Consider the following 143,396-nt stretch of genomic DNA (forward strand, 5'->3'; position numbering starts at 1 on the left):
ACAGCCATGGGTTTTTTATTCTTCAGGATGGCCTTGACTTTGATCTTACCAGGTGGGACTGACAGATCTGGGCACAGAAGGAGGAGCGAGATTCAGAACTTTGTTGCAGCCACATTTGACACCTTTTCAATGGTTTTTATGAGGCGCTGCGGAAGATAGTGGCAGCAAAGTACTTATAATATGGTAATAAACTGATTCATATCTCGGCCTGATCTCTGCCTGATGAAGAACTGATCTGACGCTTACCAGGGTCATCTACAGTACAGGTTCACTCAAATGATCTGCAAAACAATATTACACAACTTTCATTCTTTGAAGGAATTAACTAAGTTAACTAGACAGGTAGCTAGCAACACTGCAGTGGGACAATAGGTAATATTGTTTTATTATTTTGTATTTTACCCTCTTTTTCCTCCCCAAATTCTTGTGTCATCGCTGCAACTCCCCAACGGCCTCGGGAGGTGAAGGTTGAGTCATGCATCCTCCAAAACATGACCCGCCAAACCGCACTTCAAAATGCCCACTTAACCCGGAATTCAGCCACACCAATGTGTCAGAGGAAACATCTTCCAACTGACGACCGAGGTCAGCCTGCAGGCGCCCGGCACAAAGAGTCACTAGAGCGCTCGAGCCAAGTAAAGCCACTCCGGCCAAACACTTACATGCATCGCCCTATGGGACTCCTTGATCACGGCCGGTTGTGATACAGCCCGGGATCATACCCGGATCTGTAGTGACACCTCTATCACTGCGATGCAGTGCTTTAGATCGCTGCGCCACTTGGGAGGCCAGGGACAATAGGTTTAATATCTCAGTCACACTCTGTCCATCTGGCAGGGTGATAGTGGTGTGAAGTCCTTTATCTTACTGCTCAATTTCTCCATAATGTGGGGTTGCTCCGAGCTCGTCATACTCTCATTTATCCCTGTCAGTCCTGGTGAGCTTGTTCCTTCATTGAGTGTCACAAAGTTGTCCCGACCAATCAGTAATAACTTCAAGGCTTCGGTCAAAGGCTGGAACTGCACAAATTATTCCGACTTCTGGGGCTCTGTTAGCAAAGAAAGGAATATGGCTTTTTAGTCCTTCAATGCAGTTAAGAATGCACTGTGCAAAATGCAGTATGAATGCAGGAAAAGGACAAGTGTGACAGAGGAAACATAGGTAACTGTGAACTGGTAAGTGCATATTCTAATTTGTGATTAGTCTTGTTATGTCAAACACTTCATACAACTACATGACTACGCTCTTCTTACCTGCTTAAAGAAAGCCCAGTACAAAGTGAGGGTGCTTCTCTGTCCTCCAAAGTGCCTGTTCCATCTCTTCCTGATCTTTCTCGGACACTAAATAACTACAAGACAATCACCGGCCCCATGAGCATGCACCACTTAGTGGCACATTTACAGAGCCATACTGTATATAGAGATATACTATACTATGAATATAGGGCTGCACACTTAGTGATGAAACCTCAGAACACACACTATTGCAGGTTGCTGTGTCTTGTAACCTGATACAAGTAGCATCTGTAGTGGTAGAAAATGTCAAGGAATGTACCTTTCATGTACCTATGAAAAGTACATGACATTATCTCTACTCTTACCCCCACACTGGTCATAGGCCAAGAGTTGACTTACTGTCTGTAGACTGGAGAGATCTGCTCTGCTGGGAGATGGGAGGAGACCAGACTGAGCTGGGTCAGGCTGGGCTTGGGAGAGTGGGTGAGGGGCAGGTCCATCTCCATCTGAGTAGGCAACCTTCTGAGAGGAGAGGGGGGAAATTCAAATAATTCACATATAGATTTGTTTACACCGTATGTTGATAATACACTGTACAGTGTAAATAGCCATTTTTTTAATTCACTGACTCTCGACACATGAGAAACAGTGAGATCTACAGTAAATTGACAGTATTGTACCTGATGACTTGATATCCATCTCACAGTGAGAGTCATTGACTGTCAGCCTTGGCACTTCAAACTGGGATAAAGTGTCCACTTACACCAGTGCATCTGAGGGAGAAGCTGAAAGAACATATAAAACAGGTTGTTATTGGAAATGCTCATTTCTTCTCAATGACTTACCTGGCTAAAGGTTAAATAAACAAATGACTCGGGACTGTCACGACTTCAGCTGAACCTCTGTCCCCTCTCCTTGTTCGGGCAGCGTTCGGCGGTCAACGTCACCGGACTGATCCACCTTTAATTTTCCGTTGGTTTTGTCTTTGTTTCCTACACACCTGGTTTTCATTCCCCAATTACATGTTCATGCATTTAACCCTCTGTTTCCCCCATGTTTTTGTGCGTGATTATTTCTATGTTAATTTCGGTTCATGATGGCTGGTTTTTCGACGGGTGCTGTTTTTCACCCGTGCATAATATTCACAGTTTGTATTTGGTCAAGTGTATTTGTTACCTTGCCATTGTTTTTGAGTAAAGTACGTTGTTCACTCATTTTGCACTACTCCGCCTGACTTCATGCACCAGGTACACTCACCAACTGACAGAATCACGCACCAAAATATGGAGTCAGCAGGAGCAGACACCCCCGGATTAGGGGTCGAGGAGCGCGTCCAGCAGCATGCGGCCCTGATACAACATCTCGGCATCGCCATGGATTGCATCCTGCAGAATATGGATCGCTGGGAGAGAAGAGGAGTTCCTCCAGCGCCTCCACCAGCACCACCAGGGGCACCACTAATCACCCCTCCTTCACCTGGTCCCAGTGGGATTCAGCTCGATCTTCCGAGGGAGTATGATGGGACGGCTGCGGGATGTCAGGGGTCCACCCGGCTCCTTTGGGCCGTGAGAGTGTTTCCGCCCTCGTCTCCTGTCTCTCATCCCTGGAGTGGGCCAACGCCGTAAGGGAGGGAGGAGATGCGGTGTTGGACCAATTTGAGGTAAACGTCTCGTCCAACTTAGCCAGGGGATGAGGAGAGCACAGGAGTTCTCCCTGGACTTTCGGACCCTGGCCGCCAGCGCGGGATGAAACGACAGGGTCCTGATCGATCACTACCGTTGTTGTTTGAGTGAGGACGTCCGTCGGGAGTTGGCATGCAGGGACACCACTCTCACCTTTGACTAGCTGGTAAACCTGTCCATCCGGTTGGATAACCTGCTGGCTACCCGCGGGCGTCCAGATGGGGGTCTGTCGATTCCATCCCCCAGCACCACAGGTCCTATGCCCATGGAGCTGGGAGGTGCTGCACGTAGGGCGACCGGAGGAGGTGCCGGTCCATGCACCATCTGTGGCCGCAGAGGACACACAGCCGGTTGGTGCTGGAGAGGTTCCTCTGGGAGTCGAGGGAACAGGCAGGGCATTCTTGTGTAACCCCAGGTGAGTCGGCACCAGGCTCACCCAGAGCCCTCTGTTTCACACGTGTTTGTGTATATTAATTTTCCTGAGTTTTCCCCGCATTCCCAGCATAAGGCGCTCGTAGTTTCAGGTGCAGCTGGGAACTTTATTGACAGATCATTTGAACATAGTTTAGGGATCCCTATTGTTCCAGTGGATATGCCATTCCCAGATCACGCCCTAGATAGTCGACCATTGGGGTCAGGGCTAATTAGGGAGGCCACCGCTCCACTGGGCTTGGTGACGTGGGAGGACCACAGGGAGAAAATCTGTTTTTTCCTTATTGATTCTCCTGCGTTTCCCATGGTTCTGGGCATACCCTGGTTGGCCTGTCATGACCCCACTATTTCTGGGCGGTCACGGGGTGGTCACGAGAGTGCTCGGGATGTGTTTAGGGGTTTCCGTTGGTGCGACTACGGTGGATAGTCATGGCCAGGTCTCCAACGTGCGCATCCCCTCTGAATATATTACCGGTTTGGCTCTCGCCTCTTGTAAAAAGAATATGACTCAATAACCACCCCATCAACGGGGGGATTGTGCGATAAATCTCCAGGTAGACGCAGCTCTTCCCAGGAGATGGCGGCTATAGAAACATATAATAATGTCTCTGAATCCCTGCTTCGGCTTTCCACTTCACCTGCCTCCTCGAGTTTCTTTTTTGTGAAGAAGAAGGATGGAGGTCTGCGCCCGTGTATTGACTATCGAGGTATCAACCAGATACCTCGTACAGTTACCCACTACCTCTCAAGGCCAGTGCGATTGAGTCAATGCACGGGGCACATTTCTTCACCAAATTAGATCTCAGGAGCGCTTACAACCTGGTGCGTATCCGGGAGTGAGACGAGTGGAAGACAGCTTTCAGTACCACCTCAGGGCATTATGATTACCTCGTCATTCCATACGGTTTGATGAATGCTCCATCAGTCTTCCAGGCCTTTGTAGACAAGATTTTCAGGGACCTGCACAGGCAGGGTGTAGTGGTGTATATTGATGACATCACTACACCCTACATGCGCTGAGCATGTGTCCCTGGTGTGCATGGTGCTTGGTCAACTGTTGGAGCATGACCTGTATGTCAAGGCTGAGAAATGTCTGTTTTTCCAAAAGTCCGTCTCCTTTCTAGGGTACCGCATTTCCACTTCAGGGGTGGAGATGGAGAGTGACCGCATTTCAGCCGTGCGTAATTGGCCGACTCCCACCACGGTAAAGGAAGTGCAGTAGTTTCTAGGGTTTTCCAACTACTACCGGAGGTTTATCCGGGGTTTTGGTCAGGTAGCAGCTCCCAATACCTCACTGCTGAAGCAGGGCACGGTGTGTTTGCGGTGGTCAGCTGAGACGGACAGGGCTTTTGGTCAGCTGAGGGCTCTGTTTACCTCGGCTCCCGTGCTGGCCCATCCGGATCCCTCTTTGGTGTTCATAGTGGAGGCTGGGATAGTAGCCGTGCACTCTCAGCGCTAGGGTACGCCTCCAAAGCTCCGCCCCTGTGTCTTCTTTTTGAAGAAGCTCAGCACCGGAAGTTGTTGGCTGTCATCAGGGCCTTGAAGGCGTGGAGACATTGGCTTGAGGGGACTAAACACCCTTTTCTCATCTAGACTGACCACCGCAATCTGGAGTACATCCGGGCGGCGAGGAGACTGAATCCTCGCCAGACAAAGTGGGCCATGTTTTTTTACCCGTTTTGTTTTCACCCTTTCATACAGACCAGGTTCCCAGAATGCAAAGGCAGACGCACTGTCCCGGATGTATGACACGGAGGAGCGGCCCATGGATCGGCCCATGGCAGTGTGCCATACTCCCGGCCTCTTGCCTGGTGGCACCGGTAGTGCTGGACGCGGACATTGAGCGGGCGTTACGTACAGAGCCCACTCCCCTCAGTGTCCAGCTGGGCGTCTGTACATTCCGTCTGCTGTCCGCGACCGTTTGATTTATTGGGCCCACACGTCACCCTCCTCTGGTCATCCGGGCATCGGTCGGACAGTGCGCTGTCTTAGTGGGAAGTACTGGTGGTCCACTTTGGCTAAGGACGTGAGGGTTTACGTCTCCTCCTGCTCTGTGTGCGCCTAGACACCTGCCCTGAGGTAAGTTATTTGGTCAAGTGTTGTGCCTTTATTTTTGAGTAAAGTACGTTGCTCACTCATTTTGCTCTCCCGCACCTGACTTCATGCACCAGCTCCACTCACCAACTGACAGGGACTTTGCAATTAGCCTCAATCACAGTCATTCTACACTGTAAATGTTGGTCCTTGACAGAATTATCCTTCACCTGTAGTGAGCATATCCAGGCAAGAGGTTTGGTCCTCTATCAATTCTGATAAAACATTCAATAGTTTATGAATAATTGAAAAGGGATTCAAATCTTCCCTCTTGAGTGTGCAGGTGTCCAATTCAACAGGTAACATCAGAGACTGTAAGAAAGGAATAACACTGTAGAAATAAATAATTAAATCTGGTAAATATTTCCTAAACAGATGTGTTATGTCATCTTCCTCCTCAGTGTCCCAGTATTTCCCTATATTCATTTGCAGTGGCAGGCTGCCGCTGCTAAATTGTTGCTGCCACTCCAAGATGTACTTGTTTTTTTGAAAGAAATGTTGGTTATGGTAAAAATTTGGTAGTTTAAAACCTGTTGAGGTTCAGTGTTCCCATTTGGGAACCCCCCCCCCCACGTTCAGCTGGAATGTGGCGCATGGAACGCAAAAAATATTCTTAAAAATATTTAACCTCCACACATTAACAAGTCCAACAGCTCAAATGAAAGATAAACACCTTGTTTATCTACCCAGCAAGTCAGATTTCTAAAATGTTTTACGGCGAAAACATAGCACATATTTATGTCAAACCACCACCGAAGTTGAACAAAAATATGCAATCAACAAACGCAGGATTAAAAGAAAAATTATTCACTAACCTTTTGAAATCATCAGATGACAGTAATATAACATGTTACACAGTACATTTATGTTTTTTTCAATAATATGCTATATATATCCATAAATCACTGTTTACAATGACGCATTGTTCAAAAAATGCTACTCAAATGTCCTGAGAAATGACGATAGCTCCGGCAGATAACGTCAGATAACAAGCAATACACATCATAAACTTTGACTAAATATGCATGTTCTACATATATATAGAAAGATACACTTATTCTAAATGCAATCGCTGTGTTACATTTATTTTTAACGTTACAGAATTGGTTCACTAGGCTATAATATGAGTCGGCGCTCAGAAATTAGCATTATGGCTCCTCTATCTTGGAGTCTACAGAAACCCAAATTTACCACAGAAATATTCCCTTACCTTTGCTGTTCTTCCATCTGAAGACCTGGAAGGAATTATACTTACCAAAAACAGCGTTTAGTTTTGAAGTCTGTGTCTTTCGGTTATCAAACACGACATATTTCGGTTGAAATGCAGCCAAAAGTCAAGTGGATGCGCACCAAAACGTCGAAATTACATATTATATGTCGACTAAACTTGTCAAACTATGTTCAGAATCAAGCTTTAGCATGTTATAAAGATGCACAACAATCCTGAGGACGAACAGAAACACAAGCACCGTTTAATTGATCTTGGAAGAGAGAGAGCACCGGAGGAGATCGTGCATGAATGTAACCTGTTTTTCTGCATGGCCGAAAGGTTTCTTGAAAGCAGACATCGCGCTGAAGTCATAGAAACTGTTCCTGGGTCTGTAGGTGCTTGGGAAGGGTGGGGGCAATGACGTCAAAGTTGGGCCAACTTTTATGATGACAAGAGAGAGTTTGGGAGAATGACTGCCCTGAGAGTTCTGCTTTACATACAGACATAATTTAAACGGTTTTAGAAGCTTTAGAGTGTTTTCTATTCAATAATATCTTTTATATGCATATATTAGCAATTTTTGACAGATTTTTTTCTGTTTACTATGGGCACGCAATTCCTCCAGCGGGGCAGCAGACAGCCCTATCTTTAACAGGGTAAACTTAAATGACTAAAACTAGATATAAAGTATATAGAAAAGATAAAGGAGCAATATTTTTTTTAAATGAGATCATCTTGGAGAACTAACATTCCCCAATAAAAACTAGACAGTCAGAGAGAATCAAAAATGTTAAAAATGTCATGGCAGGGTGATAGGGATTTTGTTATAATGTTTGAGTCACTTAGATAGCATAAGGAGATGGAAAAAAACATGGCAAAATGTGTACAATTTCAGGAAATGTGCTTTTAAACCGCAAAATGTTGTCTCTGCTGCCAAGAGGGCCTTCAGAATCTTTGGTCGGAGACCAGGCAATTGGCCACACCCACTACCATGCCCCCCAGGGTAACTTTGCCACTGCTGCATCATTCAACAATGACTCTTTGCTCAGCTCCTCGTCAGTGTTTGAACAGGTGTTTGAGCTGTCTGTCTCTGTGTCAAGGGGTACCTCATAGGCCGCACAGTGCTTGAAAGCTCCATAAGACATGGAATAGTTTACAAAACAATAACTAATTATTAACCTCTTAAGGATCCAACCCTTGTTTCAATTTTAGCCTAAAATGATTTAAAGTGCCTTTGAACAGGGTATGGTAGTAGGTGCCAGGCGCACCAGTTTGTGTCATGAACTGCAGCGCTGCTCGATTTTTCACGCTCAACAGTTTCCTGTGTGTATCAAGAATGGTCCACCACCCAATGGACCTCCAGCCAACTTGACACTGCAGGAAGCAATGGAGTCAACATGGGCCACCATCCCTGTGGAGCGCTTTTAATACCTTGTAGAGTCCATGCCCTGAAGAATTGAGGCAGTTCTGAGGGCAAAATGGGGGGGGGGGGGTGTGCAACTCAATAATAGGAAGGTGTCCTAATGTTTTCTACACTCAGTGTAACTCATGAATTGATTATTGCCTATTGATTTCTATTTGGATTTTTTCAATTAACTAAAGTTTAAGGAGGGCAGACTTTTCTTGAGCTGTGACAAGTGATCGAAAAACAGCACCTCTTCTGGCATGACAAGATGTGAGACATAGTTATTGTGCCACTTGTTTCTTTTAACTTACACCTATTGACATAGACACATCTTATATCAGGTACCTTAGGACAGGATATCGCTGGATATGTCATGTATGTTTGAGTACACAATAAAGACAAATCAATATATTTTTATCGTTATTCATCCAATAACAGGGAAATTACATTGACTGATATACAGTGTAGGAATATTTGCATCGAAACATTGTCCTATGATCTGACCCTCATGCCTTGGGCTCTTTCGCTCTTGCTAAAGGATTCATTGCAGACAAAGTGTCCCTTGTCCTTCCTAGCCTCTCTTGGGAGCCACACTCCTTCATCTACATCAAGCTGTGAGTTGGGGTTGGAGCTCCCCTCCAGAGGATCCCCTCTCACCTGGGTCAGACTAAAACTCAGCCTGAAAAATGACATCATGAAAACCCTGTCAGATATCTGAAGCACGTTCAAGTCCTTCAGCAACTGCCCAGCTGTCAACTCCATTGAACTTTAAGCATTCTGATTCTATTTAAACACACATACTGTAGGTGTACAGTAGCCTAGCTACATAAAATGTTTACTTTTCAAGAGAGTATGTTGGTTGACCTTTAGTCCACAAGTCATCTAGTACAGATCCAATGACAAACAGTTTGCAGGAGGAAATTACATTTCCTGTCAAAACAAGGAATAGGAAACAATTGTCTATGAGTCCTTATCTAACCACTGCTGATGCAATTAAATGAATGTTTAGACTCATTCCTATAGATAATCATAATATTTCAAATCGTTGTTGAGCCATATAAATTGAAAACATTTACATCTACATTTAAAAATACTTGGAATAGGGTAAACTGCTGGCCAGCTGGGTAGAACTGCTGGGTAGTCAGGTAGATTTGGGCAGATTATGTCAATTAAAAGAGTCACTCATCATACCTCTGCTCCATGGTTTCCTGTAGGTGACCTCAAGGGGGTTACCAGTATGAGGGTAAAGGTCACTGCTACAAAGATGGTAGGGCATCGGCAAGGCCAGCCAGTTTATGGTCAACTTGAGACTAGTAGAAGCCTATAGACTGAGACAAGAATGCAATATAACAGCCAGAGCAAGGTTGAAATAATACTATACTTTAGCTGTGCTAGATTGAGTTTGGTTGTTGTGTATTGTTTCCAAACCCTGCCCACCTGGCACTCCAGGCAGGCTAAAGCAAAAGATTTCATAGAGCATTTGAACCCAGGGTTGGTAACAATACACAACACTAATTTATGTTTACTAGAAATAATAAACTGTGGATAAATCATTGGCTAACACACAGGCTTTAGACAGAGGGGAAAGGCCTAAGTAGCCAACTTGCCCCGAAAGTATAGTCGAGAGCTTTGTATTTGACTGCTGCGAAAATATGACTTGAGAAAGTGCACCCATCTTCAGACCTGGAGGGGGACAAACAAAAGTAGAGCACGACTGTAGAGTCAAGATCCAAGGAGTACTTGCTACGTATAATTGTTATCATTTTAATACATTGGTCACATCAGAGAAGTAGCCTTAAAGTATGGATATTGGTCATGTAATGCTGTATTTGCATGACTCAATAGCCGACAGTATTGGGTGACATGATGCTTTGCACTTATGTGAGCCAGTTGCTGCAGGAATATAAACACACAAACTAACACAGGTGTTTGGACTCTGTGTCGAATACAACAGATAAAACAAAGGAAAAGTTTTTCATCACTACTAAAGAGAAGAACATTCCATCAGCCAAGGTTTGTTTGAGTTTCAAATATTTTCAAATAATGAATGATTAATGCGAGACAAATGGAGTATATTGCTGTGTCATGGCTCCTCATCGTATTTTTTCTTCAACATTTTCCTTTGTTTCACTTCTGAAATGCCCGCCAATTCAGAAATGATTGACACATTGGACAAGTTTGAGGACAAAGTACAGTATGTTGTCGTAAATTAGGAGAAATTGACTTTTGAGAGCCATTTTATTTAAAAAGAAGGTGCATAATTCAGCCATATAGTCTAACAACAGATTTTAATTAATGTCATCAATATCCACTGAAAATGTCTGTGATGGAAATCTTTGAGAACACAGTCAGGGACACAATTAGGAGCAACGTGGGTGGTGTGCCAGCTGTAATGGGGTTGACAACTATACTATGATTTAAATCACATTTCAGGGACTATAAAATCCTGGCCACCATTTTGATTTCATGTCCACAGATACTCCAAATGTAATTTTTCAGACGAACCAGACTACAACCAAAGAGGAGATGAACACCACTGACAATGAACACCTTGCAGTCCCCAACCTCTCCTATAGCAACTCAACTGGACTGGACTACTCTTCAATGTATATTTTTTCAGTTTTCCATGTCACCAACTTTGTGGTTGGCCTTCCTGTTAACAGTTGGGTGGTGTGGCTGATTTTGACTGGGTCTGGGGTGGCTGCAGAGATCTTCCCCCTCAACCTGAGCATGACTGAGATCCTCTACTGCATAGGTACCCCACTTACGATTGTATACACCTACATCCCTGAGGTGGCTCTTGGAAAAGTGGCGGCCTTCATGTGGGGCATTATCTGGATTTGTCGACCCCTGTTCCAGTGCTGTGTCTGTGTAGAGCGCTACCTGGCGGTGGTCCACCCTGTGGTCTTCTTAAAGTACAGACCCCTAAGATACAGAGTGAGATGTAGCGGTTTAGTCTGGTTTGTAGTTTTGGTTTCTTCTGTGGTCTTTGGAATCTTCTATCCTCATGTACCACACTATGGTATCTTGGTCTTGTTCCTGATTCCCTTTTTGGTAATGTTGTTCTGCTGCCTCTCAATTCTCAGAGCTCTTAAAAAGCCTGGGCCGGGGGACGGTGAAAAGGAGTCTGGAAATAACTTGAAGATGAAGGCCTTTAAGATAATTTTGATTCTCATGACGTCTGTGGCAGTAAACTATATCCCATTACTAGTGGTTGTCATCCTGATTGATCAATCGAATAGGGTGGAATTAATTGCTCCCAGTGTTTGCATCAACATGGCTGTGTTGTGTGGGTTGGTGCAGCCCTTTCTCTACCTCCACAGGGCTGGGAAACTGCCCTGTACCAGGAGTCCAACAGATGATTGAGATGGAAATGTAGCCCCTCCATTCTCTCTCTCCATTTTTTTCAGTCGCTAAAATCACAAATACACAAATCTTCACTCACATGCACACACACCACAAGTGTTCAGGCTGTGGGTGGATTTGCTTAATTGACGTATCAGTCCTCTCGGTCAGACAGATGTAAATCTGACACTCCTCATAGGAGAGACAATTTTCAGCACCACAGGTCAGACCCAATTTGGGTTGTTTAAAGCTACAGTCTGGGATTAGAAAAACAACAAAACAGCCACCCTGCCACTGGTATACAGCTGATAGAACATGGAATCCACATGATAGTTTCAAACATAATTAGAAGAGCAATGTATAGATCTATACATCGGTTTGTTTACGAGTAATAAAAAACATTTTGTGCTATGAAAGGGTATGACAGTTGTGCTTAGCTAAAATGTAGCTATGTTATATTATTCCTCTAGAGTCAATGGATAGGCCTATATAAATAATTTAAATGACAATTGAACAGATTCCCAGACTGTATTTTTAAAACCCTGATATTGGGCTTTGTTGTGCTTTGAATAGACCTGCTTTCTGTGTTTACAAACATTGCCGCATGAGGGTGAAGCACGCAAATTGGTGGGAGAACAAGTGGGTGTTCTTAAAGAACACCAGCAAAAAAATCTGCTATTTACATGTTGCTTATCAATGCACTTGATTACAATTTGATTTTAAGGCCTCCCTTTATCTAAAAATAAATACATGCAGAACCTCTTCGCTTCAGTCTCACCTTTTGATGCTCTCGTGACATTCACTTGACAGAAAATCATGACATCACAAGTAGGACCTCCCATCCATAGAATGGCACATTTCCATCTGGAACTCTCATGTTGTTTAGAGGTGTAACCAGACCTCACCTTCTTGACCTACCCTCGCTTAATCCGTTGACTCTCCAATAGGGAAAATGTGTTTCTCATTACTCCCTCAGAACAACAGATCTATATGTGCTTTATTTCAAAGGGATATTGTATCCATTCCTTATGTCACAAGTTACTGGAATACAATTGTTGATAATATCTGTTGGAAAAAAGTCTGGTTATAACCACACAAATACCTGCTTGTTGACAAGGTCAAAGAGGCATCTTTCAGAATGATCCATAAGTATTACCCAGCGAATAATTTTACCTCATAAATCTAAATGAATTGTGCTAATGGAAAAAATGCCATATTCATAAATGTAAATTCACAAATAAAAAAACTCTTCTGTGTTTTCTATAATTTCAAACAGTACATTAAGACCATTCTACATTCTTCTAAAAATAAAGCTGTTAAAACAATCAATATGTGTGCATCTTTTAAGGTCAATATGTGTGCATCTTTTAAGGTCTATAATCTGTAATTTGCATGTTATCATTGTCTGTTTGTATACTTCTTGTATGTAAACAGTTTTTTTCTGCAATATTTAAAATAAAATAGAATGACTAACTATACTCGTTATTACCGTCTTTCTTCACTTATAATTATATTTTTATGCTTCCTTGAGCTCAATGATTTGATTATTCTAAGAAGCATGACTGAATCACTAAAAGCTGATCTTTCCTTCATGAAATATTGTAGTTTTGTGTATAATAGAAAACCTATAAGACTATGCAGTGGTGGAAAAAGTACCCAATTTTCATACTTGAGTAAAAGTATAGATATCTTAATAGAAAGTTACTCAAGTAAAAGTCACCCAGTAAAATACTACTTTAGTAAAAGTCTAAAAGTATATGCTTTAAAATATACTCAAGTATCAAAAGTAAATGCAATTGCTAAAATATACTTAAGTATCAAAATTATTTCAAATGATTTATATTAAGCAAAGCAGACAGCAATATTTTCTTGTTTTTAAAATGTATGGATAACCAGGGGCACACCCCAACACTCAGACAATATTTACAAAATATGCATTTGTGAGTCCTCCAAAACATAAGCAGTGTGGATGTGTTCTCTTGATAAGTCTATGAATTTCACAATGTTCCTGTCCTGCTAAGCATTCAAAAGGTAAGGAGTACTTTGGGTTGTCAGGTAAAAATGTATGGAGTAAAACCTACAATATTTTCTGTAGGAATGTAGTGAAGTAAAAGTAAAAGTTGTAAAAAATATATAAATAGTAAAGTAAAGTACAGATACCCCCAAAAACGACTTAAGTAATCATTTAAAGTATGTTTTCTTAATTACTTTATTCCACTGAGCCTATGTTCAAAATGCTCATCTATTATAAGATACTGTATAGCACTTGTATTGCATTTATTTAATTGTCCCCTACGATTAACTCGGGACGGGACTGTGGATCTGTTCGTTCTGTCTGTCCTTCCGTTCGTTCCATTCGTACATTCACACGCGATATCTCAGCACTTATTTTGATTTTGACGAAACTTGGGCGAATGATGCGTCTTGCCATTGGATCCGGCATTTAAACGACATTACACTCATTGTCCAGATGGTGGCGCTACAATACGCAATTGAAAATATACATTTAGAAAGGTCACGCTCCTCATCCCTTTTAACCTAGTCATGAAATTCGGTACATTGGTCCGTCTCGCCCAGAGCCGCAGACGTGGTAATATTGATGATTTGTCACCACTTATGGTTTGTTTACATAGCAAGTTGGAATAACTAATGTGGCAGGTTAGGAAAACGAATGCACCAGGTTATGTTAATTAACATGGCAGGTTAGGAGAATATGGTTAAGGTTAGGACATTTTGGGTTAGGCTTTGCTACAACGTTACAGTTGTCAACAACTGTTGCCTCCGACGCGACCGCTAGATGGAGCTGTAAGGCCTACTTAATCTAGTCACAATGGTAGAAAGGTGTGGAACGCCGTTTAGGTCTTTGCCTGTCAAAAAAGATACACGTCAAATAACACATTATAGAATGGTTTGTGTGCTGAATTTGCACGTGCAAGCCAATCGCCACCACTACTATAAGCTGTACAAAAAAGTCAGTAAACAAGCACACACCAGCCACGAACAATGTGTTTACAATACCGCGTTGGTAATAAACGCATTATTTGTTCGACCGCAATTTATTGGGTAGCTAGCTTTAGCTTTGTACCTACCTAGCACCAACACAATCAGCCTAAAAAACAATGACCAGTAGAAACTGCAGTCATTTTCATTATTCTTAGCAATGATTTAGGAATCCAAAATGTTGTTCGCCTATTGACATTTAACTTAACCCTGTTACCCAAAGCTAACGTTATAAGCAGCCAGCTAGCTTCACCTGGCTAGTGAGGCTGACTGGACTGGGCTATATGTTGTGAAGCTAGCCACAATAAGGAGTAGGCACACTAGTGGAATTTGCGGTTTGCCATCAAAATAAAAGTACCTATTTGAAAGTGATGCAGAAGGTTACAATTGGTGGAATCATGCCATATTTAGACTAGATAATGTAAAACAAGGTTGGAATGTGAAACAATGAAATGGGGTATCAGTCTTCTCGGTGACACCCACAGAACACAACAGTTAAGAGTTTACACAAATATTAGCGTTGTAGCTCTTATCGCGGGACAGTGACTGTGAAATCACCTCCACAGTCAGCATATTGTGTGTATTGATATTCATATTGCACTAAAGCTTTACCTAAGGATTGGGGATCAATGAAATGGGGTATCACTCAATACCCAATATATTTTTTCCCAACGTCCTCCTCAGAGTTATCAGACTCCAAAACATATTGTTTTTCCTCGGGAATAGTGTTTAATACACATAGTCGTTCTTTGATTCTTTTTTATTTCACCTTTATTTAATCAGGTTGGCCAGTTGAGAACAAGTTCTCATTTACAACTGCAATCTGGCCAAGATAAAGCAAAGTAGTGCGACACAAACAACTCAAGAGTTACAGATGGGATAAACAAACGTACAGTCAATAACACAATAGATAAATCTATATACAGTGTGTGCAAATTAAGTAAGATTTGGGAGTTAAGGCAATAAATAGGCCATAGTGGTGAAATAATGACAATTTAGCAATTAAACACTGGAGTGATAGATGTGCAGAAGATGAATGTGCGAGTAGAGATACTGGGGTGCAAAGGAGCAAAAAAACAAAAAAGCAATATGGGGATGAGGTAGTTGGGTGGGCTATTTACAGATGGGCTGTGTACAGGTTCAATGATTGGTAAGCTGCTCTGACAGCTGATGCATAAAGTTAGTGAGGGAGATATAAGACTCCAGCTTCGGTGATTTTTGCAATTTGTTGGCAGCAGAGAACTGGAAGGAAAGGCGGCCAAAGGGAGAGTTGGCTTTGGGGATGACCAGTGAAATATACCTGCCGGAATGCGTGCTACGGTTGGGTGCTGCTATGGTGACCAGTGAGCTGAGATAAGGTGGGGCTTTACCCAGCAAAGGCTTATACAGTGGCTCCAAGTCAGTATTTGATACACTGCCGATTTTGCAGGTTTTCCTACTTACAAAGCATGTAGAGGTCTGTCATTTTTATCATAGGTACACTTCAACGGAATCTAAAACAAAAATCCAGAAAATCACATTGTATGATTATTAAGTAATTAATTTGCATTTTATTGCATGACATAAGTATTTGATCACCTACCAACCAGTAAGAATTCCGGCTCTCAAAGACCTGATAGTTTTCTTTAAGAAGCCCTCCTGTTCTCCACTCATTACCTGTATAAACTGCACCTGTTTGAACTCCTTACCTGTATAAAAGACACCTGTCCACACACTCAATCAAACAGACTCCAACCTCTCCACAATGGCCAAGACCAGAGCGCTGTGTAAGTACATCAGGAATAAAATTGTAGACCTGCACAAGGCTGGGATGGGCTACATGACAATAGGCAAGCAGCTTGGTGAGAAGGCAACAACTGTTGGCGCAATTATTAGAAAATGGAAGAAGTTCAAGATGACGGTCAATCACCCTCGGTCTGGGGCTCCATGCAAGATCTCACCTCGTGGGGCATCAATGATCATGAGGAAGGTGAGGGATCAGCCCAGAACTACACAGCAGGACCTGGTCAATGACCTGAAGAGAGCTGGGACCACAGTCTCAAAGAAAACCATTAGTAACACACTATGCCGTCATGGATTAAAATCCTGCAGCGCACACAAGGCCCCCCTGCTCAAGCCAGCGCAAGTCCAGGCCCATCTGAAGTTTGCCAATGACCATCTGGATGATTCAGAGGAGGAATGGGAGAAGGTCTTGTGATCTGATGAGACAAAAATAGAGCTTTTTGGTTAAAACTCTACTCGCCGTGTTTGGAGGAAGAAGAAGGATGAGTACAACCCCAAGAACACTATCCCAACCGTGAAGCATGGAGGTGGAAACATAATTCTTTGGGGATGCTTTTCTGCAAAGGGGACAGGACGACTGCACCATATTGAGGGGAGGATGGATGGGGCCATGTATCGCGAGATCTTGGCCAACAACCTCCTTCCCTCAGTAAGAGCATTGAAGATGAGTCATGGCTGGATCTTCCAGCATGACAATGACCCGAAACACACAGCCAGGGCAACTAAGGAGTGGCTCCGTAAGAAGCAACTCAAGGTCCTGGAGTGGCCTAGCCAGTCTCCAGACCTGAGCCCAATAGAAAATCTTTGGAGGGAGCTGAAAGTCCGTATTGCCCAGCAACAGCCCCGAAACATGAAGGATCTGGAGAAGGTCTGTATGGAGGAGTGGGCCAAAATCCCTGCTGCAGTGTGTGCAAACCTCGTCAAGAACTACAGGAAACGTATGATCTCTGTAATTGCAAACAAAGGTTTATATACCAAATATTAAGTTCTGCTTTTCTGATGTATTAAAATACTTATGTCATGCAATAAAATGCAAATGAATTACTTAAAAATCGTACAATGTGATTTTTCTGGATTTCTGTTTATAGATTCAGTCTCTCACATTTGAAGTGTACCTATGATAAAAATTACAGACCTCTACATGCTTTCTAAGTGGGAAAACCTGCAAAATCGGCAGTGTATCAAATACTTGTTCTCCCCACTGTAGATGACCTGGAGCCAGTGGGTTTGGCGACGAATATGAAGCCCGAGGGCCAGCCAAGGAGAGCATACAGGTCGCAGTGGTGGGTAGTATATGAGGCTTTGGTGACAAAACGGATGGCACTGTGATAGACTACATCCAATTTAGAGTAGAGTGTTGGGGGGCTATTTTGTAAATGAGATCACCGAAGTCAAGGATCTGTAGGATAGTCAGTTTTACGAGGGTATGTTTAGCAGCATGAGTGAAGGATGCTTTGTTGCGAACTCGGAAGCCGATTCTAGATTTAATTTTGGATTGGAGATGCTTAATGTGAGTCTGAAAGGAGAGTTCACAGGTCTAACCAGACACATAGGTTTTTGTAGTTGTCCACATATTCTAAGTCAGAGCAGTCCAGAGGCGTAATGCTAGACGGGTGGGCGGGTGCAGGCAGCGATCGTTTGAAGAGCATGCATTTAGTTTTACTTGCATTTAAGAGCAGCTGGAGGCCACGGCAGGAGTGTTGTATGTCATTGAAGCTTGTCTGGAGGTTTGGGCTGAGTTCAGTATGTTTTTACATCCTGATACATTAAATTGAACGGAAACAGTGCTGTACTGAATGACCAGTTGTAAACAGGTAGAGGTTGGGGAACGCCGTCAGCATGGCCACTTCCCTTTAGATATATCGGTCATTGCTTCAAGCCACGCTCACCAAACTGGAGCAAACCTACCTCAAAGTCTGTTCAAGAACGTTTTGGGGAAACGTATAGTTCAGTACAAACCGTTCTGCAAAGTAGCAAACGTTCAAGCGAACTGAGGAAACGCACCTCAGGCGATATTTCTTTTGGAACTCAGTTCTCTTAAAGGAGAAGCATGCTATTTTGACATGTAAAAAATAATAATAATCTAAAAATGTATCGAATGCAATTCTTAAGTATAGAGTAATGAATTACATTTTTTAAATAATATTAAACAGCTTTTTAAAGGTGGCGGCAGGTAGTCTAGCGGTTAGAGCTTTGGGCCAGTAACCGAGACGTTACTGTTTCAAATCCATGAGCTGACAAGGTGAAACATCTATCAATGTGCCCTTGAGCAAGGCACTTAACCCCTAATTGCTCCAGGATTGCCGTTAATAATGGCAGACACTGGCCGTAATCCCACTCTCCAAAGGTTTCTCAGGGAGAGTTGGGATATGCAAAAATCACATTTCCAATTCACAAGTGTGTATTAATGCAATTCACAAGTGTGAAATAGGGCAAATATAAGCACCCACCAAATGATTTTGTATTTATTTATTATAAATATAGACTATTAATAGCTGCATATACAGAGAAAGCATGCCAAGCTATAGGCCCTGCATGACCCCAATGCATTTAAAATGTACACCATGTCCGGGCCAGTAGAAATTTTGTTCAGGCCTGTAGACTTTTGGCCAACTGGCCCAATTGGACCAACTGGCCCACAAAGATCATTGTGGACCCTGTCATAGGCTACAAATTACCTGACTAGGTCATGAGATAAGGGAAAACTCCAGGCCACAGAAAATACACCTTTGAACCCGTGGTGCCGCGTCTGCTCTCCTCACAATGAACAAATTCCCTTCAGGGACCCATAAGGTCCGCCATTTTGCATTTTGTGAAAAACACTTAAAACGCTACTCTTCTGGCACCGAATTACTGATATGCATGAAACTTGATATTTGTCATCTATGGACAATGGTCTCTCGATTAAATATTTTTCAGACTATTACCTAAAATAAAATGGCTGCTATTGACCAATAAACATTCATGTGGGTGTGGTCTGGCACATAAACACATATAAATAAGTCAAGGATATTCATATTGTCACACAATTTGGTACACATGTTGCAAACACTGTCAAGACTCACCATATGCAAGAACATTCACATTGATCACATGGTATCACTATAATGGGCACATATTTAAATTTCTTGATCTGTTTGACTCAGAGTGCTGAAATTTGGCAGACATGCTCAAGGATATGAGTCTAGCTAACCTATGTGATATCTCAGACACCACTGGCCTGATTTCGATGAAACTTGGGTGAATGATGCGTCTTGCCACAGAGATCCGGCATTAGCTAAATTACACTGACTGGCCCAAGCGGGGTGCTGCATCATTTGTGGATGACTACATGTTTACTGTTGCCTTTTAAAAATGTATTTAAACAAGGAATCACATTGAGACCAAGGCCTCTCTTTCATAGAAATCATAGAACATTCACAATATTTACAAATCCAACACAATAAAAAACATACAATATTTACAAGCAATTTAAGAAAAGTGACTTACAAAACATGCTCATGAAAAACAACACATTCCTCAGTAAAAAAGTAATCAACCAGCCTTCTGAACTGCTGCACCAAAACATCCAGCCTTAGAGAGTTCTGGAGATCATTCTACAAGGTGCAAAAAAAAACGAAACACAGATCTACCTAAGGGGCCAAAAGGATCTCCAGAGTTAGTCATCCCTTTGATTGGGTTTGGTGATGCCTTTTTCGAAACTTGTAATTAAAAATGTAGCAAACCAACAGAGTAAAAAGTTTAAATGCATTGTATTGCATGTGTTTCTATGTATTTTAAGAACATATTATTCATGATATTGCTGATAATAAAACTCTATAAACAATGAAAAAACATTTTTTTACCTTTATTTTATTACATAAAACAACTACAATACAAAACACATTTTTACACAGTTACAATATTACAGGTAAATGTCGCTGAACATTATGCTAATATAAACCAAGTGTGACCCAACTTAAAAAGTCAGTCCTCAGGATGACTGTCATGTCTTCTTACAAAACCTAAAAAGGGGATACAGAAAGTTAAGTAGGCTATGTATTAAGTCAGATTTAATCAGTATACTGAAAATGAATTCCACATACAGTTGAAGTCGGACTTTTACATACACTTAGGTTGGAGTCATAAAAACTCGGTTTTCAACCACTCCACAAATTTTTTGTTAACAAATTATAGTTTGTCAAGTCGGTTAGGACATCTACTTTGTGGATGACACAAGTCATTTTTCCAACAATTGTTTACAGAAAGATTATTTCACTTATAATTCACTGTATCACAATTCCAGTGGGTCAGAAGTTTACATACACTAAGTTGACTATGCCTTTAAACAGCTTGGAAAATGCCAGAAAATTATGTCATGGCTTTAGAAGCTTCTGATAGGCTAATTGACATCATTTGAGTGAATTGTAGGTGTACCTGTGGATGTATTTCAAGGCCTCCCTTCAAACTCAGTGTCTCTGTGCTTGACATCATGGGAAAATCAAAATAAATCAGCCAAGACCTCAGAAATAAATTGTAGACCTCCACAAGGTTCATCCTTGGGAGCAATTTCCAAATGCCTGAAGGTACCACGTTCATCTGTACAAACAATAGTACGCAAGTAAAGTATAAACACGATGGGACCATGCAGCCGTCATACCACCCAGGAAGGAGACACGTTCTGAATCCTAGAGATTAACGTATTTTGATGCGAAAAGTTCAAATCAATCCCAGAACAACAGAAAAGGACCTTGTGAAGATGCTGGAGGAAACAGGTACAAAAGTATCTATATCCACAGTAAAATGAGTCCTATATCAACATAACCTGAAAGGCCGCTCAGCAAGGAAGAAGCCACTGCTCCAATACCACCATAAAAAGCCAGACTATGGTTTGCAACTGCACATGGGGACAAATATTGTACTTTTTGGAAAAATGTCCTCTGGTCTGATTAAACAAAAATAGAACTGTTTGACCATAATGACCATCGTTATGTTTGGGAGAAAAAGGGGGAGGCTTGCAAGCCGAACAACACCATCCCAACCGTGAAGCAAGGGGGTTGCAGCATCATGTTGTGGAGGTGCTTTGCTGCAGGAGGGACTGGTGCACTTCATAAAATAGATGGCATCATGAGGCAGGAAAAGTATGTGGATATTTTGAAGCAACATCTCAAGACATCAGTCAGGAAGTTAAAGCTTGGTCGCAAATGACTCTTCCAAATGGACAATGACCCCAAGCATATTTCCAAAGTTGTGGCAAAATGGATTAAGGACAACAAAGTCAAGGAATGGCCATCACAAAGCCCTGACCTCAATCTTATCGAAAATTTGTGGGCAAAACTGAAAAAGCGTGTGCGAGCAAGGAGACCTTCAAACCTGACTCCGTTACCCCAGCTCTGTCAGGAGGAATGGGCCAAAATTCACCCAACTTATTGTGGGAAGCTTGTGGAAGGCTACCTGAAACGTTTGATCCAAGTTAAACAATTTAAAGGCAATGCTACCAAATACTAATTGAGTGTATGTCAACTTCTGACCCACTGGGAATGTGATGAAAGAAATAAAAGCTTAAATAAATCATTCTCTCTACTATTATTCTGACATTTCACATTCTTAAAATAAAGTGGTGATTCTGCCTGTCCTAAATCAGTGAATCTTTACTAGGATTAAATGTCAGGAATTGTGTAAATCTGAGTTTAAATGTATTTGGCTAAGGTGTATGTAAACTTCCGACTTCAACTGTATCATAAATGTCATATGTAGGCATACACACTAGGATAGGATAGATCTTACCAGGTGTAACAGTGTCCCAGAAAAATGGCCAAAGCAAAGACTCCAATTGATCCCCCAGCAAAAAGCGATGAAACCTTCATTATGTAGGATATATCTGCCAAACGAGAGAAGGCAACATCAATAGAACAATCTGATTAAACCAAAACAGTGGGCTAAATATGAGATAAGAAACCCTTACCTCTCACTTTTGCCCAAATAACACAAGAGTGCTTGAAATCCTAGAAAATAGTTCAAATGGCACATACAGAATGACTAATTATTAATGCAGGAGTTCTATAAGATCAACAAGCATGATCAATAATAATTTGTTAAAGATGACCTTCAAAACTGTCCTTCCTTTTATATGAATAAACTCCATATATCATTTATGTCCAATGCATAGCAGTTAGTCTTACCCCTCCCCATTGACTGACAGCTCGTAATATGATGTAATAGTCTCTGCCGTTCTGTAAAGGAGCATTGTAGAACCCTCCATAGTAGTGTCCATCGCCCAAAGTCAGGTTCATCTCTTTCCCTATATCCCTCAGATGGAGCTGGGCAGTGATGTACTGTCCATGGGGCTTCCTCTGACTGGAGAAGTCTGGGGTGTTAAGAGAGCTGCAGTCAAACACAAGAGTCCCCTCCAGTGGCAACACAAACACCTGGTAGAAACTGTAAACCCAGGGACAAAAGAGAAAAGGGTTTGTGTCGTAATAGCCAGACCTCAGTGGGCAAATTTCAAGATACAAAATCAGCTTTTAGTACGGGAGAGCGTTGGAGGTAAAATTATGAATTACCTAATTGGGTCCAGAGTGTTAGCTGATCTGCGTAGCCACAAAGTGGGCAATGGAGCCTCAATTTCTCTGTATAAAATCTCTGGGGCTTGAGGCACTATAAGATTAGAAGGTATTGACACATGTAATAACATTGGGTTTCATATCCAAGTCAAAGTCAATATTCTCCTCCATGTTTCTCATATCTTCAAATATTTATTAATCAAATTGTCATTGTTAGTCAAGGGTGTTTGTAGTGTACCTTGTAGGCTGGTGTTTGTTGTGAGTGTGGAGGTGAACCTGGCAGACAGTGCAGTGACGCTGATGGTGTAGTTGGTAACAGGCAGCAGGTTCAGGCAGATCTCAGGGTGGTCTGAAGTGGAGCTGAGGAGCTTCTTCCTCTTGTCATGGAATGACCTTTGATAGGCCCTGAATCCCACAAATACTACCTGTTACATAGAGATCAAATAATGATGGTCAAGGTGTAGGAAGTTCAGAGAGCACTTTTATAATCAATAATATTATCATATTTTAAGGTCTTCGTTATTAAGGTAAACTTACTCGGTAATTCTCTGTGTCTTCTTCATACTTGTCTGCTTTCCAACGCAAACATTTTTCATGAAAGACAACCAAGTCGCTGATGGCAGGCTTGATTTCTGGTCGTCACAAGGGATGACAAACAATGTGTTAAAAAAAGAGTGGAATGAAAATAATCACTGATCTACACTAATTCCTTCCACATACTAAAAGGTTTTTCAAATGAACTATAGTTCACAGATTTATGAATGCATACCTCTGCATCGCATTGTGGCAGCTTGCCACTTCCCAGTGATGTCACAAACAGAGGTGTTTCTTCCTCTCCAGCTGTGGAATCCTTCCAGACAACGATGGAACACAACACTTGTGTTCTGCAGCACCACCTCTGTGTTGGCCAGAGCAGGGGCCGGTCCACATTTAGCTGTCAAAACAAGGTGGATCAATTGAATTATGTGAGTATTACCATAAAATATTAGATTACACTGCACAGTATACACAAATGCTAGTCTTGATTATTTTGTTGCATCATACTCATGATCATGATTAAACATGAATTTACAACCCATTACCCAATACAAAATTACCCCCTTCTGGTACAGAATAGTAAGTGCTGAAAGCACATCTACTACATAGGTGGGCACATTCATGATAGACAGACAACATCAATTTGAATGTGAGCACTTTGACACAATATAATGAGTTCACGGCAGTAACTGTTACAGTGTGCCCGCACAGACAATTGATCACGCAGCAGAATAGGGTTTGCTTCAGAGTGAGATATTGTTACTGTACCTTTGCATATTATTGAAACAATTCCCCACTGTCCTGATGATATACATGTTGAGAGACTATTTCCTCCCTCCTGGTAAAATCCATCCTTACATACATACTCAATCACACTGCCCAGGACAGTTGTATTGTCCCACAGCATGTTAGTATGGGGAAGGGTTAGTGGAGCCCCACAGTTTAACTCTGTTCACAGAAATCAGTTGAGGTTTGTTTGGTTAAACATAAAGAGACGAAAACATTACTGTACATGTTTAAGTTATTCAAGCAAAATGACTCATACAGTACAATAACAAAGCAAATGTGCATTTGAATATAGATGAAAACACATGTCTTTGAAAGACCATCATTATAGTGCTGGTAATAGAAATGCACCTTCACATTGAATTTCTATATCTTCCCAAAGTCCATTCTCTCCACACTCAGTGTAACATTTCCCACTCGTAGAGTAATATCCTTCAACACATTGGTAATAAACCACACTACCAATCAACGATGTCTGGTCCCATAGCGTCTTAGCATGGGATATAAATACTGGCTCCCCACAGTCAATCTCTATAATATGAAAAGGGGATAGTGGTTATATAAGAGTTGGTATCATATGTAATTGTTATTAATGTGTCATGACCACACAGAAATGACTAATATAATACCTTCACATAAAAAAAGATGTCTGGTCCCACTGTCCATTGGCAGTGCATACTGATACATTTCCCTCTCCCACATTGTAATATCCAGAGTTACACTGATAAACCACCTCAGAGCCTATCCTGGTGCTCTGATCCCACAACATTACTGAGTGAGGGAGGGCAGGGGGCAAGCCACAGTCAACCTCTGATAGGCAAAGCAATGACATTGACCAGTGACCATTCCTAGATAACATGATAACATTTTTCTTTACAAACAAAACACTCATCCATCCACATGTTAAATACATGAATTAATGCAAAAATCTAAATGAAACAAAGCTAGGAGGGAAAATGTAATTAATTTTACCTTCACAAACAAGACTTGGGCCCTTCCACACACTTTCTGCCCCACAAACGGAGGAGTTCTCCCCGCTTTTCCAGAAGAATCCCTCAGAGCAGCCAAATTTAGCGACGCTGCCGTAATGTGTTCCTGTGGCTGACAGCTGGACTGCATTCAGAGCCGAGGGAGGCTGCCCACAATCAATGGCTACACATGGAGAAAAGGACAACACTACAGATACCATCGTTTTTGATAACACTACTGTCATTCTGCAGATTTTCTATAAATCATTTAATTATCCAGGTGCTCTGATCTCACAACATTACAGAGGGAGGGAGGGCAGGGGGAGAACCACAGTCAACCTCTAGAGAGAATGAGAGAATGGTTGAGATAACAGATAATTCACCAGGATATTTGTATAGTAAGGAGATTTGGCCTCACTGATATGATTCATACATACATTACACAAAATCTTAAAGGAGGTTTAACTAGAGAACATGTGAAAAAGTCATATACATTACCTTTACATGACAATGTTGCCTTTGTCCAGTTACCGTCTTTAGTGCATTTGGAAATATCCCCCCCTCGCTCTCTATGAAATCCCTCTTTACAGTAAAACAGAACAGTGCTGCCAGGGTTTGTGCTGCCATTCCACACCTGTCCAGTGTGGGGCAGTATAGGGGGACCGCCACACATTATTTCTAAGGGGGAAAGCAGTATGGAATTGATTATGTGTATCCTGGATGTAAAGCATAAGGAACATTTAGATTTGACTTTCAACACTTTAATTTCAACCACAGGTCTTATCTTATCAAGACATGTAGCTATTTATCAATAATGCTTTGTTTCTACTACTGTATCAGGGGGCTGAAAAACATGTATTTCTCATCATTTCATCTCTGTCAGTGTACGTAAGAAATGTTCAGTTACCTTTGCATGATAATGTTGCCTTTGTCCAGAAACCATTTTCTGTACAGTAGGAAATATTACCTCCTCCCTCTCTATGAAATCCCTCTTTACAGTAAAACAGCACAGTGCTGCCAGGGTTTGTGCTGCCATTCCACACCTGTCCAGTGTGGGGCAGTATAGGGGGATCACCACACGTTATCTCTACAAAGAGAAAGCATTACAACAGTGTGCAATTTCTGCACATTTCCATCAAGCAGACATTAATATCTTACATTTTGCACACACAATATTGTTCCATGGTATGATCAACATGACCTCTGAGGTATTTTTTAACGCACTTGGGTAATTCAGTTATGAGTTAGTTATGGATAACTTGTAAGGTATTGATTGCAGGTGGTAATGTTGTGAGGGAAGATTTATTTTACCTTCACATATAAAAGATGTCTGGTCCCACTGTCCATTGGCAGTGCATACTGATACATTTCCCTCTCCCACATTGTAATATCCAGAGTTACACTGATAAACCACCTCAGAGCCTATCCTGGTGCTCTGATCCCACAACATTACTGAGTGAGGGAGGGCAGGGGGAGAACTACAGTCAACCTCTACACAGAGAATGAGAGAATGGTTGAGATAACAGATAATTCACCAGGATATTTGTATAGGTAGTAGATTTGGCCTCTCTGATATGATTCCTACATGACATGTAGATTACAGAAAATCTCAAAAGAGGTTTCACAAGAGAATATGTGAGAAAGTATTACGTGGCAAAACTGTTACCTTTACATGACAACGTTGCCTTTGTCCAGTAACCATCTCTAGTGCATTGGGAAATATTCCCCCCTCCCTCTCTATAAAACCCTCCTTTACAGTAAAACAGCACAGTGCTGCCAGGGTTTGTGCTGCCATTCCACACCTGTCCAGTGTGGGGCAGTATAGGGGGATCACCACACGTTATCTCTATAAAGAGAAAGCATTACAACAGTGTGCAATTTCCATCAGGCAAACGTTCATGTCTGATATTTTGGACACACAATATAATTCATGGAATGGTCAACATGGCCTAGGAGGTATTTGTTAAAACACTTGGTTAATTACGTTCTGAGTTAGTTATGGATGTAAGGATGGTAATGCTGAGAGAGAAGATTTATTTTACCTGCACACAGCAAAGCTGACTTGTCCCACTGTCCATTGGCAGTGCATACTGATACATTTCCCTCTCCCACATTGTAATATCCAGAGTTACACTGATAAACCACCTCAGAGCCTATCCTGGTGCTCTGATCCCACAACATTACTGAGTGAGGGAGGGCAGGGGGCAAGCCACAGTCAACCTCTGATAGGCAAAGCAATGACATTGACCAGTGACCATTCCTAGACGCAGTACATGATAACATTTTTCTCTACAAACAAAACACTCATCCATCCACATGTTAAATACATGAATGAATGCAAAAATCTAAATGAAACAATGCTAGGAGGGAAAATGTAATTAATTTTACCTTCACAAACAAGACTTGGGCCCTTCCACACACTTTCTGCCCCACAAACGGAGGAGTTCTCCCCGCTTTTCCAGAAGAATCCCTCAGAGCAGCCAAATTTAGCGACGCTGCCGTAATGTGTTCCTGTGGCTGACAGCTGGACTGCATTCAGAGCCGAGGGAGGCTGCCCACAATCAATGGCTACACATGGAGAAAAGGACAACACTACAGATACCATCGTTTTTGATAACACTACTGTCATTCTGCAAATTTTCTATAAATCATGAAATTATTGCAGTGGCTACAGTATAGTATAAGGCAGCAGGCAAAGAGATTCTGAAACATGCATTTTTGAAGCATACAGCTCTCTGATTATTATCCATTATCTTATAATTGTACATATAATTTAACTGAAAAGTCTTACAATACTGAGCCCACAGTGGTTGGTGTTATTTACCTTTGCACAAGGCCTTGTCCTGGTGTGGGTGGAATGGCTCTGCTCCATTGTGAACCTGGTATCCCACTTGGCAGAGGCAGTTAAAATACCCCTGCATGTTTGTGCACTTACCCCCCTCACCACAGATCCCTTGGACTCTACACTCATTAATGTCTAGATAGAACCAACACAAATGTTGTGTTAGTATTATTAGTTAATGTGGTTGGGTAATGTACCCAGTTGTTAGGCGCCAATATGTGCGTGACTGTAGCACATTCACTCATTCTAAATTAGCATCAAGTTAATGTCCATAAAGCTTAAGAAGACTCACAATCATATATCATATCTGCCAAAGTGGCAATGATTTTTATGTCGCCCTTCTTTTCATAATGTTACAAAGCTGCTGAAGTATTCAGCATCAGTAATCGCTATAACTTACCCTGACAGCGGGTACCATCATTGGGGATGAAGATGGCCATGTTGTTGGAAGGGCTGTATCCTGCCAGGCACGTGCAGTAGAAGCTTCCATAGGTGTTATGGCAGGCAGTATGCTGCCCACAGATCTTATTGGCTCCTATCTGACATTCATTTTTGTCTGTAAGAGAGAAGAATAGTGGTAAAATAATAAAATAATCAATAAATACTAGTATAATATGAATACAACTGATACACATGAGATAAAAGATAAGTCATTCCTTCATCTTGAGTTTTTTACATGGAGATACACACCTTGACAGTAAGTTCTTCCATTACCAACAAAGCCATACATGCAGTTACAGGCTTTGCCGGTACCATCCACCTTCTCCTCACAGGTGGCGTTAGGGTGACAGGTGGCACACACATCCAACGTTTGACCAGTCACTCGCATTTCTAAGATAAAGAAAATATACACTACTAAGAGAAATCTTTGTTTGATGAAACCGTCACCTATAACTGTTATTTATTGAAATAGATACTCAATGTAAGAGCTTCACCATTATGATTTACAAAGGTTCTGTCAATATTCATTTGAATATATTACCAATGTGATTGATTTGTTTTGACCCACTCACCTGTCATGGCATGAGTAAGAAAGGCCAAGATCACAAGTGCTGTTCTCCAATACATCCTCTCAAAGTATGTCCATTTCCCTCTCTTAGAAATTGCAAAGACGCATCCTTTGTAAACACATCTGTATTTATTTCCGTCTTGCAGAACTCATGGTGCTGAGCGGATTTGATAACCAGGATGGAAAGAAGGGTATAAGAGTTAGCTGAGGTCACAATGAAATCCAACCGCCGCTCTCTCTTCTCAATGGTGATGTTGGCACTAGTGGTTTGGGGACATGTCTATCATCATCAGCATTTTGACACATTCAGTTTTTCTTCACATGTGTGATAATGTACTCTACGCTTTGGGAGACATCTGAAACACATTTTCAAATTGCACGGTCATGCTGTGTATGCTGATAAGAGCTATATTTGGCTCAGCAAACCTGCCTGGGGTTGATAATGAACATAACATTATGAACTAAACAAGTAAAAACTAGGTAAATTAGCAGACTCTTGATGATAACCATGGATATAAGAGTGACATTAACAATTGGTGATATTCAATTTATGAAAGTAAATTAACTAGGCTAACCTAGTTATTTATACATCCTACCTTTTCTTGAATCAACTTTATCCAGTGTTTGTGAGACCCATCATAACTACAATCCACGCTACGTGCTCTGTCACATGAATTAAAGGAAAACCCTGTCCATGAAAATGCACAAAAAAGGTGTGAAATTGAGTAAAACGGGCTCATCACTGCACCAATAGTGTCAACACAGTGAGAACAGCCATCCACCATTGAGCTGTTTCCAGTTGGTTCTTGGGTAGCGAGTTTATCTAGTATAATGTGGAAGGGGAAGATAAATCCATCATGCTGCTATCGCCCAGCCCACCAGGACTCAGTGGGGTCTCCCTCTATCACTCCTCCAGTGACCCCACACCTCACACTGCGCCTGCTGGAGAGGCCTGATTAAGCACCAGCCTGTCCCTCAAAACCACCAGACCCTCTGTAACACACTACACTAGGGTCTCTCCACCAGCAGCACATATGAGGAATGCAACATACGGTAACACAACATTGTAACTAGATAGACATAGAATGTCTAGAGCAGGCATAGGTCTCTATTTATTGGTTCACAATGAAGCTGTGAAAGCTATTGTTAATCTCTGTATTCTGCTCATAGTCAAATAACTCAAAGATAGATTGGTAATGTTTTTCTAACTTGGCAAACAGAAACCACTGGCCATGATTAACTTGGTAAAATATAATGGCACTGGTTGGCCTATAGGCGGCGCTGTTATAAAGTCTCACTTAAAACCTCATATCCGCCACCCTGATTGACCTAGAGACTTTGAATGTAGTTGTCTTTACCCATACTGAACAAATTTGCATCAAGGACCCATAAGGTCTGGATAGATTTTCCTCCATTTTGGAAATGTCAGAAAACATTTTAAAAACATATCATGAACCATAAGTCCATATAGCAACTCCAAATTTAGGCCCATAGTACATCTCTTAATGTAGTTAGAGAAATGCCTAGATGTCTGAGTGGATATTTTATTTGCGAAAAAGAGAAACCAGAATTCCTGCTGTTTGCCCAGTCAATGTATATATAAATATATACATTAAGTAATGATTTTAATAATGATTACTTGTTGCATTCAAAGATAACCAACCTAGAGCACAATACTAAACTTCACATCCTTGTGGTATTGAGAGATAAACATGGTAATGCTATCACTAATTGGACATAAAAGGTAGATAGATCCTACACACTCAACGTCAACAAAACTAAGGAGATGATTGTGGACTTCAGGAAACAGCAGAGGGAACACCCCCCTATCCACATCGATGGAAGAGTAGTGGAGAGGGTAGCAAGTTTTAAGTTCCTCGGCATACACATCACAGACAAACTGAATTGGTCCACTCACACAGACAGCGTCGTGAAGAAGGCGCAGCAGCGCCTCTTCAACCTCAGGAGGCTGAAGAAATTCGGCTTGTCACCAAAAGCACTCACAAACTTCTACAGATGCACAATCGAGAACATCCTGGCGGGCTGTATCACCGCCTGTTACGGCAACTGCTCCGCCCTCAACCGTAAGGCTCTCCAGAGGGTAGTGAGGTCTGCACAACGCATCACCGGGGGCAAACTACCTGCCCTCTAGGACACCTACACCACCCGATGTTACAGGAAGGCCATAAAGATCATCAAGGACATCAACCACCCGAGCCACTGCCTGTTCACCCCGCTATCATCCAGAAGGCGAGGTCAGTACAGGTGCATCAAAGCTGGGACCGAGAGACTGAAAAACAGCTTCTATCCCAAGGCCATCAGACTGTTAAACAGCCACCACTAACATTGAGTGGCTGCTGCCAACACACTGACATTGACACTGACCCAACTCCAGCCACTTTAATAATGGGAATTGATGGGAAATGATGTAAATATATCACTAGCCACTTTAAACAATGCTACCTTATATAATGTTACTTACCCTACATTATTCATCTCATATGCATACGTATATACTGTACTCTATATCATCGACTGCATCCTTTTGTAATACATGTATCACTAGCCACTTTAACTATGCCACTTTGTTTACTTTGTCTACATACTCATCTCATATGTATATACTGTACTCGATACCATCTACTGTATGCTGCCCTGTACCATCACTCATTCATATATCCTTATGTACATATTCTTTATCCCCTTACACTGTGTATAAGACAGTAGTTTTGGAATCGTTAGTTAGATTACTTGGTTATTGGTTGGTTATTACTGCATTGTCGGAACTAGAAGCACAAGCATTTCGCTACACTCACATTGACATCTGCTAACCATGTGTATGTGACAAATAAAATTTGATTTGATTTGATAGAGTGCTTGCTTTGTTATCCAACTAATCTTACGTCCTTTGTCATCCTGTGAACCCCGTTTATTGCTGCTCGCAGCTATATTTCTGATTACTTTTCAGGTTTCTGATTACTTAACATTTGAAAATAATATTTAGAAATTCTAAAAATGTGAAGTTTATTAATTGTACGATAAACAAAGGACAAAGATTCATATAATTCAAGTAAGAAAAGTTTATCTGAAGTGAAGAAGAGAAAGCAGAACACGAATGGAACATGAATAGAAATCAACACCTGATCACTCAAGGCCTTTCTGTGCAGAGAACATATCATTCATAACAGTGTTCGATTCAAGAAGCATTCAAAGTATTCAAAGTTACTGTGAGAAATGCTGATTATTTACTATGCACCTTTACTACTATATTACCCAAAACTATAAAGAATGCAAAAAGACTTTGCAGTGACACAATACTGTAAGTGAGACATGACAACATGACAAATAACCATCATTTAAAACCAATACACTTTTATTTTGTGCAGAATAGTGGGCAGCTTTTGAAGGCAATAGTGATTGATTCAGGAAGGTCAAAAAGTCCCCCCCGATGGTAACATAAATTACAAAAACTAAAAATAACTACAGTTTGTGCTCTGCCTCTGTTACAGTGTGAATTGATGAAATGGTCATAAAAAGGAACAGATAGAATGATCATTGAATGGAAAAGAAGCAGCAGGACTGCTTTTTAGTGTCAGTGCAGGGGGTGGAGGTTCCGGGGCCAGACTCTCCTCTTTACACTCAGAGGACGTGTCAGTAGTGATGGACGGTAGTCTGCCATAGACCAGGTCTGCAGCGTTAACATCCATGATGGACATGTCAGTGACAGTCTTCTCTCTTAGGGACATGCCACTGTCATCATCATCATCATCAATGAGGACAAACTCCTTAATGTGTACCTCCATTACACCCAAAAGGCTGTGCATCTCCGACGACTCATCGATGGTGTGTGCATCCACAAAGATCGTAGTTGAAGTCACTGTTAAAGTCTTGTGTGCCTCTGTTGAGTTGTCCTCAGGCCCAGAGCAGGGCTGGCTAATGGAGGCATGACACATCAACATGGAGTTACTGTTATTTCCAGCTTTCTGGTCCTGTAGGTCTTTCTGTCTCCTGCCGTTGGTGACTACACCCGATGGAGAGGGCACGTTTCCTTCCTCTGCTGGTGACCTTGCACAGACCTTGTCTCTGGGAGTGGGCACCATTCTCCATGGTGCAGACATCACCAGGGTCGACCTCATACACCACCTTCACGCCCTCATTGTAAACTGTCAAGCTGCTTCCATCAAGCTTCCTCTGGCCCTCCGCCACTGGAGAGGAGAGGTGGATGCCGCTGGTCTTACTTTTCATTTTTCTTCATGCACTTCTCTTGAGGTGTGCTGCACTGAAATAGCAAAGGAAATTATCATCACCACACTTTGTCATAACATCACTTAGACATCTCTATTTCACTTGAGCTAAAAGAGCTACAGGCTTACCAGCTTTTACGTTGTGATAGTTGTCCTCAGAGACCATGCTTAGTAATTATGAGAAAGACAATAAAACTCAATCTCTCAATTTCTGATTAGTAATTTAAAGATTTAAAACAATTGTCTGTACTGGTTAAAACCTTTAGATTAGTTTAGTACATAATACTGTACAAAACAAAACAGTCCATTCAGGAGTCTGTGAAATAATACTCATTATGACAAACTCAGTGGTACAAAGAGGGAACATGTTCCCATTTAGTATTGGCCTTTTAAGATAAATAAATGAAGTGAGTTCTTTCAAAATAACTGGAATTCCATAGGTTCTGAACCCTTTCAGGAGAGCACAGCGTGGAGATTCTCCCTTTAAGTGAGTAACAGGGGGACAGTCACTAAAATGATCAGCTCCATAAGACACAACCTTGCCACATGCATGGATTCGCCCCCACACACGCACGCAAGCACACACAGTGAGCATTTTTTAGTAGGAGTGACATCTGTGGCATTGTGTTGTGTGACAAAACTTCACATTTTAGAGTGGCCTTTTATTGTCCCCAGCGCAAGGTTTCACTTGTGTAATGATCATGCTGTTTAAAATCCTTAGAGATACTGGTGCGGCGCAGTCATATATATTGTCTGATGTGTTGCCCTTATCCGACGATACCTACTGTGGTTCCAGTGTGTTAGTTCAGGGTATTAAAATGGATTTTCAATACACAATATGAGATATGTTTACGTGTCTCGTTTCCATCCCCCCTAGACTGCAGGACCAAAGGGGTTCGTAACAGATTGTAACGGACAAGGAGCACATGGCTGAGCTCTTTAATCACCACCTCATTAAGTCAGGATTCCTATTTGACTCAACCATGCCTCATCGCCCATCCAACATTTCCTAATTTCCCACCCCTTCAATTGTGACTAGCCTGATGCTTCTCCTTTTCCCCGCTACAAAGTTTCCCCCTGCATTCAGTCACGAAGTCCGAGGTGCTAAAGGAGATTCTTAAACTTGACCAAAAAAAACATCTTAGTCAGATGGTTTTAGACCCTTTCTTCTTTAAGTTTGCTGCCCCTTTCATCGTCAAGCCTATCTCTGACCTTTTTAACCCGTCTCTCCTCTCTGGGGAGGTTCCTATTGCTTGGTAGGCAGCAACAGTGCATCCTTTATATAAAGGGGGAGAACAAGCTGATCCTCTGTTATAGGCCAATTTCTATTTTGCCCTGTTTATCAAAAGTGTTGGAAAAACTTGTCAATAATCAACTGACTGGCTTTCTTGATGTCTATAGTATTCTCTCGGGTATGCAATCTGGTTTCCGCTCAGGATATGGACGTGTCACTGCAACCTAAAAGGTCCTAAATTATGTCACCATTGCCCTTGATTTTAAGCATTGTTGTGCTGCTATTGTTATTGACTTAGCCAAAGCTTTTGATACGGTAGACCATTCCATTCTTGTGGGCCGGCTAAGGAGTATTGGTGTCTATGAGGGGTCTTTGGCCTGGTTTGCTAACTACCTCTCCCAAAGAGTGCAGTGTATAAACTTAGAACATGTCTCAGACACTGCCTGCCATCAAGGGAGTACCCCAAGGCTCAATCCTAGGCCCCATGCTCTTCTCAATTTACATCAACAACATACTGTAGCGCAGGCAGTAAGAAGCTCTCATCCATTTATAAGCAGATAATACAGTCTTATACTCAGCTGGTCCCTCCCCAGATTTTGTGTTAAACGGTCCACAACAAATCTTTCTTGGTGTCCAACAAGCTTTCTCTGCCCTTAACCTTGTTCTGAACACCTCCAAAACAAAGGTCATGTGGTTTGGTAAGAAAAATGCCCCTCTCCCTACCGGTGTGATTACTACCTATGAGAGTTTAGAGCTTGAGGTAGTCACCTCATACAAGTACTTGGGAGTATGGCTAGACTGTCCTTCTCAGCAAATATCAAAGCTGCAGGCTTAAATCTAGACTTGGTTTCCTCTATCGTAGTCGCTCCTCTTTCACCCCAGCTGCCAAACTAACCCTGACTCAGATGACCATCCTACCTACACTAGATTACGGAGACGTAATTTATAGATCGGCAGGTAAGGGTGCTCTCGAGCGGTTAATGTTCTTTACCATTTGCCACCAATGCTCCTTATAGGACACATCACTGCACTCCTGTGTAACTGATCATCTCTGTATACCTGTCGCAAGACCCACTGGTTGATGCTTAGTTATAAAAACCTCTTAGGCTTCACTCCCCTCATCTGAGATATCTACTGCAGCCCTCATCCTCCACATACAACACCCATTCCACCAGTCACATTCTGTTAAAGGTCCCCAAAGCGCACACATCGCTTGGTCGCTTCTCTTTTCAGTTCGCTGGAGCTAGAGACTGGAACGAGCTGCAAAAAACACTCAAACTGGACAGTTATCTTCATGCAAAGACTGTCATGGACACTCTTACTGACAGTTGTGGTGCTTCGACCCGATGTATTGTTGTCTCTACCTTCTTGCCTTTGTGCTGTTGTCTGTGTCCAATAATGTTTGTACCATGTTTTGTTCTGCTGCCATGTTGTGTTGCTACCATGTTGTGTTGATACTATGCTGTGTTGTCATGGGTTGCTGCCATGCTATGTTGTTGTCTTAGGCCTATCTTTATGTTGTGTCTCTTGTCGTGATATGTGTTTTGTCCTATATTTGTATATTTTGAATTCCAGCCCTCATCTCCGCAGGAGGCCTTTTGGTAGGGCGTGATTGTAAATAAGAATTTGTTCTTAATGGACTTGCCTAGTTAAATAAAGGTAAAAATATATATATTTTAAAAAGGTTAGACAGTCTGCTTGGAGTTTGCTATAAAGCACCTAAAGACTCTCAGACCATATGAAACAAATATTGAACTATTTGGCCTGAATGCCAAGCGTCACATCTGGAGGAAACCTAGCACCATCCCCACGGTGAAGCATGGTGGTGGATGCATCATGGTGTGGCAATGTTTTTCAGTGGCAGGAACTACTCTGTTAATCTTTCCCTCAATCCTGACTAGTCTCCCAAAGTACAGAGATCCTTGATGAAAACCTACTCCAGAGCGCTCAGGACCTCAGACTGGGGCCAAGGTTCACCTTCTAACAGGACAATGACCCTAAGCACACAGCCAAGACAATACAGGAGTGGCTTCGGGACAAGTCTCCGAATGTCCGTGAGTGGCCGTGCAGCGACACTCCCCATCCAACCTGACAGAGCTTGAGAGGATCTGCAGAGAAGAATGGGAGAAACACCCCAAATACAGGTGTGCCAAGCTTGTAGCGTCATACCCAAGAAGACTCAAGGCTGTAATCGCTGCCAAAGGTTCTTCAACAAAGTACTGAGTAAAGGGTCTGAATACTTATGTAAATGTGATATTTCAGTTGAATTTTTGTATACATTTGCAAACATTTATAAAATCGTTTTTGCTCTGACGAGGGGAAAAAACAATTCAATCAATTTTAGAATAATGCTGTAAAGTAACAAAATGTGGAAAAATTCAAGGGGTCTGAATACACTGTACCTTTAAAATACTGGATTGTCATGTTCATATGTCCTTGAATAGTTCAAGAATCCATTCATCTGTCTCTGCACAATGATGGATGAGAGGTGTAAATGCTGCTTTGTGGTCACTGAGTGAGGAACAAGAAAATTAGGTGTGATATCATTGCAACAAAAAAATATAAGTATGATTCATTCAATGCTTTGCTACACAGCATACTAAGATGTAAGACAAAACATGCCTTTAGGTTCACTACCATAAAGTTATGTTTGATTTTCTGATCCTCAGTCATATTCAACAACAATCACAGAGCAATGTTTCCAGCATGTGCAAGAGCTGCAGGCAAACTTAATAAAACAAAAATGTTTTACCAAAAGTTGTGTAGTCTGTTGTGCAGTCTTCCTTCTTCAAAATGTTAGGGGGTTACAGTAATGTAAATCACGTCACATGTGGGACGTATTGGCAGGATTTCATCAGTGGGCAGTCAGACTAAATATTGTCAGGTGCTGTTCAGTTATTCGGTGGTATGAAGGTCTACTAACGGATGCTTTTCTTCACAACCTAATCCCCTCTCTTTCCCTCAAATACTGGAAAAAAACACATATACTCTCTGTGCAATGAGAGGCAGTCACGGGATGCTCTTTTGATTACACAACCACCGTATACAGTAAGGCCGGAGAGATCCGGGCTTCTGATCACATGATTTAAGGTTACATAAAATGTCATTTCCAACTCTACAAATGCAGAATTACATACATCTCTATGGGCATGCAAACAATATCATAATATTACTTCACCTAATCCACTCACAATAAAGATAATTATTTTCACCACATGAACTGAAACTACAATTGATTTTAGTGATATTTATTTAACATTTTACTCCTAGGCAGAATCTAATCACCACTCTTTGAAGTTTGGCAGAAATATGTAAATACTGACATTAAACTTAAGGTATAGTTTAATTCATGGATCTCTACAAAGCATTTCAGTGAACAATACTGTTTATGTTCCTCTTCATATTTCCTGCCTACAACTCCATTTTACAATGAGTAATAAAAGAGAAAATACCTTCATATACATGAAGGCAAGGAACAAGAATATCAAACAGATCAAATATTCAAGTCTCCATTCCCTGTAGGGACCTTGTCTGCATCAGCATACGCCTAATACTGTAGCTTATGGTGCTTCTGTGGACATAGAGGACACAGAAAATGCCTTAAGACTGCAGTTCTTGTTTGATGTAAATATCTACTCTAGAGGGTAGCAGTATTGGGGTACTTTGGATTGAAGATACATTTGTGTAAATCACCTGCTGGGCCATGAAGCCTATGCCGCACTGACTAAGATGCCACATAATGGCAAAGATGAGATGTCATTCCACTAATAATTACACAATCATCCCTTATTATTATGACTTTCATCTACCTAATATTTATACAATGTCATGTCATAACTGATCATCTTAAAGCTGGAATCCTTATTGGTGAAGCAGCCACACCATTTGCGATATTACAACGAAGAAGTTACTGCAAACAACAAACAGTTTTTTCAACTCTGACATTATTTAACACATCATAGAAGAGTATTGCATTTTTGTTTTTACTATGCTACGTGATGCTCCTCATCTCTGCAACAAAAACAATAACGGTGCTGGTGTGGCCATTGGCGCCGTTTTCATCTTTAATTCACGTCCTCTACAGTAGTCCTGCAGATTTGTCCGGTGATGTGAGGTATCTTCCTCTCATATTGCTCCATTTGGAAGCTAACACATTTGGACTGCACTCCCGCACTCTCACAAAATTTGATGGTCACTTTTCCTGGTAACAACAACGGTTCCTTGAACTGGGCGGTGACAGAGATGGGGGCTCTAATGGCATCAACTCCTGTGGAATCAATGGATGTTTGGAGAATATCAATCAAGGTGCTAGATTGAGGATAAATTAAGTATGGACAGCAACAACAACAACAAAAATACTATTTGATCCACCATCATTTTGCTTATAAATAATTCAGTATTGAGGTAGAATCACTAGAAACGCTACTTTACCTTTGTGCTTTTCAATTTCAGCCAAGCATTTAGACAGCATCCATAGACTAGGAGTTGGGGTACATCTGCAGCCCAAGAGTTTAGCAGAAAGAGTTAGGAGACAACGTGGAGAGTAGTCAGAGAAAGCCCACACAAACTTCAGTCCTGTAGTCCAGGGAACATTGATATCTACCGCCTTCACGTCATCTGGCTCTGATGTGTCCATGTGACCTGTCAAAGTGTAAGAAAATATATTGGTTTATGATGTGGGTTCTGTGCTACTCAAACTTGAATAGAACAATTTAATTCAACTTCCTCAGGTTTGTTGACTGGTGGCAAAATGTAGAATTCATTAACTTAAGTATTGGCCTTACTCACCATCATACCACTCAGGTTTAGGTTGTGTGTTTGGTGTTCGGCCTCTGTCCTGGGAGAGCATTGTCAAAACACTCTCCCATACTGGCTGGTCAGTGTGTGAAATGGCAGTTAAAGAAATGTCAACCTCCACCCCATCTTCAACAACCCTGTACTCTAACACACGAGCCTGCAACTTGAAGGGTCCCTTCTTCAGCTCATCTATCGGCTGCCATGTTCTCAAACTCTGACGTACCCGGACTAGACCGAAGGAAACAATGTATTGAAGTGGAGGGATTTTGTATGAACTACACATTTGGCTGAATTGAATTAATATATTCTACAGAAATGTAGGAAGAAAACCGAGTACCTTGAGTGTTGACATTTGGATGGCCTTCAAAGACATGCAATACCCAGCCAGCAGAAGATGTGTTACTTACCCAGAGGGCTCAATCTGAACTTCTCAGCAGATATGAATATGTCAAGCATCCGCAGACAGAGGGTGTCTGGGTAACACAGAGGGGTATCCCTGAACTCAATCCCAGCCATATCCAGCTGCACTACAGAACCTCCTCAGTCGATCCTTGTTCAACCTTAGAGAGAAAAACGTACAGTACATAGGAGATAATTGGTCCAAATGTGAACAAATAAACAACCATCTTTGTAAGGCAGTGTTGTTTGAAATTATAATAAAATCAAACCATAGCACTAAAACAAATTGGACTGCTACATTGTCAAGCGCAATCAGTTTACCTGCAGTTAAAGATGGTGAAGGCAACTTCATCTTCGACATCTCTATCGCAAAAGTACAAATGCCCCTGTCTTTTGATAAGAGCTCTGAATACATATCTGAGAAAAAGGTAGGCAAAACTTGGAATGCTCGACGACTGTCAAACACCACATTAGCTTTCAGTAGTTTATAAGAGCAATAAATGTTGGCGTAAAGAAAATATATGGCACACGCTGGGAGCCCAGCAATGAAAACATTGGTCATAATATTTTCCATTTTCAAGTATTACATGAGAAGCATCCACCGACTCTATTGTACTTGATCACTAATATGTACTATATTGTTATAGGAAGGCCTCCTCGGGAGAACGAGTGCTAGTTGCCCTTGTGCTGAAGTTTGCAGCTAGTCCGAGAGTACACTGCCATGCCATTCATACACGACAATTAAAAAACATGCACACAATTTTGTATTTAACAAATATATTCCTAATCAAGTCACTTCGGTCTCCTTACTGCACTTTTGACACTTTCAATCATGATCAAAACGAAAGTTGTGTTGAAGTACGGAGTGCGTTATGGGACAAAACATTACAACGTCAACATGTAATGTCGTTGGGTATTATCAGTTATTGATATGAACAAACTCAAAATGTGTTGATATTTAAAACATCTTTATTTTTGTCAAGTAATTGATTGAAAGTTACGGAGAAAAAAAGTCATACATAATTAAGTTGTCTACACGAGACACAAAATATATATCCCGATTTATGGCGTGTATGTCTGTTCAAATTACGTACATTTAACATTTTGTCCAGGAAGGTGTGAAGAAAAATACACCTTTTGCAACATAAGATTACAATATGTTAACAGCAACATGCATGCCATAATCAGCACTGTGACACAATCACAGTTTCATATTAGGCAAAAGAAAGTTTAATTAATCGCATGCTCAAAGTAAATTATCCTTTGACATTGTAGAAATCATCCAGCAGCAACATGCTTTGGACTGCTTTGTGTAAACATTGTCTCAGTGTCTTTGAAAGAAACTGAATGGCATAAAGGAGTAAACACTGACTGTTCCTGTATCTGAACTGTTACTCAGTCTGACCATGTAAAGTGGGAATAAATAAAAAGGAAATCAATCGTAATGCTGATTCTTTGTGATACAACAACACGTGTGTGTGTGTGTAATCTTCTTTGTTGTACATGTAGGGTTTCTCCTTCAGGAATCATGGAGACATCCCCCTGAGCCCTGAAAATGTCTTCTCTTAGTTCAACATCCAGATTCAGTCAAGTCTTCGCTTCAGCCAAACAGCAGCAACAACACAATGCAGACCGAATTGACAGCAATCAAGGGCACTGCAAGATGAGAGAAAATATGATGAAAAATGCCACAAACCAGTCTCAGTTCAGTTAGGTCAACATCATAAAATTGTTTGAATAAAACAAAAACAATCTATTTTTTAAAAAATGCATGCAGAAAGATGTTTGGTATTTATAAATGGTTTTGATTTTCAGTCGTACCTCTCATTACTGTTCTCACAGAGCGGACAAGGTTCATTAGCTGCACTTTAATGCCCGGTTCATCACCAAATCCCCCAATACTTTGGTCCACACCCCAGCCAACTAAGTTAGAAGGAACAAAACAATTACACTAATGCAAACAAAAATGACACTGGCCACGAGGCAGATCAACGTACCTGTACGCTTTTCCAACTCATTATGCTGGTGTAGTTAGCTAGCTAATTTAGCGATAACGCCAAATTATGCTAAAATGACTCATACCAACCAAATATCGTTACTTTCTTGCTTCCCTGTCTAGCTAGCAAGCAAGCAAATCATTGTTGAAAGTAATGTTAGACCAAATGTGTAGACGGCCACTTACTTTTACTTAAAAATCTTTCTTCGTGCAATACGGCGACCGCATTTACACACAAAATCACCGCTTGAATAAGGGAATATAATGTAAACGCCATAACTGTAACGTGTTAGCTGACGTTAGCAGCTTCAAGTATTTCCTTATGACGTTGCCTAAATGTATGGCATCATGAGAAGAACAAATTGAACGGGCAGTTTGAAAGCGTGACTTTCTTGACGGAATACAAAAGTGGGTGCCCAACAGTAAATGGCCAATGTAATACCAATACTGTATAATCCTAATCCATACTCATGTCCAAAGGGGTAGCATTTTGTGACTATTGATTTAATGGTGTAAGTGCTTGAAAACGTTGCAGTAGAACTAGCTAACATTCCTGAGAGGTTATGGATGTATCTAGCCAGACACACCACTGGATGGCTACCTCCGTTAATAACACCTCAATATCTCCTTCATTTGCACTTGATTTACTAGAAAGGTAAAGGCATATTCCTTTACATTTACAGTTACTTTACAGTTACATTTCTGTAGATGAGAAAATGTAAACATGTAAATAAAGATGGAAAGAAACACATGGGCATCATGAGAATAAAAATCTTTATTAGTGTTTTAGGAAGTCTGCATAATATGCCACACGCCTGAGAAGCATATGGTCAGAAAAAAACCTGCTCTATCAATAACGCCCTCTACTGGTAAAACTGAGAGAACTACTGTACTGACTGTTTTATAGACGGTTAAATACACACTACTGTATAATGTACGTCTGGTCCACTTCAGATTTGTTATGTACTCTCTTCACATTCATATATTGTAGGCCAATGGTACAAGGATTCCACACTGGACCCTAACACATGGTTCAGTTCCCCAAATCCAAACTCACTAGTTGCACTTACAAAGTACAATCACTAGTGCCGTAAGGTTATAGATGAATAACATCAATAAAGGAGATGGGAGAAAATAGATGTTAAAAGAAATCTTGCAATAGCCACAAAATGACAATGTCAGACTGCAAGCTCAGTCTTGTTGTACATACTGTATTTTATAGACAAGAACAAATACAATGCACACTAATACAGAATATATGTCCCAGTGTGCAGTTTCATTTCTCTCTTCCTTTTGTGATGTAAGAACATAGAATACTGCCAGGTTTCTGTAACATTTAGCTAAAAAATAAATCACCTTTTTTGGTTGACCACTGTTTTATGGTGGACCTTTTTATCCTTTACTGAGCACCAAACAGCTTCCAGAAATCAAATGTGTTTCAAGAGTGAAGAGATGAATGAGTCAAAAGAAGTTCATACAACATTCCTCAGTCACATAACCCATCCATACATTACAGGAAAGCAGATATCATGTTACAGGCATTTATGCTTTGATTTGTGTACTTCTGATGCACCAAGTTTATTATTTTAAAGAGACAGAAACTGTCTACATAACATGGGGCTGTGTTTTTCTTACCAAGGCAAGGGCTTAAATTGGATTCAAGTTGAACCTTAAAAAAAAAATTACACAAAAAAACCCACTAATGATCCATGCTCACCATGTCACTTAAAAAGAGACAGTCTTGAAAATATTAACTTTAATAAAAAGTGAACGACAGAAGTTTAATTATATTTATATATAAAAATACATGAGAATACAAAAAAGTAGCAAAAGAAAGGGGATATAGGCTAAAAACAATATAGACTGAAATTCATTGATACCTTCCATTCTCCAAGTGAAATAACTTTTTAACAATTCACCTCGAGAGACCTGGACACCAAGTGAGACATCAAAAAAAGATTTTACAGCTGATATTCTCTGGTCCTTGCCCGGTGCATCCAAACCTAACAGAGCCTAGAATTCACTAGCCTGCATCTGAGGCGGTGTGGTCCAAATGAAAACACGGGCTAGCTATAATTACATTGGAGGTGCCATATAATGACAGAGCTAAAATGTATGTCAACTACAGCCAGATTGATTTCGCAGCTTGTTTAGTTTTTTTGCTAAACATTCCTATATGTCCATTAAGAGGTGTCTTACAACGACACATCTGGAATAAAAAAAAACATTTTGACAAAAGGGTAAAGATAATTAGGTAAATTAAACAATTACATTTTAAAAACATAATTGAGCATTTCCCTTCGAGGAGAAAGCGACAAATGCCATCTTCATTTCTTAACCACACTAACTCCCCAGACAAAAACAGATGGGTCCATGTTTCCCAGAGAAAAGTTACCTCATGGCCAAAAAGATGGATGGATGAGTTGAACCAAAATTAATTTAGCATTCACGCTTGTGTTACTTATACAAGCATTCTCCAATACTGAGAAACTATTTGCAGAATATTTTTTGGTATTTCCACTGCCTCCAATAACTCATACCTGGACTTTAAAAATCAATATACATTTTATTTGCACCACAAATAGATCTAATATTAAGGATTTGGGGGAAAGCAATTTAACAAAGATGGGTAACAAAGTGCCTAATTCTATTCTGAAAAGTATGTCTTGCTGTGTGTGTGTGTGTGTGTGTTGTGTGTGTGTTTAGACAGGGACGTGGAGCTAGGCCACAAATACTATGAAGTATGTTAATAGCAGAAATTATTTCTGCAGCTTTTTTTCATGATAGGACTTGCAAGTTAGAATTTGATGATCTTTGAGTGGGCGACGTTTTGGGTCATTTTCTAGCATTATGACATACTGGAGCAGCGTACAGAAGGGGAACCCATCTGAGTCAACACTTTGTCCAGCCATTGGAGAGGTCCATTCAAATGCAGTTCAATCCAGCAGGGAGTGCTCGTGACAGTCTGCCGTCTAGTAGACAAAAAGACAACAATGACAAATTGGTGAAATCACTCAACATGCAAGCACAGGAATGTCACCAAAAAACATAGAATAGCCTGAACCTCTCTGAATTCTTCCATAACAGAAGTATTGTTTAAGAGGGACAAATCACATTTGAATACCCATCCCAAAGTTTTTACAAATACAGAAAAATGGATCATTAGCAGGCTATAATGTTTTTTTAAATATATGCTAATGATTACATTAATATTACTGTCTTCCTCCGACTATTCATCTTCTACTAACTATGCCATTGTGTACAACTGAAAGAATAAAAAGTAACAAGTCGGTCATCATGCTTGCCTGTATTCAGCCCCCCAGCCTTTGACAAAACTCATGCGGATGGTGCACATCCTGGTGAGCTGGTAGACAGCCTCAAAGCCCTGGTTCACGGACTGGGCCAGCAGGGCAGCAAACTCCTGGTTGTTGAAGATCTTCAGGTTACAACCTGAGGGGCATTGGAAGGAGAGGGTCAGTTGAGGCATTAGAAATCATTTCACTAGACAAATAAGCAGGGGTGTAAAGTACTGAAGTAAAAAATATTTTAAAGTACTACTTAAGTAGTTTTGGGGGTATCTGTACTTTACTATTTATATTTTTCACATTTCTAAAGAAAATAGTGTGTTTTACTCCATACATTTTACCTGACACCCAAAAGTACTCGTTGTATTTTGAATGCTTAGCAGGACAGGAAAATGGTCCAATTCACACACTTACCAATCCAACACATGGTCATCCCTTCTGCCTCTGATCTGGCGGACTCACTAAACACAAATGCATCTTTTCTATGGGTTCCCGAGTGGCGCAGCAGTCTAAGGCACTGCATCTCAATCCTAGAGGCGTCACTACAGACACCCCGGTTTGAATCCAGGCTGTATCACAACCAGCCGTGATTGAGAGTCAATTGGGCGGCGCAAAATTAGCCCAGCTTCGTCCAGGTTTGGCCGGTGTAGGCAGTCATTGTAAATAAGAATTTGTTCTTAACCGACTTGCCTAGTTAAATAAAATAAAATGTTTTTTTTTGTTTTTGTAAATGATATCTGAGTGTTGGAGTGTGCCCCTGGCTATCCATACATTTTAAAATGCCACCTGCTTCGCTTGATAGAAGGATTTTTAAAATATTTTTTTTACTTTTAATACTCAAGTATATTTAGAACCAAATCCTTACTTTTACTCAAGTAGTTTTTTTACAGGGTGACTTTTGTTTGAGTAACTTTCTATTAAAAAGGAATCTATATTTTTACTCAAGTATGACAATTGTGTACTTTTTCCATCACTGCAAATAATACATTTTGTTCAGATATTTATTTTGACTATAAAAACATTTTTTTAAAAGTTGAAACTTGGGAGAGAGGTGCCGCTCAGCCTGCGTGACTTGGGAGAGAGGTGCCGCTCAGCCTGCGTGACTTGGGAGAGAGGTGCCGCTCAGCCTGCGTGACTTGGGAGAGAGGTGCCGCTCAGCCTGCGTGACTTGGGAGAGAGGTGCCGCTCAGCCTGCGTGACTTGGGAGAGAGGTGCCGCTCAGCCTGCGGGAGAGAGGTGCCGACTTGGGAGAGAGGTGCCGCTCAGCCTGCGTGACTTGGGAGAGAGGTGCCGCTCAGCCTGCGTGACTTGGGAGAGAGGTGCCGCTCAGCCTGCGTGACTTGGGAGAGAGGTGCCGCTCAGCCTGCGTGACTTGGGAGAGAGGTGCCGCTCAGCCTGCGTGACTTGGGAGAGAGGTGCCGCTCAGCCTGCGTGACTTGGGAGAGAGGTGCCGCTCAGCATGCGTGCAGCAGTGAAAGGGTCGGTGAGTTTGATATGAGAGGGAGACGAAGCTTAAAAACGATGTCTGAGTGGACCCTGAATACAGAAAATTAATGGTGAACTCTTCTGGACACAGTAGACTCCTCATCACTCTACAATTCAGGTTCACTCGACCATAATTTCAAGCTTTGTTTTACTATTGACAGTTACAGCTGATTTCGGGATTGTACAGTGCCTTCAGAAAGTATTCACACACCTTTCCCGTTTCCACATTTTGTAGTGAAATTTAAAATGGATTCAATTTAGATGTGTTTGTCACTGGCCTACACACAATACCCCATAATGTCAAAGTGGAATTACTTTTCTAAATTCGTACAAATTAATTAAAAATGAAAATATGAAACGTCTTGAATCAATAAGTATTCAACCCCCTTTGTTATGACAAGCCTGAATAAGTTCAGGAGTAAGAATTAGCTTAACAGGTCACATAATAAGTTGCACGGACTCACTGTGTGCAATAAGTGTTTAACATGTTTTTTTTACGACTACCTCGTCTCTGTACAATTATCTGTGTGTGTGGAGTAATGTCCCTTAGTCGAGGAGTGAATTTCAAACACAGATTCAATCACAAAGACGAGGGAGGTAAAAAAAAGAAGAAGCAGATATTCAATATCCCTTTGAGCATGGTGAAGTCATTACACTTTGGATGTTGTACACCCAGTTAATACAAAGATACAGGTGTCTTTCCTAACTTAGTTGCAGGAGGGGAAGGAAGCCGCCCAGAGACTTCACCATGAGAACAATGGTGACTTGAAAACCGTTACAGAGTACCCCGGGTTCCACGCTCGTCGGATGTGGCAGGGCTTGCAAACTATTATGGACTACAAAGGGAATCCTGGCCGCGGTCTGCCCAGTGAAGGAAGCCTACCGGAGGCTTTTAAGCTTGCAACACTGAAGCATGCAGGAGAGCACTAGCTGTTCCGGACGACTGTGATCACACACTCCGTAGCTGATGTGAGCAAGATCTTTAAACAGGTCAACATTCACAAGGCCGCGGGGCCAGATGGATTACCAGGACGTGTAAATCAGAGCATGCACGGAACAACAGGCAAGTGTGTTCACTGACATTTTCAACCTCTCCCTGACCGATTCTGTAATACCAACATGTTTCAAGCAGACCACCATAGTCCCTGTGCCCAAGAAAACTAAGGTAACCTGCCTAAATGACTACCACCCCGTAGCACGTCAGTAGCCATGAAGTGCTTTTAAAGGCTGGTCATGGCTCACATCAACATCATCATTCCGGAAACCCTAGACCGTCCAATTGGCATACCGCCCCAATAGATCCACAGATGACTCAATCGCAAATCGCACTCCACACTGCCCTTTCCCACCTGAACAAAAGGAACACCATGTGAGAATGCTGTTCATTGACTACAGCTCAGCATTCAACTCCATAGTGCCCACAAAACTCATGACTATGCTAAGGACGCTGGGACTAATCACCTTCATCTGCAACTGGATCCTGGAGTTCCCGACGCCACCCAGGTGATAAGGGTAGTCAACAACATCTGCCACACTGATCCTAAACATGGGGGCCCCTCAGGAGAGGGTGCTTACTCCCCCTCCTGTACCCCGTTCCCCCATGACTGCGTGGCCAAGCATGACTTCAACACCATCAATAAGTTTGCTGATGACACAACGGTGGTAGGCCTGATCGACAACGATGAGACTGACCTCCTCCCTATAGGCAGAGACCTGACAGTGTGGTTCCAGGACAACAACCTCTCCCTCAACGTGAGCCAGACAAAGGAGTGATTGTGGACATGGACTATAGGAAAAAGAGGGCTGAAAATGCCCTCATACATCAAGGGGGCTGTAGTGGAGCGGATCGAGAATTTCAAGTTCCTTGGTGTACACATCATAAACAAACTATCATTGTCTGTCACGCCTTGGTCATTGTATCTTGTGTTTTTGTTATATGTTTGGGTAGGCCAGGGTGTGACATGGATTTATATGTTGTATTTCGTATTGGGGTTTGTATTAATTGGGAGTGTGTATTATTAGGGGTGTGTCTAGTTAGGCTTGGCTGCCTGAGGCGATTCCTAATTGGAGTCAGCTGATTCTCGTTGTCTCGGATTGGGAACCGTATTTAGGCAGCCTGAGAGCGCGTTGTATTTCGTGGGTGATTGTACCTGTCTTCGTGTTAGTCACCAGATAGGCTGTATTAGTTTCACTCGTTTGTTGTTTTTGTATTTTCAGTTATTTCATGTACCGCATTATTCTTCATTAAAAGTCATGAGTAACCTACACGCTGCATTTCGGTCTGACTCTCTACAAACAACAGACGAAGTTCATTACAGAATCACCCACCACCATTCACAGACCGAGCAGCGTGTGAACTGGCAGGATCTAAAGGAGGACGCTATGGATGGCAGAAGCAGGGATTATACGACGTGGGAAGAAATCGACAGGTGGGCGGCCGACCCAGAGCGAGTGTAGGAGCCCGCCTGGGATTCCCTACAGCAATGCGAAGAGGGCTATACACGTATGGAATCGAGAAGGAAAGCATTGCTATACAGAGCGAAAACTGAAGGTAACAGGGGAAAGCGCAGAGAGAGAGTGGCTGAGTCAGGAAACAGACCTGAGCCTACTCTCCCTGTTAATCGTGAAGAGCAGTTGCAATGGGAGAGAATGCATCATTTGGAGATTTGGACATGGGAGGAGGAATTAGACGGTCAAGGACCCTGGGAGCAGCCGGGAGAATATCGCCGTCCCAAGGAGGAAATAGAGGCAGCTAAAGCGGAGAGGCGCATGTATGAGGAGGCAGCACGGCGACGCGGTTGGAAACCGGAAAGTCACCCCCAAAAAAATATTGGGTGGGAGCTAAAAGGGAGAATAGTTATGCCAGGTAGGAAACCTGCGCATACTCCCTGTGCTCACCGTTGGGCTAGAGAGACCGGGCAGGCACCGTGTTATGCTATGGAGCGCACGGTGTTTCCAGTGCGGGTGCAGAGCCAGCTGCGACACATACCAGCCCTTCCTATTGGCCGGGCTAGAGTGGGCATCGAGCCAGGTAAGCTTGGGCAGGCTCGGTGCTCTAGAGCTCCAGTGCGCCTGCACGGTCCGGTCTATCCAGAGCCACCTCTACACACCAGTCCTCCGGTAGCAGCTCCCCGCACCACGCTTCCTTTGCGTGTCCTCGCGCCAGTACCACTAGTTCCAGCACCACGCACCAGGCCTCTAGTGCGCCTCGCCTGTTCAGCGCAGCCAGTGCTTTTCTCCCCTCCTGCGCTGCCGGAGTCTCCCGCTTGTTTAGCGCAACCAGAGCTGTTCTCTTCTCCTGCGCTATCGGAGTCTCCCGCCTGTTTAGCGCAGCCAGAGCCTTTCTCCTCTCTTGCGCTGCCGGAGTCTCCTGTCTGTCCAGCGCCACCAGTGCTACCAGTCGGCCCAGCGCGTCCAGTGCGCCTCGCCTGTTCAGCGCAACCAGAGCTTTTCTCCTCTCCTGCACTGTTGGAGTCTCCCGCCTGTTCAGCTCAGCCAGAGCCTTTCTCCTCTCCTGCGCTGCCGGAGTCTCCTGTCTGCCCAGCGCCGCCAGTCGGCCCAGCGTCACCAGTCTGCCAGGATCCGCCAGAAGTGCCAGTCTGCCAGGATCCGCCAGAAGTGCCAGTCTGCCAGGATCTTCTAGATCGGCCAGACAACCTGAATCATCCAGGTCCACCAGCCAGCCAGGATTTACCGGAGCCTACTACCTGCCTGAGCTTCCTCTCAGTACTGAGCTTCCTTTCAGTACTAGGCTTCCTCTCTGTCCCGAGCTGCCCCTCTGTCCCGAGCTGCCCCTCTGTCCCGAGCTGCCCCTCTGTCCCGAGCTGCCCCTCTGTCCCGAGCTGCCCCTCGGTCCCGAGCTGCCCCTCGGTCCCGAGCTGCCCCTCGGTTATGTGGGGATCAGGGTGAGGACTATTAGGCCATGGTCGGCGGAGAAGGTGGATTATCCTAGGACGCGAAGGGGAGGAACTAGGACATTTATGGAGTGGGGTCCACGTCCCGAGCCAGAACCGCCACCATGGACAGACGCCCACCCGGACCCTCCCTATGCTCTTGAGGTGCGTCCCGGAGTCCGCACCTTAGGGGGGGGGTTCTGTCACGCCTTGGTCATTGTATCTTGTGTTTTTGTTATATGTTTGGGTAGGCCAGGGTGTGACATGGGTTTATATGTTGTATTTCGTATTGGGGTTTGTATTAATTGTGAGTGTGTATTATTAGGGGTGTGTCTAGTTAGGCTTGGCTGCCTGAGGCGATTCCTAATTGGAGTCAGCTGATTCTCGTTGTCTCAGATTGGGAACCGTATTTAGGCAGCCTGAGAGCGCGTTGTATTTCGTGGGTGATTGTACCTGTCTTCGTGTTAGTCACCAGATAGGCTGTATTAGTTTCACTCGTTTGTTGTTTTTGTATTTTCAGTTATTTCATGTACCGCATTATTCTTCATTAAAAGTCATGAGTAACCTACACGCTGCATTTCGGTCTGACTCTCTACAAACAACAGACGAAGTTCATTACATTGTCCAAACACACCAAGAAAGCCGTGAATAGGGCACGACAATGTCCATCACCCTCAGGAGACTGAAAATATTTGACCTGGGTTCCCAGATCCTCAAAAAGTTATACAGCTGCACCATCCTGACCAGTTCATCACCGCCTGGTATGGCAATTGCTCAGCATCTGTCCGTGAGGAACTACAGAAGGTAGGGCGTATGGCCCAGTATATCACTGGGGCCAAGCTAACTGACATCCAGGACCAACACGTGGCCCAAAAAGTGTCACTCCATTCACCCAAGTCACAGCCTGTAAAAATTACCTCAATTGACCTGTATGCCCGCACATTTGACTCGGTACCGCATGTATTTAGCCTCTGTAGGTATTTTATTGTGTGACTTAAAAAAAAAAGGTTTTACTTTTATTGAAAAACAGCCCCAGAGCATTATTCCTCCTCCACCAACCTTTACAGTTGGCAGTATGCATTGGGACAGGTAGCGTTTTCCTGGCATCCGCCAAACCCAGATTCATCCGTCAAACCCAGATTCATCCGTCAGACTTCAAAACCAGTCATTTGAAGTAATGTCCACCTCATTTTAAAAGATCTACTGTATCTTGCCTATGCCGCTCTGTACCATCACTCATTCATATCTTTATGTACATATTCTTTATCCCCTTACCCTTGTGTCTATAAGGTAGTAGTTTTGGAATTGTTAGCTAGATTACTTGTTGGTTATTACTGCATTGTCGGAACTAGAAGCACAAGCATTTCGCTACACTCGCATTAACATCTGCTAACCATGTGTATGTGACAAATACAATTTGATTTGATCTATATGGTGTATAATGAGTAATCCAGGAATGTCACAAGTTAATTGACGAGATAACTTTAGAAAATAGCAACTCTACATATCGCTATGACAACAATAAATGGCTAAAAAACTTCCGGACACTAAGGGTCCGCGGAGCTCCTTCTCACCACACTCAAGTATTTGAATACTAACGTCCGTTCGGATATTCGAATAACCATGCCCATTCCTACTGGGCATCTTGTATGGACTGCAGAACCACCCTGATATCAGTTTTATGTTGGCTGTAGAAACAAGTAGTTAGACTGACTAAATATGGAATCTAAAAGCGAAAAACATTTAATACTAAGTAATGATTATAGGAACACATGGAATATTAAACAAATTGTGTTTGGCTAAATTACCTGGAGGAATTTTGCACACGGTTGCTGGGTGCCACCCATACCGCTGGTTGCAGTTTGGACTTTGAACAAAGATGGCGCTATCACTGAGACACTCAGCAAACACCTCACCACCAATATAATACAGCCTGACTCCTCGTCCTGTGGAAATAGTAGACAATTAGCAGTATTTCTGCTACAAAACATCTCTGTTCCTGGGCAAATCTGAATTGGCACCCTATTAATTTTAGCCAAAGCCTTCAAAAGTCATGCGCTATAAAGGAAATAGTATCCCGTTTGTGACATAGCCCCTGTTGTACCTATATGCCTCCTGGTCATCTCAACAGTGGCGTTCCTGTTGACGTTGGAGAGCAGGCCCAGACAGAAACGCTCTGAGTTGGAAGGGTCTGTAAAACCGTCAACGGTCAGAGAGGGCTGCGAAGGCGTGGAAGGTCTCTCCAACACGCTGGTTCAGCTCATAGTAAGCTATAGAGCACCAGAACGCAGGCTCAGAGTAGGTCACCGGCTGCAGGTCTGGGGGGGGGGGGGGGGTGAGATGTCAGGATGAAAGACAACTACACAGGTTGACAGGCATAGACCAATGATCTCCAGAGTGGGTACTGGGCTATTTAAATTGTACACAGGCACCCCAAATTCTGATATTTTTCCCACTAATTGGTCTTCTGACAAATCACATTTTTTTCATCATGTCTTTTTCAGAGCTGGTCTCATTGGTCAAAAGACCAATTAGTAACAAAACAAGAAATATCAGAATTGGGCTGCCTGTGTAAATGCAGCCAATGAGTTTAGTCAAATTTGTTCAGATGATCAATTACTGGTTCTTCAGACGTCGAGCAGGTCTAAAAAGACAATTCTTCTTACCCATGCTATGATTGACAGGTGAGAGGGTGCCAGGGGACAAATCAGCAGGAGAACCTAACATGGGAGAAAACAGGAAATTATAAAATTGCATGGTCAGATTTATTTGTGCAAAGAATCTACCAAGATATTTTAATCAACAAATGTAAACTTGGCAAACATTTTTCTTTTATGTTAGAACTTCTTATTTGAGGTAAGTGGAATATACCTGTGTCCATACTTTGATTCATCGGTTGATCACTGGCTTCCCCGTCCTCACTTATGTATCCAGGTGGTGGCGTTTCTATAGTAACAGGGGAGGGAAAAATACTGATGAGCTGAAATGGATACCTCGTTATCATGAATACCATTTGCATATCAACTCATGATAGATACACAAACCTGGTATGTAGTTATTTGGAGGCTCGATCCCTGCAGGAAAGTTTGTGTTCTCAGGTATGGAATGAGTGTAGTCATCCAATGGGGGCAGTTCTGTCAGAATTTCCGAGTGTCTTGGCACAAGGACAGGTGGCAGAACTAGAGGAAAGGTGGAGAAAATATTCTTCAATGCCAAACCAAATTCAAAAGTAGTGACATCTTTACAAAACATAGTTGAAGATTATACTAACACCACTTTTAGCCTCTCATACAAATCTTTTTTCATGTTCAGAAATAAGAATGTCACAACTAGCTGTCAACATGGGCTTTGATGGCACCCAAAAGTCAGCACACACACACTAGTGGTTCAAATGACAACCTACCTGGGGTCTCCACCCTCTGGTAGTGGTAGGGGTTGATGCAGACCTCATCCTTCTTGAGGTGGAAGGCGTACTCACAGGCCTCGATGGCACGCAGCTCATGGTGGCTGTGCAGGTCAGGCCATCGCCACAAGCGGCAGTAGATGACATGAGGAAGACCCTTTCTGTGCGAGACCTGCAGGCGCCCATCCAGGGATCTGACAGGACAGGCAATGGAAGAAATAGTTGTGAAAAGTGAGTGCGAGGAAAGGAAGAAAAGGGGGAGGAATCGATAGGAGTAAGAGAAGGAGATGCATGTGGCCAGCAAAACAAAAAGGTGGGGGTGTGGAGAGGGGAGGTGGGGTATGATGAAATGAGAATGATAGAGGGATGAATAGAATTTGTGCTCTCAATGTCCCTCACCCCCCTGGAATGATTACTTCCCACATCAAGGTTGTACAACAGTATGTAGCATAGGACAGTTGAGGATAGTCACCTGGTTTGGTCAGGGTAGCTGTATAGGCCTGAGGTATCCCACTGTTCTATCGTATTTGGTGTACTCAGTCCCCATATTTCAGAGCAATTGCTGTGCACAGAAAAACCAAACAACAAAACAAAAACAAAATGATAAACATGGGGCATGAGTCATTCAGAAATACCAGTATGGGTAATGTAAACATTAAAAGGCATCTTTTATTAGAGTCATTTTCAATCGGGTATTTAATTCTTTCAGTCTGGAACTGAAAAAAATAACCGTCAAATAAGAGAAGCCTTTTGACAGAATAAAGAAAAACAACAGCATAAGATGGGAGTACAGTAGTATACACAAACAAACATTATGCGAGACAAAAAAAACATTTCTACTGTGGCATATCAAATTTTCGGAACAACTGAAACATTTCCACCACAGCTGTGTAGGTCGCAAGCAATTGACTTATCTTGAGACATTGAAGTAAACACAGAAGACACAAAATGGGAATAAAAGGAAAGGAGGGAGCAATCTTGGAAAAAAGTACATTTCCAATTAACTACCCTCTATATTTAAATTTGTGATTGTAATGGACACATAGAAAGGAATGATAAAAATAAACAACTCTAGAAATCAAATAAAAATGAAATGGGGAAATATGACGTGATAGTTGCTGCTCATACAATATCCTGACTTTAGAACTCAGAGCTAATATAGCCTACCTCTGAAGTGGGACTGAATCTAAACTATTGGCTAGGCCTATATACTGTGTTCTAAAAGCTGGAATAGGTTCTAAACATCACTCTAATATATATATGCATGACATGTAGATTGGCAAATAACATTAAACTTTCATTTCTTTGCAAGACCATCAATTATAGGCCTACACAATATATTTATTCCATCTGTCAAAAAGCTCTATACAAATTTACTCAGTGTCTAATAAACATACTAGACATCTGAACTGTTCATAGCTAGTCAATATTGAACAAATAGGTATTTTACAGCACACAACATTTCCCAGAGAACATGTTCTACTCTAGGACATCAAGGTTAACTGGCTGATAAGGAATGTTCTCACCCTACACCCTCAGACAAATGTGATACAAGTACATAGCGGGAGGCTAAGTCAGTGTTTACAAAACAAACTGTTGCGCCATTTCTGAGAGTCAGTGTTAGAAAGTAGAAGCCTATAAAATGTAAAAGAATTTGGGAGTTGCTAAGATCTCTATGTATTGGGATCTTGTATGTTACATGCTGTTTAAGAAAACATGAGGCGACAAGAGGGTTACCCGATACTAAATAATAATCTCCAGAAAACATACAGGAAACTGCCAAAATAAAAGGAAACATTTGCATAAACGAGGGATACAAAGTATATTGAAAGCAGGGGCTTCCACACAGGTGTGGTCCCTGAATGAATTATGCAAGTAACATCCCATCATGCTAAGGGTCATGTGTAAAAATGCCCTGTTGCGTATTATGTTGGCTACCATTGCTAGAAGACATCTGTGAGAGGGGATCTCAAAGGAGTGTTTAAAGGGTGAGAGTGTGTCAGTCACCAGATCTGACCCCAATTGAACACCTATGGAAAATTATGGAGTGCAACCTGAGACAGGGTTTTCCACCACCAATAAAACACCAAATTACGGAATTTCTCATGGAAGAATTGTGTCGTATCCCTCCAATAGAGTTCCAGACACTTGTAGAAGGCAGCCCAATTCTGATATTTATTTCACTAACTGGTCTTTTGAACAATCAGATTGTATCTGAAAAAGATTGATGTTATTGGTCAAAAGACCAATCAGTGAAAAAGAATTGGGCTGCCTTTGCAAATACAGCCATAATGTTAGTGGAATTGGGCTGACTTTGTAAATGCATTTCATTTGGCAGTTACCTGTAGGTTTCTGATGAATGGTCAACTGTTAATTCTATAGAACCATACAATGACTATAGGCAAACCCCAGCTCTGTTACCTGGCATGGGGCTATGGTTACTTACCTGGGGATGGTGACACACTTGGTGTTGCAGTTCTGGGTGGTGATGGCCTTCTCCAGCTCGTCCAGCTGTCCAGTCTTCTTCAGCTTCTTCACCAGGCTCTTGACAGCCTTCTCACACCACTTCTCCTCCTGGCCATTCTGCTCTCCACCCCCGGCGCCACTGGCTGACTTCTTCCACCCCAGGAGCCTCTTAACTACCGGAGGCGTGAAAGGCAAGATGGAGGACATTTTGGTTGTAGCGAGGAGGAGTCTTGAGAGAACTCAAACACACACTGAGGCAGAGGGGACCTGGAGGAAGGGATGCACAGTTTAGCCCTTTCTCTGGTGTGGTCCCTCTGTTTCGTGAGGAATCACAGGGCTGGAGTGAGGAGGAACTGGATATGTGCAAAAGAGATGAGACACCTGAGGAGGTAAAATCAAACACAGGAATTTAGTAATCAATGTCTAAATAAATAAAAATGTGATGACGAGTGCATTCAATTGTGTGATGGATGCATTTTAAATTGAATGAGTGGTCTTGAAAAACTTGTTAGATAAATCCCACCATCATATAATTTCATTAGCAACAACTGTAGTTACATAATATATCTAATAATAGAGGCGACTTGAACACTCAGTGGACTGAATCACTAGCAGCAAGTAAACATAACATACCATTGTTTGCGAATAGACATATAGCCACAAAACAAACATTTCATACCAGTGTTGGTGGATGCTGTATAACACCACATCTTCATTATAAAAAGGTGGTTAGCTATCTACCGTGATATACTGTTCAATTGATAAACTCCATTGTTCGTTAGTGTATATATTGCAGTTAGTACCAAGCTAGCTACATCGGCTAAGGGGGTAGTTAACTCCATAGCTAGCAGATACTTTCAGGCCGGTTGGTTGATGATATGCATTTTATCAGCAGTACAAATCTACTATTTAAGTTAGTTAAGTTTGCAATTATTTACTCATAAGGTAGCAAGCCATGTAAGGCTGCAGAAATTATTGAGTACATGACTCGTATGGTGGGATTACGTTATCGTCAATACCTTTTGTTGTGAAAACAACAATTACTGTAGCTAGCTAACGTTAGCCACCTAACTCAGGATTTCAATACAGCTAAATGACTGGTTAGCTAACTTACAACGAAACGATGGTTTGATTGAGACATACAGCGCCATCATTGCCAGTTACAATAACAATCGTGTTTATTTTATGTTAACACTAGAAGTGATAAATAAGCCAACTAACGTTAGCTAGCCCATATTTTTTTAAAACAGGCTAACGTTAGCTTGCTAGCTGTCGTTAGCTAACAACATCAAAGTCGAGGGAAAATTAAAAGCATTGCATTACCCTGATGATGAATCTCACGAGCTCTTCTCTGTGTAAAGATGTGCAAAAGACAAAGTGGGAAACTCCTCAAAAACAAAGGGCTACCGTTAAAAAAAAACGATAAATGTAGCCGCTATTTCGACGAAAATATTTAGAATTTTTTCAAATCTGATAACTAGCTAGCTGTTTAGCTTCACAAGCTATCAAGACCTGAACAAGAAACACACCCTAGCTGGCTAGCTGCATTCAGAATCTTATTCCCTCCTCTTATCACCTAATTGGATAAAACAAGACAATCATATTACTTTTGTAGAACGGATTGGTCGCCAGCAATGTCAATCTCTATTGTTTATTTGACAGCATGGTTTGTTTTACAATCTGTCATTGTCGGGGAGGAACTAGCACTCCATTGTTATTTTTTTGTAGAATTTGTTATAGCCGTTAATCCTTTCTCATACGCCATAAAGACTAGAAGTGAGGAAAGACATATTGGGTGAACTATAACAGGAAGTGGTATCCTCTAATTTGTTAAGAAATTATGCGCAATTGGGCCCACAGGAACAATGATACGATTCCATGTAAAAATCCAGGCGAGGCTACTTTTTCACAACAAGGTTGATGAGAAAATGTATGTTACGTTTTTGTTTCACAGTAGCAACCGAGGCCGATGTATATTTAATTACTCACTTGAAATAATCACCAATCTAACACATCTGGGTAAAGCACGTTTCAAAACTATTCCTAGTACAGCATATAACCACATCGGTGAAGGAAGGATGAAATTAAACAACTATTCCGACACGGCTACAGATTCATCATAACTCGAGGCTTCTTTCCTGCAGAAGCAGAATTCCTGTCTGATAGTGATTAGCAGAGAGGAAGAGGCGAAGCGAGCAGGTTTCTTCCGCCTAAAATCTGTCTCAGGTACTGAGGAATTTTGTATAGGGGGCAATGGGAGTGTCGAATTTAGTCGAGATAAAACCCATCGCTATTTTGATACGTGATCTAATAGAAGTATCGTAATGCTTAGTTTATTACGAATGTACTGATATGTGTGATGCACGTGACACTTCGTAGTTCGAGACAGCGTAGGCCTATCTCTGCATATCCATGAGGATAGCATAGACCCAAACGGCGTTCCTTAACACAGTGATTCTCTTTTTTTTAACTTACTTTTCAAAAACGTTTTAATTTTTTTTGTATCAAATCAATACATAAAGCACATGAGGGAACACAAGCATACATAGATTACAAACAATAGACAATCGAGTTAGGGGGTACAATATCACATTACAAGGACCTTAAGGGACATGCATATACTTACAATTCTAACAGCTTTTGTGTTAGTAGAGCATTTAACCGTTTTAAAATACAGTTCAATTTATTTTTGTAGGGTACGAAAATGTGGTTTTCTGTTTGTAAATTTACATTTGTGTATATGAAATTTGGCCAAAAGAATAATGAAATTAATTACATAAAAATGATTCTGCTTATTTCTATTGTATGTAAACAATCCAAACAGTACATCTCTCCACAATAGTGTAAAATCTTAATAAATGTGTTCAATTATAAACCTACTGATGTCTTGCCACAGTTTTCTTACATGCATACAATGCCAAAAAATATGCACAACTGTTTCTGGGTGGTCATTACAAAAGGAGCAATTTGAGTTGATGTTTTCCTTAAACTTCTTCATATAGTGGTTGGCAGGATAATATTTACAGTGATTCTCACACTCCATTGAATACATGTGGTTGACGTCAGCACCCCTCATCGAAATTCGTTATTAAAATAACGAAATATATCCACCAATCCAAAGAGAGGAATAGGCGGGAGTTTGACAGCCTGCCATTCTGCTCTGTGACAACAAATCCCATTAGGGCGGAGACACAAGCATTTCGTCATTATATCCAGTATCTCTGATGATAGGCAGAAGGAAAGGAAGCAAATGAGGGGGTTCGATAAATCTGCCCCTGGCCCCCACGTAGGCGTGTTTTACACCGGCTGAAAGTTGATAGCATTAGATTTGGAACTTGGCTGCCTTCCGGGTATTCAAAAAAACGGGGAACTCAGACTCCGACTTCAGTGGGTTCAAGACAATTGGGAACTCGTAAGAAAACGAGCTCCGACTGGGAAACATTATTTTGAAAGGTTATCCAACTCGGAATTTCAGATCTGATACCGCGTTCACGTGCTAGTTGAAATTAAAGAAACTGAAATGTTCGACTTGCTTATACACATGCCGCGTTAAACGAATCAGCAAGTCAGAAATTAGCTATTCGGGAACACGGTCCTCTTTCCAGACTTCCGACCTGAAGATCACCGATGTCATGATTTGAACTCGTTTGTTTTCTCTCTCTCGAGTTCCCGGTTTTCTTGAAAGTACCCCCCTCCCTGCTTTTGTCCGATGACGTGAGGGGCCTTTGCTCAGTTCAACAGGGGCCAGCATAAATAACTCCCTCAGAGACAAATATTAGGGGGACAAGCGTCCTCTCTCCTCATCTCTTTCTGAAATGCCATTGGAGGAGAAGTCCAGAGGGGATGGACCTCTGGCTTTCTCATCCAATGGGTTTTGATAAGGAGGCAAAGAGAGAGGATGTGTGGAGTATGCAATTGAGATTGAAATGCTCCCACACTCTACAAATTGGCCTACTGCTCCTCCCCCCTCACTGATGGTTCAATTGGTATCACTCGGCATCATTATAAAATCCTTGACCTGATGTCTTGTGTTGTTTGGTCCACTTGCATTAATCAGGCATGGCTTTCTGTTTGCTTCTGTGTATAGCAATTTTGGAAATCACAGGTGAGCTAGTTGTACCAAAATGGATGTGAATAATCACCCCTCCATAGTTCACATTGCTGTATTTACTGAAAAATAATCACCTTTAATTCCCTTGAGTGTCGCTGTTCAAACCATCTCATATTTACATCTTAAACTTACAGAACGAATGTGTGATTTGTTGTGCCCTACTTTTTCCAAACAGTATTGAGTGCAGCAGCGCAGACCCCGTTGAACTGCAACCTGGGCACCAAACCTTGCAAGGATGGATCTGAGTGTGTACTCCACCAACATGTGTGCGACGGAGAAGCCGACTGTAGGGATGGTTCTGATGAGGAGGACTGCACTGTCGCATGCAATGATGGTAGGGCCCTGTTTGAGTACCTCTTCAAATGCATCCATTCCTATCTATGAAGAAATGGTTTCTACTCTATTGTTTTCATCAATTTTACTGCGTTAAACCAGGAAAGGGTATATTTTAAAGTATTCACAGTAGTTATCCAAGATCTATTGAGTCAAATGCATGCTTTCAATCTGTCCGTGCATAACACTTGAAGTGTTGTTTCAACATCCACATAGGGCAGTTTCTGTGTGCCCATGGGAAGAAATGCATTGACCAGCGGCAGGTGTGTGACGGTGTGGCCCAGTGTCAGGACCGCTCTGATGAGTTGGACTGCCTGAATTCCATGGAAGGCTGTGTTCACCACTGTGACAACAAGACCCGTTGCCTCCCAGACACCTTCCTCTGTGATGGAGAGAGGGACTGCCTGGATGGCACTGACGAAGCCAACTGCGGTAATGCCCCCTCTGTGTCACTTGCCTTTAGTTGAATTTTGAAACCATGATTGATCCATCCTTATTTATAGCTTACAGAAGTTGAAAGGTGTGAGATGTTTGTTTTTGCCTTCCTTCTGGTAGTAAGGTCAGTATTTCACCCTATCCCTAGATTCCGACTCTACTGATCTTAAAAGTCATCACAATGTTGCTGAGAATGGCAACAATGGGAATACCACAATGTCTGCACCAGCACCCCTCAAGTGCCCTTTTGGCACTAAACCATGCCGGGACAGGATTGAGTGTGTTCTTTACAACCATGTGTGCGATGGAGAGGCGGACTGTAAGGATGGCTCGGATGAGGAAGAGTGTATATTAGAATGTGAACGTGGTAAGAAAATCATCAGTGACAATTAAATGTATATGAACAGTAGTTTGAAGTTTTTAAAATAATATTCCTGCCCTTGGTTTTATTGTACAGTACATGACAATACTCCTCTTTAGTGTAATACATGCTTAAAGTAACAACCTTTGTATTAACTAGCATACTGGAATTTACTCACATACACACAGAACATGGTTGCGTAGACCACTGTGCATGGTATGCATGTTTAGCGATCTGTCTTTGAGACGGTCCTCGCAGGTCACCATTTATCAGTGTTATTGATTGCACTTAATGGTACTGTATGTTCAGGCCAGTTTCAGTGTACACATGGGAAGAAATGCATTGACCAGAGGCAGATGTGTGACGGTGTGGCCCAGTGTCAGGACCGCTCTGATGAGTTGGACTGCCTGAAGCCCATGGAGGGCTGTGTTCACCACTGTGACAAGACCCGCTGCCTCCCAGACACCTTCCTCTGTGACGGAGAGAGGGACTGCCTGGATGGCACTGATGAGGCAAACTGTGGTAAGTTCAACTTCCAATGAACTACTGAACTTAACCTTAAGTCCTAAAATGCTTGCTGAAAGAAATGGTTTAATACTCCCAACAGTGGCACAAACACCACAGGGTTTCCCACTGTTTTACTTTCACTGATCCAAACTAAGTTAAACTCAAGAAATGTCCCTTTGACCCATAGCTGATGAGAGCTGCAATAGTGGGGAGTTCCGTTGCACCAGTGGTCAGTGTTTATCCGTAAGCATGCGCTGTGACGGGCATCCTGACTGTCAGGATCGCTCTGACGAGGAGAGCTGCACCGAGCCCCCCCAGTGCACCACCAAGCTCCGGTGCCCACAAAGCCAGGAGTGCCTGCTGGAGGAGTGGGTCTGTGATAGGGAGCAGGACTGTAAAGATGGCTCTGATGAAAAGGTGGGAATATTTAGGCTGGGTGCAATTGTTTCTGCTCTTGCCAACTCCTTGTTTGGCATGACAAATGTATTAGGAGTTGGCAGGAAGCACATTGGCACCCATGCTAGGTAATATTTGAGATTTCTGCGTTTGGAGGCTGTAGACTTGACTAGACGGCAAAATTAATTTGAATGTCGTCGTTGGATACTAATGTGCTTTTGCCTCGTGATACAAATCAAAACTTTGATCTAATTCGCAGTATATTGAGTTCTCTTTCAGAATTGCAAGATGGTCCAATTGAAGTGTGGCGATTTCCAGTGGGCCTGTACATCTAAGAACCAGTGTGTTCCCAAAGCATGGAGATGTGATGGAACAAAGGACTGCGCTGATGAAAGTGATGAGGCAGGATGTGAGTAAAGTTATTTAAGCTATATATGATTTGTTAATTACTGGATTAGTATGTGGTGACAATCTGTAACAGTAAATAAAACCTTTAACTGAGATTGTATTAGAAATGAAGTTGGGTATTGTGTGTGTTCTCAGGTGGTCAGGTAGCAACATGCCCCTCTCACCAGTTCCAGTGTGGCAGCACGTGGGAGTGTTTGGACACAGCCCTGGTGTGTAACACGGTCAGAAACTGTGCTAATGGTTCTGACGAGGGTGGCAACTGCCAAGCAAAGTGTCCAGACAAAACCCAATGTGCCCATAACTGTTACAGCACACCACATGGAACGGTGAGTAATGGGGGGGGCTTGTGTAGTTTGTTACAAAGCTTCTTGAAGTACAGTTTTCTCATGTTTTAGATTTCTGAGTGACTTCTTCTAACGATTTCCTTTTTCCTCGATGTAGAGGTGTGGCTGTAAGGCTGGTTACCGACTCCAAGAGGACACAGTGTCCTGTGTTGATATTGATGAGTGTGAAGGCGGTAGACCAGGTGTTTGCAGCCACCTATGCGTCAACACCCAGGGCTCCTTCCAGTGTCATTGCTACCCTGGTTACCTGCTGGAATCTGATGGTCGCCGCTGCAAGATCACAGGTAAAATGATTTTTAAAAAATCCAGATTTAGTGACCAATCATGGAAATTCCCTCTGCTGGATGGGGTCTTTAGATATTTGTTTTAATTAAGGGAGACTGCACGAAGGTGAACAGCATTTGTGAAAGCGGAGTATTGCCCGGAGAAAGTACTCGCCTATTAATTTAACACAGTAGGCCTATAACAACCCACTGTTTTCCCACAGGTGAGCCCTACCTACTGGCCTCTGTGCAGACTGAGCTGTTCCTGTTTGGGCTGAGAAGCAGCAATCTGGATGTCCTGGTGTCCTCTGCTAAGAAAGCCATCCTGTCCCTGGACTATGACTGGAGGGATCAGAAAGTGTTCTGGGTCAGCCTGGATTCAGAGAGCATCAAATGGTCCTCTCTACACCAGAAAAAGACAGGAACTCTTGTCAAAGGTTAGTTGTGTGGTTAAACTGGTTGCGACTGTAAAAATAGCACCTCTTATAAAAAGCACAGGTCAGTGTTCACTTGGGTTAACTAAAACTACCATAATCGTAATCCTTTTAATCTCACTACAGGCATCAAATCTGATTGCATTGCTGTTGACTGGGTAGGGAGAAACCTGTACTGGATTGATGGCATTGGCGGTGGTCGGATTATTGCTGTTGGATTAAACACAACCATCATAAACTCTATGGATCTCACAGTCATCCTCGATGAGGACTTCGAACAACCTCGCTCTCTGGCACTCCTGCCACAGAAGGGGCAAGTTATTTTCTAGGTGTAACACAAGTGGCACCCACCCAAACAATCTGTTATTCTGGTGATGTTGACTAAACTAATACTTGCGGCTAAACAGTGTTGATCAGGGGCAGGCTCCTGCCTATTGAATTGGTTTCCACCTAGAGATGTTTAACTACTGTCCTATGATAGGATCCTGGTCTTTGATGGCTTATGCATTACTGTCAGTAATCAATAATAAAATATTGATTTGGCTTTAACTGCAGGATCATGTTCTGGTCGGAGATTGGTAACGAGGTGAAGATTGAGCGTGCGGGAATGGACTGGTCTGAGAGGAGAGTAGTGGTCAGTCACAGCCTCAGCCTCAGCTGGCCAGGCGGTCTGGCTGTGGACACACTAGGGGAGAGGATCTACTGGACGGACGAGAAGCTCCGGTGCATCGGCTCAGCCAACCTGGATGGCGGGGACATTGAGGTACTACAGAAATGGGTTTGCATACGACGAGATCAGACTTGTATTGCGTGTTGCTGTATGCCAAGGTGCATGAAATTAAATCCACATGGGTTGGACACCCTAGATCCCTCAAACTCAACTCTGGCTCTTGAAGCCAGTTACACTGCTTTTCTCATTGTTCTGCTCTAATCAGACTGGTTTAGACCTGGGACACCAGGTGTGTGTGCATGCAATTAATGATAAAGTAGAACACAAGCAGCAGGTTCTGGACCTCATAGGGTTAGACCCCAGGCCTTGATAAAGGCGCACTGTAACATTTATCTGTTCCTTTCATTCCTGAAGCTTCTGCAGATGATGGAGACAACCAACCCGTTCTCTGTCACAGTTTACAATGACCTGCTCTACTGGTCAGACACCAGGAGGAGAACTATTCAAAGGGCTGATAAAATCACTGGAAAGAACCGCAAAGTTCTCCTCAAACGACCTGGACAACCTTTTGGACTGAAAGCAAGTATACGAGGCCCCAATTTAAATGAATATTAATGCATGCATTATGTAAATCATTATGTTAATTTAACCTACATAGGATTACATTATGCAATGGGTTTGTTGTAATTACACAAGCAACCTCTCTTCCTTTTTGATGTAAGCTTAATGATTTGTGTCGTTCTGGGATGCAGATCATTCATCCACTTCTGCAGACAAGCAATGAGCGTCCCTGTGAGAACCTTCGTTGTTCTCACCTGTGTGTGCTGGGCCCAGGCCCCAAAGGGGTCTGCAAGTGTCCCTCTGGTCTGCTCCTAGCTGAGGATGGCCTCACCTGCTCCAACTTGGTCAACTCTGCCTTCCTCTTGGTGCTCTCGCCAACTGTTGTCACACAGGTATGACTCTGGCCACTGCAGGTTTACCCATTTCACTTGGTACTGCACTATATTCAATGCCACTAGGTACATATTGTGTGAAGCAATAGTCTGTCTTCTAATTTGAATTGAGTTTTATTTCAGTATACATGGCAGCTAAAACAGTTTAGGAATGCTTGGTTACCTTCACAAAAGCTGTCGGTAATAAGCTGGGCTTTGAAAGGCTGTGGGAGCCCGGTTGACTTTCCTTGCCATTTGTGTGCAATTCAGGAATTAACACAAAGATTCTCCACCTTGTAATTCAACACTTTATATACACTGCTCAAAAAAATAAAGGGAACACTAAAATAACACATCCTAGATCTGAATGAAATATTGTTATTAAATACTTTTTTCTTTACATAGTTGAATGTGCTGATAACAGAATCACACAAATGATCAATGGAAATCAAATTTATCAACCCATGGAGGTCGGGATTTGGAGTCACACTCAAAATGAAAGTGGAAAACCACACTACAGGCTGATCCAACTTTGATGTAATGTCCTTAAAACAAGTCAAAATTAGACTCTGTAGTGTGTGTGGCCTCCACGTGCCTGTATGACCTCCCTACAACGCCTGGGCATGCTCCTGATGAGGTGGCGGATGGTCTCCTGAGGAATCTCCTCCCAGACCTGGACTAAAGCATCCGCCAACTCCTGGACAGTCTGTGGTGTGGTTTTGGCTGATGGAGTGAGACATGATGGGCTCAATTGGATTCAGGTCTGGGGAACGGGCGGGCCAGTCCATAGCATCAATGCCTTCCTCTTGCAGGAACTGCTGACACACTCCAGCCACATGAGTTCTAGCATTGTCTTGCAGTAGGAGGAACCCAGGGCCAACCGCATCAGCATATGGTCTCACAAGGGGTCTGAGGATCTCATCTCGGTACCTAATGGCAGTCAGGTTACCTCTGGCGAGCACATGGAGGGCCCCCCACACCATGACTGACCCACCGCCAAACCGGTCATGCTGGAGGATGTTGCAGGCAGCAGAAAGTTCTCCACGGAGTCTCCAGACTCTGTCACATGTGCTCAGTGTGAACCTGCTTTCATCTGTGTAGAGCACAGGGCGCCAGTGGCCAATTTGCCAATCTCTGTTCTCTGGCAAATGCCAAACGTCCTGCACGGTGTTGGGCTGTAAGCACAACCCCCACCTGTGGACGTCGGGCCCTCATACCACCCTCATGGAGTCTGTTTCTGACCGTTTGAGCAGACACATCCATATTTGTGGCCTGCTGCAGGTAATTTTACAGGGCTCTGGCAGTGCTCCTCCTTGCACAAAGGCGGAGGTAGCGGTCCTTCTGCTGGGTTGTTGGCCTCTCCACGTCTCCTGATGTACTGGCCTGTCTCCAGGTAGCGCCTCCATGCTCTGGACACTACGCTGACAGACACAGCAAACCTTATTGCCACAGCTCGCATTGATGTGCCATCCTGGATGAGCTGCGCTACCTGAGCCACTTGTGTGGGTGTAGACTCCGTCTCATGCTACCACTAGAGTGAAAGCACCGCCAGCATTCGAGTGACCAAAACATCAGCCAGGAAGCATAGGAACCGAGAAGTGGTCTGTGGTCACCACCTGCAGAACCACTCCTTTATTGGGGGGTGTCTTGCTAATTGCCTATAATTTCCACCTGTTGTCTATTCCATTTGCACAACAGCATGTGAAATGTATTGTCAATCAGTGTTGCTTCTGAAGTGGACAGTTTGATTTCACAGAAGTGTGATTGACTTGGAGTGACATTGTGCTGTTCCCTTTATTTTTTTGAGCAGTGTATGTATATATATATTTTTAGATCTACCTGCAGACCATGCACAGTGCTGTGGGTCTGAAAAGCTGGCCGGAGCACCTCGCCCTACCTCTCCCCAATGTCAACGAGGCAGCGATGTTGGATTACACCCTGCAAGATCAGACTCTGTACCTAGCTGACTCTGGCCAATCGTCTGTAGTCCTCTTCAAGCTGAAGGAGACCGGCTTGGTGCCTCGCGGCCAGTTCCTGCAACTCAAAGGGGACACAGTTACAGCCCTGGCTCTAGACTGGATAACCCTCAGCGTATACTGGAGTAGCACCAAGCAGCCACAGCTGCAGGTCACCTCTTCCAGTGGGGAACACACTGCTGTGTTAATTCAGGATATTGGAAGTCTGGAGTCCATAGCGCTTCACCCACTCAGTGGAAGACTCTGTTTTACCAACCTGGCCAAGCAGGGGAAGGCGCTCAGGTGGAGTGTGCTCACATGGATGGGGTGAAGCGCGCTCCGGTGTGGAAGGATGCTTTTCAGCCCACCTCCCTGACTTTCTCCAACAAGGGCAATGAGATCTACTGGGCTGACATCGGTGAGGAATTCATTGTTTATAGATTTTTAAAAGGGTTTTACTCCATCTATAGTAGTGGTGGTGAGGTAATACTTCTATCAACAAGTCTATTATGTTCTAGGTTATGGGGTGATCGGCTCTGTCAGAGTTGATGGTACTGGATACAAGGAGTTTAAGACTGGGGATGGCCTGACTGCATTTGCACTCAGCAATGGCATGCTCCTCTGGGTGACAGACAGTGGTAATGTGGATTATTTTTAAACGGCTGCTTCCACCAAAACCTAGTGCTATGTTATGTCTTACTGTGGTTAGTAGATGGCTCTGTTTAGTCATTAAGCAAAGTAGCACTAACAAGGATAATGGTTGATCTTTAACCCAAAGTTCTTTCACTGTGGTTTTGGATTATCATGGATGTTGTGTTGATCATGTACATGTTCCTATCAAATGTTTCAGACACAACCAAAGTTTGGTATAGAGATGATCCATTGACTAAGAAGCTTTGGTTCGAGGTAAACACTGAAATTGTCAGTTTGAAGGCTTACAGCAAGTCCAGCCAGATGGGTAAGAGGACACATTTGTACATAACCCACTACTCTATCATTTACTGACATGTGACTTTTCAACCTTTACTCTTTCTCATCCATTTCCAGGCTCTAACCTCTGCTCAGATGGGAATGGAGACTGCAGTCACTTGTGTTTGGCTCTTCCTGGTGGTAGGACCTGTAGGTGTGCCCATGACCATTACCCAGTCAATGTCACATACTGCGCCCCAGACCAGCACTGCCCAGCTGGAAGTAGACCCTGTCTGGATGGGCACACATGCTTCCCCCTGGAGAAGTTCTGTGACGGACATCCTGACTGCTCTGACACTTCAGATGAGAACTGCAAGTCTTCTTTCCATTATCGATGTTTCAATCTTCCCTTTCCCATTGTTATGAGCTTAAGAAAAGATTATCACAGTTCAATTACAAAGATTTGTAGCTATCATAACTCTGCATTCTCCAATCCTGGTCTTGGGGACCACAAGTGTTTACGCGTCCTTATTTAAATCTGGTGTGTAGTGCTAAGGAAAAAGAAATGTGCAGCTCTTGAATCGCTGTCGTAACTTAAACTAATTCGAATACAAACTGGTCTTATGTATTCCCCATTGTCTCAGGTGTCCATCTCAAAGGGAAGTCTGTCAAGGCCAAAGCCCCAAACCAGCTTCCCAGTCCCAGCTTTCCTATACCTGCAGATCCTGGCTCCACCTCTCTGGACAACAGTTGGCTGGTGAGAAACCTGGAAGCCCAGCAGTGTAGTGAAAAGCACTGCAATGGGAATGGGGAGTGTGTGGAGACCAATGGGGGCATCTCCTGTGCCTGTGGTTTAGGCTACAGTGGAGACTCCTGCCAAAACCAGCTCACCAAGACTATGCAAGGCCCACTCATCTATGGGGCCATTGGCCTCTGTGCTGCAATTGTTGTTATCAGTGTCCTCGCTGCGGTGGTTAAGAGGAAGACTGCAAACACAAGGTACACCATAACAAACTGCTTGATACTGTAGGTCTTCCCCTATCTGTTCTCGTGGTGTTTCAGAATCCATTCTGACGTTTAGCCAGTTCGTGTCAAGATTGAGATTATATTCACCTTTTCCATTCCCAGGAGAGCCAACCCTGTGGCAAAGCAGACTAGTATGATTGAGCTGGAGAAGGGTGAAGGTTGTGAAGGAGCTTCTTCACCTATCAGTGACTTTGCAGAGGTACAGTAGGCTGTTATACTGTATTTTAAAGCAGTTGATTGAAAACATTGATGTTTTGCTTCATGGTTGCTTTTATTTCACAGGAAGTGGTGTCGTCTGTGGATTAACTAATTTATCAGCAGCCTCTTTCTATTCAATAAAGTTTCATTTTCTACAGTTCTGTTTGTCTTTATCTACACAATCGCAATTCAAATGAACATTTTGCTTCTGAGTATCTCTACATAAGGTTAGTTGTGAGTTCTTGTGTATGAAAGGAAGGCTAGATTTGACAATTGAGAAATGACTCCTGCTTTATTGGTTTTAGTTATGAAGTCAAAGCTTTCAATATGTCTTTGGGTCATGGCGCGGCTCGCCGCGAAGTGACCATATACCACAAACACCGTGTCCTTCTGCTATTATAAACTGGTTACCAACATAGTGCCTGTGAGCAATGAGTCACTCAACATGTTAAACACTAATTTTACATGTTGGGTACAGATTATCTGTAAGGTCCCTCAGTTGAGCAGTGAATTTCAAATGCTGATTAAACCACAAAGACCAGGGAGTTGTTCCAATGCCTCGCAAAGGGCACCAATTGGTATAAATAAAAAGCAGACCTTGAATATCCCTTAAGCATAAGTTCATTACATTTTCGATGGTGTATCAACACACCGTCACTAAGTTACAGGAGTTCTTCCTAAAGCTGTTGCCCGAGAGGAAGGAAACGGCTCGGATATCGCCAGTGTTGATTTTAAGAATTAAATGGCTGTGATGGGAGAACTGCTGGATCTACATTGCAGTTACTCCACAATACTAACAGAATTCAGTGGCAAGGAAGCCTATACGTAACAAAGTTGCAAACAGGATGCATGTTTTGTAGTAAGGCCCTAAAGTAATACTGCTGAGAATTTACCAAAGCAATGAACTTTTTGTCTTTAGTGTTGTGTAAATACAATGAGTACCACTCTCCATATTCAACTATAGTGGTGACTGCATCATGGGTATGCTTGTAATTTGTTAATGACTGGAGTTTCGAGCTGGGAAAAATGGTGCTGAGAACAATCCTATGGGGAAAACCTGGTCTGCTTTCCACCGGACACTGGGAGATGACTTGTCCTTTCAGAAGGACGATGACCAAAAGAGGCCAAATCTACATGAGTTGCTTACCAAGAAGAAGGTTCCTGCGTGGCAGTAAAGTTCAAGTAGATTTAAGTTAACGCAAGACCTGAAAATGGTTGTCTTGCAATGCTCAACCTGTGGCAGCGCTTGAAGAATGGGCAAAGGTTGCACAACCAAGGTGTAGAAAGCTCTTAGACGTACTTAGAAAGTATTGACTGAATATTTATGCAAATGCATGCTATTAAATTTCTGATCACTTTCATCAGGTGTGTAGATGGGTGAGACCATTTTGAGTAAGGGCTGTAAATGTGGAATAAGTCAAGGGGTATACATTAAAATATCGAAATATATCCACCAATCCAAAGAGGCGGGAGCTTGACAGCCTGCCGTTCTGCTCTGTGACAACAAATCCCATTAGGGCGGAGACACAAGCATCTCGTCATTATATCCAGTATCTCTGATGATAGGCAGAAGGAAAGGAAGCAAATGAGGGGGTTCGATAAATCTGCCCCTGGCCCCCACTTAAGCGTGTTTTACACCGGCTGAAAGTTGATAGCATTCGATTTGGAACTTGGCTGCCTTCCGGGTATTCAAAAAAACGGGGAACTCAAACTCCGACTTCAGTGGGTTCAAGACAACTGGGAACTCGTAAGAAAACGAGCTCCGACTGGGAAACATTATTTTGAAAGGTTATCCAACTCGGAATTTCAGATCTGATACCGCGTTCACGTGCTAGTTGAAATGAAGGAAACTCTGAAATGTTCGACTTGCTTATACACATGCCGCGTTCAACGAATCAGCAAGTCAGAAATGAGCTCCGAATGTAAAAACTGAACGGTCATGCAAATTCCCATTCGGGAACACGGTCCTCTTTCCAGACTTCCGACCTGAAGATCACCGATGTCATGATTTGAACTCGTTTGTTTTCTCTCTCTCGAGTTCCCGGTTTTCTTGAAAGTACCCCCCTCCCTGCTTTTGTCCGATGACGTGAGGGGCCTTTGCTCAGTTCAACAGGGGCCAGCATAAATAACTCCCTCAGAGACAAATATTAGGGGGACAAGCGTCCTCTCTCCTCATCTCTTTCTGAAATGCCATTGGAGGAGAAGTCCAGAGGGGATGGACCTCTGGCTTTCTCATCCAATGGGTTTTGATAAGGAGGCAAAGAGAGAGGATGTGAGGAGTATGCAATTGAGATTGAAATGCTCCCACACTCTACAAATTGGCCTACTGCTCCTCCCCCCTCACTGATGGTTCAATTGGTATCACTCGGCATCATTATAAAATCCTTGACCTGATGTCTTGTGTTGTTTGGTCCACTTGCATTAATCAGGCATGGCTTTCTGTTTGCTTCTGTGTATAGCAATTTTGGAAATCACAGGTGAGCTAGTTGTACCAAAATGGATGTGAATAATCACCCCTCCATAGTTCACATTGCTGTATTTACTGAAAAATAATCACCTTTAATTCCCTTGAGTGTCGCTGTTCAAACCATCTCATATTTACATCTTAAACTTACAGAACGAATGTGTGATTTGTTGTGCCCTACTTTTTCCAAACCGTATTGAGTGCAGCAGCGCAGACCCCGTTGAACTGCAACCTGGGCACCAAACCTTGCAAGGATGGATCTGAGTGTGTACTCCACCAACATGTGTGCGACGGAGAAGCCGACTGTAGGGATGGTTCTGATGAGGAGGACTGCACTGTCGCATGCAATGATGGTAGGGCCCTGTTTGAGTACCTCTTCAAATGCATCCATTCCTATCTATGAAGAAATGGTTTCTACTCCATTGTTTTCATCAATTTTACTGCGTTAAACCAGGAAAGGGTATATTTTAAAGTATTCACAGTAGTTATCCAAGATCTATTGAGTCAAATGCATGCTTTCAATCTGTCCGTGCATAACACTTGAAGTGTTGTTTCAACATCCACATAGGGCAGTTTCTGTGTGCCCATGGGAAGAAATGCATTGACCAGCGGCAGGTGTGTGACGGTGTGGCCCAGTGTCAGGACCGCTCTGATGAGTTGGACTGCCTGAATTCCATGGAAGGCTGTGTTCACCACTGTGACAACAAGACCCGCTGCCTCCCAGACACCTTCCTCTGTGATGGAGAGAGGGACTGCCTGGATGGCACTGACGAAGCCAACTGCGGTAATGCCCCCTCTGTGTCACTTGCCTTTAGTTGAATTTTGAAACCATGATCGATCCATCCTTATTTATAGCTTACAGAAGTTGAAAGGTGTGAGATGTTTGTTTTTGCCTTCCTTCTGGTAGTAAGGTCAGTATTTCACCCTATCCCTAGATTCCGACTCTACTGATCTTAAAAGTCATCACAATGTTGCTGGGAATACCACAATGTCTGCACCAGCACCCCTCAAGTGCCCTTTTGGCACTAAACCATGCCGGGACAGGATTGAGTGTGTTCTTTACAACCATGTGTGCGATGGAGAGGCGGACTGTAAGGATGGCTCGGATGAGGAAGAGTGTATATTAGAATGTGAACGTGGTAAGAAAATCATCAGTGACAATTAAATGTATATGAACAGTAGTTTGAAGTTTTTAAAATAATATTCCTGCCCTTGGTTTTATTGTACAGTACATGACAATACTCCTCTTTAGTGTAATACATGCTTAAAGTAACAACCTTTGTATTAACTAGCATACTGGAATTTACTCACATACACACAGAACATGGTTGCGTAGACCACTGTGCATGTTTAGCGATCTGTCTTTGAGACGGTCCTCGCAGGTCACCATTTATCAGTGTTATTGATTGCACTTAATGGTACTGTATGTTCAGGCCAGTTTCAGTGTACACATGGGAAGAAATGCATTGACCAGAGGCAGATGTGTGACGGTGTGGCCCAGTGTCAGGACCGCTCTGATGAGTTGGACTGCCTGAAGCCCATGGAGGGCTGTGTTCACCACTGTGACAAGACCCGCTGCCTCCCAGACACCTTCCTCTGTGACGGAGAGAGGGACTGCCTGGATGGCACTGATGAGGCCAACTGTGGTAAGTTCAACTTCCAATGAACTACTGAACTTAACCTTAAGTCCTAAAATGCTTGCTGAAAGAAATGGTTTAATACTCCCAACAGTGGCACAAACACCACAGGGTTTCCCACTGTTTTACTTTCACTGATCCAAACTAAGTTAAACTCAAGAAATGTCCCTTTGACCCATAGCTGATGAGAGCTGCAATAGTGGGGAGTTCCGTTGCACCAGTGGTCAGTGTTTATCCGTAAGCATGCGCTGTGACGGGCATCCTGACTGTCAGGATCGCTCTGACGAGGAGAGCTGCACCGAGCCCCCAGTGCACCACCAAGCTCCGGTGCCCACAAAGCCAGGAGTGCCTGCTGGAGGAGTGGGTCTGTGATAGGGAGCAGGACTGTAAAGATGGCTCTGATGAAAAGGTGGGAATATTTAGGCTGGGTGCAATTGTTTCTGCTCTTGCCAACTCCTTGTTTGGCATGACAAATGTATTAGGAGTTGGCAGGAAGCACATTGGCACCCATGCTAGGTAATATTTGAGATTTCTGCGTTTGGAGGCTGTAGACTTGACTAGACAGCAAAATGAATTTGAATGTTGTCGTCGGATACTAATGTGCTTTTGCCTCGTGATACAAATCAAAACTTTGATCTAATTCACAGTATATTGAGTTCTCTTTCAGAATTGCAAGATGGTCCAATTGAAGTGTGGCGATTTCCAGTGGGCCTGTACATCTAAGAACCAGTGTGTTCCCAAAGCATGGAGATGTGATGGAACAAAGGACTGCGCTGATGAAAGTGATGAGGCAGGATGTGAGTAAAGTTATTTAAGCTATATATGATTTGTTAATTACTGGATTAGTATGTGGTGACAATCTGTAACAGTAAATAAAACCTTTAACTGAGATTGTATTAGAAATGAAGTTGGGTATTGTGTGTGTTCTCAGGTGGTCAGGTAGCAACATGCCCCTCTCACCAGTTCCAGTGTGGCAGCACGTGGGAGTGTTTGGACACAGCCCTGGTGTGTAACACGGTCAGAAACTGTGCTAATGGTTCTGACGAGGGTGGCAACTGCCAAGCAGAGTGTCCAGACAAAACCCAATGTGCCCATAACTGTTACAGCACACCACATGGAACGGTGAGTAATGGGGGGGGGGGGGGGGGCTTGTGTAGTTTGTTACAAAGCTTCTTGAAGTACAGTTTTCTCACGTTTTAGATTTCTGAGTGACTTCTAACGATTTCCTTTTTCCTCGATGTAGAGGTGTGGCTGTAAGGCTGGTTACCGACTCCAAGAGGACACAGTGTCCTGTGTTGATATTGATGAGTGTGAAGGCGGTAGACCAGGTGTTTGCAGCCACCTATGCGTCAACACCCAGGGCTCCTTCCAGTGTCATTGCTACCCTGGTTACCTGCTGGAATCTGATGGTCGCCGCTGCAAGATCACAGGTAAAATGATTTTTTATAAATCCAGATTTAGTGACCAATCATGGAAATTCCCTCTGCTGGATGGGGTCTTTAGATATTTGTTTTAATTAAGGAAGACTGCACGAAGGTGAACAGCATTTGTGAAAGCGGAGTATTGCCCGGAGAAAGTACTCGCCTATTAATTTAACACAGTAGGCCTATAACAACCCACTGTGTCTTCCCACAGGTGAGCCCTACCTACTGGCCTCTGTGCAGACTGAGCTGTTCCTGTTTGGGCTGAGAAGCAGCAGTCTGGATGTCCTGGTGTCCTCTGCTAAGAAAGCCATCCTGTCCCTGGACTATGACTGGAGGGATCAGAAAGTGTTCTGGGTCAGCCTGGATTCAGAGAGCATCAAATGGTCCTCTCTACACCAGAAAAAGACAGGAACTCTTGTCAAAGGTTAGTTGTGTGGTTAAACTGGTTGCGACTGTAAAAATAGCACCTCTTATAAAAAGCACAGGTCAGTGTTCACTTGGGTTAACTAAAACTACCATAATCGTAATCCTTTTAATCTCACTACAGGCATCAAATCTGATTGCATTGCTGTTGACTGGGTAGGGAGAAACCTGTACTGGATTGATGGCATTGGCGGTGGTCGGATTATTGCTGTTGGATTAAACACAACCATCATAAACTCTATGGATCTCACAGTCATCCTCGATGAGGACTTCGAACAACCTCGCTCTCTGGCACTCCTGCCACAGAAGGGGCAAGTTATTTTCTAGGTGTAACACAAGTGGCACACACCCAAACAATCTGTTATTCTGGTGATGTTGACTAAACTAATACTTGCGGCTAAACAGTGTTGATCAGGGGCAGGCTCCTGCCTATTGAATTGGTTTCCACCTAGAGATGTTTAACTACTGTCCTATGATAGGATCCTGGTCTTTGATGGCTTATGCATTACTGTCAGTAATCAATAATAAAATATTGATTTGGCTTTAACTGCAGGATCATGTTCTGGTCGGAGATTGGTAACGAGGTGAAGATTGAGCGTGCGGGAATGGACGGGTCTGAGAGGAGAGTAGTGGTCAGTCACAGCCTCAGCCTCAGCTGGCCAGGCGGTCTGGCTGTGGACACACTAGGGGAGAGGATCTACTGGACGGACGAGAAGCTCCGGTGCATCGGCTCAGCCAACCTGGATGGCGGGGACATTGAGGTACTACAGAAATGGGTTTGCATACGACGAGATCAGACTTGTATTGCGTGTTGCTGTATGCCAAGGTGCATGAAATTAAATCCACATGGGTTGGACACCCTAGATCCCTCAAACTCAACTCTGGCTCTTGAAGCCAGTTACACTGCTTTTCTCATTGTTCTGCTCTAATCAGACTGGTTTAGACCTGGGACACCAGGTGTGTGTGCATGCAATTAATGATAAAGTAGAACACAAGCAGCAGGTTCTGGACCTCATAGGGTTAGACCCCAGGCCTTGATAAAGGCGCACTGTAACATTTATCTGTTCCTTTCATTCCTGAAGCTTCTGCAGATGATGGAGACAACCAACCCGTTCTCTGTCACAGTTTACAATGACCTGCTCTACTGGTCAGACACCAGGAGGAGAACTATTCAAAGGGCTGATAAAATCACTGGAAAGAACCGCAAAGTTCTCCTCAAACGACCTGGACAACCTTTTGGACTGAAAGCAAGTATACGAGGCCCCAATTTAAATGAATATTAATGCATGCATTATGTAAATCATTATGTTAATTTAACCTAAATAGGATTACATTATGCAATGGGTTTGTTGTAATTACACAAGCAACCTCTCTTCCTTTTTGATGTAAGCTTAATGATTTGTGTCGTTCTGGGATGCAGATCATTCATCCACTTCTGCAGACAAGCAATGAGCGTCCCTGTGAGAACCTTCGTTGTTCTCACCTGTGTGTGCTGGGCCCAGGCCCCAAAGGGGTCTGCAAGTGTCCCTCTGGTCTGCTCCTAGCTGAGGATGGCCTCACCTGCTCCAACTTGGTCAACTCTGCCTTCCTCTTGGTGCTCTCGCCAACTGTTGTCACACAGGTATGACTCTGGCCACTGCAGGTTTACCCATTTCACTTGGTACTGCACTATATTCAATGCCACTAGGTACATATTGTGTGAAGCAATAGTCTGTCTTCTAATTTGAATTGAGTTTTATTTCAGTATACATGGCAGCTAAAACAGTTTAGGAATGCTTGGTTACCTTCACAAAAGCTGTCAGTAATAAGCTGGGCTTTGAAAGGCTGTGGAAGCCCGGTTGACTTTCCTTGCCCTTTTTTTACAATTCAGGAATTAACACAGATTCTCCACCTTGTAATTCAACACTTTATATACACTGCTCAAAAAAATTAAGGGAACACTAAAATAACACATCCTAGATCTGAATGAAATATTGTTATTAAATACTTTTTTCTTTACATAGTTGAATGTGCTGATAACAGAATCACACAAATGATCAATGGAAATCAAATTTATCAACCCATGGAGGTCGGGATTTGGAGTCACACTCAAAATGAAAGTGGAAAACCACACTACAGGCTGATCCAACTTTGATGTAATGTCCTTAAAACAAGTCAAAATTTGACTCTGTAGTGTGTGTGGCCTCCACGTGCCTGTATTACATTTACATTTACATTTAAGTCATTTAGCAGACGCTCTTATCCAGAGGGACTTACAAATTGGTGCATTCACCTTATGACATCCAGTGGGACAGTCACTTAACAATAGTGCATCTAAAACTTAGGGGGGGGGTGAGAGGGATTACTTATCCTATCCTAGGTATTCCTTAAAGAGGTGGGGTTTCAGGTGTCTCCGGAAGGTGGTGATTGACTCCGCTGTCCTGGCGTCGTGAGGGAGTTTGTTCCACCATTGGGGGGCCAGGGCAGCGAACAGTTTTGACTGGGCTGAGCGGGAGCTGTACTTCCTCAGTGGTAGGGAGGCGAGCAGGCCAGAGGTGGATGAACGCAGTGCCCTTGTTTGGGTGTAGGGCCTGATCAGAGCCTGGAGGTACTGAGGTGCCGTTCCCCTCACAGCTCCGTAGGCAAGCACCATGGTCTTGTAGCGGATGCGAGCTTCAACTGGAAGCCAGTGGAGAGAACGGAGGAGCGGGGTGACGTGAGAGAACTTGGGAAGGTTGAACACCAGACGGGCTGCAGCGTTCTGGATGAGTTGAAGGGGTTTAATGGCACAGGCAGGGAGCCCAGCCAACAGCGAGTTGCAGTAATCCAGACGGGAGATGACAAGTGCCTGGATTAGGACCTGCGCCGCTTCCTGTGTGAGGCAGGGTCGTACTCTGCAGATGTTGTAGAGCATGAACCTACAGGAACGGGCCACCGCCTTGATGTTGGTTGAGAACGACAGGGTGTTGTCCAGGATCACGCCAAGGTTCTTGGCGCTCTGGGAGGAGGACACAATGGAGTTGTCAACCGTGATGGCGAGATCATGGAACGGGCAGTCCTTCCCCGGGAGGAAGAGCAGCTCCGTCTTGCCGAGGTTCAGCTTGAGGTGGTGATCCGTCATCCACACTGATATGTCTGCCAGACATGCAGAGATGCGATTCGCCACCTGGTCATCAGAAGGGGGAAAGGAGAAGATTAGTTGTGTGTCGTCTGCATAGCAATGATAAGAGAGACCATGTGAGGTTATGACAGAGCCAAGTGACTTGGTGTATAGCGAGAATAGGAGAGGGCCAAGAACAGAGCCCTGGGGGACACCAGTGGTGAGAGCGCAACGCCTGGGCATGCTCCTGATGAGGTGGCGGATGGTCTCCTGAGGAATCTCCTCCCAGACCTGGACTAAAGCATCCGCCAACTCCTGGACAGTCTGTGGTGTGGTTTTGGCTGATGGAGTGAGACATGATGGGCTCAATTGGATTCAGGTCTGGGGAACGGGCGGGCCAGTCCATAGCATCAATGCCTTCCTCTTGCAGGAACTGCTGACACACTCCAGCCACATGAGTTCTAGCATTGTCTTGCAGTAGGAGGAACCCAGGGCCAACCGCATCAGCATATGGTCTCACAAGGGGTCTGAGGATCTCATCTCGGTACCTAATGGCAGTCAGGTTACCTCTGGCGAGCACATGGAGGGCCCCCACACCATGACTGACCCACCGCCAAACCGGTCATGCTGGAGGATGTTGCAGGCAGCAGAAAGTTCTCCACGGAGTCTCCAGACTCTGTCACATGTGCTCAGTGTGAACCTGCTTTCATCTGTGTAGAGCACAGGGCGCCAGTGGCCAATTTGCCAATCTCTGTTCTCTGGCAAATGCCAAACGTCCTGCACGGTGTTGGGCTGTAAGCACAACCCCCACCTGTGGACGTCGGGCCCTCATACCACCCTCATGGAGTCTGTTTCTGACCGTTTGAGCAGACACATCCATATTTGTGGCCTGCTGCAGGTAATTTTACAGGGCTCTGGCAGTGCTCCTCCTTGCACAAAGGCGGAGGTAGCGGTCCTTCTGCTGGGTTGTTGGCCTCTCCACGTCTCCTGATGTACTGGCCTGTCTCCAGGTAGCGCCTCCATGCTCTGGACACTACGCTGACAGACACAGCAAACCTTATTGCCACAGCTCGCATTGATGTGCCATCCTGGATGAGCTGCGCTACCTGAGCCACTTGTGTGGGTGTAGACTCCGTCTCATGCTACCACTAGAGTGAAAGCACCGCCAGCATTCGAGTGACCAAAACATCAGCCAGGAAGCATAGGAACCGAGAAGTGGTCTGTGGTCACCACCTGCAGAACCACTCCTTTATTGGGGGGTGTCTTGCTAATTGCCTATAATTTCCACCTGTTGTCTATTCCATTTGCACAACAGCATGTGAAATGTATTGTCAATCAGTGTTGCTTCTGAAGTGGACAGTTTGATTTCACAGAAGTGTGATTGACTTGGAGTGACATTGTGCTGTTCCCTTTATTTTTTTGAGCAGTGTATGTATATATATATTTTTAGATCTACCTGCAGACCATGCACAGTGCTGTGGGTCTGAAAAGCTGGCCGGAGCACCTCGCCCTACCTCTCCCCAATGTCAACGAGGCAGCGATGTTGGATTACACCCTGCAAGATCAGACTCTGTACCTAGCTGACTCTGGCCAATCGTCTGTAGTCCTCTTCAAGCTGAAGGAGACCGGCTTGGTGCCTCGCGGCCAGTTCCTGCAACTCAAAGGGGACACAGTTACAGCCCTGGCTCTAGACTGGATAACCCTCAGCGTATACTGGAGTAGCACCAAGCAGCCACGGCTGCAGGTCACCTCTTCCAGTGGGGAACACACTGCTGTGTTAATTCAGGATATTGGAAGTCTGGAGTCCATAGCGCTTCACCCACTCAGTGGAAGACTCTGTTTTACCAACCTGGCCAAGCAGGGGGAAGGCGCTCAGGTGGAGTGTGCTCACATGGATGGGGTGAAGCGCGCTCCGGTGTGGAAGGATGCTTTTCAGCCCACCTCCCTGACTTTCTCCAACAAGGGCAATGAGATCTACTGGGCTGACATCGGTGAGGAATTCATTGTTTATAGATTTTTAAAAGGGTTTTACTCCATCTATAGTAGTGGTGGTGAGGTAATACTTCTATCAACAAGTCTATTATGTTCTAGGTTATGGGGTGATCGGCTCTGTCAGAGTTGATGGTACTGGATACAAGGAGTTTAAGACTGGGGATGGCCTGACTGCATTTGCACTCAGCAATGGCATGCTCCTCTGGGTGACAGACAGTGGTAATGTGGATTATTTTTAAACGGCTGCTTCCACCAAAACCTAGTGCTATGTTATGTCTTACTGTGGTTAGTAGATGGCTCTGTTTAGTCATTAAGCAAAGTAGCACTAACAAGGATAATGGTTGATCTTTAACCCAAAGTTCTTTCACTGTGGTTTTGGATTATCATGGATGTTGTGTTGATCATGTACATGTTCCTATCAAATGTTTCAGACACAACCAAAGTTTGGTATAGAGATGATCCATTGACTAAGAAGCTTTGGTTCGAGGTAAACACTGAAATTGTCAGTTTGAAGGCTTACAGCAAGTCCAGCCAGATGGGTAAGAGGACACATTTGTACATAACCCACTACTCTATCATTTACTGACATGTGACTTTTCAACCTTTACTCTTTCTCATCCATTTCCAGGCTCTAACCTCTGCTCAGATGGGAATGGAGACTGCAGTCACTTGTGTTTGGCTCTTCCTGGTGGTAGGACCTGTAGGTGTGCCCATGACCATTACCCAGTCAATGTCACATACTGCGCCCCAGACCAGCACTGCCCAGCTGGAAGTAGACCCTGTCTGGATGGGCACACATGCTTCCCCCTGGAGAAGTTCTGTGACGGACATCCTGACTGCTCTGACACTTCAGATGAGAACTGCAAGTCTTCTTTCCATTATCGATGTTTCAATCTTCCCTTTCCCATTGTTATGAGCTTAAGAAAAGATTATCACAGTTCAATTACAAAGATTTGTAGCTATCATAACTCTGCATTCTCCAATCCTGGTCTTGGGGACCACAAGTGTTTACGCGTCCTTATTTAAATCTGGTGTGTAGTGCTAAGGAAAAAGAAATGTGCAGCTCTTGAATCGCTGTCGTAACTTAAACTAATTCGAATACAAACTGGTCTTATGTATTCCCCATTGTCTCAGGTGTCCATCTCAAAGGGAAGTCTGTCAAGGCCAAAGCCCCAAACCAGCTTCCCAGTCCCAGCTTTCCTATACCTGCAGATCCTGGCTCCACCTCTCTGGACAACAGTTGGCTGGTGAGAAACCTGGAAGCCCAGCAGTGTAGTGAAAAGCACTGCAATGGGAATGGGGAGTGTGTGGAGACCAATGGGGGCATCTCCTGTGCCTGTGGTTTAGGCTACAGTGGAGACTCCTGCCAAAACCAGCTCACCAAGACTATGCAAGGCCCACTCATCTATGGGGCCATTGGCCTCTGTGCTGCAATTGTTGTTATCAGTGTCCTCGCTGCGGTGGTTAAGAGGAAGACTGCAAACACAAGGTACACCATAACAAACTGCTTGATACTGTAGGTCTTCCCCTATCTGTTCTCGTGGTGTTTCAGAATCCATTCTGACGTTTAGCCAGTTCGTGTCAAGATTGAGATTATATTCACCTTTTCCATTCCCAGGAGAGCCAACCCTGTGGCAAAGCAGACTAGTATGATTGAGCTGGAGAAGGGTGAAGGTTGTGAAGGAGCTTCTTCACCTATCAGTGACTTTGCAGAGGTACAGTAGGCTGTTATACTGTATTTTAAAGCAGTTGATTGAAAACATTGATGTTTTGCTTCATGGTTGCTTTTATTTCACAGGAAGTGGTGTCGTCTGTGGATTAACTAATTTATCAGCAGCCTCTTTCTATTCAATAAAGTTTCATTTTCTACAGTTCTGTTTGTCTTTATCTACACAATCGCAATTCAAATGAACATTTTGCTTCTGAGTATCTCTACATAAGGTTAGTTGTGAGTTCTTGTGTATGAAAGGAAGGCTAGATTTGACAATTGAGAAATGACTCCTGCTTTATTGGTTTTAGTTATGAAGTCAAAGCTTTCAATATGTCTTTGGGTCATGGCGCGGCTCGCCGCGAAGTGACCATATACCACAAACACCGTGTCCTTCTGCTATTATAAACTGGTTACCAACATAGTGCCTGTGAGCAATGAGTCACTCAACATGTTAAACACTAATTTTACATGTTGGGTACAGATTATCTGTAAGGTCCCTCAGTTGAGCAGTGAATTTCAAATGCTGATTAAACCACAAAGACCAGGGAGTTGTTCCAATGCCTCGCAAAGGGCACCAATTGGTATAAATAAAAAGCAGACCTTGAATATCCCTTAAGCATAAGTTCATTACATTTTCGATGGTGTATCAACACACCGTCACTAAGTTACAGGAGTTCTTCCTAAAGCTGTTGCCCGAGAGGAAGGAAACGGCTCGGATATCGCCAGTGTTGATTTTAAGAATTAAATGGCTGTGATGGGAGAACTGCTGGATCTACATTGCAGTTACTCCACAATACTAACAGAATTCAGTGGCAAGGAAGCCTATACGTAACAAAGTTGCAAACAGGATGCATGTTTTGTAGTAAGGCCCTAAAGTAATACTGCTGAGAATTTACCAAAGCAATGAACTTTTTGTCTTTAGTGTTGTGTAAATACAATGAGTACCACTCTCCATATTCAACTATAGTGGTGACTGCATCATGGGTATGCTTGTAATTTGTTAATGACTGGAGTTTCGAGCTGGGAAAAATGGTGCTGAGAACAATCCTATGGGGAAAACCTGGTCTGCTTTCCACCGGACACTGGGAGATGACTTGTCCTTTCAGAAGGACGATGACCAAAAGAGGCCAAATCTACATGAGTTGCTTACCAAGAAGAAGGTTCCTGCGTGGCAGTAAAGTTCAAGTAGATTTAAGTTAACGCAAGACCTGAAAATGGTTGTCTTGCAATGCTCAACCTGTGGCAGCGCTTGAAGAATGGGCAAAGGTTGCACAACCAAGGTGTAGAAAGCTCTTAGACGTACTTAGAAAGTATTGACTGAATATTTATGCAAATGCATGCTATTAAATTTCTGATCACTTTCATCAGGTGTGTAGATGGGTGAGACCATTTTGAGTAAGGGCTGTAAATGTGGAATAAGTCAAGGGGTATACATTAAAATATCGAAATATATCCACCAATCCAAAGAGGCGGGAGCTTGACAGCCTGCCGTTCTGCTCTGTGACAACAAATCCCATTAGGGCGGAGACACAAGCATCTCGTCATTATATCCAGTATCTCTGATGATAGGCAGAAGGAAAGGAAGCAAATGAGGGGGTTCGATAAATCTGCCCCTGGCCCCCACTTAAGCGTGTTTTACACCGGCTGAAAGTTGATAGCATTCGATTTGGAACTTGGCTGCCTTCCGGGTATTCAAAAAAACGGGGAACTCAAACTCCGACTTCAGTGGGTTCAAGACAACTGGGAACTCGTAAGAAAACGAGCTCCGACTGGGAAACATTATTTTGAAAGGTTATCCAACTCGGAATTTCAGATCTGATACCGCGTTCACGTGCTAGTTGAAATGAAGGAAACTCTGAAATGTTCGACTTGCTTATACACATGCCGCGTTCAACGAATCAGCAAGTCAGAAATGAGCTCCGAATGTAAAAACTGAACGGTCATGCAAATTCCCATTCGGGAACACGGTCCTCTTTCCAGACTTCCGACCTGAAGATCACCGATGTCATGATTTGAACTCGTTTGTTTTCTCTCTCTCGAGTTCCCGGTTTTCTTGAAAGTACCCCCCTCCCTGCTTTTGTCCGATGACGTGAGGGGCCTTTGCTCAGTTCAACAGGGGCCAGCATAAATAACTCCCTCAGAGACAAATATTAGGGGGACAAGCGTCCTCTCTCCTCATCTCTTTCTGAAATGCCATTGGAGGAGAAGTCCAGAGGGATGGACCTCTGGCTTTCTCATCCAATGGGTTTTGATAAGGAGGCAAAGAGAGAGGATGTGAGGAGTATGCAATTGAGATTGAAATGCTCCCACACTCTACAAATTGGCCTACTGCTCCTCCCCCCTCACTGATGGTTCAATTGGTATCACTCGGCATCATTATAAAATCCTTGACCTGATGTCTTGTGTTGTTTGGTCCACTTGCATTAATCAGGCATGGCTTTCTGTTTGCTTCTGTGTATAGCAATTTTGGAAATCACAGGTGAGCTAGTTGTACCAAAATGGATGTGAATAATCACCCCTCCATAGTTCACATTGCTGTATTTACTGAAAAATAATCACCTTTAATTCCCTTGAGTGTCGCTGTTCAAACCATCTCATATTTACATCTTAAACTTACAGAACGAATGTGTGATTTGTTGTGCCCTACTTTTTCCAAACCGTATTGAGTGCAGCAGCGCAGACCCCGTTGAACTGCAACCTGGGCACCAAACCTTGCAAGGATGGATCTGAGTGTGTACTCCACCAACATGTGTGCGACGGAGAAGCCGACTGTAGGGATGGTTCTGATGAGGAGGACTGCACTGTCGCATGCAATGATGGTAGGGCCCTGTTTGAGTACCTCTTCAAATGCATCCATTCCTATCTATGAAGAAATGGTTTCTACTCCATTGTTTTCATCAATTTTACTGCGTTAAACCAGGAAAGGGTATATTTTAAAGTATTCACAGTAGTTATCCAAGATCTATTGAGTCAAATGCATGCTTTCAATCTGTCCGTGCATAACACTTGAAGTGTTGTTTCAACATCCACATAGGGCAGTTTCTGTGTGCCCATGGGAAGAAATGCATTGACCAGCGGCAGGTGTGTGACGGTGTGGCCCAGTGTCAGGACCGCTCTGATGAGTTGGACTGCCTGAATTCCATGGAAGGCTGTGTTCACCACTGTGACAACAAGACCCGCTGCCTCCCAGACACCTTCCTCTGTGATGGAGAGAGGGACTGCCTGGATGGCACTGACGAAGCCAACTGCGGTAATGCCCCTCTGTGTCACTTGCCTTTAGTTGAATTTTGAAACCATGATCGATCCATCCTTATTTATAGCTTACAGAAGTTGAAAGGTGTGAGATGTTTGTTTTTGCCTTCCTTCTGGTAGTAAGGTCAGTATTTCACCCTATCCCTAGATTCCGACTCTACTGATCTTAAAAGTCATCACAATGTTGCTGGGAATACCACAATGTCTGCACCAGCACCCCTCAAGTGCCCTTTTGGCACTAAACCATGCCGGGACAGGATTGAGTGTGTTCTTTACAACCATGTGTGCGATGGAGAGGCGGACTGTAAGGATGGCTCGGATGAGGAAGAGTGTATATTAGAATGTGAACGTGGTAAGAAAATCATCAGTGACAATTAAATGTATATGAACAGTAGTTTGAAGTTTTTAAAATAATATTCCTGCCCTTGGTTTTATTGTACAGTACATGACAATACTCCTCTTTAGTGTAATACATGCTTAAAGTAACAACCTTTGTATTAACTAGCATACTGGAATTTACTCACATACACACAGAACATGGTTGCGTAGACCACTGTGCATGTTTAGCGATCTGTCTTTGAGACGGTCCTCGCAGGTCACCATTTATCAGTGTTATTGATTGCACTTAATGGTACTGTATGTTCAGGCCAGTTTCAGTGTACACATGGGAAGAAATGCATTGACCAGAGGCAGATGTGTGACGGTGTGGCCCAGTGTCAGGACCGCTCTGATGAGTTGGACTGCCTGAAGCCCATGGAGGGCTGTGTTCACCACTGTGACAAGACCCGCTGCCTCCCAGACACCTTCCTCTGTGACGGAGAGAGGGACTGCCTGGATGGCACTGATGAGGCCAACTGTGGTAAGTTCAACTTCCAATGAACTACTGAACTTAACCTTAAGTCCTAAAATGCTTGCTGAAAGAAATGGTTTAATACTCCCAACAGTGGCACAAACACCACAGGGTTTCCCACTGTTTTACTTTCACTGATCCAAACTAAGTTAAACTCAAGAAATGTCCCTTTGACCCATAGCTGATGAGAGCTGCAATAGTGGGGAGTTCCGTTGCACCAGTGGTCAGTGTTTATCCGTAAGCATGCGCTGTGACGGGCATCCTGACTGTCAGGATCGCTCTGACGAGGAGAGCTGCACCGAGCCCCCCCAGTGCACCACCAAGCTCCGGTGCCCACAAAGCCAGGAGTGCCTGCTGGAGGAGTGGGTCTGTGATAGGGAGCAGGACTGTAAAGATGGCTCTGATGAAAAGGTGGGAATATTTAGGCTGGGTGCAATTGTTTCTGCTCTTGCCAACTCCTTGTTTGGCATGACAAATGTATTAGGAGTTGGCAGGAAGCACATTGGCACCCATGCTAGGTAATATTTGAGATTTCTGCGTTTGGAGGCTGTAGACTTGACTAGACAGCAAAATGAATTTGAATGTTGTCGTCGGATACTAATGTGCTTTTGCCTCGTGATACAAATCAAAACTTTGATCTAATTCACAGTATATTGAGTTCTCTTTCAGAATTGCAAGATGGTCCAATTGAAGTGTGGCGATTTCCAGTGGGCCTGTACATCTAAGAACCAGTGTGTTCCCAAAGCATGGAGATGTGATGGAACAAAGGACTGCGCTGATGAAAGTGATGAGGCAGGATGTGAGTAAAGTTATTTAAGCTATATATGATTTGTTAATTACTGGATTAGTATGTGGTGACAATCTGTAACAGTAAATAAAACCTTTAACTGAGATTGTATTAGAAATGAAGTTGGGTATTGTGTGTGTTCTCAGGTGGTCAGGTAGCAACATGCCCCTCTCACCAGTTCCAGTGTGGCAGCACGTGGGAGTGTTTGGACACAGCCCTGGTGTGTAACACGGTCAGAAACTGTGCTAATGGTTCTGACGAGGGTGGCAACTGCCAAGCAGAGTGTCCAGACAAAACCCAATGTGCCCATAACTGTTACAGCACACCACATGGAACGGTGAGTAATGGAGGGGGCTTGTGTAGTTTGTTACAAAGCTTCTTGAAGTACAGTTTTCTCACGTTTTAGATTTCTGAGTGACTTCTAACGATTTCCTTTTTCCTCGATGTAGAGGTGTGGCTGTAAGGCTGGTTACCGACTCCAAGAGGACACAGTGTCCTGTGTTGATATTGATGAGTGTGAAGGCGGTAGACCAGGTGTTTGCAGCCACCTATGCGTCAACACCCAGGGCTCCTTCCAGTGTCATTGCTACCCTGGTTACCTGCTGGAATCTGATGGTCGCCGCTGCAAGATCACAGGTAAAATGATTTTTTTAAAATCCAGATTTAGTGACCAATCATGGAAATTCCCTCTGCTGGATGGGGTCTTTAGATATTTGTTTTAATTAAGGAAGACTGCACGAAGGTGAACAGCATTTGTGAAAGCGGAGTATTGCCCGGAGAAAGTACTCGCCTATTAATTTAACACAGTAGGCCTATAACAACCCACTGTTTTCCCACAGGTGAGCCCTACCTACTGGCCTCTGTGCAGACTGAGCTGTTCCTGTTTGGGCTGAGAAGCAGCAGTCTGGATGTCCTGGTGTCCTCTGCTAAGAAAGCCATCCTGTCCCTGGACTATGACTGGAGGGATCAGAAAGTGTTCTGGGTCAGCCTGGATTCAGAGAGCATCAAATGGTCCTCTCTACACCAGAAAAAGACAGGAACTCTTGTCAAAGGTTAGTTGTGTGGTTAAACTGGTTGCGACTGTAAAAATAGCACCTCTTATAAAAAGCACAGGTCAGTGTTCACTTGGGTTAACTAAAACTACCATAATCGTAATCCTTTTAATCTCACTACAGGCATCAAATCTGATTGCATTGCTGTTGACTGGGTAGGGAGAAACCTGTACTGGATTGATGGCATTGGCGGTGGTCGGATTATTGCTGTTGGATTAAACACAACCATCATAAACTCTATGGATCTCACAGTCATCCTCGATGAGGACTTCGAACAACCTCGCTCTCTGGCACTCCTGCCACAGAAGGGGCAAGTTATTTTCTAGGTGTAACACAAGTGGCACACACCCAAACAATCTGTTATTCTGGTGATGTTGACTAAACTAATACTTGCGGCTAAACAGTGTTGATCAGGGGCAGGCTCCTGCCTATTGAATTGGTTTCCACCTAGATAGGTTTAACTACTGTCCTATGATAGGATCCTGGTCTTTGATGGCTTATGCATTACTGTCAGTAATCAATAATAAAATATTGATTTGGCTTTAACTGCAGGATCATGTTCTGGTCGGAGATTGGTAACGAGGTGAAGATTGAGCGTGCGGGAATGGACGGGTCTGAGAGGAGAGTAGTGGTCAGTCACAGCCTCAGCCTCAGCTGGCCAGGCGGTCTGGCTGTGGACACACTAGGGGAGAGGATCTACTGGACGGACGAGAAGCTCCGGTGCATCGGCTCAGCCAACCTGGATGGCGGGGACATTGAGGTACTACAGAAATGGGTTTGCATACGACGAGATCAGACTTGTATTGCGTGTTGCTGTATGCCAAGGTGCATGAAATTAAATCCACATGGGTTGGACACCCTAGATCCCTCAGACTCAACTCTGGCTCTTGAAGCCAGTTACACTGCTTTTCTCATTGTTCTGCTCTAATCAGACTGGTTTAGACCTGGGACACCAGGTGTGTGTGCATGCAATTAATGATAAAGTAGAACACAAGCAGCAGGTTCTGGACCTCATAGGGTTAGACCCCAGGCCTTGATAAAGGCGCACTGTAACATTTATCTGTTCCTTTCATTCCTGAAGCTTCTGCAGATGATGGAGACAACCAACCCGTTCTCTGTCACAGTTTACAATGACCTGCTCTACTGGTCAGACACCAGGAGGAGAACTATTCAAAGGGCTGATAAAATCACTGGAAAGAACCGCAAAGTTCTCCTCAAACGACCTGGACAACCTTTTGGACTGAAAGCAAGTATACGAGGCCCCAATTTAAATGAATATTAATGCATGCATTATGTAAATCATTATGTTAATTTAACCTAAATAGGATTACATTATGCAATGGGTTTGTTGTAATTACACAAGCAACCTCTCTTCCTTTTTGATGTAAGCTTAATGATTTGTGTCGTTCTGGGATGCAGATCATTCATCCACTTCTGCAGACAAGCAATGAGCGTCCCTGTGAGAACCTTCGTTGTTCTCACCTGTGTGTGCTGGGCCCAGGCCCCAAAGGGGTCTGCAAGTGTCCCTCTGGTCTGCTCCTAGCTGAGGATGGCCTCACCTGCTCCAACTTGGTCAACTCTGCCTTCCTCTTGGTGCTCTCGCCAACTGTTGTCACACAGGTATGACTCTGGCCACTGCAGGTTTACCCATTTCACTTGGTACTGCACTATATTCAATGCCACTAGGTACATATTGTGTGAAGCAATAGTCTGTCTTCTAATTTGAATTGAGTTTTATTTCAGTATACATGGCAGCTAAAACAGTTTAGGAATGCTTGGTTACCTTCACAAAAGCTGTCAGTAATAAGCTGGGCTTTGAAAGGCTGTGGAAGCCCGGTTGACTTTCCTTGCCCTTTTTTTACAATTCAGGAATTAACACAGATTCTCCACCTTGTAATTCAACACTTTATATACACTGCTCAAAAAAATTAAGGGAACACTAAAATAACACATCCTAGATCTGAATGAAATATTGTTATTAAATACTTTTTTATTTACATAGTTGAATGTGCTGATAACAGAATCACACAAATGATCAATGGAAATCAAATTTATCAACCCATGGAGGTCGGGATTTGGAGTCACACTCAAAATGAAAGTGGAAAACCACACTACAGGCTGATCCAACTTTGATGTAATGTCCTTAAAACAAGTCAAAATTTGACTCTGTAGTGTGTGTGGCCTCCACGTGCCTGTATTACATTTACATTTACATTTAAGTCATTTAGCAGACGCTCTTATCCAGAGGGACTTACAAATTGGTGCATTCACCTTATGACATCCAGTGGGACAGTCACTTAACAATAGTGCATCTAAAACTTAGGGGGGGTGAGAGGGATTACTTATCCTATCCTAGGTATTCCTTAAAGAGGTGGGGTTTCAGGTGTCTCCGGAAGGTGGTGATTGACTCCGCTGTCCTGGCGTCGTGAGGGAGTTTGTTCCACCATTGGGGGCCAGGGCAGCGAACAGTTTTGACTGGGCTGAGCGGGAGCTGTACTTCCTCAGTGGTAGGGAGGCGAGCAGGCCAGAGGTGGATGAACGCAGTGCCCTTGTTTGGGTGTAGGGCCTGATCAGAGCCTGGAGGTACTGAGGTGCCGTTCCCCTCACAGCTCCGTAGGCAAGCACCATGGTCTTGTAGCGGATGCGAGCTTCAACTGGAAGCCAGTGGAGAGAACTGAGGAGCGGGGTGACGTGAGAGAACTTGGGAAGGTTGAACACCAGACGGGCTGCAGCGTTCTGGATGAGTTGAAGGGGTTTAATGGCACAGGCAGGGAGCCCAGCCAACAGCGAGTTGCAGTAATCCAGACGGGAGATGACAAGTGCCTGGATTAGGACCTGCGCCGCTTCCTGTGTGAGGCAGGGTCGTACTCTGCAGATGTTGTAGAGCATGAACCTACAGGAACGGGCCACCGCCTTGATGTTGGTTGAGAACGACAGGGTGTTGTCCAGGATCACGCCAAGGTTCTTGGCGCTCTGGGAGGAGGACACAATGGAGTTGTCAACCGTGATGGCGAGATCATGGAACGGGCAGTCCTTCCCCGGGAGGAAGAGCAGCTCCGTCTTGCCGAGGTTCAGCTTGAGGTGGTGATCCGTCATCCACACTGATATGTCTGCCAGACATGCAGAGATGCGATTCGCCACCTGGTCATCAGAAGGGGGAAAGGAGAAGATTAGTTGTGTGTCGTCTGCATAGCAATGATAAGAGAGACCATGTGAGGTTATGACAGAGCCAAGTGACTTGGTGTATAGCGAGAATAGGAGAGGGCCAAGAACAGAGCCCTGGGGGACACCAGTGGTGAGAGCGCAACGCCTGGGCATGCTCCTGATGAGGTGGCGGATGGTCTCCTGAGGAATCTCCTCCCAGACCTGGACTAAAGCATCCGCCAACTCCTGGACAGTCTGTGGTGTGGTTTTGGCTGATGGAGTGAGACATGATGGGCTCAATTGGATTCAGGTCTGGGAACGGGCGGGCCAGTCCATAGCATCAATGCCTTCCTCTTGCAGGAACTGCTGACACACTCCAGCCACATGAGTTCTAGCATTGTCTTGCAGTAGGAGGAACCCAGGGCCAACCGCATCAGCATATGGTCTCACAAGGGGTCTGAGGATCTCATCTCGGTACCTAATGGCAGTCAGGTTACCTCTGGCGAGCACATGGAGGGCCCCCCACACCATGACTGACCCACCGCCAAACCGGTCATGCTGGAGGATGTTGCAGGCAGCAGAAAGTTCTCCACGGAGTCTCCAGACTCTGTCACATGTGCTCAGTGTGAACCTGCTTTCATCTGTGTAGAGCACAGGGCGCCAGTGGCCAATTTGCCAATCTCTGTTCTCTGGCAAATGCCAAACGTCCTGCACGGTGTTGGGCTGTAAGCACAACCCCCACCTGTGGACGTCGGGCCCTCATACCACCCTCATGGAGTCTGTTTCTGACCGTTTGAGCAGACACATCCATATTTGTGGCCTGCTGCAGGTAATTTTACAGGGCTCTGGCAGTGCTCCTCCTTGCACAAAGGCGGAGGTAGCGGTCCTTCTGCTGGGTTGTTGGCCTCTCCACGTCTCCTGATGTACTGGCCTGTCTCCAGGTAGCGCCTCCATGCTCTGGACACTACGCTGACAGACACAGCAAACCTTATTGCCACAGCTCGCATTGATGTGCCATCCTGGATGAGCTGCGCTACCTGAGCCACTTGTGTGGGTGTAGACTCCGTCTCATGCTACCACTAGAGTGAAAGCACCGCCAGCATTCGAGTGACCAAAACATCAGCCAGGAAGCATAGGAACCGAGAAGTGGTCTGTGGTCACCACCTGCAGAACCACTCCTTTATTGGGGGGTGTCTTGCTAATTGCCTATAATTTCCACCTGTTGTCTATTCCATTTGCACAACAGCATGTGAAATGTATTGTCAATCAGTGTTGCTTCTGAAGTGGACAGTTTGATTTCACAGTGTGATTGACTTGGAGTGACATTGTGCTGTTCCCTTTATTTTTTTGAGCAGTGTATGTATATATATATTTTTAGATCTACCTGCAGACCATGCACAGTGCTGTGGGTCTGAAAAGCTGGCCGGAGCACCTCGCCCTACCTCTCCCCAATGTCAACGAGGCAGCGATGTTGGATTACACCCTGCAAGATCAGACTCTGTACCTAGCTGACTCTGGCCAATCGTCTGTAGTCCTCTTCAAGCTGAAGGAGACCGGCTTGGTGCCTCGCGGCCAGTTCCTGCAACTCAAAGGGGACACAGTTACAGCCCTGGCTCTAGACTGGATAACCCTCAGCGTATACTGGAGTAGCACCAAGCAGCCACGGCTGCAGGTCACCTCTTCCAGTGGGGAACACACTGCTGTGTTAATTCAGGATATTGGAAGTCTGGAGTCCATAGCGCTTCACCCACTCAGTGGAAGACTCTGTTTTACCAACCTGGCCAAGCAGGGGAAGGCGCTCAGGTGGAGTGTGCTCACATGGATGGGGTGAAGCGCGCTCCGGTGTGGAAGGATGCTTTTCAGCCCACCTCCCTGACTTTCTCCAACAAGGGCAATGAGATCTACTGGGCTGACATCGGTGAGGAATTCATTGTTTATAGATTTTTAAAAGGGTTTTACTCCATCTATAGTAGTGGTGGTGAGGTAATACTTCTATCAACAAGTCTATTATGTTCTAGGTTATGGGGTGATCGGCTCTGTCAGAGTTGATGGTACTGGATACAAGGAGTTTAAGACTGGGGATGGCCTGACTGCATTTGCACTCAGCAATGGCATGCTCCTCTGGGTGACAGACAGTGGTAATGTGGATTATTTTTAAACGGCTGCTTCCACCAAAACCTAGTGCTATGTTATGTCTTACTGTGGTTAGTAGATGGCTCTGTTTAGTCATTAAGCAAAGTAGCACTAACAAGGATAATGGTTGATCTTTAACCCAAAGTTCTTTCACTGTGGTTTTGGATTATCATGGATGTTGTGTTGATCATGTACATGTTCCTATCAAATGTTTCAGACACAACCAAAGTTTGGTATAGAGATGATCCATTGACTAAGAAGCTTTGGTTCGAGGTAAACACTGAAATTGTCAGTTTGAAGGCTTACAGCAAGTCCAGCCAGATGGGTAAGAGGACACATTTGTACATAACCAACTACTCTATCATTTACTGACATGTGACTTTTCAACCTTTACTCTTTCTCATCCATTTCCAGGCTCTAACCTCTGCTCAGATGGGAATGGAGACTGCAGTCACTTGTGTTTGGCTCTTCCTGGTGGTAGGACCTGTAGGTGTGCCCATGACCATTACCCAGTCAATGTCACATACTGCGCCCCAGACCAGCACTGCCCAGCTGGAAGTAGACCCTGTCTGGATGGGCACACATGCTTCCCCCTGGAGAAGTTCTGTGACGGACATCCTGACTGCTCTGACACTTCAGATGAGAACTGCAAGTCTTCTTTCCATTATCGATGTTTCAATCTTCCCTTTCCCATTGTTATGAGCTTAAGAAAAGATTATCACAGTTCAATTACAAAGATTTGTAGCTATCATAACTCTGCATTCTCCAATCCTGGTCTTGGGGACCACAAGTGTTTACGCGTCCTTATTTAAATCTGGTGTGTAGTGCTAAGGAAAAAAGAAATGTGCAGCTCTTGAATCGCTGTCGTAACTTAAACTAATTCGAATACAAACTGGTCTTATGTATTCCCCATTGTCTCAGGTGTCCATCTCAAAGGGAAGTCTGTCAAGGCCAAAGCCCCAAACCAGCTTCCCAGTCCCAGCTTTCCTATACCTGCAGATCCTGGCTCCACCTCTCTGGACAACAGTTGGCTGGTGAGAAACCTGGAAGCCCAGCAGTGTAGTGAAAAGCACTGCAATGGGAATGGGGAGTGTGTGGAGACCAATGGGGGCATCTCCTGTGCCTGTGGTTTAGGCTACAGTGGAGACTCCTGCCAAAACCAGCTCACCAAGACTATGCAAGGCCCACTCATCTATGGGGCCATTGGCCTCTGTGCTGCAATTGTTGTTATCAGTGTCCTCGCTGCGGTGGTTAAGAGGAAGACTGCAAACACAAGGTACACCATAACAAACTGCTTGATACTGTAGGTCTTCCCCTATCTGTTCTCGTGGTGTTTCAGAATCCATTCTGACGTTTAGCCAGTTCGTGTCAAGATTGAGATTATATTCACCTTTTCCATTCCCAGGAGAGCCAACCCTGTGGCAAAGCAGACTAGTATGATTGAGCTGGAGAAGGGTGAAGGTTGTGAAGGAGCTTCTTCACCTATCAGTGACTTTGCAGAGGTACAGTAGGCTGTTATACTGTATTTTAAAGCAGTTGATTGAAAACATTGATGTTTTGCTTCATGGTTGCTTTTATTTCACAGGAAGTGGTGTCGTCTGTGGATTAACTAATTTATCAGCAGCCTCTTTCTATTCAATAAAGTTTCATTTTCTACAGTTCTGTTTGTCTTTATCTACACAATCGCAATTCAAATGAACATTTTGCTTCTGAGTATCTCTACATAAGGTTAGTTGTGAGTTCTTGTGTATGAAAGGAAGGCTAGATTTGACAATTGAGAAATGACTCCTGCTTTATTGGTTTTAGTTATGAAGTCAAAGCTTTCAATATGTCTTTGGGTCATGGCGCGGCTCGCCGCGAAGTGACCATATACCACAAACACCGTGTCCTTCTGCTATTATAAACTGGTTACCAACATAGTGCCTGTGAGCAATGAGTCACTCAACATGTTAAACACTAATTTTACATGTTGGGTACAGATTATCTGTAAGGTCCCTCAGTTGAGCAGTGAATTTCAAATGCTGATTAAACCACAAAGACCAGGGAGTTGTTCCAATGCCTCGCAAAGGGCACCAATTGGTATAAATAAAAAGCAGACCTTGAATATCCCTTAAGCATAAGTTCATTACATTTTCGATGGTGTATCAACACACCGTCACTAAGTTACAGGAGTTCTTCCTAAAGCTGTTGCCCGAGAGGAAGGAAACGGCTCGGATATCGCCAGTGTTGATTTTAAGAATTAAATGGCTGTGATGGGAGAACTGCTGGATCTACATTGCAGTTACTCCACAATACTAACAGAATTCAGTGGCAAGGAAGCCTATACGTAACAAAGTTGCAAACAGGATGCATGTTTTGTAGTAAGGCCCTAAAGTAATACTGCTGAGAATTTACCAAAGCAATGAACTTTTTGTCTTTAGTGTTGTGTAAATACAATGAGTACCACTCTCCATATTCAACTATAGTGGTGACTGCATCATGGGTATGCTTGTAATTTGTTAATGACTGGAGTTTCGAGCTGGGAAAAATGGTGCTGAGAACAATCCTATGGGGAAAACCTGGTCTGCTTTCCACCGGACACTGGGAGATGACTTGTCCTTTCAGAAGGACGATGACCAAAAGAGGCCAAATCTACATGAGTTGCTTACCAAGAAGAAGGTTCCTGCGTGGCAGTAAAGTTCAAGTAGATTTAAGTTAACGCAAGACCTGAAAATGGTTGTCTTGCAATGCTCAACCTGTGGCAGCGCTTGAAGAATGGGCAAAGGTTGCACAACCACGGTGTATACATTTTTCTTGCGTCATACCTGTGGTATATTGACAAACGCACAGCTGAAATGCTGTTTCAGCTAATCTGCATCCAGGACCCAAACTACTTGGTTTAAAGAAATGTTTACTTAAACTAATTTCAGAATCATAAGCCTTTATGTAGCCTTGAGTGACATGGCCTGGTGAATCACCTTTGTCAAAGCATGCTGCATTGCGTGAGAGGACATGTGTATTTGATAGTCGTTTCTATTTAATGTGCCAATTCTTGGTGGTCCCAAACTTCTATTTAATAATGATGGAGGCCACTGTGTTCTTGGACCTTCAATGCTGCAGAAATGTTTTGGTACCCTTCCCCAGATCTGTGCCTCCATACAATCCTGTCTCTGGGCTCTATGGACAATTCCTTCAACCTCATGGCTTGGTTTTTGCTCTGACAACTATGGGACCTTTTTTTTTAATATAGTCCAGGTGTGTGCCTTTCCAAATCATGTCTCATTTTAATGTACCGAAGGTGGACTCCAAGTTGGAGATACATCAAGGATGACCATTGGAAACGGGATGCATCTGAGCTCAATTTAGAGTCTCATAGCAAAGGGTCTGAATAATGTATTACATTTTATTATATACTTTTCAAACCTGTTTTCGCTTTGTCATTATGGGGTATTGTGTAGATCAGTTTTGTTTTTAAATGTATCAGTTTTAGAGTCAGACTGTAATGTAACAAAATGTGGAAAAAGGGAAGGTCTGAATGCACTGAATATGTTAACCTGCTCTGACTAATACTGAACATGAAGGAGAAACAGTGTAGTTGGAATAGGATAACTACCAGCCATATTTTATGATCAATTCCCCATTATGCTGCAATGTGATTGCAGCTTCTCTGCTTCAAGCAAAATATGTATCGGTCTGTTTGTTTTCTCCCACCAAAGAAATAAGCTTGTTCTTTTGGTTTGCTGGTTTCCTATGATTAAATAAACATTCTTCCGGTGATGACTAGACTATTTTTCATTTACACAAACCACAACATGTTTACCAAGTTTAGCGTTTTGTCTTCACATTGGTTCATTTGTTCTCTAATTATTCAGTAAAGATATCTTATTGGTTTGCTGGATACTCTCTAATTGAAGGATTCTGAGGGGTTGAATTTGAAAGGTTATCTTCAAATATAGACAAGATTAAAGTGTGTATTGCCTTAAATGAGTCAAATTAATTATTGATCCCACCCACTTCTGCTTGTCTTGCATATAAACATGCCCCATTCAAACATCTGTTCATAATGTCCTTCTGATTCTAGTCTTACCTGCACATGATATGCAGTAGGAACATCAGCTTTGAATTTGTATTCATTTAGTCTGTAAACTCCTTTAAATGCTGAAGAGGACACTCCAACTTATCAAGATCATGATTAGAGTAACAGCTTTACTACTTGTCTTTTCCCATAGTACTGTTGAGGGTCCAACTGAAAATGAACTACATTTTTACTTACATTTATTTTACTCTTTGAGAAATGAAGGAACATAGTGGAGATTCGAAGGACCACCCTTTATGCTTTATGGTGACGGTAACATCTTCCAACCCAGTGAGTGAGTGTCCTTTTTATAATTGTCATCTAATGCACCATACTGTCCAATATTACAGAAAGTGAGAGTGTAAAAGGTGTGCTGTGTTTCTCTACACCAAAATATGATTTATATTTGTGAAAATGGGTAATTCGGCATAGGTTCTATTTTAGAACTAAGTCTTTCGAGTCATCCTCAGAGGCCATTGGTCCACCATAGACAACCCTTCAGACACCTGGAAGGAGACAGACCTACCAGACAGTTTTAACCCTAACCCAGCCTCACAATCCTCCTCAGAAGCTGAAGCTACACAAACATCCCTTCAAACCTACAACTCAAATCATGTCACATGCACCGAATACAACAGGTGCAGAACTTAGTGAAATGCTTACTTCGTTACAAGCTCAACCAACAATACAGGTAAGAAAATACCTAAAAAAAGTAAAATAATTTAAGAGCAGCAGTAAACAGGGCTATCTACAGGGAGTACCCATAAAGAGTCAATGTGTGGGGGCACCGGTGTCGAGGTAATTAAGGTAATATGTACATGTAGGTAGTTATTAAAGTGACTATGCATAGACAGAGTAGCAGCAGTGTGGAAGAGGGGGGGAAATTGTAAATAGTCTGGGTAGCCATTTGATCAGATCTTCATGAGTCTTATGGCTTGGGAGTAGAAGCTGTTGAGAAGCCTCTTGGACCTAGACATGGTGCTCCGTTACCACTTGCCGTGCGGTAGCAGAGAGAACAGTCTATGACTAGGGTGGCTAGAGTCTGACAATTTTTGGGCCTTCCTCTGAACCTGCCTGGTATAGAGGTCCTGGATGGCAGGAAGCTTGGCCCCAGTGATGTACTGGGCCGCACGCACTACCCTGTAGTGCCTTGCGGTCAGAGGCCAAGCAGTTGCCATCCTAGGCAGTGATGCTCTCGATGTTGCAACTGTAAAACCTTTTGAGGATCTGAAGACCCATGCCAAATCTTTTCAGTCTCATGAGGGGGAATAGGTTTTGTCGTGCCCTCTTCACAACTGTCTTGGTGTGCTTGGACCATGTTAGTTTGTTGGTGATGTGGACGCCAAGGAACATGAAGCTCTCAACCTGCTCCACTACCGCCCCGTCGATGAGAATGGCGGCTAGGTCCTCCTGTTCCTGTAGTCCACAATCATCTCCTTTGTCTTGATCTCGTTGAGGGTGAGGTTGTTGTCCTTGTACCACACAGGCAGGTATATGACCTCCTCCCTATAGGCTGTCTCATCGTTGTTGGTGATCAGGCCAACCACTGTTGTGTCATTAGCAAACTTAATGATGGTGTTGGAGTCGTGCCTGGCCGTGCAGTCACGAGTGAACAGGGAGTACAGGAGGGGACTGAGCACGCGCCCCGTGTTGAGGATCAGTGTAGTGGATGCGTCGTTACCTACCCTTACCACCTAGGGGTTGGCCCGTAAGGAAGTCCAGGATCCAGTTGCAGAGGGAGGTGTTTAGTCCCAGGGTCCTTAGCTTAGTGATGAGCTATGAGGGAAATATGGTGTTGACTACAGCTCAGAGTTCAATTAAAAGCATTCTCACATATGTGTTCCTTTTGTCCAGGTGTGAAAGGGCAGTGTGGAGTGCAATAGAGACTGCATCATCTGTGGATCTGTTGGGGCGGTATGCAAATTGGAGTGGGTCTAGGGTTTCTGGGATAATGGTGTTGATGTGAGCCATGACTAGCCTTTCAAAGTATTTCACGGCTACAGACGTGAGTGCTACCGGTCGGAAGTCATTTAGGCAGGTTACCTTAGTGTTCATGGGCACAGGGACTATGGTGGTATTACAGATTCAGACAGGGAGAGGTTGAAAATGTCACGGAAGACACTTGCCAATTGCTCAGCGCATGACCGGAGCATATGTCCTGGTAATCTGTCTGGTGAATGTTGACCTGTTTAAAGGTCTTACTCACATCGGCTGCGGAGAGCGTGATCACAGTCGTCCGGAACAGCTGATGCTCTCATGCATGTTTCAGTGATACTTGCCTCCTCGAAGCGAGCATAGAAGTTATTTAGCTCGTCTGGTAGGCTTGTGTCAATGGGCAGCTCTCGGCTGTGCTTCCCTTTGTAGTCTGTAATCGTTTGCAAGCCCTGCCATATCCGACGAGCGTTAGATCCGGTGTAGTACGATTCAATCTTAGTCTTGTATTGAGGCTTTGCCGGTTTGATGGTTCGTCGGAGGGCATAGAGGGATTTCTTATAAGCTTCCGGGTTAGAGTTCCTCTCCTTGAAAGCGGCAGCTCTACCCTTTAGCTCAGTGCGAATGTTGCCTGTAATCCCTGGCTTCTGGTTGGGGTATGTATGTACAGTCAATGTGGGGATGACATCATCAATTCACTTATTGATGAAGGCAGTGACTATGGTGATGTTCTCCATTCTGTGCTAGCAAAACCGTCCTGTAGTTTAGTATCTGCTTCATCAGACCACTTTTTAAAAGACCAAGTAACTGGTGCTTCCTGCTTAAATTTTTGCTATCAGGAGGATAGAATTATGGTCAAAATTGCCAAATGGAGGGCAAGGGAGAGCTTTGTACACGTCTCTGTGTGTGGAGTAAAGGTGGTCTAGAGTTTTTTCCCCCCCCCTGGTTGCACATTTACCATGTTGATAGAAATTAGGTAAAACTGATAAGTTTCCCTGCATTAAAGTCCCTGGCCACTAAGAGTGCCGCCTCTGGATGAGCGTTTTCCTCTTTCCTTATGGTGGTTTTAGTGCCAGCATTGGTCTGTGGTGGTATGTAGACAGCTACGAAAAATACAGATGAAAACTCTGTAGGTAGATAGTTTGGTCTACAGCAGGTATACCCAAACTGGGGTTTGCCATCGGGGGTACGCCAATAGACGCCTCACAAATCCTCAACTGGCAGCTTCATTAAATAGTACCTGCAAAACACCAGTCTCAACGTCAACAATGAAGAGGTGACTGATGCAAATCTGCCTAGAAGGCTAGTATCCCAATGAAAAAGCTATATCACAGACTGGCCAATAAAAATAAAAGATTAAGATGGGCAAAAGAACAGACACTGGACAGCATCCCGGAGTCACCTCTTCACTGTTGACGTTGAGACTGGTGTTTTGCGGGTACTATTTAATGAGCTGCCAGTTGAGGACTTGGGAGGCGTCTTTTTGGCGTACCCCCGACGGCAAACCCTAGTACGTCTTCTTGCTCAGTTGTGCACCGGGGCCTCCCACTCTTTCTATTCTGGTTGTAGCCAGTTTCTTGGCAATTTCTCACATAGAATAGCCTTAATTGTTCAGAACCAGAATAGACTGACGAGTTTCAGAAGAAAGGTCTTTGTTTCTGGCCCCTTTGAGCCTGTAATCAAACCCACAAATGCTGATGCTCCAGATACTAAACTAGTCTAAAGAAGGCCAGTTTTATTGCTTCTTTAAATCAGCACAATAGATTTCAGCTGTGCTAACATAATTGAAAAAGGGTTTTCTAATGATTAATTAGCCTTTTCAAATGATAAACTTGGATTAGCTAACACAACGTGCCATTGGAACACAGGGGTGATGGTTGCTGATAATGGGCCTCTTTACAGATGTAGGTATTCCATTTTTATTTTAAATCTGCCGTTTCCAGCCACAATACTCATTTACAACATTTCTGATAAATTTGATGTTATTTTAAATTTGATGTTATCTTTAAAAAAACAAGGATTTCTAAGTGAACGTTGGCTAAAAGTACAGATGGCAAATGGAGATTTGCCACTCGCCACCTGATCCTCACACGGCACCCCGATCTCTTTCCGTGAAATCTCAGTTTCTTTCTCCAGCGAATGACGGGGATGAGGGCCTGTTCGGGTGTTGAGTACATCCTTACAGTCAAAAATAATTTGTCCAATTCGAGGTGAGTAATCACAGTTCTGATGTACAGAATCTCTTTTCGGTCATAAAGAGACGGTAGCAGCAACATTATGTACAAAATAAGTTACAAACAATGTGACTAAACTAAACAAAATAGCACGGTGGGTTAAGAGCCAATAAAACGGCAGGCATCCTTTCCGGAGCCATCTTTCATGAATCAGCAGATTCAATAAAATGCCCAGAAAATGAGTCTTCTTCACAACACCCAGTCATCATCGCAGTGACTGATTCTCCTAGTCTGACTTCTGATGGTGTCACAACAGCTCTGCCATCAGTCACTGACATAATCACGTTCCAAGAATTCCATGTGGGCACAACTCCTCCCCCAGTCTCTTCAGTACTAACTCGGCAGCCAGTTCTATTGGGAACCACTGACGGCAACATGTCTGCTGTGACAGTTTGCTTTACTGTATAGATAACCAGCCATCAGCTAGTTCCTACCAGAAGAGATAACATTTAAAGCTTATACAAAAGCAGGCAATAATGACCCCCCCCCCATGTTTCCAGTCTGTATCAGATTGTACATTTGTATAATTTGTTGGACTTTCTATACATTTCACAGAATGTTAATTGCATTTATTTTTAACAAAGAACACATTACCACCACTATTCACTATTTATTTTGGGATAACTGACGCAAATCTCAAATTACATTCGTCACAATCATGGGTATTTATTATTAGTTACGTTAAAATGTCACTGAATCCCAACACCCGCATCAATGAATGACACCAATGGCAATACAGATGCAATATTTTCATACTCCACTTCTCTCCTTTGTTTGAGCAACAGTACCGACAATATGAGTTAAGCATGGAGTGAGATGTAGTTGCCAACAGCCATTGTCTAACTGCAGTATTTATTCAATAATTTACATACATGTGTTATTCATGATAATCCATAGGACTAAGTAAAATGTATATTCAGCTCATACATGGAATGAACACGATTTGATGTTACAGTATATAAAATATTTTTGTTAAATACCTGAGTTTTACAAATAAACATAAAATCCCATTACTACTGTAAAATGTCAGTCTAAAACATGTAGTTAGGCTTTTAGACATTCCAACTTGGGACAAAATGGGAAAATAAATTGTGTGGCTGACTATATTAGATATTATAGGCATCTGATTTCCACATTAAAGACATACTCCGGTACTTTGGCAACTAAGAAAGTATTTTTTAAACCTCCCGCTTTGGACTGGATGTGTCAATGTATAGTTCATACATGCATAATCTATGAGCAGCCAGATTACTGTCTTACCTTAATTAGCCACGAAATCCCTAGTTTGAAAGCAACTGTTTTCTTGAAGCCACTCCATTTTCCATCCATTTCCCCCCAAGTGGGCCAACCGCCTAGCAATTTGAGTTCTAGTCAATAAGTTTCAGCCCCTCACATTTGAGTGACAGCCAACAAGAGGTCTGCCCAGCGTTATCCAATGAGGTTGCAGGGTGGGCCCAACAGCTCACCAAACACAGCAAAGTGCAATGATGTGGTGCACATATCTGCACGTCACACAGTGCACAATTTTCGGGGACCACTTTTGGCTAGCGAGCTCTACTTTCAGAACTACTGGTTAAAAAGTATACAAAAAGTACCGGAGAATCTATAAGAAAATGAATTCCTCATTCACAATTCTCTTCTGCTGGATTTTTATCTGAGAAACAGATAGTTCAATAGCAATGGCTTTTTAATGGGTATGTAATAACAGACATTCAATCCAAAAACTACTGTACAACACACTAGACTGTGGATAAAAGTTTAGGACCCCAAGTACTTGGAACCAGGTTCTGGAACCCAGGCATGACTAACTGTACTCTTGGCAGAGCAACGTTGGGAAAGATGTGGATAGTATAGTTAAGTCTGTGTAGACTGGGGAAGTAGGGTGGAGCAGAGAAATAACTACGGGGTGGACTCCTAATGTTTTCTCCATAGAATTATAATTATAGATATTCTAATTATATGGTTCTGGCACTGGGGACTGGGGCTTATGCTCTGGCTCTTACTGTTGCTCCTGGGGCTGTGGCTCCTGGAGCTGCTGTATCAGTCCCCCATCCTGTGCTGTGTTGTAGGACCCACAGCCACTGCACTTCATTCCCAGAACATGAAAAGGCACTGTACAGTGGGTTTGGCAGTCATTACATATGATCTACAGTTAGGGAAAAGGAGAAAGAAAAGGCTGAGCAAACCATATCATGAGGCAGAAGTAGTGCTCACTACTGAAACTTCAAAAGGGAAGTTTAAATATCCCTCATATACAAGCTTGAAGTGACTCACATTAAATAAACCAATGTAAATCTACACCAGATCAGGGTAGTCACAGTATCCCAGAACACAAGGGACCACAAGAGGTCAGCATGTTTTTTTGTTTGTTGTAAAGTTCAATTTCACATTCAAAGTGAATACGTGTGTGTAACAGTTTAACTTTAGTCCGTCCCTTCGCCGGGCTCGAACCAGGGACCCTCTGCACACATAGACAACTGACACCCATGAAGCATCGTTACCCATCGCTCCACAAAAGCCGCGGCCCTTGCAGAGCAAGGGGAACCACTACTTCAAGGTCTCAGAGCAAGTGACGTCACCGATTGAAACGCTATTAGTGCGCACCACTGCTAACTAGCTAGCCATTTGACATCGGTTACATGTGTCATACCTTCACAGTGGCATCCTGGTATTCAGTGGGCATGGGTGACTGAGCCATATCTTTGTCCATCTGCTCCCAGGAGTCCTCCATATTCCAGGCAGAGTGCATACAGAGTGGGCAGCGATATGCACTGAAGAGAAAATATAGAGGCAATATTCCTGGTCACACAGATCCCTGCTTATATGAAAGTCATGCAGATTATATGATTTATAAGTTATTGAAAGTAATTAGGATTCATGTATGATTAGTAGCACAATATTTGAAAAGGAATAGGGACATTACCCAGTTCGGACCATGTCATCAAAGCAAGTTCTGAAAAACAAAGAAAACCAGTGAACATTCTAAAAATCGTTCCATAGACCAGAAGACAAGAGTAAGTAAGACTCCACTAATGCACCTGCTGTATCAGCCATCAGATTAACAGTGGCATCAATGCAATCTTTTGGGGGGGGGGGTCATATAGGCTAATGACAATGGTTTTGAGAGTGTTATGAAGAAAATGTCATACTTGTGTAGAAGATGGCCACACGGAAGAACGTGAGCTCCTATTCTTGATGTGTGCATATCCTTAGAGGACAAAACATTATGTATGTATTGATTATAAACTGTATGAGGAAAAGTACTTGTGAAATTGTCAAATACAGGTTTTGAATTCCTATAAAACAATATTGTACACCGAGTATACCAAACATTAGGAAAACCTTCCTAATATTTAGCGGATTTGACAAGTGACATCAATAAGGGATCATAGCTTTCACCTGGTCAGTCTATCATGGAAGAGCAGGTGTTCTTAATGTTTTGTACACTCAGTGTATAGTAAACAACATAATAAAAGTGAAATGCACAGCAATCGTTTTTAACTGATCTTACTGTTCATTAACTTACCTCCATACACACTGGGCAGTTCTGTCTTGAAACATTTTCAACACACTGAAACAACAAAAAAGTCTTGTACAGATAAATTAAGTGAAAGACACGAGCCATGGCATTAGAAGTATTGTATTAGGGCAATTCCATGATAACGTAATTACGCTCAGACTCTGAATTTTCACATAAATATATATACCAAACAAAAAACATTGATTTTAGAGTTGTACAGTTTGCTAAACCTTGAAATCAAGATTTTGTTTGGTGTATATTTGAAAGTTAAAAATCTGAGACTGAGATTCCAGTACCATGGAATTGCCCATTTACAGACCAGCGACAAATATAATAACGGTCATAGCGGAGGTTGACAATCACCTTGTGATTTCCTCGTAGATCACTGGCTAAACAGAGATTGCACTTCTGACAGTGGAAGTATTTCTCCCTTGGTCCAATCCTGCAGGAGAACATAACATGACCGTACATATTTGATATGCTATTCAAGTGTTAAGACACCAATATTTGCAAATAAAATGGAAATCTAAAATATGCCTGAGGTCAGAAGCTGGTCAGATATATCAGATGATGAACTTGGGTGAACTATATATGGAAATGTATATGTCAAACAACAAGACATTTACTCACCTGCATATTCCACAGGGCTGACAGTGATACTGCTTCTTGTCTTTATCAAACAGGTGACAGATATCACAGTAATAGTCCCCAAACGTAACATTACACTCCTGGCAGGTTTTTTGTGCCTGCAAGAAGAACCAGATGTAAGAAATGAAATGGGACAAACAATGGGACCATATTGATATGTTGAATGAACAGTATAGATGGGACTCAGAGACTGACAACAGTTCCCCTCGAACATAATTACCTGCTGTACTGTGTTGCAGACTGAGCACTGCACCTCTTTGACCAGGAAGCGGTCCATTTGATGGTCCTCTTCAGCATCATGACACAGGCGACAAACATACGCTTTACCACAACATGGAGCCTGGGGGACATAAACAAGTTTGAGCAGGGCTTGAGAAACAAACCAACACATTCCATGGTGGACGGTGCCTTTTCCTTCCACACACCACACCTTTGGAACTCCTTCTGACAATCTCAGAGCTGTTCAGACTGTCGGCTCTTTTAAAGCAGGCCTTAAGAACCTACCTCCACATTTTTGTATAATCAAAAGCGCTTTACAAATGTAATTTATTATTACATTAATTTGACTGACAGTTGTTGGTGATCATGGTACTTGGGACTACCAAGTACCATGAGGGTTGCCTCCTCTTCATGATGATAGATGTTAACCCTACAATTACAAAGAATTATACTTCTATGGTGTAACTTAGCTAAACATTCTCATGTGCATACATTCATTTACAGTAACGTTAGCTGACTAACGTTGATTTAAGACCATGACAAGCCGATCGCTAGCTAACGTTATTCAGATAGCTAGCATGGCTAGCTATATACGAATGACACCAAGCAAACTAATGTTACATTAATGTAAAATACAAAAACAATATTTACAACTATACAATTCCTAATTCATGACCTAACATATTTCAATGTCCTCTTCAGACAGCTAACGTTAGCAATTTAGCCAGCAACCTAACGCACTAGCGTGCGAGTAGCTAGCTATATAGGTCTGGTATGACTGTGCAAACCACGTTAGCTATTATAAAGCAGGGAACATGAACAAGACAATCAATAACAGTCTTAATATCTCGTCGAAATAAAAATCAATTTCTCACTTTCAAAAAACAGCTGCGTATGTAGTGATCACATCCAACAGGAGCAGCCATTTTTCCATTTATGACTGTTTCTTCTTTATTTTCTCCTATGAGCAGCTCTTGAGCGCATTACTGCCACCTAACGCGCTGGGGGGCGCTCATGGCGCAACTCTGCAACGCTGGCTGCAAACCGGATCAAATTCATGTCTAATTTGACTTTTCGTAGCAAGTTAGTAGAATTTATGCAGGTTACGGTTAGGAAACGAGTTAGGGATAGCTCAAATAAAATACAAAAATCAACTTTTGATGTTCATTTTACAAAGTCCCTTCAAGATATGACCCTGCAACCGCTCTGGTTACAACCCTCATGAAAATAACTTGGTTCAGGCGACCCAATTGTTCAGAACAGGCAACACAATTAGTCAGGTTTTCCTCCAACAAAATAACAATTTAACCTTCTAACGTCTGATAGGCAAGCTGTTTTGTGGTATCAGAAAATCAATTTGCTTCAGAAAGTAGTGGTGTCCTGCCACAAGGGGGCACTGTTTACTTATTATCGTAGGCCTACAAGGGACATCAACCGTATAGTCCGAAAAATCAAATCAAATCAAATCTTATTTGTCACATACACATGGTTAGCAGATGTTAATTAATGCAAGTGTAGCGAAATGCTTGTGCTTCTAGTTCCGACAATGCAGTAATAACCAACAAGTAATCTAACTAACAATTCCAAAACTACTGTCTTATACACAGTGTAAGGGGATAAAGAATATGTACATAAAGATATATGAATGAGTGATGGTACAGAGCAGCATAGGCAAGATAAAGTAGATGGTATCGAGTACAGTATATACATATGAGATGAGTATGTAAACAAAGTGGCATAGTTAAAGTGGCTAGTGATACATGTATTACATAAGGATGCAGTCGATGATGTAGAGTACAGTATATACGTATGCATATGAGATGAATAATGTAGGGTATGTAACATTATATAAGGTAGCATTGTTTAAAGTGGCTAGTGATATATTTACATAATTTCCCATCAATTCCAATTATTAAAGTGGCTGGAGTTGAGTCAGTGTCAGTGTCAGTGTGTTGGCAGCAGCCACTCAATGTTAGTGGTGGCTGTTTAACAGTCTGATGGCCTTGAGATAGAAGCTGTTTTTCAGTCTCCCGGTCCCAGCTTTGATGCACCTGTACTGACCTCACCTTCTGGATGATAGCGGGGTGAACAGGCAGTGGCTAGGGTGGTTGATGTCCTTGATGATCTTTATGGCCTTCCTGTAATATCGGGTGGTGTAGGTGTCCTGGAGGGCAGGTATTTTGCCCCCGGTGATGCGTTGTGCAGACCTCACTACCCTCTGGAGAGCCTTACGGTTGTGGGCGGAGCAGTTGCCGTACCAGGCGGTGATGCAGCCCGCCAGGATGCTCTCGATTGTGCATCTGTAGAAGTTTGTGAGTGTTTTTGGTGACAAGCCAAATTTCATCAGCCTCCTGAGGTTGAAGAGGCGCTGCTGCGCCTTCTTCACAATGCTGTCTGTGTGAGTGGACCAATTCAGTTTGTCTGTGATGTGTATACCGAGGAATTTAAAACTTGCTACCCTCTCCACTACTGTTCCATCGATGTGGATAGGGGGTGTTCCCTCTGCTGTTTCCTGAAGTCCACAATCATCTCCTTAGTTTTGTTGACGTTGAGTGTGAGGTTATTTTCCTGACACCACACTCCGTGGGCCCTCACCTCCTCCCTGTAGGCCGTCTCGTCGTTGTTGGTAATCAAGCCTACCACTGTTGTGTCGTCCGCAAACTTGATGATTGAGTTGGAGGCGTGCGTGGCCACGCAGTCGTGGGTGAACAGGGAGTACAGGAGAGGGCTCAGAACGCACCCTTGTGGGGCCCCAGTGTTGAGGATCAGCGGGGTGGAGATGTTGTTGCCTACCCACACCACCTGGGGGCGGCCCGTCAGGAAGTCCAGTACCCAGTTGCACATGGCGGGGTCGAGACCAAGGGTCTCGAGCTTGATGACGAGCTTGGAGGGTACTATGGTGTTGAATGCCGAGCTGTAGTCGATGAACAGCATTCTCACATAGGTATTCCTCTTGTCAAGATGGGTTAGGGCAGTGTGCAGTGTGGTTGAGATTGCATCGTCTGTGGACCTATTTGGGCGGTAAGCAAATTGGAGTGGGTCTAGGGTGTCAGGTAGGTTGGTGGTGATATGGTCCTTGACTAGTCTCTCAAAGCACTTCATGATGACGGAAGTGAGTGCAACGGGGCGGTAGTCGTTTAGCTCAGTTATCTTAGCTTTCTTGGGAACATGAACAATGGTGGCCCTCTTGAAGCATGTGGGAACAGCAGACTGGTATAGGGATTGATTGAATATGTCCGTAAACACACCGGCCAGCTGGTTTGCGCATGCTCTGAGGGCGCGGCTGGGGATGCCGTCTGGGCCTGCAGCCTTGCGAGGGTTAACACGTTTAAATGTCTTACTCACCTCGGCTGCAGTGAAGGAGAGTCCGCATGTTTTCGTTGCAGGGAGTGTCAGTGGCACTGTATTGGCCTCAAAGCGGGCAATAAAATGTTTTAGTCTGCCTGGGAGCAAGACATCCTGGTCCGTGACTGGGCTGGATTTCTTCTTGTAGTCCGTGATTGTCTGTAGACCCTGCCACATGCCTCTTGTGTCTGAGCCGTTGAATTGAGTTTCTACTTTGTCTCTGTACTGACGCTTAGCTTGTTTGATAGCCTTGCGGAGGGAACTGCTGCACAGTTTGTATTCGGTCATGTTACCAGTCACCTTGCCCTGATTAAAAGCAGTGGTTCGCGCTTTCAGTTTCACACGAATGCTGCCATCAATCCACGGTTTCTGGTTAGGGAATGTTTTAATCGTTGCTATGGGAACAACATCTTCAGCGCACGTTCTAATGAACTTGCACACCGAATCAGCGTATTCGTCAATATTGTTATCTGACGCAATACGAAACATATCCCAGTCCACGTGATGGAAGCAGTCTTGGAGTGTGGAGTCAGCTTGGTCGGACCAGCGTTGGACAGACCTCAGCGTGGGAGCCTCTTGTTTTAGTTTCTGTCTGTAGATCTACAAAATGGAGTCGTGGTCAGCTTTTCCGAAAGGAGGGCGGGGCAGGGTCTTATATGCGTCGCGGAAGTTAGAGTAACAATTATCCAAGGTTTTTCCACCCCTAGTTGCGCAATCGATATGCTGATAAAATTTAGGGAGTCTTGTTTTCAGATTGGCCTTGTTAAAATCCTCAGCTACAATGAATGCAGCCTCCGGATAAATGGATTCCAGTTTACAAAGAGTCAAATAAAGTTCGTTCAGAGCCATCGATGTGTCTGCTTGGGGGGGGGGGAGGTATATACGGCTGTGATTATAATCGAAGAGAATTCTCTTGGTAGATAATGTGGTCGACATTTGATTGTGAGGAATTCTAAATCAGGTGAACAGAAGGATTTGAGTTCCTGTATGTTTCTTTCATCACACCATGTCTCGTTAGCCATCCAATTTGTAAGTCGCTCTGGATAAGAGTGTCTGCTAAATGACTTAAATGTAAATGTAAATAAGGCATACGCCCCCGCCCCTCTTCTTACCAGAAAGATGTTTGTTTCTGCCGGCGCGATGCGTGGAGAAACCCGCTGGCTGCACTGCCTCCGATAGCGTCTCTCCAGTGAGCCATGTTTCCGTGAAGCAAAGAACATTACAGTCTCTGATGTCCCTCTGGAATGCTACCCTTGCTCGGATTTCATCAACCTTGTTGTCAAGAGACTGGACATTGGCAAGAAGAATGCTAGGGAGTGGTGCACGATGTGCCCGTCTCCGGAATCTGACCAGAAGACCGCCTCGTTTCCCTCTTTTTCGGAGTCATTTTTTTCGGTCGCTGCATGGGATCCATTCCGTTGTCCTGTTTGAAAGGCAGAACACAGGATCCGCGTCGCGAAAAACATATTCTTGGTCGTACTGATGGTTAGTTGACGCTGATCTTATATTCAGTAGTTCTTCTCGACTGTATGTAATGAAACCTAAGATGACCTGGGGTACTAATGTAAGAAATAACACGTAGTCCATGCTAACGCTAAGATTAGGCCCAGGTTTTCCCTATGGACAATGGAGATCCAAAATAATAGAGTTATGTTGTAGCTAAATTCTGTATTAGCTCTTTACAGTCCCTAAACTCGAATGACATGACATTTCTATCTGCTACATTTAGTGTGCTACAGATTCAAAGAGTGTGTGATATTTATTACTAATAACGTATACTCAAAATCGTCATGCTTTTTAAAACAATACAAAACATACGCATGCAAACGACAACATACAGATGTACACAAACATCCACAACATCACCTCTGCCCAGACCCACCTACTCACACCCCCATCTCAAGCACCCACATTACGCTTCACAACATGGCCTTTTTGTTTCTCTCCGTCGCCCACAAACTTTCAACATTCAGATAATAAAGCATTTGACCTGTCCATTGTGTTAACGATGGAGGATTGGTTGATTTCCATTTTGTAAGTACAGTGGGGCAAAAAAGTATTTAGTCAGCCACCAATTGTGCAAGTTCTCCTACTTAAAAAGATGAGAGAGGCCTGTAATTTTCATCAAAGGTACACTTCAACTATGACAGACAAAATGAGAAAATAAATCCAGAAAATCACATTGTAGGATTTTTAATGAATTTATTTGCAAATTATGGTGAAAAATAAGTATTTGGTCACCTACAAACAAGCAAGATTTCTGGCTCTCACAGACCTGTATTAATGGCACCTGATTGAACTTGTTATCAGTATAAAAGACACCTGTCCACAACCTCAAACAGTCACACTCCAAACTCCACGATGGCCAAGACCAAAGAGCTGTCAAAGGACACCAGAAACAAAATTGTAGACCTGCACCAGGCTGGGAAGACTGAATCTGCAATAAGTTAGCAGCTTGGTTTGAAGAAATCAACTGTGGGAGCAATTATTAGGAAATGGAAGACATACAAAACCACTGATAATCTCCCTCGATCTGGGGCTCCACGCAAGATCTCACCCCGTCGGGTCAAAATGATCACAAGAACGGTGAGCAAAAATCCCAGAACCACACGGGGGAACCTAGTGAATGACCTGCAGAGAGCTGGGACCAAAGTAACAAAGCCTACCATCAGTAACACACTACGCCGCCAGGGACTCAAATCCTGCAGTGCCAGACGTGTCCCCCTGCTTAAGCCAGTACATGTCCAGGCCCTTCTGAAGTTTGCTAGAGAGCATTTGGATGATCCAGAAGAAGATTGGGAGAATGTCATATGGTCAGATGAAACCAAAATATAACTTTTTGGTAAAAACTCTACTCGTCGTGTTTGGAGGACGAAGAATGCTGAGTTGCATCCAAAGAACACCATACCTACTGTGAAGCATGGGGGTGGAAACATCATGCTTTGGGGCTGTTTTTCTGCAAAGGGACCAGGAAGACTGATCCGTGTAAAGGAAAGAATGAATGGGGCCATGTATCGTGAGATTTTGAGTGAAAACCTCCTTCCATCAGCAAGGGCATTGAAGATGAAACGTGGCTGGGTCTTTCAGCATGACAATGATCCCAAGTACACCGCCCGGGCAACAAAGGAGTGGCTTCGAAAGAAGCATTTCAAGGTCCTGGAGTGGCCTAGCCAGTCTCCAGATCTCAACCCCATGGAAAATCTTTGGAGGGAGTTGAAAGTCCGTGTTGCCCAGCAACAGACCCAAAACATGACTGCTCTAGAGGAGAGCTGCATGGAGGAATGGACCAAAATACCAGCAACAGTGTGTGAAAACCTTGTGAAGACCTACAGAAAACGTTTGACCTCTGTCATTGCCAACAAAGGATATATAACAAAGTATTGAGATAAACTTTTGTTATTGACCAAATACTTATTTTCCACCATAATTTGCAAATCAATTCATTAAAAATCCTACTAATCCTAATCCTGGATTTTTTTTCTAATTTTGTCTGTCATAGTTGAAGTGTACCTATGATGAAAATTACAGGCCTCTCTCATCTTTTTAAGTGGGAGAACTTGCACAATTGGTGGCTGACTAAATACTTTTTTCCCCCACTGTATATGTTTTTTCAACAGGGTTGACGAGAAAAGTATCGTCCAACACATTGGGTGTCTCACTGCATCCTCATATGCCATGTCTTGAAATATCTACATGGACATTTACATTGCTCTTTTCTTTTGGGAGAAGAGACTGGAAGAGTATACATATCATATGCACATCAAATCAAATAAATTATTTACGTTGCAATGTGCAGTAGTTTAGTTGATTCCCGCTAGTCTTCCTGGTGAAGACCTATGAGATAAAATTCTCTCCATGTTCCCTTTCTTAGTCAGCTAGGCTACTTACAAAGTGTGATGATAACCTATTGTGGTAAAAATCTGTCTTTATCGGTGAGATTTTTAGAACTGGCTGAATGTCGGTGCTGTCTTTTCAACACCACGTAATATAATATAGAATATAAATATAATTCTAAGGCATATACTGGGCCATTGACAGCCCCAGTGCTGTATATCTATGGCCACTTTCACAGAAAACATTCCTCTATGGAACCATCAATCATAATATCATTTCCACTGTAACGTCGTTCTTCGTTTGTCGAAAGAGAGTCGGACCAAAATGCAGAGTGGTTGTTACTCATGATCTTTAATGAAGGAAAACGGAACGATACATTAAATAACTATTACAAAATACAAAACAACAAACGGAATGTGAAATCTAATTACAGCCTATCTGGTGAAACTACACAGAGACAGGAACAATCACCCACAAAATACACAGTGAAACCCAGGCTACCTAAATACGGTTCCCAATCAGAGACAACGAGAATCACCTGACTCTGATTGAGAACCACCTCAGGCAGCCAAGCCTATACAACACTCCTACTCAGCCGCAATCCCAAATACTACAAACCCCAATACGAAAAATACAATATATAAACCCATGTCACACCCTGGCCTGACCAAATAATTAAAGAAAACACAAAATACTAAGACAAAGGCGTGACATCCACATTGTCTTTTCTTACCCATCAACCAAGAAATACCATAGATATTTCCAAGTCTTGTCCCAAACATGCCCTCTGCATCAAGTCAACTGTACTCTTAAGAGTTAACCAGAGGTTAGTACAGAATATCTCATCTGTCATTCTGTATTACAGTTGTTTACTAATTGTTTGTGGCACATTGCTATTTGAATGTGTTGTCACAGTTCAGAGTGTGTCCGCTGCAGGCTAGAAACACGACCCAGATTAAGATGAGAATGAATTTCTCTATGCGGTGGGGGATAGCAGAGATAGCTGCTGAAATGGGCCATGTAAAATATGTAAGCTCTGTGTAGATGTGCAACACTAATTCATGATCTCTGATTTTTACATCAGGACAAAATGTCTCTTTTACATAATATTTTAAATGAAATAAACCTACAGTCACACACACACGCACGCACGCTCGCACGCACGCACGCACGCACGCACGCACGCACGCACGCACACACACACACACACACACACACACACACACACACACACACACACACACACAGGGAGAGGAGCATGCTGACTTAGTGTTTTGATGTCAATATGTTATCTCTGAGTAGGTTACAGTGTCACAGCCACCACCAAAAGCCACAGAGCCAATTATGTCCCAACCCAGACACTCACTGCCTGCAATGGGAGCCCTAATAATGGCCTATCCCTGGGATGTTGAGCATATCATCTGTACTACAGTAGAAGGACAAAACCATATCTGCATGTTATTCAAAAACAAATGGATTGGTCTGTGAATGTATTATTACTCTGGATTTTTGTTGTAACGCCAGGGTAGTGGGTTCGATCCCCGGGACCACCCATACGTAGAATGTATGCACACATGACTGTAAGTCGCTTTGGATAAAAGCGTCTGCTAAATGGCATATATTATTTAAGTTTTAAAGACCTTAGTTTGAGGGAGGGAATATAGAGAATTTAAGGGATCTCAGTTCAAGTAATCTCCCCTCAGACTACCAAATGTGGGCTCTGCCTCTGTCTGCCACTGCTGCTAGGACTGCTACATTCCCTTCATGATTGTGCTGTGTATCATGATGAAGGGAAGTGCCGTTTAAGTAGGGTCAAGGTATTGGGGTTTCTATACAGCAGAGGCAGACAAGGTAGAGGCTTTCTGTTCTAGGAACCAGGCAACCATAACAGCCTCAGAGGGCATGGATGGTCCCCCTTCCCTGTTACATGATGTGCTCCAACAGCCTCTCCCCCGAAGCCTGTCTCTGGAGACCTCAACCTAGCTCTAACCCTGGGCTGTCTGGGTTGCAGCTCTAACTAGGCCATGATAAGGCTAAACGTGTGAAGTGGCAGGTCACTATGAATCTGTGTAACTCAGCTCGAGAACACACACATGAGAACACACGAGAAAACACACACACACACATACACACACGTGCCTGCCCTGGAACATCATATGTCATTCACTGTTTATTTTAAGGCCCACAATGTTCTATGGAAAATACACACAATTGTACAGTTGTGCAGTAGTCTATTACACAATCATAATGCTGTTACTAGTGTCTCCTCATTTAAAGACACTATTTATTAAGTGGTTAGGATTATTCTGAGTTGACAGTGTTATTATTTTGAGAATGTGATATCATTGTTTTGCTGTCTTTCATACAAAGGATCAAACAGATATGTTTCTTTGAAAAGTTCAGAGAAGTCAAAGAGAAACTGAAGACAGAAGGAATAGAACACAAGTGGAGCCTTGTTTCAGGTGAGGGGGCGAAAACAAGATGATAATTACATAGCGACAAGGTACTGTGACAAACTGTAATTTGATTGTGCTATATCACGATGCATGGTGGAACTGGCACCATCACCAATCAGGGAGGCAGAGCCTGGGGAAAACACATTCTCACATCACGCCCCCTGCTTCCATCACCACTGGTTAAACATGAACTCAGTAATGCTGAATGTCTTCCATGTACGTTTGCGATATTACAACAACAAAGCATTACTTTAAACAATGAACAATCTTTTATCCCCTTGTAAATCATTGCACATCGTTGCATTGTGTGATAAAACAGTATCTATTGCAAATGTGTTTATCACGATGATGGATGTTCATCTCCTCTGTTTCATTAACAAAACAAAAACAATAACAAATGTGCTGGGGGTGAACAGTGGCACTGTTTATATATATATATATACTACTTCTTCAAAGTAGCCACCATTTGCCTTGATGACAGCTTTGCATACTCTTGGCATTCTCTCAACCAGCTTCATGAGGTAGTCACCTGGAATGCATTTCAATTAACATGTGTGCCTTGTTAAAAGTTCATTTGTGGAATTTCTTTCCTTCTTAATGCGTTTGAGCCAATCAGTTGTGTTGTGACAAATTAGGGTTGGTATACAGAAGATAGCCCTATTTGATAAAAGACCAAGTCAATATTATGGCAAGATTGCAGCCCAAATAAATGCATCACACAGATCAAGTGACAGACACATCTCAACATCAACTTTGAATAAGGCCTTCATGGTCGAAGTGCTGCAAAGAAACTACAACTAAAGGACACCAATAAGAAGAAGAGACTTGCATGGGCCAAGAAACACGAGCAATGGACATTAGACCGAGGAAAATGTCCTTTGGACTGATGAGTCCAAATTTGAGATTTTTTGTTCCAACCGTCGTGTCTTTGTGAGATGCAGAGTAGATGAACGGATGATCTGCACATATGTGGTTCCCACCGTGAAGCATGGAGGAGGAGGTGTGATGGAGTGGGGGTGCTTTGCTGGGGACACTGTCTATGATTTATTTAGAATTCAAAGCACACTTAATCAGCATGGCTACCACAACATTCTGCAGCAATAAGCCATCCCATCTGGTTTGTGTTTAGTGGGACTATCATTTATTTTCAACAGGACAATGACCCAACACACCTCCAGGCTGTGTAAGGACTATTTGACCAAGAAGGAGAGTGATGGAGTGCTGCATCAGATGACCTGGCCTCCACAATCACCCGACCTCAACCCTATTGAGATGGTTTTGGATGAGTTGGACCGCAGAGTGAAGGAAAAGTAACCAACAAGTGCTCAGCATATGTGGGAATTCCTTCAAGACTGTTGGAAAAACATTCCAGGTGAATCTGGTTGAGAGAATGCCAAGAGTGTGCAAAGCTGTCATCAAGGCAAAGGGTGGCTATGTAACGGCATCCTTCGTTTGTTGAAAGAAAGTCGGACCGAAATGCAGCGTGCGTGGCAGCATGTCTTTAATGAATGAAAAATGGAACGATACATGAAAAAACTAATAAATACAAAAACAACAAACGTGAAACCTATTACAGCCTATCTGGTGAACACTACACAGAGACAGGAACAATCACCCACGAAATACAAAGCGAAACCCAGGCTACCTAAATACGGTTCCCAATCAGAGACAACGAGAATCACCTGACTCTGATTGAGAACCGCCTCAGGCAGCCAACCTAAGCTATACCCCTATACAGCCGCAATCCCAATGCCTACAAAACCCCAATACGAAACACAACAATATAAACCCATGTCACACCCTGGCCTGACCAAATAATTAACGAAAACACAAAATACTAAGACCAAGGCGTGACAGGCTACTTTGAAGAATCTTCAATCTACTTTGAAGAATTTATTTGTTTAACACTTTTTTGGTTACTACATGATTCCATATGTGTTATTTTATAGTTTTGATCTCTTCACTATTTTTCTACAATGTAGAAAATAGTAAAAATAGTAAAAAACCCTTGAATGAGTAGGTGTGTCCAAACTTTTGACTAGTACTGTATATATGCATATTTTTTTATGTGACGACCCGCCCACTCTGTCTGCATTATTCTTTCTCTTTGCTCTTGTTTTCCTTAATAGGTTGTCAGTGGGCGGAGCCGGGAGGGTCGTCAGCGAATAAATCGATAAATGCACCTCTTCCCCATTCATCCATGCAGACACAAATTTTGGTTCTGGCAATGTTGTGGCAATGTTGTGGCAATGTTGCGGTTGTTTGCGTTGGCACCTTTCAACACCCCTCATTATCACATTTATGCATGCAACCACTCACTTACACTACTGATTACAAACTACACACACCATCGTTAATTATATTTAGTTCACTTTAGTTAAATAAATATGTTGCTATTCCTTATCTCCACGTTGTCTCCTTGTTTGTTACACATCTTCGAGCCAGTTTATGACAATTATTATTATAATTGTTCTTTTTTTCCTTAGATTTATGAGGGGGTGCTGCAGCACCCTTAGCACCCATACTTTCCGCGGCTATGCCCTACACTCTTAGCACCCCTACTTTCCGTGGCTATGCCCTACACTCTTAGCAACCCTACTTTCCGCGGCTATGCCCTACACTCTTAGCACCCCTACTTTCCGCGGCTATGCCCTACACTCTTAGCACCCCTACTTTCCGCGGCTATGCCCTACACTCTTAGCACCCCTACTTTCCGCGGCTATGCCCTACACTCTTAGCACCCCTACTTTCCGCGGCTATGCCCTACACTCTTAGCACCCCTACTTTCCACGGCTATGCCCTACACTCTTAGCACCCCTACTTTCCGCGGCTATGCCCTACACTCTTAGCACCCCTACTTTCCCCGGCTATGACCTACAAACTCATGGCACCCCTACTTTCCGCGGCTATGCCTTACACTCTTAGCACCCCTACTTTCCGCGGCTATGCCCTACACTCCTAAACATTTTTTTCAACTGTCCCCAGAGTAGAGTGGTTCCCGAACGTTTTATAGTCCCGTACCACTTCAAACATTCAACCTCCAGCTGCATACCACCTCTAGCACCAGGGTCAGCGCACGCTGTGACATAGAGCTCTTATAGTACCAGGGAACAAATAATAATATAATAGTAATCAATAATTGTGCTCTTTATTTAACCACCTTACATATAAAACCTTATTTGTTCATTGAAAATTGTGAATAACTCACCACAGGTTAATCAGAAGGGTGTGCTTGAAAGGATGCACATAACTCTGCAATGTTGGGTTATATTGGAGAGAGTCTCAGCCTTAAATCATTTTCCACACACAGTCTGTGCCTGTATTTAGTTGTTATGCTAGTGAGGGCCGAGAATTCACTCTCACATACTGTAGGTACTGTATGTGGTTGCAAAGGGCATCAGTGTCTTCACAGCTCGATTTTCCAAGGCAGGATACTCTGAGGCGTAGCCAAATCCAGAAATCTGTCAGTGGCTTCTGATTAAATTACATTTTCACAGAACCACTTGTTGTAATTTCGATGAGGCTCTCGTTCAGATATCGGTAAGTGTACTGGAGGGAGGGTATGAAAGGGATAACGAATCCAGTTGTTTGTCATCCGTTTCGGGAAAGTACCTGCGTAATTGTGCCCCCAACTCACTCAGGTGCTTCACTATGTCACATTTGACATTGTCCATAAGCTTGAGTTCATTTGCACACAAAAAATGATATATTGATGGAAAGACCTGTGTGTTGTCCTTGTTAATGCAGACAGAGAAAAGCTCCAACTTCTTAATCATAGCCTCAATTGAATATAGTTGCAAAGAGTACCTGTAATCCTAGATTCAGATCATTCAGGCGAGAAACAACATCACCCAGATAGGCCAGTCGTGTGAGAAACTCGTCATCATGTAAGCGGTCAGACAAGTGAAAACTATGGTCAGTAAAGAAAACTTTAAGCTCATCTCTCAATTGAAAAAAACGTGTCAATACTTTCCCCCTTGATAACCAGCGCACTTCTGTATGTTGTAAAAGTATTACATGGTCGCTGCTCATAGCGCAGAAAACACATGAGAGTTCAGAGCCTTGCTTTAAGAAAGTTAACCATTTTCACTGTTGTGTCCAAAACGTCTTTCAAGCTGTCAGGAATTCCTTTGGCAGCAAGAGCCTCTTGGTGGATGCTGCAGTGTACCCAAGTGACATTGGGAGCATCTGCTTGCACGCGTGTTACCACTCCACTATGTCTTCCTGTCATGGCTTTTGTGCCATCAGTACAGATACCAACATGAGCAGCAGCTACGTTTGGCTACATACGGACCGTTAGTGGAATTCCCGCGAGAGATGTGATTGGATGTTAATTTTTGACTAGGCTACCTGTATATGACATTGTGAGGTTATTTCGCTGAACACTAGATGGTTTCATTTTATTTTTGGCAGTAAAACGAGGCTACTCAGGCGAGAAAAAAAACTCAACAAAATGTATAGGCCCGTTGGAAAATATAAATGGAATGTTTTTAAATGTGAATCACATTTTTATTTGGCATACCTCCGATGGCATTGCGCGTACCCCAGTTTGGGAATACCTGCCATAGGATAACCGTTTTCGGTGCCAGGTAGAAACATTTTTGGTTCAATGTAGAACTCTCTGTGGAAAGGGATCTACATGGAACCAAAAAGGGTTATTCAAATGGTTCTCCTATGGAGACAGCCAAAGAACCCATTTAGGTTTTAGATAGCACCTTTTTTTCTAAGAGTGTGCAGCAGTGGCCCTGGGTCTGACTCATACACCAACAGACACAACCCAGCATTTTCAGCACTGGCTGTACCCAGTATATTATGGAGTGTGGAAAATGGCTGATATACACTGGCCCTGACTACTGTTTAAGAATAAACACAAGTCAATATTTGTGTGTGAGATGTACCAGAGCTAGCATAATGTGTGATGTGATTTCAGATAGCATTTTGTTTGTGGTTGTGTTTGTGCACTATGAAACCCTAGGGGATTGCAACCACTTGGAACATTATGTCTCAAAACGGACAATGTTTAAAGTGTTTAAAGTGTGACATCTTATAATCTATTCTCATCTCTGGATGTTTGTTTGTGTTTGAGACTACTACATTCCCAGCTTGGCATATCCCCTGTTCTAATCATTGTTTTTTGTTGTTGAGCATTTTACCATTTTTGTTGTTGAGCATTTTACCATGATTAATATGATGAGATTGCATCCATACAGGAGAGGGTATGACAAGGACAATCAGTGATACAGTCGTGCACCATGTTTAACAGCAATACTGCACAGCCAGCTGTTTTTCAGTGTGGTCCAACCCATCATTTCACATCTTGTTTTGATTTCACATTTTAAATAATGAATTGTTGCCACTTAGTAATGTTTCTTAAACTATGGGTCAGGACCCAAAGTGGGCCTGTGAGAGGTTGGTTGAGAGTTATTATAATACATCGAAAATCACACGCTATTTCTTCTTCATTTGGGTCGTTTGAGTACAATTTGGTTCACAGGAGGACGGTGCATTTCTCATTCGAGTCTCGAGCTGAAAAAGTTTAAGAAAGCAATCAACTTGTCACTCCTTCCTCCTGTTACTCTGTGGCTGCTGCTGGGTTGGACTCCCATCACATGTGGGGTCACTGTTCCTCTTGACTGAACATTACTGCCCCAGTCCCTCTCGGGGGAAGGAGAGGGTGTGTGTGTGTTTGGACACCGAGACACTAAGTGACGATGACAGGCAATGACTTAGCATTACCCAAATGAAGCAACTCTGTGCTGTCTCCCCAGAACAAGCTGATGATTCCATTCCTGCCTTTATCTTATTGTATAATAATGAGAATGAACAATCAGCATGAGCTTGTCATTTAGTTCATGTCTGTGCTGTGTGGACGGTCTGAATTCATGAGAGCAACTGAAGATACAGCAATAGTGTCAGGATTTGGCCAGGGTTGTTCCGGTTTTTGGTCACTAGATGCCCCCATTGTGCCTTTTGACCTTTTGTTTTCCCTTGATCCCCATTATTATTTGCACCTGTGCCTCATTTCCCCTGATTGTATTTAAACCCTTTGTTTTACTCAGTTCTTTGCTCTGTGTTTGTATGTTAGCACCCAGCCCTAGTACTCTGTGAATCTCTTGTTGATCCCGGTGGACTCTCTTGTGGAATTCTGTTTTTTGTTCTTGTTTTTTTGTTTTTGAGTATCTTTTGAGTTTTTTTGTGCTATACCTTCTACCTTGTGGATTTACCTTTTTGTCTTGGAGGATTACCTTTGTTCTTGTGGAATTCCTTTTGAGGTTGTGGAGTTACATGTTTTCCTGAAGAACTTCACTTTTTACTTCATTAAATACACCGTCTCAAGTACTGCTGTGTCTGCCTCATCTTCTGGGTTCTGCTGACTATTCGTGGCTCAGTTGGTTTAGTGACTGTTTCTCACTCCGGGTTCGTAACCGGGTCCTGACAAATTGAATTGGAGAGTCAGTTGTCTTGCCGAGTGTGTGTGTGTGTGTGTGTTTATCAGGGATGCAGCAGAGTTCAACTCAGTGTTACTAAAGTAAACAGACAACCTAAGATAATATGTACACTGTTCACTCTTCCTGTATGTCTTCTGATCCATGAAGCATGTGATACCCATAAACCCTTGTGGTCAAACGTGCAAAGCTTAATAAAGTCAAATATAAGGATGATTGATCATCTGATTTACTAAACCTATAGAATCAAAAAAGTGAACCTCTGTAACTAGCACTGTAGCTATAAATTATAAGCTATAACTACAGTACATACAATAAATATTTGAGTGCCCCAACAGGCTTTACTTTTCTCCACCCTGCAGCCATCTCTGTAATGTTATATAGTATTACTGGTAGTGCTACAGCTGTAGCTAGTGAATGAGTATGTGGTACAGCAAAGCAGATTAATCAAATTTTTTTTGACTGAGAATGTGTGTCATACAGTGCGATATCCCCTAACCCTCCTCTCCTCTCATCTCCTCTCCTCTCCTCTCCTCTCCTCTCCCTCTTCTCTCCCCTCGCCTTTCCTCCCCTCCCCTCTTCTCTTCTCACCTCCCTCTCTCCTCCCTTCTCCGTCATCTCTACTCTCCTCCCCCTCTTCTCTCCTCTCCTCCCCTCCCCTCTCTCCTTCTCCTCTCCTCTCCTTCCCCTCTCCTCTACCCCTCTCTCTCCTCTACTCTCATCCCCCTTTCCTCTCCTCCCTTTCTCCTCTCCTCTCCTCTCCTCTCCTCTCCTCTCCTCCTCTCCTCTCTCTCCTCTCCACTCCTGCTATCCTCTCATTTTCATAAATACTTTTAATTCTCTTCTCATTTTACACTTCTATCCCACTCTCTTCCCTCCCCTGTCCGACACTACTCTCTTTCACTGTAACATCCTCCTCTTCTCTCATTCTCTGTTCCTTCCCTGTCTTCACTCATTCTCTGTTCCTTCCCTGCTGGGAACTTCAAAGGGGAGGAGGGGTTAGGGACTGGAGCGTAGTGAAGTGGAGGAGCCGTGGGATTGGCTGAGAGGCGGCTACATTCTCAGCTCATTGGCTGAGAGTCTGAGAACTCTCTGAGTTGAGTTCCATCCTTGTTCCAGGCAGCATAAGCAGTGTGGGACTGCTCTGGTTAACGAACAACTGCTCAGGAGAACAGAGGCACAGAGTGGACACTTTTCTGTTTGTTTTGGGTTTTTTAGATTGCCAATTTCACAGTGAGGAAAATACATCGTGATGCAGCCAGCTGCAGAGTGACTTGCTCTATCACTCCCTCTCTCTTCCTCTCCAAAGGTAAAAAAGTATGTTGCTGTTTTGCCTTTTCTCTTTCCTCTTCCTTGTTCCCAAAGTGATGTATAGATGCATGCTGCCCATGCTGTGAGAGGGACAACTAGTGATTTGGAAACTACGTAATCATGTGCAATTCCTATCAATATTGATGTGTCATCTGTGATTGTGTTCTTGTGTGTGAGGTTGTGTGTATGTTTGTGTGTGTGTGTGTGCATGTGCATTCGTCCGTGTGGAAAGGACATATAGAATGCAGGTACTCTAGGGAAGGAAGAGGTGCAGTGCGACTTCACATTGACCAAGCTCATCAGCAAACTAATCACTGCATCGAATTGCATTGACAGAGTAGCTGAAGGTCTCCCTCCCAAAATCTCCTGATGTGACTTTCAGGCTGCAGGATGGCAAACACTATCAAAAAGTGTGTTGCAGTTATACTTTTATCCAGACGAACAGAAATGGACAGAGTTCTGTTTTGATTTAAAACACTTTGATATTTTCCAGAGCTGGAATTTATTTAACGCAAACATCACCACCATGTTGTTAGTAATACATAAATACAGCTTACGGTCTAATAATGACTTTGGTGTTTATTCCTGTGTAGGAATAAACACTTTAGGTCACTTATACAGCAGCGTTTTAGGAAAGAGCTAGTGTTTTATCATTTCTCCTCAGTGTGTGTGTGTGTGTGTGTGTATATATATATATAAATGTGTGTGTGTGTGTGTGTGTGTGTGTGTGTGTGTGTGTGTGTGTGTGTGTGTGTGTGTGTGTGTGTGTGTGTGTGTGTGTGTGTGTGTGTGTGTGTGTGTGTGTGTGTGTGTGTGTGTGTGTGTGTGTGTGTGTGTGTGTGTGTGAGAGAGAGAGAGAGAGAGAGAGAGAGAGAGAGAGTTACCCTTATTAAACTGAGCCATGTGTATGGAGTGATTTCAGTGCAGACATAAATTGTATTTGAATGACGTAATTTTGAATTTGTATTGGGATTTTGAATTTGAATGTAATATTTTAGATTTTTTTATGTACAAATTGAATAATTGAATTCATGATTTGAAATTGAATTGATTGAATATTGCATTCAGCTTAAAAGTAACATTTCTATTTAATTTAATATTCCAATTGAATATTTATATATTCAGTTTCAATATTGGAGATATTGCATTCATTTTCTGTTTGTCAAGTTTTCAAACTGTAATTTCAAGTTAATCAAAGTTTCATATATTAAAACTCTCAGATGCTTTCAGATTCTGGTTCCCTCTATGATGATCAGAGGCTGCGTTAAGGCATCAGCATGCTTCAGTCCGGCTGGCACCTAGCCGAACTTGGCTAGCCAAACCAAACGAGTGTGCTTGCATGGAGTCTTAGCTTTCAGGAATTTGCGTAATTTTACATCTAACTAAGATGTTTCGTGCAATATTTTTTAAGAAACTAAATTGCATGGAAACGAGTCGTCTTTCATTGAATGACAAAAAAATACAAATTCCTACTGTTGACCAATCACCGACGAAGGGGCGTAGACTTTGGTTCCGAACTTTGGCTTGCCTCCAGAAAAAAATGTATGTGCCCAACCACCCAGAAAAACCCTCACCGACGTCCAAAACGAACAAAAACATCACAAAATGTCATCATAATATATGCACAAACTCTACCAAACTGTTTCGGCTGAGAAGCATGCCAATTTGGCCCACATAAAAATATAGTTGAATAGCCCTGTCATAGCCCTTCTAAGGATAGCCGTTCCACTTCCTGTTTAATCTTGCTCTTGTGACTGACTGGGTTCGAACCAGATCTCCCGCATGTCACAAGATTGTGGTAGTAGAGCTGGGACGATAGACCGAAAACGACCGATACCGACCATACTTATAGCAGGCATTCTGCTAATATCGTTCATATACAATAAGTAGCCTATACAAGAGAAAAGTTTGAAATTAAATAATTTTGCTAATATGGCTGACTGTTAATGGGATAATTGATGGCTGCAACCATCAAACTAGTAATGGTAATTTAAAGGATAATACCAAAAACTGTGGTGCACATTAATGTTATAAACTTATCGTTCTATTTATCGTTATCACATCAATTCAGGCAATTTATCGCAATATGGATTTTTGCCCATATCACCCTGTTGTGTTAGCCCACTTAGCTAAAACCAACCTATATAGATAAGTTCAGGAAGTTCATGTAAGGGATGACACGTTGCTTGCTTAACGAGTACAGCTTCCCCCTGATTAACCCAGTCATGTTAACCTTATAATGACTACCCTTGCCAGAGACTTGAAACTAACACGTCTAACACAAACTAAAACATGTCAAACTAACACGTCTTCAGGTCTCAGGCAAGGTTCTCATCGCATAAGCATGGATCACCAAACCACATTAATTTGATAAATAACCTTCCTGGATCTTGAAGACTTGTATTAGTGTAGCAGATGGGGATCTGTGAAACTCACTCCTCAGCCTGAAGGTCGCCCCTTTCGCAATTAAAGAAGGCCTTTCTTAAAAGGACGATGGGTTGGAATGCTTTAGGAGGACGATCACGTGTGTTTTGGAGGCAGAAGTGCATATAAGTCTGCATATTATTCATGTATTATCCACAACATGGTGGTGATGTCTGCGTTAAAGAAATTCCAGCTCGGGAAAAGAGGAAAGTGTTATGATTCAAAACAGAACTCTGTCCGTTTCTGTTCGTCTGGATAAAAGTATAACTGCAACACACTTTTTAATAGCGTTTGACATCCTGCAGCCTGAAAGTCACATCAGGATATTTTGAGAGGGAGACCTTCAGCTACTCTGTCAATGCAATTCGATGCAATGATTAGTTTGCTGATGAGCTTGGTCAATGTGAAGTCGCACTGCACTTCTTCCTTCCCTAGAGTACCTGCATTCTATATGTCCTTTCCACACGGACATACGCACGTGCACATAGACGTGTTCATTTCAAGTCTCTGGCAAGGTTAGTCATTATATGTGTCTGACTGGGTTAAGGCTATGTTAGCCTGTTGAGCTGAAGCCTAGTCATTGGTCCTGTGACTTGGATTGATCTCTTCAAGGAGGCCAAAAGGGTGACCATGCTCATGTGATGAGTAACTCGTCTGAGACCTGAAAAGTTGCATTGTCTGGTGCACAGAAGGCCTATGTTAGAACCCCCATCACTCAAACTAGCACGTCTCCAGGTCTCAGGCAAGGTTGCTCATCACATGAAAGGATCACCAAACCACTTCTGTTGCACTCTCATTAAATTGGGTGCTATATTCTTTGAACTGTATTCTTATGCGTGCCAAATTGTGGTTTTGTGACACTCCCTTCTAACACGGCCTGAGTTTTAGCGCAGGACCTGCCTCGTTAACTATTAAGTACTATCAACAAGGCAGATCCTACAAGCCCTAGTTTTGTCACAACTGGACTACTGTTCAGTCGTGCTGTCAGGTGCCACAAAGAGGGACCTCGGAAAATTACAATTGGCATAGAACAGGGCAGCACGGCTGGCTCTTAAATGTACATGGAGAGCTAACATTAATAATATGCATGTAAATCACTCATGGCTCAAAGTGAAGGATAGATTGAATTCATCACTACTTGTTTTCGTAAGAAGTGTTGACATGCTGAATGCACTGAGGTGTCTGTTTAAACTACTAGAACACAGTGCTTTATTATGGACAGACTTCTTCCCATCTTAGCTACTGTTGTATCAACATATTTTGACCATGACATTTTAGTCACCTCAACTTTACGCAAAGCCAGTGGCATGTCATTAGTAAAGATTGAAAAAAGTAAGGGGCCTAGACAGCTACCCAGGTGAATTCCTGATTCTACCTAGATTATGTTAGAGGCTTCCATTAACCTCTCTAGGGTATGTGCGACGCTAGCGTCCCACCTGGCCAACATCCAGTGAAATTGCAGAGTGACAAATTCAAATACAGAAATACTCATTATAATAATTCAGAAAAGATACAACTATTTTACATAGGTTTAAAGATTAACTTCTTGTGAATCCAACCACTGTGTCAGATTTAAAAAAATGCTTTACGGTGAAAGCATACCCTACGATTATTTGAGAACATAGCCCAGCAGATCATTACAAACAGTAACCAGCCAAGTAGAAGAGTTACACAAGTCAGAAATAGAGATAAAACACAATTTCTGTTGGCACTGAAATCGCTCCATACCTGTGGAGCAGAGTATTGACCCTACTTTCATCGCATGGAGAAACAGCTCAGCAGCTATATTCTGGAATTACTCCCTGGAATTCCATGGGTACTTGTTGAATAAGTATGCTTACATAGTAATTATTGCCTCGATTGTCTTGCTTGCCTTGCATTGCTTTTAGTGTTGGTGAGAACAGTGTATTAACATGGAAAAACATAGTGTGCTTTACAGGTCATATTCTCCACAACAAGTAGAAAGAGACTTTGTATGAATTGGCAATATTAAAAGTCAATCTATACTGTAGATGCCGTGGAGTTGTTTCCTAGTGTCTAGTCACTTCAGTGATGGAATGATTCCATGTTTCATTCAGCCGTAATCCTGTACCTTTCTTTCTATACTTCTCTATTTTTGTGTTAAAAATATATATATAATATAGATCTGTCATTGTCACAGAGACAGGGTTAGGTGCCACATCCAGCAGATAAAATAATATATCAACTGTCAAAGACCCATAGCTGTGAAAATATGACTACACAACCCATATGAAGGTCTGAAAATCTCTGGTTCTCTCCCCTCTTTGTTTCTTTCTGTCCCCTCCATCCCTCTCTGACTTCTTTGCCCTCTCTGTCCTCTCTGTCCCCCCTTTCCCTCTCTGTCCTCTCTCTGTCCTCCCCCCTTTCCCTCTCTGTCCTCTCTGTCCCCCCTTTCCCTCTCTGTCCTCTCTGTCCCCCCTTTCCCTCTCTGTCCTCTCTGTCCCCCCTTTCCCTCTCTGACTTCTCTGCCCTCTCTGTCCTTCTGGGTCACCTCTTTCCCTCTCTGTCCTCTCTGTCCCCCCTTTCCCTCTCTGACTTCTCTGCCCTCTCTGTCCTTCTGGGTCACCTCTTTCCCTCTCTGTCCTCTCTGTCCCCCCTTTCCCTCTCTGACTTCTCTGCCCTCTCTGTCCTTCTGGGTCACCTCTTTCCCTCTCTGTCCTCTCTGTCCCCCCTTTCCCTCTCTGACTTCTCTGCCCTCTCTGTCCTTCTGGGTCACCTCTTTCCCTCTCTGTCCTCTCTGTCCCCCTTTCCCTCTCTGTCCTCTCTGTCCCCTCTATCCCTCTCTGTCCCCTCTATCACTCTCTGTTCTCTCCATCCCTCTCTGTCCTCTCTGCCCCCCCCTTTCCCTCTCTGTCCTCGCTGTCCTCTCCATCCCTCTCTGTCCCCTCTATCACTCTCTGTTCCCTCCATCCCCCTCTGACCTCTCTGTCCCCCTTTCCCTCTCTCCGTCCTCTCTGTGTGCAAAAGCATGAGGAGGTAGGCAATAAATTGGCCATTGTAGCGAAGAATTACAATTTAGCAGATTAACACTGGAGTGATAAATGAGCAGATGATGATGTGCAAGTAGAGATACTAGTATGCAAAATAACCGAAAAATAAATAAAAACAGTATGGGGATGAGGTAAGTAGATTGGGTGGGCAATTTACAGATGGACTGTGTACAGCTGCAGCGATCAGTTAGCTGCTCAGATAGCTGATGTTTCAATTTGGTGAGGAAAATATAAGTCTCCAGCTTCAGCAATTTTTGCAATTTGTTCCTGTCACTGGCAGCAGAGAACTGGAAGGAAAGGTGGCCAAATGAGGTGTTGGCTTTGGGGATGATCAGTGAGATATACCTGCTGGAACGTGTGCTACGGGTGGGTGTTGTTATTGTGACCAGAGAGCTGAGATAAGGCGGAGCTTTACCTAGCACAGACTTGTAGATGACCTAGAGCCAGTGGGTCTGGCGACAAATATGTAGCGAGAGCCAGCTGACTAGAGCATACAGGTCGCAGTGGTGGGTGGTATAAGGTGATTTGGTAATAAAACGGATGGCTCCTATGATAGACTGCATCCAGTTTGCTGAGTAGAGTGTTGGAGGCTATTTTGTAAATTACATCGCCGAAGTCGAGGATCGGTAGGATAGTCAGTTTTACTAGGGTAAGTTTGGCGGCGTGAGTGAAGGAGGCTTTGTTGCGAAATAGAAAGCCGATTCTAGAATTTATTTTGTATTGGAGATGTTTAATATGAGTCTGGAAGGAGAGATAACAGTCTAACCAGACACCTAGGTATTTATAGTTGTCCACATATTCTAGGTCAGAACCGTCCAGGGTGGTGATGCTAGTCGGGCTGGCAGGTGGGGGCAGCGAACGGTTGAAAAGCATGCATTTGGTTTTACTAGCATTTAAGAGTAGTTGGAGGCCACGGAAGGAGTGTTGTATGGCATTGAAGCTCGTTTGGAGGTTAGTTAGCACAATGTCCAAGGAGGGGCCAGAAGTATACAGAATGGTGTTGTCTACGTAGAGGTGGATCAGGGAATCACCCGCAGCAAGAGCAACATCATTGCTATATACAGTGAAAAGAGTTGGCCCGAGAATTGAACCCTGTGGTACCCCCACAGTGACTGCCAGAGGTCCGGACAACAGGCTCTCCGATTTGACACACTGAACTCTGTCTGCAAAGTAGTTGGTGAACCAGGCGAGGCAGTCATTAGAGAAACCAAGGCTATTGAGTCTGCCGATAAGAATAAGGTGATTGACAGAGTCGAAAGCCTTGGCCAGGTCGATGAAGACGGCTGCACAGTACTGTCTTTTATCGATGGAGGTTACGATATCGTTTAGTACCTTTAGTGTGGCTGAGCTGCACCCGTGACCGGCTCAGAAACCGGATTGCACTGTGGAGAAGGTACGATTGAATGTACTGTATATTGTTTTTATCATTGTTCATGCCCTGTTGTCCTTGGGTCTACCGAGTCCAGGTTTAATGGCATTGACCATGGAATGAATCAATCCTGCTAGGTATAATTTGTAATATTCACCTGTCGTACCCTCTCAAGGTCAAAAATGGGGTGCTTATATTTGTCATGTTTCACACGTGTAACCTGCACAAGTGTGTTGTATTCAATGGAAATGTGTTTTTTTTTCATATCCCACTTCCCCTTAGACACCCTTGGAGAGTGGGGTCATGGCCAGGGATCAGCTATTATTGATGGTGACCCTGGAGCAATTAGGGTGAAGTGCCATGCTCAGATCTTTCACCTAGTTGGCTTGGGGATTCGTTTACTGGCTCAATGCTCTAACCGCTATGCTACCTGCCGCCCCATTGTTGTGTGGAACACAGGCAGCCTTGTATGGTACTAGCATGCAAATGTCCCCCAGCCTTCTAGAACCCACTCAGATTACACACACAGGCAGGTGAGAGCACACAGAGTCTATTGTCTCACCGGAGACGACCAACTCACATGACCAACACTACCGCACATATCACCTATTTCCCCTGAATAGGGATGTCCTTTCTCCCCTGTTTTACACTGGTTATCACAGGCTATGACGCACAGGCAGTATCTATAATACATGATAAGACATAATGCCCTCACAGCAGAGCAAGCCAGATAGCCTACATGAATGAATGTCTGTATTGACTCAAAGACTTCCCACTGGGCACATACACACTGGTTGAATCAACGTTGCTTCCACGCCATTTCAATGAAATTCTGTTGAACCCAAGTGGAATAGGAGTGCGTATACTATAGGAAGTGTGTATAATGTAGGAAGTGTGTATAATGTAGGAAGTGTGTATACAGTAGGAAGTGTGTATACTGTAGGAAGTCAGTTTACTGGAGGAAGTGTGTTTACTGTAGGAAGTGTGTATACTGTAGGAAGTCAGTTTATTGGAGGAAGTGTGTATACTGTAGGAAGTCAGTTTACTGGAGGAAGTGTGTATACAGTAGGAAGTCAGTTTACTGGAGGAAGTGTGTGTACTGTAGGAAGTATGTTTACTGTAGGAAGTGTGTATAATGTAAGAAGTGTGTATAATGTAGTAAGTGTGTATACAGTAGGAAGTGTGTATACTGTAGGAAGTCAGTTTACTGGAGGAAGTGTGTATACTGTAGGAAGTCAGTTTACTGGATGAAGTGTGTGTACTGTAGGAAGTATGTTTACTGTAGGAAGTGTGTATAATGTAGGAAGTGTGTATAATGTAGTAAGTGTGTATACAGTAGGAAGTGTGTATACTGTAGGAAGTCAGTTTACTGGAGGAAGTGTGTATACTGTAGGAAGTCAGTTTACTGGAGGAAGTGTGTGTACTGTAGGAAGTATGTTTACTGTAGGAAGTGTGTATAATGTAGGAAGTGTGTATAATGTAGTAAGTGTGTATACAGTAGGAAGTGTGTATACTGTAGGAAGTCAGTTTACTGGAGGAAGTGTGTATACTGTAGGAAGTCAGTTTACTGGAGGAAGTGTGTGTACTGTAGGAAGTATGTTTACTGTAGGAAGTGTGTATACTGTAGGAAGTATGTTTACTGGAGGAAGTGTGTGTACTGTAGGAAGTATGTTTACTGTATGAAGTGTGTATACTGTAAGACAGTAGTTCTCAACTGGTTTTGTCTCGGGACCCAAATTGAACCAGGTTGTCTCAGTTGCGACCCAATATTCACAATGTGAAAAATAATTGCCAAAATACAATCTGGAAAACTATTTTTAATGCTATATAGATAGTAAATGTATCAATGAATTGACAAGGGAACAACATGCCCACCTATTTCATTGTCAATAACAACATTTCGCCCTTAATATTGATTAAGACACTCACTTGTTTGAGACCACAAAATCAATACTGTGATTTAAGAAATACATTTAAGGTATTAAATGATATATATATATATATTTACATAGTATTAACCTCTCTCAGTGTAGCCTTTCTCAGCAGATGTTTTATTAGTCTATTAACTGGACTATGTTACTTTAAACAGATCCACTAAGAGGATTAACAACACTGGAGCTCAGAGGTAAAGGGCAGAGGGTGTACTTAGCTACAGCTATGACGGAAGGAACTAATCGCTAAACATTGGTTCTTGACTTCCTGTTATGTTACTATCGCCAGCACTGGTTGACGCTAAAGGTAGTTGTTTCTGAGGATGATCTAATCCATACATAACCCTTTGTAGGTTGAGTCCCATCCTGAAGGATATAGCTTCCCTGTTGGAGATTAGCATACAGATGTAACTTCTGATGCTTCATGGGGACATCTTTGTTATCCGTTAAAGGCTGTTGTTGACAAGCCCTCCCCCTAAAGTTGAAACTATCCCATGAAGACACATAACGAGATCCACAGACACACGCATCCAGCACACAGCAGGCCAGCTGCAGGGGAAATGCACACAACTTCAAATACCTATTATGTACTGAGGAAACACTCCTAAACACATTGTGAACTTCAGCACAGATGGACACTATCAAGGCGGACAGCAACTTCTTACAGAGTATTACAATAAAGCAACAGGGATGCTATTCATTGCACCGCTAATTGTTTACATATGTAGAAATACACTGGGATGATATGCTTTGCTGATTCCGGTTGTAATTGATATATGGGACAATAGTCAGTTGGTTAAAGGAACACAAACTGATCTGGGACCAGGCTAGAGATGAACAGGAATAGTATATTGATTACACTTCTAATGTATGACAGATATAGTAATAAACCGTGTATGATACTTGTCTGTGGTTCAGCAGCTGTGAGAGATGACAGTGTATGAGGGGCCGCAGTGATGTCATGCAGGAAGAATGACCTCTGAGGGGGTTGTCTCTAGTTACTACAGCCTCAAAGTCATAAACCCTGCCCATTTCTTCATTTTATTTTCCTAAAATGTGATTTTAAATCTCACCCTAATCTTACATTTAACTCTAACCTTAATCACACTGCTAAATGTATGCCTAACTTTAACCTAACCTTAACCTTCATCCAATGGCATTGAGGAGTTTACCACCTCAGTCACCGGCATCATCAATAAGTGCATCGATGGCGTCCCCCCCACAGTGACCATACGCACATATCCCAACCAGAAGCCATGGATTACAAGCAACATTCGCACCGCACTATGGCTAGAGCTGCCGCTTTCAAGGAGCGAAACACTAATCTGGACGCTTATAAGAAATCTTGCTACGCCCTCTGATGAACCATCAAACAGGGAAAGCATCAATACAGGACTAAGATTGAATCCTACTACACCGGCTCTGACACTCGTCGGATGTGTCTGGGTTTGAAAAATATTACGGATTACAAAGGGAAACCCAGCAACGAGCTTCCCAGTGACGCGAGCCTACCAGACAAGCTAAAGGCCTTTTATGCTCGCTTCGAGGCAAGCAACACTGAAACATTCATGAGAGCACCAGCTGTTCCAGACAACTGTGTGATCAAGCTCTCCGTAGCCGATGTGAGCAAGACCTTTAAACAGGTCAACATTCACAAGGCCGCGGGGCTAGACGGATTACCAGGACGTGTACTCAAATCATGCACAGACCAACTGGCAAGTGTCTTCACTGACATTTTCAACCTCCCCCTGACCAAGTCTTTAATACCTACATGTTTCAAACAGACCACCATAGTCCCTGTGCCCAACAAAGCAAAGCTAACCTGCCGAAATGATTACCGCCCGTAGCACTCATGTTGGTAACTATAAAGTGCTTTGAAAGGCTGGTCACGACTCACATCATCCCCATCATGCCGGAAACCCTAGACCCACTCCAATCCGCATACAGGAGGGGACTAAACACCTCCCTCTGCAATTGGATACTGGACTTCCTGAGGGGCCACCCACAGGTGGTGAGGGCAGGCAACAACACACCTGCCATGCTGATCCTCAACACACGGGCCCCTCAGGGGTGCATGCTTAGTCCCCTCCTGTACTCCCTGTTCACCCATGACTGTGTGGCCAAGCACGACTTCAACACCATCATTAAATTTGCCGATGACACAGCAGTGGTAGGCCTGATCACCGACATCGACGAGACAACCTATAGGGAGGAGGTCAGAGCCCTAGCAGTGTGGTGCCAGGACAACAAACTTTCCCTCAATGTGAGCAAGACAAAGGATCTGATCATGGACTATAAGAAAAGGAAGGCTGAACAGGACCCCATTAACATTGGCGGGGCTGATGTTGAGCGGGTCAAGAGTTTCAAGTTCGTTGGTGTCCACATCACCAACAAACGATCATGGTCCATATACACCAAGGCAGTTGTGAAGAGGGCACCACAACACTTCAGGAGACTTCAGGAGACTGAAAATACTTGGCATGGGTCCCCAGATCCTCAAAAAGTTCTACAGCTGCACCATTAAGAGCATCCTGACCGGTTGCATCACCGCCTGGTATAGCAACTGCTCGGCATCTGACCGTAAAGCGCTACAGAGGGTAGTGCATATGGCCCTGTACATCACTGGGGCCAAGCTTCCTGCCATCCAGGACCTATATACTAGGCAGTGTCAGAAGAAGGCCTAAAGAATTTTCAAAGACTTCAGTCACCCAAGTCATGGACTGTTCTCTCTGCTACCGCAAGGCAAGCGGTACCGGAGTGCCAAGTCTAGGACCAAAAGGCTCCTTAACAGCTTCTTGCCATAAGACTGCTTAATCAAATGGCCACCCAGACTATTTACGTTGACCCCCCATATAAAGCCTTGTTATTGTTATGTAATTTTATTGTGTTACTTTTTTGATTACATTTTTATTTTTTATTTTTTCACTTTAGTTTATTTAGTAAATATTTGCTGAACTCTATTTACTGAACTGCATTGTTGGTTAAAGGCTTGTAAGGCAATGTGACAAATTCAGCGCATGTGACAAATCAAATTTTATTTGATAGACAAAAAGGTAATATTTTAATTGGATTTCTGTGGAAACCCTCTAAGGGACAGGAGAAACCAAGCTGGGGCTCCACTTCCCTTTCCTTTGAACTGGAACTCTTGTCATTTTCTCCTGTAATGAAGCTACAAAGGATCCGAGTGTTGTCTTTCTCGTTGTTGTCTTGAGTGTGCTGTATGGTATTCTCTGGTTTGGGCATCCCCTCTTTCCCTCCCTGTTCTCTCTGTATAACAAATACAAAACTCATTGTTTTCTTAAACTTTAGAAACTTTGCGTATTAACTGTTGACATGTTCTATGTTTAGATAGGGTTGCAGCACGTTGCTCTGAAAAACATTAGCTAGCTCTGGGACAAAATGATTCACTCTTCATATTGGGAATGTTTTCCTGGTAACATGATGCTCTCTCACTCTGACTGTCCTGAATTGCCCAAAACAAATCCTCTGTGCCCCACAACAGAGCTACTGCAATAGAGAAAACACAAGACTAAACATCAAACCAAAGACTGCCTCATTGATGAACACATTGATTGACACACATTGATGAACACACCCCAGTATCTCTACTTGCACATCAACATCTGCACCTCTATCACTCCAGTGTTAATGCTAACTTGTAATTATTTCACCTCTATGGTCTATTTATTGCCTTACCTCCCTACTATTCTACATTTACACACACTGTACATATATTTTTCTGTTGTGTTATTGACTGTACGTTTGTTTATGTGTAACTCTGTGTTGTTGTTTTTGTCACACTGCTTTGATTTATCTCGGCCAGGTCCCACTTGTTGATGAGATCTTGTTCTCAACTGACCTACCTGGTTAAATAAAGGTGAAATATATATATTTTTAAACTAGTCTATCCTATCCTATCCTATCCTATACTATCCTAACCCTAACCTAACCTAACCTTAACCTAACCCTAACCTAACCCTAACCTAACCTTAACCTAACCCTATCCTAACCCCAACTCATAAATATGTGTTTCTTTATTTAGATGAAGCATCTATTAGCCACAGTTTGTGGTAACATTTAAAAGAAAAAAGCCGCTGAGACCTCTTAGCCTTATTCCATATGACCTTGTAGGGAAGTGCACTGAATGACCTCCGGCAGAATACAATTAATTGAATATCTCATAACATTTTGATGCTCAACACAGAGATCCGTTTGCACTTGGTTGGAGATCATGAATCAGTCTTGCAGATGTTTGTGGTAGTTGTTTCTGGGCCTCTGTTTATTGAAGGATAATACAGTCCCTTTGTGTTGAATAAAGATGGGAATAAAGATGGGATTATAATGTTGTAGGAGGCACACATTTGGATCTATTATCCACACTGTGTAGTAGGCAGAATAGTTCCATGTGATTAAGTCTGCATTCCAAATAACACCCTATTCATGTATATACGTGTTTCCCAACCTGGTCCTTGAGTGCCCCCAACAGTACACATTTTCATTGTAACCCTGGACAAACACACCTCATTCAACTGATTGAGGGCTTGATGATTAATTTACAAGTTGATTCAGGTGTGCTTGTCCAGCGTTACAATAAAAATGTGTACTATTGGGGGTACTGGAGGACAAGGGTTGGGAAACACTGCTATATAGTGTACTACTTTTGACCAGTGCCTATTCCCTATATAGTGCATTGCTTTTGACCAGAGCCCTATGGGCCACTATGAAAGTAGTTCAATATTTAGTGAATAGATTACCATTTGGGGCGAATCCTAAGTAAGTTACAGTATTTGAAACACACTGCGGTCACAATGTTGACAGTTAACATTAGGAAATGTGCATGTCCATGAAGTGTACATTCCCCTCTATTGCATAATCTAGAAATGTAAATGTGGCTTGATCAGATCTGTTCCGGCCTGTCCGAGCCCTAGCATGGTGAGTCATGTTTGATATAGATTGGCTGTTCTGTCCTCCTCTGAGCTGACTGCTCAGTAAGGGTACACACTGTGTTATTATGCTGTGAATGGGAACCATGCTGGTTAGGGAGTCTACAACTGAACCCACATGGCCTCTATCATGTGGATATGCTTTTCTCTGTCCATCATACAGGTGATCACTGATTAGAAGGGAAGGATAGAAACCATTGGTACTGCAGTGCAGATCTTGAGGCTCGGGTATTTGAATACCTGGCCGGTTCTAGAACTTTGTTTTGCTCTTGTGGTAGTTGATCAAAGTTGCATTCCATTTCAGTCAGTCAAACCACTTGGCTGTTCCCTTCACTATGCTCCACCGTGGTTCCACCTGAGCCAGCAGTGTGCATAGTCTCTTCTCTCTTCAGAGTATGTGTTCCTCTCTGTTCTGTTCAGGTGAGTTGAGGTCAAGCAGACCCTCCATTGGGGCATTATTATATAACATGACAATAGGAAAACAATGGGGCGTAACCTCAGAGCAGAGTTTTGTTTGTTTACTTCCCTTGGTTGATATAGTTTGTCTCTGCTTGTTACATCACGCACTGACTGCCCAGAGAAGGGGCTCTGTGGGGAGTTCTCCTGAGGTAGGAATATCTGCAGGACAAATACTCCACAGTCATTTTAGCATACAATATGTTACAGGGCATCTATTTGGTATTTGGATTTTTACAAAACTTGAAACAATACCGAATGACATAATACAGAACACCAATAGACAAGAACAGCTCAAAGACAGAACTACATATATTTTTTTAAAGGTACACATAGCCTACATATCAATGCATACACACAAACTATCTATCTCAAATAGGGGAGAGGCATTGTGACGCGAGGTCTTGCTTTATCTGTTTTTTGAAACCAGGTTTGCTGTTTATTTTAGAAATATGAGATGGAAGGAAGTTCCATGCTATTAGTGCTCTATATAATACTGTACGCTTTCTTGAATTTGTTCTGGATTTGGGGACTGTGAAAAGATCCCTGGTGGCATGTCTGGTGGGATAAGTATGTGTGTCAGAGCTGTGTGTGAGTTGACTGTGCAAACAATTTGGAATTTTTAACACATTGTGTCTTGTAAAAATAACAAGTGATGCAGTCAGTCTCTTAGTCTCCTCAACTTGTTCAACAGCCACACCATTCATTACCAGATTCAGAATAGTTAAGGAATGATTTGTACCAAATACAATGCCCTTAGTTGTAGAGATATTCAGGGCCAGTTTATTGGCCACCCATCACAAAACAGACTGCAACTCTTTGTTAATGGTTTCAGTGACTTCCTTAGCTGTGGTTGCTGATGCGTATATGGTTGAAACATCAGCATACATGGACACATATGGTTTGTTTAATGCCAATGGCAGGTCATTGGTAAAAATAGAAAATAGTTGAGGGCCTAGAGAGCTGCCTTGCGGTACACCACACTTTAAATGTTTGACATTAGAGAAGTTTCCATTAAATTAAACTCTTTGAGTTCTATTAGATAGATAGCTCTGAATCAAAAAAATATGCCAGAGGTTGAAAAGCCATAACACATCAGTTTCAACAACAGGTTATGGTCAATAATATCAAAGGCTGCACTGAACTGTAACAGTACAGCTCCCACAATATTCTTATCAATTTCTTTCAACCAATCATCAGACATTTGTGTCAGTGCAGTACATGTTGAGTGCCCTTCTCTATAAGCATGCTGAAAGTCTGTTGTTTATTTGTTTTCAGAGAAATACCATTGTATTTGGTAAACACAATTTTTACAACAGTTTGCTAAGAGCTGGCAGTTCTGCTGTTAGAACAAGTAAAGGTCAACATACCACTCTTGGGTAGCGGAATTACTTTGGCTTCCCTCCAGCCCTGCGGACAAAGACTTTCCTCTAGGCTCAGATCTATGTGACTATTTTATATTATGCGTCCTTTATTTAACCAGAGAAGTCACATAGTATGTGAGTATATATCTAACATGTTCATCCTAGAAATCTCTCTTTGGTTTTGCTATATTTTGTTCATGTGGTTTAATTGATTATATGTCTGCCAAGCAAGGTTGTGGGTTCTTTTCCCAAGTGGGCCATATTACTAAGTGTAAATTAAAGCTACAATGCTAAATGATCATGTTATATCATTACATGCACATTGTTTGTGTTGGGTATTGAGAGGATATAGGTTGTTGAACTGCCAGCATCACAGCACTACAGGTCACCAGGTAGAGACACTCATTGGAGCCAAAGCTTTTCAGCTCTGAGAAACACAATGTGATACCTAATGTGGTGTAAAAACCTCCTCATGTACTTACGCAGGATGCAAAGAGGTGTGTGTATCTGTGATGTTAGTGTGGCTATGTGGTGTGTGTGTGTTTCTATGTGTGTGTATGTGTTTGTGTGTAATCTCATCAACCAGCCGGCTCTTTATATACATGGTAGCAATTGAGACTTGGAACGAGGTTAGTGTGAGTGTGTCTGTGCGTGTGCGTGTGCGTGTGCGTGTGCGTGTGCGTGTGCGTGTGCGTGTGCGTGTGCGTGTGTGTGAGTGGTGAGCGTTTAGTTTGTCAGTGGATCCTACTGTTTTATGGCAACAGTAAAACACAGAGTAAACACTAATGTTTTAAGTAGCTAACGTTTTGTTTGAAGGTCGGTTTATAAACATATATAGTTTGATCCATTAAATGGTGTATGTAAAATAGGAATCATGTAGCAGTCATAAGGACAGAGATTCAGCCGGAGGCAACTCAGGCAAGGCAGGTTGAAGTGCTCAAAGTATAGATTTATTTAGGCCTTGGTATTTCAAAAGTGATTAATTACAAAATATTAAGCAAATAGTCACTGAAAATGTACAATACACACTGGTAACAGCCAAAATAAATAGCTTCTGTGACTGACCTGACCTAACCTGTCCTTAACTGAGCACACACACACACCTATGCTCCTTTGAGACCCCTCTTTCAAAGTCACCGAGATCTCTTCTTCTGGCCATGGTAGCCAGGGTAATGGGCAACTGGGCATTTTTATACATGACCCTAAGCATGATGGGATGTTAATAGCTTAATTCACTCAGGAACCACACCTCTGCTTTTACAGTTTTTTCCAACTGCTTACACACGTTTTCAAAACTGTCTCCTTTTTTTCAAATCTCTACACACAATTTCCAAAACTGCACACACAAAATGCAAAATGCCTCACATCTCCTTCAAAATGTAAAACTGCATTCAAAATGACATAAACACATGTCAGAATGAAGCATTTGCATCAAATGGCAAACACTGCTTTCATAATAGTACATTTTTGTTGTTCTAAATCTAAAGCTCTTTGGTCTTTCATAGGCTTATATCTACATTTCAATACAAAGTTCTACACAAGATACGTTTTCTCTTGCCAAACATCGAGGGAAGTATCTCCTAGCATGGCGTATCCAACCTTGGACACAGGCAACCTCTATATCCCCACATGCGTCCTCCATTGCCTGGAGAAGCGGCATGTGGGCATAGGGTTGGCGATCATACACTTTCCAGTGCCAGGCTGAGAAGAATTCCTCTATGGGATTTAGAAAAGGTGAATATGGGGGTAGGTACAAAACTATACAAAATTGTGGATGGATGGCAAACCAGTTTTGGACCAGAACAGCCCGGTGAAAACTAATATTGGCCCATAAAACCACAAATCTAGCAGGCTCCTGATCTGGATCAGGGACAAGCATTGTGTAAATTGCATCCAGAAAAGTGAGCATATGGCCGGTGTTGTACGGACCCAGTGTGGCATTGTGATGGAGGACCCCGTTTTGAGTGATGGCAGCACACATAGTTATATTACCCCCACGCTGTCCAGGGACATTGGTCATTGCCCTGTCCTATTACATTTCTTCCGCGGCGCCTGGTTTTGGTGAGGTTGAAGCCAACCTCATCCACATAAATAAATTAATGGCGAATTACATGGGCATCCAGCTCCAATACTCTCTGTAACAGACAAAAGAATATACAGATGAGTAAATATGGTATGTCTGAAGTACTGGAAGTAGTGTTGCATACATACCTCTACAAAGTCATGTCGCATATTCTTGACTCTGTCAGAGTTTTTCTCAAATGGCACCTTGTAAAGTTGTTTCATCGTCACTCGGTGCCGTTGGAGGATGCGTTGTATGGTCGACAGGCTTACAGCATTGATGTTGTTAAGTATGGTGTCATTATTCAAGATATGCTCTCTAATCTCTCAAATCCTAATTGCATTGTTGGCCAAAACCTTATTTATAATTGCAGTCTCTTGTACATCTGTAAACAAGCGTCCTCATCCTCCATGATGTCTTGGTCTTTCCACTCTGTACAGAATTCAAACACAGTATGTGTTCAGCATAGGAACTGTAAACAATGTACAAAACAATGTAGTACAGCATGATAACCAACCTCATTCATTCAATGCAGTGCAGTAAATGGATGGCTTAGAGTTACAAATGTTTATGCAATACTATGCAGTCATATGTATTTTACAGTACATTACTGTAATACTAAAATAGTCATTAGATAGTTGCATACCTGTTCTCATTTCTGAAGGTTCGAATTATGGACGCCACTGTAAATCGACTCAATTTGGGCTGGACTCTCAGTCCAGCCTCTATCATGATCAAACCGTGGTTGATCACATGATCAACAAGTGTTGCCCTAATCTCATCAGAGATGGCTCTCCTTCCTTCTCTTCACTTCTTTGCCCCCGTCCTCTTCTTCCTCTTTCTCTCCCCCCTCTCCTCTTGCTCTCTGTCCATTGTTGGCATCCATTGTTCAAAACAGGTAATCTGACCTTTGAACTATTTATAGGCCTATACTACAGTAAAGCAGTGATTGGTTAGTGATCAGTTAAGCTATTAGTGTTTGCACATGTGAGGAGTGTGTGTGTGACCCGGTGAATAAGTATAGCATTTTGATTGGTTGTGTTTGGAAAAGGAAAGCAAGTCACTTCCTGTTAGATTTTTGTGTTTTAGGTAGAGAATTGTGTGTAGTGTTTTGAAAAAAGGGTTTTATGCAATTGACAACTGAGTCAAAGGCTGAGAAATAGCTTATGGTTTTGGATATTTGGTGTGTAGTTTTGCACTTTGAGTGAGAGGTTTCAAAAATCGTGTGACATGAAAAGATTTTGTGTGTAAGAAGTTGGAAAAAACTGTAATATACTCTGTGTCTCTCATTTACTTTTTAATTAATGGAACACTAGTCACTTTAATAATGCCACTTTAAGAATGTTTACATAACTCGCATTACTCATCTCATACGTATATACTGTATCCTTCACTATCTATTCTTTACTATATATTGCATTATAGCCGCTCTGTCATTGCTCATCCATATATTTTATACTTATATATTCTCATCCCATTCCTTTACTAGATTATGTGTATTAGGTTTTGTTGTGGAATTGTTAGATATTACCTGCTGCACTGTCAGATCTAGAAGCATAAGCATTTCGCTACACTCGCAATAACATCTGCTAACCATGTGTATATGACCAATACAATTTTATTTTATTTTAATTTGATTTGATTTCCTCAAGTGTTTCCTGTATTTTGTCAGTTACCTGTATATTAACAATGATATAAATGTCTCAAATCGAATCAAATCAAATCAAATCAAATGTATTTGTCACATACACATGGTTAGCAGATGTTAATGCGAGTGTAGCGAAATGCTTGTGCTTCTAGTTCCGACAATGCAGTGATAACCAACAAGTAATCTAACTAACAATTCCAAAACTACTGTCTTATACACAGTGTAAGGGGATGAGGAACATGTACATAAGGATATATGAATGAGTGATGGTACAGAGCAGCATACAGTAGATGGTATCGAGTACAGTATATACATATGAGATGAGTGTGTAGACAAAGTAAACAAAGTGGCATAGTTAAAGTGGCTAGTGATACATGTGTTACATAAGGATGCAGTCGATGATGTAGAGTACAGTATATACATATGCATATGAGATGAATAATGTAGGGTAAGTAACATTATATAAGGTAGCATTGTTTAAAGTGGCTAGTGATATATTTACATCATTTCCCATCAATTCCCATTATTAAAATGGCTGGAGTTGGGTCAGTGTCAATGACAGTGTGTTGGCAGCAGCCACTCAGTGTTAGTGGTGGCTGTTTAACAGTCTGATGGCCTTGAGATAGAAGCTGTTTTTCAGTCTCTCGGTCCCAGCTTTGATGCACCTGTACTGACCTCGCCTTCTGGATGATAGCGGGGTGAACAGGCAGTGGTTCGGGTGGTTGATGTCCTTGATGATCTTTATGGCCTTCCTGTAACAACGGGTGGTGTAGGTGTCCTGGAGGGCAGGTAGTTTGCCCCCGGTGATGCGTTGTGCAGTCCTCACTACCCTCTGGAGAGCCTTACGGTTGAGGGCGGAGCAGTTGCC

General features: G+C 43.1%; 8 protein-coding genes across 18 annotated transcripts; 3 read left to right on the forward strand and 5 right to left on the reverse strand.

The window, feature by feature from the left end:
* Positions 1-20,017: 20,017 nt before the first annotated feature.
* Positions 20,018-29,687, reverse strand: susd1 (sushi domain containing 1). 10 transcript variants are annotated; one of them, XM_046347765.1, is made up of 22 exons: positions 29,466-29,685; positions 28,874-29,026; positions 28,551-28,691; positions 28,261-28,416; positions 27,843-27,995; positions 27,407-27,586; positions 27,061-27,240; positions 26,685-26,864; positions 26,330-26,509; positions 25,926-26,105; positions 25,517-25,696; positions 25,023-25,202; positions 24,402-24,581; positions 24,033-24,212; positions 23,497-23,661; positions 23,265-23,359; positions 22,966-23,152; positions 22,728-22,821; positions 22,347-22,531; positions 22,130-22,169; positions 21,952-22,045; positions 20,018-20,189 (listed from the first exon to the last, which is right to left on the reverse strand). In XM_046347765.1, exons 2-22 carry the CDS (start codon positions 28,926-28,928, stop codon positions 20,181-20,183), a joined length of 2,994 nt encoding a protein of 997 aa, XP_046203721.1. In that variant the 5' UTR covers positions 28,929-29,026; positions 29,466-29,685; the 3' UTR covers positions 20,018-20,180. The 10 variants fall into 10 exon arrangements, 9 of the variants coding, with proteins under 9 accessions (XP_046203721.1, XP_046203719.1, XP_046203722.1 ...); XM_046347763.1 differs by having other exon boundaries at positions 22,347-22,602; positions 29,466-29,684; XR_006838574.1 differs by lacking the exon at positions 22,130-22,169 and having other exon boundaries at positions 22,347-22,602.
* Positions 29,688-32,120: 2,433 nt separating this feature from the next.
* si:ch211-12e13.1 lies at positions 32,121-40,390 on the reverse strand. Of its 2 annotated transcripts, none has more exons than XR_006838576.1 (5): positions 39,865-40,390; positions 38,779-39,704; positions 37,100-38,614; positions 36,750-36,858; positions 32,121-33,148 (listed from the first exon to the last, which is right to left on the reverse strand). XR_006838576.1 is itself a non-coding variant. In XM_046347772.1 (5 exons), exons 2-5 carry the CDS (start codon positions 39,658-39,660, stop codon positions 38,412-38,414), a joined length of 759 nt encoding a protein of 252 aa, XP_046203728.1. In that variant the 5' UTR covers positions 39,661-39,704; positions 39,865-40,390; the 3' UTR covers positions 37,092-38,411. The 2 variants fall into 2 exon arrangements, 1 of the variants encoding a protein (XP_046203728.1); XM_046347772.1 differs by lacking the exons at positions 32,121-33,148; positions 36,750-36,858 and having other exon boundaries at positions 37,092-38,614; positions 38,779-38,988; positions 39,136-39,372; positions 39,552-39,704.
* Positions 40,391-40,492: 102 nt separating this feature from the next.
* Positions 40,493-41,886, reverse strand: LOC124034498 (immediate early response 3-interacting protein 1). The gene is made up of 3 exons (XM_046347773.1): positions 41,726-41,886; positions 41,365-41,466; positions 40,493-41,199 (listed from the first exon to the last, which is right to left on the reverse strand). Exons 1-3 carry the CDS (start codon positions 41,814-41,816, stop codon positions 41,144-41,146), a joined length of 249 nt encoding a protein of 82 aa, XP_046203729.1. The 5' UTR covers positions 41,817-41,886; the 3' UTR covers positions 40,493-41,143.
* A 408-nt stretch (positions 41,887-42,294) lies between these two features.
* Positions 42,295-57,799, reverse strand: LOC124034501 (mothers against decapentaplegic homolog 2-like). Its single transcript, XM_046347775.1, is given in 12 exon segments — positions 42,295-44,511; positions 44,845-44,989; positions 52,031-52,168; positions 52,327-52,447; positions 52,449-52,540; positions 52,889-52,942; positions 53,094-53,168; positions 53,267-53,401; positions 53,626-53,819; positions 54,098-54,187; positions 56,072-56,472; positions 57,415-57,799. Coding segments are annotated over 11 exon segments (1,395 nt in total). The 5' UTR covers positions 56,299-56,472; positions 57,415-57,799; the 3' UTR covers positions 42,295-44,387.
* A 2,258-nt stretch (positions 57,800-60,057) lies between these two features.
* On the forward strand, positions 60,058-69,530 carry LOC124034502 (low-density lipoprotein receptor-related protein 2-like). Its single transcript, XM_046347776.1, is given in 22 exon segments — positions 60,058-60,196; positions 60,378-60,536; positions 60,752-60,967; positions 61,119-61,337; positions 61,641-61,853; positions 62,026-62,255; positions 62,514-62,643; positions 62,778-62,968; positions 63,084-63,270; positions 63,474-63,686; positions 63,810-63,996; positions 64,239-64,446; positions 64,768-64,932; positions 65,106-65,306; positions 67,119-67,524; positions 67,527-67,658; positions 67,759-67,878; positions 68,091-68,198; positions 68,288-68,521; positions 68,794-69,148; positions 69,278-69,374; positions 69,458-69,530. Coding segments are annotated over 22 exon segments (4,041 nt in total). The 5' UTR covers positions 60,058-60,150; the 3' UTR covers positions 69,482-69,530.
* A 2,166-nt stretch (positions 69,531-71,696) lies between these two features.
* LOC124034499 (low-density lipoprotein receptor-related protein 2-like) lies at positions 71,697-82,263 on the forward strand. The gene is given in 22 exon segments (XM_046347774.1): positions 71,697-71,850; positions 72,044-72,190; positions 72,406-72,621; positions 72,773-72,976; positions 73,271-73,483; positions 73,656-73,782; positions 73,784-73,883; positions 74,142-74,271; positions 74,406-74,596; positions 74,718-74,904; positions 75,110-75,322; positions 75,446-75,632; positions 75,875-76,082; positions 76,404-76,568; positions 76,742-76,942; positions 79,851-80,391; positions 80,492-80,611; positions 80,824-80,931; positions 81,021-81,254; positions 81,527-81,881; positions 82,011-82,107; positions 82,191-82,263. Coding segments are annotated over 22 exon segments (4,014 nt in total). The 5' UTR covers positions 71,697-71,804; the 3' UTR covers positions 82,215-82,263.
* Positions 82,264-84,428: 2,165 nt separating this feature from the next.
* On the forward strand, positions 84,429-94,979 carry LOC124034503 (low-density lipoprotein receptor-related protein 2-like). The gene is given in 22 exon segments (XM_046347777.1): positions 84,429-84,582; positions 84,776-84,922; positions 85,138-85,353; positions 85,504-85,707; positions 86,002-86,214; positions 86,387-86,616; positions 86,875-87,004; positions 87,139-87,329; positions 87,442-87,628; positions 87,832-88,044; positions 88,168-88,354; positions 88,597-88,804; positions 89,126-89,290; positions 89,464-89,664; positions 92,567-92,981; positions 92,984-93,106; positions 93,207-93,326; positions 93,539-93,646; positions 93,736-93,969; positions 94,243-94,597; positions 94,727-94,823; positions 94,907-94,979. Coding segments are annotated over 22 exon segments (4,014 nt in total). The 5' UTR covers positions 84,429-84,536; the 3' UTR covers positions 94,931-94,979.
* Positions 94,980-102,131: 7,152 nt separating this feature from the next.
* rchy1 (ring finger and CHY zinc finger domain containing 1) lies at positions 102,132-106,911 on the reverse strand. Its single transcript, XM_046345405.1, has 9 exons — positions 106,804-106,911; positions 105,930-106,049; positions 105,692-105,807; positions 105,425-105,503; positions 105,068-105,112; positions 104,691-104,749; positions 104,465-104,494; positions 104,192-104,312; positions 102,132-103,687 (listed from the first exon to the last, which is right to left on the reverse strand). Exons 1-9 carry the CDS (start codon positions 106,852-106,854, stop codon positions 103,541-103,543), a joined length of 768 nt encoding a protein of 255 aa, XP_046201361.1. The 5' UTR covers positions 106,855-106,911; the 3' UTR covers positions 102,132-103,540.
* Between the last annotated feature and the right edge of the window lie 36,485 nt (positions 106,912-143,396).

This window comes from Oncorhynchus gorbuscha, linkage group LG04, assembly GCF_021184085.1.
Source record: "Oncorhynchus gorbuscha isolate QuinsamMale2020 ecotype Even-year linkage group LG04, OgorEven_v1.0, whole genome shotgun sequence".
In the NCBI taxonomy this organism is placed as follows: Eukaryota; Metazoa; Chordata; class Actinopteri; order Salmoniformes; family Salmonidae; genus Oncorhynchus; species Oncorhynchus gorbuscha.

What these genes read in the sequence shown, in the direction of transcription:
- susd1 (XM_046347763.1), bottom strand. Translation starts at nt 28,928, where the DNA reads ATGTATTGGAGAACAGCACTTGTGATCTTGGCCTTTCTTACTCATGCC. An exon ending in TGATGGTACCCGCTGTCAGG is followed by an intron (nt 27,996 to 28,260) that starts GTAAGTTATAGC and finishes GGTTCTATCTAG; the next exon opens with ACATTAATGAGTGTAGAGTC. An exon ending in AAGACACAGAGAATTACCGA is followed by an intron (nt 23,153 to 23,264) that starts GTAAGTTTACCT and finishes TCTATGTAACAG; the next exon opens with GTAGTATTTGTGGGATTCAG.
- LOC124034498 (XM_046347773.1), bottom strand. Translation starts at nt 41,816, where the DNA reads ATGGCGTTTACATTATATTCCCTTATTCAAGCGGTGATTTTGTGTGTA. An exon ending in AGAAAGATTTTTAAGTAAAA is followed by an intron (nt 41,467 to 41,725) that starts GTAAGTGGCCGT and finishes CTTCTAACTTAG; the next exon opens with TTGGCTGGGGTGTGGACCAA. An exon ending in TGTGAGAACAGTAATGAGAG is followed by an intron (nt 41,200 to 41,364) that starts GTACGACTGAAA and finishes CTCATCTTGCAG; the next exon opens with TGCCCTTGATTGCTGTCAAT.
- rchy1 (XM_046345405.1), bottom strand. Translation starts at nt 106,854, where the DNA reads ATGGCTGCTCCTGTTGGATGTGATCACTACATACGCAGCTGTTTTTTG. An exon ending in TACGCAGCTGTTTTTTGAAA is followed by an intron (nt 106,050 to 106,803) that starts GTGAGAAATTGA and finishes TATGTCCCCCAG; the next exon opens with GCTCCATGTTGTGGTAAAGC. An exon ending in TGTGGCCATCTTCTACACAA is followed by an intron (nt 104,495 to 104,690) that starts GTATGACATTTT and finishes TTTGTTTTTCAG; the next exon opens with AACTTGCTTTGATGACATGG.
- si:ch211-12e13.1 (XM_046347772.1), bottom strand. Translation starts at nt 39,660, where the DNA reads ATGGCTGGGATTGAGTTCAGGGATACCCCTCTGTGTTACCCAGACACC. An exon ending in GTTCAGATTGAGCCCTCTGG is followed by an intron (nt 39,373 to 39,551) that starts GTAAGTAACACA and finishes CCTTCGGTCTAG; the next exon opens with TCCGGGTACGTCAGAGTTTG. An exon ending in TGAAATTGAAAAGCACAAAG is followed by an intron (nt 38,615 to 38,778) that starts GTAAAGTAGCGT and finishes TTGATTCCACAG; the next exon opens with GAGTTGATGCCATTAGAGCC.